Raw genomic sequence first — 144,179 nt, forward strand, 5'->3', positions numbered from 1 at the left:
GCTGAAACATGCATTGTTGGAGGTATAGCAGAATTAAGACAGATTAGTACATATCTGCTGGAGTTGTAAACACATACACACCTTTCAGGACAAAAGTACTGATACAAACAAGTAAACGCTACGATCTTCCAACAAATCCTAAAACAACTCTGCTTTTGATACAGCTGATTAGTACACTGCTAACAGTGGCAAACCAGTATATTGCACGAAAATGGAAAAATGAAGGACCCTCCCCCAGCATAAGTGATTGGTTAAAGAGAACCTGGTGAGCTATCTTGATGATAAAATTAACATGGGAGAAACCCAATACACAATAACATGTACCTCTTCCTTTTGACCCAACCTGGCCAGACATGTGATCATCACCTGAGGCCTTTCTTTCCCCTACTCTACTTGCAGAATGCTCTCCCTAGGGAGACACTTTTGGTGCCTTCCTTGCATGTATTTAGGTCCCAGGCAAAAACATTCCACTATAACCAGGCCTTTGGCTTTTAACTACCCGTTGCCTTTTAGACGTGTGTGTGTTTGTGTGTGCGTGCTTTTAATGTATTTCTCTTTCCTCTTGGTTTTAATGCATCTATGTAGGAGTTTATCGCCTGTTTGTTGGGTTGTAAATCACTTTGGATTGCCCAGCGCAAAGTAAAGCTACTGATAAATTCAACAAATATTTATTTATTATTAATTTCATTTCTATACCGCTTTATATTTTTAAGAAAAATCTCAAAGCACTTTTCAGCATATTAAAACATCAATAAAACAGTCCAGGATCAAACATTTCTGAAGAAAGTCAAATATATATATATATACAGTCAAAGCAATATAATTAACAGAAAACTAAAATATTAGCTTAAACATTTCAAAATAAAACTTTACAAAGGTCAACTACAGAATACATATTTAACACAATAATAACAAAAATCTTAAACATTTCCAAAAAAAACTGCTAAGTGAAGTCAAATATAAAATACACATTTAAAACAGTATGATTAACAAGAGAATAAAAAATTATCATAAGCATAGAATAATGATAACGAAGGAAACGAATTTATTGAGAGGTGGTGGGTGCTGGGTTTTTTATTTTGTTTTTTGAATGATAATGTAAACAATGACCCCACCCCACCCCAATTATAAGCTCTTCGCCGCACTTTTAAGAGTTTTGTGTTCGGTTTGTTTCTGCTGCGCTGCTGCCCTTTCCCCTTATTCATATTTTTCTCCCCCTCTCCCTCCCCGCCCTCCTCTTCTTCTTCTATTGACAAGTAAGCTTGTTTGACGCCCATAAGGCCTCGGCTGCAAAACTGCAATAAAAACGGTGCCGATTAAAAGTTAAATAAATAAAACAAGTAGTCTAAACAAGCAGACCCAACTTCGCCAATCGCGAGCTGGAGACGGAGCGCTCCGAGCAAGCCGGCCGCCTTCGTCCAATAGCAGCGGTGGGGAAAGCCGATCAGTTGCAGGGCCCGGCCAATCAGCGCCCGCAAAAAGCAATTTAGAGCCGCTCACATATCCTCGGCTCCGCGGACTCTTCTCCTTTCCTTGCTTGCCGTGACTTTGCTTGCGAGGACTCCTGGACGGGGCGCACACGCCGGAGGCGCAGTAGTAACGCCGCTGGACCATTCTTAACGCAGGTGAGTGGAAGGGGAGCGGGGAGAGACCTTGGCTTAGCTTGGCTGGGGATGGGGATGGGGGGGACCCGCCCCCGCCCCCGCCCCCCTGCCGTGCCATCGCCTCCACCTGTGCTTTTTCCCCCGTTCTGTTTAGGTAGGATGGAGCCCGTGACCCTCCCGAACGATGCTGCCTTCCGGGATTTCTTGGCGGAATGCGAGTCGCAGCAGGGTTGGCTGAGCTGGTACGACCGCTCAGGCATCTCCGTCTGGGAGCAGGTGGTTCCCCATGCGGACCTGGCGGTGTACCGCATCAAGGTGAGGCTGGACCCGGAGTTGGGTATGGAAGGAACGATTCAGGACAGGGAGCGGACGGAGGTTTCTGGTCCCGGGAGTGAAGTTCTTCTCTCTCTCTCTCTCTCTCTCTCTCTCTCTCTCTCTCTCTCCCTCTCCCCCCTCCTTCTACCTCTCTGCGCCACATGTGAATGTTGAAATACGTGACTGTGGACCGTCGGGAAAGAGGTGCGCGTTGGCTTGCGGGTGCTGGCCCTGTGGGGAGAGAGAGAGAGAGAGAGAGAGAGAGAGAAGTTTGTTAGTACGGGGTTCTTGCGCCTTTAAGAATTGGGAAGGAGTTTCGGAGTGCAATCTTGATTTATATATGAAATGCCCAAAGCCTCAGAAGTGTGATTGACCTGCAGCAGGGAGGAAAGTGTTAAATTTCTCCCTGCACAACTCCTCCGCACCACCACCACAAAAAAAAGCAATTTGCATGGTATCTAAGTTGAGCCCTTTTGCGCAAACTACTCCCCACAATTTATTTAAAGCAAACGAAAACTCTAGAATCCCAGGGATTGTAATTTACACTTCCCAAAGCTGCAGTTCCCAGCACCCTTAACAAACTACAGTTCCCAGAATTACTTTGGACGTGGTGGAAGTGTGGTTTGAATGTATGGTGTTTACACAGCCTCACTTGAGGCACTGGGTTCGTTGGTAAATATATTTTAATTTTGCTATAAGTCTGTTATAATCTGGGTGTAGACCAGCAACCAAAATTCTAGCAGGGAAGGGCCACAGCTCAATGGAAGAGAATTTGCTTTGCATGCAGAAGGTTTTAGGCAGTGCTTTTTTCTAATAAAATGTTTAGGGGTACTCTCATTTTCCTACTCGTATTGAAATACAGTACTGCCCCTCAATGTCGCCAAAGTTAGATTCACAAAATGTTTAGGGGTATGCATACCCCTGCGTACCCCCAGAAAAAAAGCATTGGCTTTAGGTTCAGTCCTTGGCATCTCTAGAAACTCTGGCAATTCACTGCCCATCAGTGTGGACAACATTGAGTTAAGTGGACAAATTGTCTGGGTTAGAAGCAAATAAAGCAGGTGGTGAGGAAGGGCTTGATCCAGTCAAGATTAAGCACTCTTAGGTTTTTACTGCTTGCACCAAGACTTCCTTTCTTTGGCCTTTGGTGATTTCTCCCTGTAGCAATGGTGTGGACACATTTCACAGAATCACAGACTTGTTGAGATGGAAAGGGACCATGAGGGTCATCTAGTCCAACCCCCTAGATATTTATTAAGCTTTCTTTATTTTATTTTTTTATTGCCAGTATTTCTATATGTGTGCAACTTTCCTTGTTGCTTTTTCTGCGTCCTCTCTCGTTTAAATGCATGCTGGGAGGGGGAGGGAGGAACAAGCTACAAATGATTACTTTAAAAAGTAATGAAAACATGTCCTTAATTCAGCAGGGCTGAAAAGTGGTTGAGTCTTGATTAGAGTCATAGAATGCTTAAATGTGCGTAAGCTTTTGCATTGCTGTCTGTTGAACGCCACAGGCTTTATACGACGTTCCTGGGAGTTATTTGGGTTCAGGAGTTGACTCTGAGGATGTGTCACCATTTGAGAGCTGGTCAAGGTGGGGAATCTTTTTAAACCCAGGAAACCTTTTGAGGGCAGGTGGGGGCAGAGGCTAAAGTGGGTGGAGCAATGGTGCTGTAGAATAGTTTCTAGACACACGCTCACGTTGCTTTCTCTGGTCTCCATTCACACAACCAAGAGGCACCACCATCTGAATTCCAAGGCACACCCCATTCATGCAGAAACACCCAGGATGTGAAGTGTGGCCATTGAGGGGGGCAGCCCTGGGAAGAAGAGTGTGCGTCCAGCGCCTGAGGTCACCTAGCTTGTAGTGTGCATACATGGTAACAACAAGGATGGAAAACTTGTGACCTTCCAGATGTTCTGGACTCCATCATCCTGGATCATTGGTTAGCTGGGGTGATGAAAATTGGAGCCCAGCGACATCTGGAAGGCCAGGGGTATGCCATCTTGGTTTAGTTTTGGACTAGTTTAAGTCTCCACTTGGCCATGAAGCTCACCTGTTGCCTGTTGTGTCACAGGAATTTTGCTGTGATAAAGAGGGGGCAGGGAGGAGAACCACATACGTATTATTTTTAAAACTGGGTACTTTCTTGTACCCAGGTACTCTCTTGTACATGTAGGGGTGTGGGTGGCGCTGTGGGTTAAACCACAGAGCCTAGGGCTTGCTGATCAGCGGTTCGAATCCCCGGGATGGGGTGAGCTCCCGTTGCTCGGTCCCAGCTCCTGCCAACCTAGCAGTTCGAAAGCACGTCAAAAGTGCAAGTAGATAAATAGGTACCGCTCCAGCGGGAAGGTAAATGGCATTTCCATGCGCTGCTCTGGTTCGCCAGAAGCGGCTTTGTCATGCTGGCCACATGACACGGAAGCTGTACGCCGGCTCCCTCGGCCAGTAATGTGAGATGAGCGCTGCAACCCCAGAGTCAGACATGACTGGATCTAATGGTCAGGGGTCCCTTTTTACTCTCTTGTTAAAAATTAAAAAAAGAAGACGGTTGTAGTCTGGGCAATGTACAACATATTTAAGAGCCCAGGTTACAAACCCCATAAAAATACACAAAGCACAACCCCCAACACCAGCAGGAAAGAACTTCAGCAGCAACCAACATAATTGACATCTGAAAAAGGCTCAACAAAACAGTACCTTTTTGCAGGTATTCAGGAGGGACAAACAGGGAAACACAACTCGCTTGGTAAGAAATAAATCATGTACCCTTCCTGTATGCAGCTTTGTTCACAGGCAGAGAACATCCAAAAGGTGTTAATCAAAGAGTGAAATGAAGGCTGGTATCTGGGATTGATGGAGATGAGGGGCCTGGGATGCTGTTTAATATGGCAGAAAACTTGGTAGGGGCTAAGCTTGATTGGAACTATTTTTCAGTTAGGATGTGTAAGCCAACTGCTGCCTGTAGGTGATAACTAAATTTCAAGAGACAATGAACTTTAGCATAGCTTGCGAAAGCTGCCTTCTCTTACAGACGTAATAACTGGCAGAGACTAAACAATCATGATACCAATGTTTCATGAAGTTTTGCCCAAGCGTCAAAGGTACTTTGGGACAATGCAGCCCAGCAGCTGATGCGCCACTCTTCTGGGAGAATAGCAATTTTTGCAAGTGCTGCTTAGTTCAGCTTTTTCCTTCCATGTAGGGCTGTGCACTGAATTCAGCACGAAACCAAACTGAATCAGGTCCACCTGGAGTGATCTGGGGTTGTCACAAGAGGTTTGGTGGCAGGGAGGAGGGGGAGAAGGACACACACAAGTAGCCTGCATGCCTTGCCTTCCCTCCCTGGCCAGATGCTTACATGTGGTTTAAAACCCTGACTAAGCATACAGCGTGTGGGAGAGGTGTGGTACTTCTTTTCCCGTCTCCATTTGACTTTGCAAGGCCCCCCCAGATCAGTTCCTGGCTGGATTGGGCCCTGACTTAGTTCCCAGAGAGGCCATGTACAGCCCTAATCTCTTGGATCTGCAGTAATTCCATTGTAAACTTTGAAATGTTCGTATGAAGAGCAAAACAAAGAGTGGCCTGGAGACCCAAGTCCATAGAGGAGAAGGTAAGACTTGGGTATGCTTAGCCTGGAGAAGTGATATAATAGCATCAAATATTTGAAGGGCTGTTATATAAAAGATGAAGCTGGTTTGCTTTCTGTTGCCCTGGAGGGTAGGACGCAAGCCAGTTTCATGCATGGCATGCTTATGTGCACCCCATAGGAATCCATTGGGACACTGTGAGAACAAGATGCTGGCCTATTGGCCTGATTCTGCAGGCTGTTTTCATGTTTTTTGGGGGGAGATAGCCCCAAGGGTGTGTACTGAAGATCACTTAATGTCTTGTGTCTAGGACTTAATTTGCACTGGGGGATCAGCCCTGGACTCATGAAGCAGCAGTAAAATGAGTTTAGCTCAGTGCAGAGGTGCCAGCTTACGAGGGCGACTCTGCACTCAGAGGAGGAGGAGAAGGAGCCTTTGCACCTTTTGGACACTGGCCCTCACCGCCCAAACCCCCAAAACATAGTGGGGCCCCAAAAGGGCTTGCCCCCCCCCTGGAGCTGGCGCCCCTGGCTGAGTGTGTGCTCCCTTGCAACAACCCGCCCGCTGGAATTGTGATATGGAACGTTTGGTTGTTGCATTTTAACCCTGCTGCCCTTTTAAAGCAGAGGTGGGGAGTCTGCAACCCTCCAGGTGTTGTTGGACTCTTAACTCCCACCCAGCATGGCCTGGGTTGGTGGAAGTTCTGGCCCAACAATATCTGGAGGGCCACAGTTTCCCATCTCTGCTTTTTAAAGGATGGCTGCCCCCCTTTCTTCTTTCAGCCTCACAAACAGCCCTGTGAAGTAGTTATGCTGAGAGGTGTAGATATCTGACTCCTTCCACAGTTAGAGAACACTTCAATAGAAGTCCTCTTTTTGATTTTTAGAAGACCAGAAGAGAGAGTATATTATAGAATATATGCTGAACTTCATCCCACTCACAGCAAATGCCCTGAGCTTTTTTGAGTACTAGTGCCAGATTCAGGTCCTATTGAGCTTTGCATTTTTCAAATGTATTTATATGCCACTTTTATCTTCTGAGGATCTCAGGGTGGTGTATATGGTTCTTCTGCTCCTTGTCTCATCCTCACAACAACCCAGTGAGGTAGGCTAGGCTGAGAGACAATGGTTGGGCCATGATCACCCAGTGAGCTTCATGGCTGAGTGAGAATTTGAACCCTGGTCTCTCATGTCCTAGTCTGACACTCTAACCCCAGGGGGTAGGCAACCTAAGGCCCGGGGGCTGGGTGCAGCTCAATTGCCTTCTCAATCCAGCCCACGGATGGTCCAGGAATCAGCATGTTTTTATATGAGTAGAATGTGTCCTTTTATTTAAAATGCATCTCCGGGTTATTTGTGGGGCATAGGAATTTGTTCATATTTATTTATTTTTCAAAATATAGTCCAGCCCACCACATGGTCTGAGGGACTGGCCCACGGCTGAAAAAAAAGTTACTGACCCCCGTGCTCTAACCACTACACCATACTGCCTCACAGTTGAAAGTGCATTCCTTCAGGGCCTGTTGTGTTCAGGCAGGCAGCTACAGTGATCATAGGACAATTTTCATGCCTGTGGTGAACAGTGTGTGCTGTGCACTGGGGAAGGTATGCTAAGTAGAATGAACAAGTGTAACTCAGAAAACAGGAAATGTCAGGATGACTTTGGAGCCCAAAAGAAAAAAGAAAAAAAAAGGCCTCCCACTTCCATGATGTCATTGTTTCTCTCTCTCTCTCATTTTTAACTGGGTGACAACAACAGGAAACCTCCTTTACATGGGATGTCAGACCAAAGAGCTTTTCAGATAATTGGTGGAGAATGTAGCAATTATTTCCCACATTCAGTTCAGTTGTTAATTTGCTAGCCAACGAAGAAGTTGGCAAATGACTCAGTGATTTACAAAGCACCCATGCCAGACCAGTGCGGGGCTCTGGTTTAATTCAGGGCCAGTTTAATTCCCAGCCAGTTCAGACTACCTAGTTATGAGAACGACAGAGAAGCTGCTGTTCACAGCTGCTGCATCTGCTGTACTTCACAGACATTCTGAAGTGTGGACCACCTGAGTGAAGCCTGCGTTAGAACATTTTGCACCCAGGGTTCACCAGCTTTCACAGCTTCCCTAAATTGCTGGACAAACTATTCAAGCAGTAGAGTGGACTTCATTGAGTAGGTGAGGTTGAGAAGCTTCTACCTCCTGAAACCAAGGTTCGTTCCTTGGTCCAGTGTCATGTAAACACTACAACAGGTTTTATTTATATAAACATTATTCCCCTTGTTTCTTCCTTGACAGGGTTCAAGGTGGTGTATGCAAAGCTCCCAGTTGATATTCCATTCAAACACTGACCAAGTTGGTCTATCAAGCTCTGTATGGTCTACACTGAATGGCAGCATCTCTCCAGGGCTTCAGATGGGAGGCATTCTCAGCCTTACCTGGAGAGGCCAGGGATTGAACCTGTGACTTTTCGCACCCAAAGCAGACACTCAACAAATTTGTTCCATTTTACACCATGGTCTGAGGTTGTTCACTACTCTGGTGTTTTGACAGTGTTCTTCCTTCCTCCTGCAGGGCAGCATTGACATGGCAGGGGTCACGGCAGAGACAGCATATGATGTCCTCCATGACACCGAGTACCGCAGCATGTGGGACATAAACCTTGTTGAGACGCACGAGATCGCCCGTCTCACAGACAATGCTGATGTTAGCTACTATGCATGTAAGTAAGGATGGGCACCTCAATACCACCACCAAACCACACGAACTAGTGCAGGTGTGGCCCACATTGCCATCTGGGCAATCTTCCAGAGGTCACATGCCCATGAGGGTCAAGGCCAGGGGCAAAATGGAGTGGAAGAGCAAATGTAAATGTAAATTTACCCTTTGCACCATAGGCTACTTCCTTCACATTTGCACTTCCCTCTCTGTTCTCCATCCAGCCAAGGAAGAGGCATTGCATTCCAGCCATGCAAACACACTCAAGGGGGTGTTGAAGTGACAAGGGTGAGGAGTGTGTCCTGGGGGCCTGATAGAGGGGCCTAAAGGACCACTGTTGGCATCTGGGCCTGATGTTTCCTACCACTGAGTTTTGGGGGCACCTGGCAAACACAGATTTGGTACCAAAGTCAGAAAAAAATGCAGGGGGGTTCCTAAGCTTTAGAGTTCCTGGCTCCAAGGACCACAGACACCCACCCCCCCTCCATCACTGGCCATGATGTCTGAGGCTGATGGGAGTTGGGAATCCCACAAGTCCCCCATCCCTGTTCCTACCTCTTCAGCAGCCAAAGTCTTGTGGCACATTTCCGATGGCATGGACTTATGTGGATCAGGAATTGTGGAATGTCAATCTGAGAAATGTTAGCAGAGGAGTTCAGAGGGAAATTAGAAACAGGATGATAACGCTGACACTTAGGTGTATGTAAAATAATGGCACTGACCGTTGCGAAAGTAGTGTTTGTAAAAACATCCTGGCATCGAATCAACCCTACTTTGTGAACTATCCCTGTAATTAAGGTGCCACAAACCTCTCTTTGTTGTTTCCGCTGCAACGGATTAACCCTCTAGTTATGAGGTTTGCAAAGGTAATCTTGCAGGTATGTAAGCAATGTGTGATGAAATTTCAAGACACTGGGAGGATTAGTAGTCTGGGGTTTGGGGTGCCTTGGTGTTCTTACTTCTCTGGGGCAGTACCTCATTCACCCTCATGGATCAGCCTCTGCTGCTTAAAGATCCACCTCAACTATGTTATGTGGTCATAATCTAGCTACCTTCCACCTGCTGTTGATTTGGTGGTGTTCTCTCTCTCTCTCAAAAACAAACAAACAACCATCTATGGAACACCACGCTACATGATAATAATGACATCCCATGTGTTCCTCAGCCAGCAGCAAAACTATATCTGCTGAGCTGTTGTAATGAGAGTGTTATGGAGAGGACTGTATAGCTTTGTCCAGGGCTGTGAAACCGTTTTCCACCCAAGGGACACATTCCCCTCCTGGACAGCCTGTGCAGGGCTGAATGCTAGTGGTGGCTGGGGCCAGAGGCAAAATAAATGCAAAGGCAAAATTCACAGGGTAAGCTAGTTTCTTCGCACACACTTCCCTTTCTATCCTCATCCCATCCAGGTAAGCAATAATCACTATCTGGGTTCAGGGAGAGAAAAGAAGGCTAAGAAGGATGCAAAGCCAGAATGCTGAGTCAGAGTGGGTGTGTGGCCTTTGGGGACTCCTGAGGTTCTCCATCCATGATTTAGTATTTTAGCTCGTTAGTACTACCATCCTCATCATTGCCAGGCAGCCTAAATTGATAGCCATGGTTGATGAGACAACAATGTCTGTGGACTCAAGGTGGTGGAAGAGAGCTGTGTTAGATGGATTGATCAGAAACATTCTGGTAGTGTTAAGGCAGGCCCCTGACTTGAGAGTTGGTCAGTGTTTGAAACGGGTGTTCTGTTTTGTGTAAGAGAAAGAATGCCTCTCCCACGATGGTGCCTGCTTTTTAGCTACCAGGCTCCCTTCTTTCTGGAGGTCAAATAGCCTTGGGGAGTTGCAGTGGACACTGCTAAAAAACAAACAAACCACAACTTGGTGGAAAGGAAGGTTCAGGCTCATAGAGCAGTATAGTCCACAACATATAGGGGTGTGTGAGATGCATTTGCCTTGCATCTCTCCCTGGGTCACTATTATAAGCTGGACCTGCAACACATAGTTGTAGCATGAATAATTCCTGTTCAGGTTTCCAGCCAGCCATGCCTGATTACAGGATACCCTGTTCCATTTTCCCTCTCCCTCCAACAGACACTCAACAGTCAGTACAGTATGCTCAGTCCTCAAAAGGCATTTGGCTTGCTTGTCCTTCTCCTCTTCCCTCTTCCTCCTGCCACCCGCTTTTCTATTTCTGCAAATGTTGCCTGCTGCTGATACCTTCCTTTCATGCATAGGTGGTGTAATTTTTCCTCCAGGGGGATCTGTGCTTGGATGGGGGATGTAGGGTCTATGTGCAAGGCCTCTCTTTACCTGAGACAACCTGCTTGGACCTTTGACACATTCCCTGTGTTGCTTTGCCAAAGCAAGTTAACTCACTTTTGTTTATGCGACATGGGTGTCTGTCTGTCCCCCCGCCATTCTAATTAAAAAGCTAAGGTGCCTGGGACTTGTAATTGCAACGGCAACAAATCACTCGCCTTACTGCTATTCAAAGCTTAATAGAAATTTAAAATGGAAATCTTATGAAATAGATTTATGAATGAATATGGAAAATGGAATATATAGGAATGAATACAAATTTAGATGAAATCATTAGCAACGGAATGTGATCTGCATGTTGTAGATGCAATGTTGAGCTGCCTTTCTCTCCCTACCCCCTACCATCTCCCTTGGATTAGGGAAGTGTCCAAAGCCCTTAAGGAACAGAGATGTGGTGACTCTGAGATCATGGTCAGTCCTGGATAAGGCTTATATTATCCTCAACTTCTCTGTTAAACATCCGGTAAGTGAGCAAGGGAAAAATTATGGGATTCAGGTGGGTAATGGGTTGGGGGGGTGCTTAGGGCTCCTCTCAGGGACGCACTATAGCATTACTTTAGGGAAATGGAGCTTCATCCACCTGTTTGGTAAGTATGCCATGAGACCCACAACAGCTGAATATACTGTCATATACTAAGGCAGGGGTCCCCAAACTAAGGCCCGGGGGCTGGATGCGGCCCAATCACCTTCTAAATGCAGCCCGCGGACTGCCCAGGAATCACCATGTTTTTACATGAGTAGAATGTGTGCTTTTATTTAAAATGCATCTCTGGGTTATTTGTGGGGCATAGGAATTCGTTCATATATTTTTTTCAAAATATAGTCCGGCCCCCCACAAGGTCTGAGGGACAATGGACTGGCCCCCTGCTGAAAAAGTTTGCTGACCCCTGTACTAAGGGCTTGTTCACACTTCCACACTTGTCCCTTGCCTAGAAAGTGATTGTTTATTCCACTTGTCCCATGCTTTTTAGACACAGATCTGAGTGGTTTTCTGTTTGCTCTGCTGTGTTCCCCAGGAAAACCCACTCTTTTGTAGTGAATTGGAGCAGACATCAATCTTGTGGAAAACCCAGTTGCCGTGTGTTCTGATTCAGTGCTAAACCAAGAGTTTTCCCCAGGGGAAAGCAGTGGGTTAAATGGGAGTGTGGCTGGGCCCTGAGTCAGACCATTAGCTCCATTTAGCTCACTGACAAGCAGCAGCTCTTTGGGGTTTCAGGCAGGGCTTTCTCCAGGCTCAGCTTGGTGAGACTGAGCCTGGGGCCTTCCGCAGAGCACCTGCTTTATTACAACGCTTAGTTCTCTGGATGATGGAGCTGAGAGACTTCGCACGACTGACCTGTTGGTGGTAAAGTTGGCAGCCTCTTGGGATTTAGGGTCCAGTCCTTTGAAGCCTGCCTTCTATTATCAATGTGTTGATGTTTACTATTGCTACTTCTGTATTTTGTTGCATTACAATGCAGTTTTCATGGGCTTTGGCTAGCACACTAAACTGATTGTTGACTACCCCTTAGTTACCTGATGGGAACTCATTCTCAGGGAGGAGGGGAAGGGGAGGCCTCTATACCAGAAATTGGTCCATCAGCTGATCGCCTGGCTTTTTTTACTGTGCAGAAATACCCACCACGCAAGGGCACGGTGCGGGCTGCCTCGCGCTTGGCTGGATACCTGGTGCAACCAACTGGACATGACAGTTGCAGGATGACTTACCTGGCACAGCTTGACCCTAAAGGTGAGTCAGCATTCTATAGACTATTTAGCACAGGGTTATTATTATTATTAACCGCTTTTCACCATCTAGATCTCAAAGTGGGTTACGATAATAAAAATGTATAACATGCATTATTTAAGGCATAATGTAGAACCTCATAAATTTAAAATCTTGGTGATTTTAACAAAGAGCATCAAAACATTTAAAAACATTAGGGAAGCATTTGTGATTCAAAAGCCTCCAGAAATAAAAATTTAAAAAAAACCATCTTGATCAGGCACCTGAAACTCAGCAGAGGCAGTGTTGGGGGGGGGAGTTTCACAGAGTTGGGGCCCACAACAGAGGAGGCAAAGCTTCTTGTTGACATGAGTCATGCTTCCGGCCTGGGATTGGGGGGACCACTAATACTGCTCCCCATATTACCTCAGCAGTCAACTAAAGATGCGCAGGATATCCTGGGCCTGTTATTCCTGTACATTACTACAGGAATCTTCACCTGGGCTGGTGAAAGAGTTCATTGGAGCCATTTAGGTCTATTTAGTGAACAGAGAAACCTCTCTAATGCCTGACATCCACGTATCTGGATCTTCCTTCTGTGCATCTGAAAACTATCGTCTTGCAGTTCCCAAAATCCATATAGGGCCTACCAGTCCTAACACCTGCCCTGGACCTCGGCTAGGGGCTTACCTGGTGGTAGCAACTGTGAGGGAAGCCATTTCAATTCCCTCCAATGTAGAACCATATCATAACATTGTGGAAATTAAAATGGTCACCCACACCACCAACAGATTAAGCTCACTGCTATGAGCCCACCAGAACGTTTCAGGGTGGCCTACCAAAGGACAATTTGCTGAGGCCTTCCTCAAACCTGGAACCAGACCAACATTAGTGGAGTAGGGGAGCTGAAAATAATGCCAATATATTCCACATCTGGCAACCAGTGTGCCCCTTTGATTTCAGATAGTACTTGGTTAGAAGAGTCTAAAAAGCCTAGGACACAAATGTTCAAGGCCTTCTAGCAGCTGTGATGGCTCCTTTGTCAGAAGTAATGTATTTCATGTTAACTCTGGAAGGGAATACTCAATTCTGACAAAACTAAGCCACCTAGTTCCAGAGGCTTAGTTCCAGAAAGCTCAGGATCCATGAAGACCAAAACTTAAATTATAAAATTTTCCCATTCTTTATTTATCTTGGAGACCACTGTAAGCAGGTGGAAACATTAGCAGGATTGCAATAACACTTGTAATGTAGCAAGTACTATGGACACAGTGATATTATATAAAATATAGATCATTGGAAAAGATGCAGTAGAAAAGGTTTAATAAAAGGACCCATGGAGGGGAGTTGGGAAGTCTAGAGATTCGGAGGAAACTGTAAATGTGGATATGAATGGTAGCATTGTTATAATATAATATATTTGTAAAATCAAATAAAAACTATTTCAAAAAAAATAGAGCAAAATATACATTTTGAGTCTTCTAATGCCTTTGTCATAGTAAGTTGTGCTGCAGTCATCAGGTGAATAATAAGATCCTTGTAGGAAAGTTGTTGATTAATTTCTGAGTACTATTTTACCTTTACTATATAGAAATGCTGTTTTAGGATCAAAGGAAGTACTGTATCTTGCTTTGTGATGAAACCTGCTTCGTGAAAAGCATATATGCTTCACAAGGTATATAACTCTTTAAAGCTGAATTTGAAGAAGAAGAAAAAGAAAAGGAATATGCTCTAGTCACAGTGAGCAACCAGATTTCTCAGTGGTGGCCAAAGTGTTAAGTGAGGGGAAAAAACAAGTAGATTAAAAAAAGAATAAAGGCTCTGTGTAGGAGATACAGTTAAATCGCATCTTCCAGGTTTGTGATTCTGTGATTCTATCCTACACTTATTTTACTTATGTGAATTCAGCTTTGTGTGGGTGCATGAATAAATAAACAAATGGAGAGCGGAGGAAACCCACTCTCCATTTATTCCCCCCACCATGCAGTGCTGTAATTGCAGCCTCACCCAGCTTTCAGAAGGTGGCGCAGGGGCTCTGGCTGCATCCCAGAGCCCTTATGATGCCTTTACAAAGCTGGGTAAGGGAGATGGCCGGATTTGGGAAGGAGGTGTGAGGGCCCTGGCATGGTCCTAGAGCCATCCTCCTTCCCAAAGCTCTGCAAGTGCTTACTATGCTTTCAGAAGCAGGAGAGAGGACACTAGGACCCTGCAAGAGCCCTAGCTGCTGCTTCCCAGAGCCAGGTAAACAGCCCTCCAAATTGGCACTTCTGGGGTTCCTGGCTTTAGTAAAAAAATTTGCATATACACATGGACCCCCAGAACCGAACCCTCACATAAAATGTGAGTTACCTGTTAACCGTTTTAAAAATGTATTGCAAACACTAGAAATGCTAGGTGATTTTTCACCTACTGCAAATTAGCTTCCAGCATCTGCATTACGGGAGATTTGTTTGCCGCAGTCCATTGTCAGTAGCAATCATGCACCTGCTCAGCTATCAAATAATCCTGGGAACCATTGTTAAGGGAATTGTAACCTCTCTGAGGAGAAAACTACAGTTTCCATGATTCTTTTTTGGGGGGGCATGTACTTTAAATGTATGCTGTGTATGTGACCAATGTTAATTCCCCCCCTCTTTCCTGCCCCCCCTTTCCAAACTAGGATTTCTGCCCAAGTGGATTGTGAACAAAGCTGCTCAATTCCTGGCACCTAAGGTGAGTGAGGCAGAATCATAGTTGAAGAGTTGGAAGGGACCATGAGGGTCATCTAGTCCAACCCCCTGCAATGCAGGAATCTTTGGCCCAACATGGGGCTCGAACCCATGACCCTGAAATTAAGAGTCTCATGCTCTACCAACAGAGCTATCTTGGGGCTCTAGTGATCTGGTTCCTCTTGTGAGGAGCATCAGTTCAGCCAGTGTAATACTAAGTGGGATGGATTTGCAGAAAGCCCTCTTTCTCTCCCCAGAGAGAGGGTCCCCCCTGCATTGTTGGTTATGGAGCACAGCGGGCTAAGAGACTAAGCTGTGAATCAGAAAATGCTCAGACCCACTAGATGGTCTTAAGCAAGCCCCTATTTTTTCTGCCATAGCCCTTCAACTACCATATAGGAATAGTAATTTGGACCCACTTTTATAGTAGAAGTGGAGGACCTTTTTTCAGCCTGGGGACCAGGTGGGCAGGTTCAGAGGCCAAAGGGGGTGGACAAGTGAATGCAGATTATAGCTTTGTATAGCAGGCTAGTTTACATAAACTCCTACTGCATTCTCCATCCAGGCAAGCAAGAGGCATTACCAAAGTTCAAAAACACAGGCAGAGGGCCTTCTCAGTAGTGGTGCCCACCCTGTGGAACACCCTCCCATCAGATGTCAAGGAGATGAGCAACTAGACAACGTTTAGAAGACATCTGAAGGCAGCCCTGTATAGGGAAGCTTTTTGATGTGTAATGTTTTATGATGTTTTATGTTGGAAGCTGCCTAGAGTAGCTGGGGCAACTCATTCAAATGGGCGGGGTACAGAGATGAAATTATTATTAGTAGTAGTAGTAGAAGTAGCCACGCAAAAACATCCAAGGAGGGTGCAGATCAGGGCTGGTGAAGGGACTGAGGAGAGTCCCAAGGGCTTGGAGGGGAGGGACTGTACCTGGGCCCCCAGGCCTGGGGTTTACCATCCCTGCTTTATAAGGTTATGTTAGGCAGACTTAGCCAACATGGTGGCCTCCAGATGTTCTGGACTACAGCTCCCATTATCCCTCACCATTGGCCATGTTGGGTGGAGATGATAGGGCTTGGAGCTCAACAACTTCTGCAAGGCACCATGTTAGCTGCTCCTGTTGTAAGGATGCCAACCAGATAAGGCACATGAAGCACTTCGACATGAAAAAGAAGAAAAGAGCTGTGTAGAACACTGCTGGAAAAACCCTCTTGCATTTGCTTCTGAGACATTTCCCATACCCTTCAAATTCTTGTCTGTGAGCTCTTGCAGACTCAAAAGGCTACAATCTTCCTTTCTTTGGCAGAAGGAGGGAGGGTGGGAACAGATGGAAACTGAGTGTCTCAGGATACTAGATTTTTTATTCATTGCCCATCACCAGTTTACACACACCTTCGGGTATAGGGTGGCATAGAAATTAAATAAATAAATAAATAAATATTGTTTAGTTTTGCGCTTTGTAGGTGACACACTTGGAGTGCTGCCAAAGGTTGCTGTAAGCACACCTGGATAGCAACTGAGCCCATGTCCCTGGCTATAGGGTAGCCTGCCTCTCCAATGTTGCCCAGGTACCTGACTGGCAGCTCAGTAGACTAGAGGCAAAACTACCACAGAAGCCCAGGGGTTGCACAAATTGCAAACTGGAATGGCATTCAGACCATCAGTTTATAGAAGAGCACATGATTTGCATGTCAAAGTTCAGAGGTTCAGTTCCAGGTGTCTCCAGGTAGAAAGGTACCTGCCCAAAGCACTAGAGAGCCACTTATAGGCATCATCTACAATACTGAGCTTAGATCAGGGGCAGGCAACCTAAGGCCCGGAGACCGGATGCGGCCCAATCGCCTTCTCAGTCCGGCCCGCGGATGGTCCAGGAATCAGTGTGTTTTTACATGAGTAGAATGTGTCCTTTTATTTAAAATGCATCTCTGGGTTATTTGTGGGGCCTGCCTGGTGTTTTTTACATGAGTAGAATGTGTGCTTTTATTTAAAATGCATCTCTGGGTTATTTGTGGGGCATAGGAATTGGTTCATTTATTAATATTTTTTCAAAATATAGTCTGGCCCATCACATGGTTTGAGGGACAGTGGACCAGCCCACGGCTGAAAAAGGTTGCTGACCCCTGGCTTAGTTGGACCAGCAATGTGATTGTGTAGAAGACAGCTTTCTACATCCTGATTTAAATCTGCCATTAGTTCAGAATCAGGAAGGACTGGAACCTTGCTTTATTTTTAGGGGAAGGGTTTCCCAAACTCGGGTCTCCAGCTGTTTTCGGACTACAGTTGCCATCATCCCTAGCTAGCACGAACAGTGGTTAGGGAGGATGGTAATTTTAGTCCCAACAGCAGCTGGAGACCCAAGTTTGGGGGAGTGTTGCTCTAATTCCTGTGTTGTTGTGGATGGATGCCTCTTTAAGTCCCGAGTAGGGATTTGAGGCAGGTGATCTCACACGGTACCTTCTAGTTGTGCAACCTGGTTCATGAACCTTCCTGTCTGGAGCACTTTGGGTGGGTGGTACAGTTCCAGGTTCATGTGGGATTCTCTTGCCTTTGCGCTCATCACACAAAGAAGTCGAATGTGGGCGTGTTTTGACCTTCTCTCTTCTCTCTCTCTCTCTCTCTCCCCGCCCCCCCCCCCCCCGGCTTGTGGGATCAGTTGATGAGGAAGCTGTATAAAGCCTGCTTGGCATACCCCTCCTGGAAGCAGGAGCACAGCATGGATGTGAAGCCTTGGCTGCACCCTGAGCAGAACCAGCTCCCCACCATGTTGCTGTCCGAGTTGGCTCTTCAGCATGCCTCCTCCCTGGAGAACATTGATGAGAGCAGCGTTGCAGAAGCCAAGGATCAGCAGGGAGAAGCCAGCGGGTCCGACTGACTCCATTCACTTTGTGCTTTTTCTCAGTTTCGAGGACATTCTCTAGTCCGCCACTGTGCCTTTCTGAGAAATGAGAAATTATTCCTGTTTATTTCACTTAGTGGCCAGCTTTTGGGGGTTATTCTCTCTCAAGCACCTGTTGCAAGCTTGTGGTCAGAGGGGCAACTCTCTGTCAGGACCACCTTCCCATGTTCTTAGCTGTTCTGCCCAAGGAGGTGAGAAGGCTTGTAACAGTAGAGCTGCAGTATTTAATCAGTTAATTTGTTTGTTTTGAACCAGGGAAATGCTGCATATTGTGCTTATTTTGGATCAAGAGAATAATATAATAATTGGTGGCTGGCTGTGCCAATTCTTGGATGAGCTTCAGGAAATTGATGCAGTTAGATAATTTTGAGATACTTTATTTAATGGTTATATGGGGGGGGCTGTTGTTTTATTTCAACAGATTTATTTGTTGCCTATGAAACATCTCTAGGTGACTTACATAAATTTGATGGTTGTCTTTTTGTGTGTAATGCAATGATAAAACAACCTCTTCTCCCCAAATAAACAACTGCAAATAATAAAATGCAATTTGGTGGTACATGTGTATTATTTCAAAATGTGGGAAGCCAGATGCGGTCTTTTGCAGGGTGTGTGTGTATGCCTTGGACATCTGTCCCAAAGTCCTGTCCTGATAGAACCACTGGTGTTTTGGGGTAGGGGTGCGGGAGAACAGATTGAACTATGCCCCACATGCAGATGCCTGCTTAACATTGTTTTTGTGCTCAGGGAGATGCACATTCAAAAGGGCAATTAGTCAATAATGCATGCGCCAACATACAGTACTTGCTTCCATGCACACTGATTTGAATATGTGCTTTTCAGAGGAAAGAGCTAGAAGCAACCTGATTGAGTGGTAATTTAGGAAGGTAAGGTTAGCCAAGCCACTTAACAGACTTTATTTAGCCAAAAGTGACTGATTTTGTTAAATGATTTTTTGTGTGTTTTACTTTGCAGGACAGCCTAAGAGTCCTGGCTCCTGATTTAACACATGATGTGTGCCCCCCTCCCCCCTTCAACACAGAGAGATTCATGGAGCAGCTTGCAAGGTTTAAGAGATGGTAATCACAGGCCAAATTGCTATTTTTGTACACCGCCTAGCGATGATTTGGAGGCTAGGCAGCATACAAAAATAGAGTTCATATTTTAATAGTAAGAAAAACAAGATTTCAAAACAACATAATATTTTTAAACAGCCAGATAAAATCACTGAAGGGAAGCACATTCAGTAAAACACAATAGCTCAGTCAGATGAAAAGCAGAATTCCAGAAGAAGAAGAAGAAGAAGAAGAAGAAGAAGAAGAAGAAGAAGAAGAAGAAGAAGAAGAAGAAGAAGAAGAAGAAGAAAGTAAATGGGGCCTGGCAAAAAGATGTGTTCTTCAGCGGCTTTGTAGAAAGTGGACCTGATTAGTAGGGGTGGGGATAGAGAGGCAGGGTGTCACCACAGAGAAGGCCACCTCCTGAAACAAAATATACATCGGGAGGCTTAGTTTGGTTAGAATAGAACCCGCACAAGCAACGCTGACACAAAACAGGTATTGCCACCCGACCTCACCCCCACTCACCATCCCCCCTCCACCTCTTTCCCGCTTTTCATCCTAATGTAACACTAAAGTCTCAACAAATGAAACTGATCTGTAGAAAATGTAACTTGAAAAAAGCGACATTGCACATACTTTTGCAAACCAAGAAATCTTTAATTAAAAATATGTTTAAAAAAGAAAGAATTGAGTACAGTGGTACCTTGCTTCTCAAACTTAATCCGTTCCGGAAGTCTGTTCCAAAACCAAAGCATTCCAAAACCAAGGCGCGCTTTCCCATAGAAGGTAATGCAAAATGGATTAATCATTTCTAGACTTTTAAAAACAACCCTTAAAACAGCAATGTAATATGAATTTTACTATCTAACGAGACCATCTATATATATATAAATGTTCCCATTGCGTGTACGCCGGAAACCTATGTAATCCGTAACCGCTGCACCAAACAGCATCAAATTAGGACAAAGCGTAACTTGAACATCAAGGAAGGATCTGGCATAATAATTTTTTTTTAAAAAAACCACACCTGTGATACCTAAAATAAAGGGGGGGGGAGTGGTGTGCCTATTAAACCTCACCAGCAAAAGGAATGAAGATTCCAACAGCATCCAATAGAAAGGCGGATCGCCCGTCGACAGCATCAGACCTGGCCAGAGCAACAATGCCTGTGCCCTCACCTAAAATGGCCGCCGCAGCTTCGCATGCACTGAGAGAGAGAAAAAATACGGAGCAAGAGGTATGCCTGAGAGGTTGCACTGAGCAAGACCAGCTCTGATGGGATTGTGTCACTGGGGTGCGTGATTTTAGGACTGGGTAATTTTGGGACTGGGGCGGGGGAGAATGCTCTTTAAGGTAGCCAGTGCCCTCACCTAAAATGGCTGCCACAGCTTCGCATGTAAAATGCATCTCTGGGTTATTTGTGGGGCATAGGAATTAGTTCATTCCCCCCCCCCCCAAAAAAAATATAGTCCGGCCTACCACATGGTCTGAGGGAAAGTGGACCGGCCCACAGCTGAAAAAGGTTGCTGACCCCTGCTCTAAAGGGACAGGGAAGAATGAAAACAGGAACTTCCAGAATACTCTTGGGGTCAGGAGAATTTTAAAAAGCATAAAACACAAACAAACAAAAACACAGCAACGCGTGGCCGGGCCAGCTAGTTGATCCATAAAATGAAAGCAATAAACAATGTACTGCAGTCACATAATCAGTAGCTGAACTGGGTTCCACACAGACACAAAAACAAAACAAAAATGCCATAAAAATGCAAAATAGCAAAAATAGACAGACCTCAGCGTAACACTCAACATGGAAGTGTGGCCCTCAAAACGGAAGTGTGGCACTCCAAATGGAAGCATGGCACTCAAATTCGAAGCGTAACACTCAAAACAGAGGACGTTCAGCTTCTGAAAAAAGGTTTGCAAACCAGAACACTTACTTCCAGGTTTGCAGTGTTTGGGTTCCAAGTTTGAGTACCAAGGCACTTGAGAACTAACACTGTATACACTTCCTGAGTTATGAGTCACCATAGCCACTAGAGGGCTGTGAAAAATTCTGTCCTGGGCTTTTTAGACTTTTGTACTATCTGAAACCAGAGGGGTGCATTGGTTGCCAGATGTGAAATATATTGGCATTATTTTCAGCTCTCCCACTCAACTACTGGGTTAGGTGGTAGACGTGGATGCCACCTGCTTCAGAAAGAACTAATTTTCCTCACACATGACCTTTGTCTAGATGCCCACCTGTGCTCAATATGTTTCCAAATTAACAAATTCCAAAAGATACCATAGGTCTCCAGAAGGCCCGCCTCAAGAAAAACTAATCCTGCAGTGGCTACCTTGTAAACTTCCTAATGCTTGGGGAAGTGGGAATGACGCAGTAGTACTGCATGCTCCTGAAGTTAGTGTTATCTCCAGTTAGGACTAGGGCTAAGCTCCCAATTAACATCAGGCAGGTACCTACAAGTACTGTCATATAGGAGCATGCTTAGAACTCATTGGTTCACTCAGGCTTTCCTTGAAGGGTAATCCAGCTAGATTCAGAAAAGGGAAACCAAAGCAATTAAGTGTGTGGAGTAACTCCTCAGTAGAGAGGCTGAAATATTTGGGTCTTTTTCTTCCTATATGAAGTGCTTTTTCTGGGGGGGGGGGGGGGACACAGGGGCACGCATACCCCTAAACATTTTGTGAATCTAAGTTTGGCTTTATTGAGGGGCAGTTTTCAATATGAGTAGGAAAATGAGAGTACCCCTAAACAATTTTTTTTGGGGGGGGGATGTAAGAAAGTTGTCATGCTGCAGTTCGCTTGGTCGTAGACAGGTGACACAGGGAACATGATGATGTGGCATGATGAGAGGCTAGCACATCTGCTGGCCATCTTCCTCCATCCCTGGGGAAAGGGGAAGGTCCAAATCTTTCTCTCCTTTATTCCCCCCCCCCTTCCACTGCTACGTAGCAAGTGAAGACAATGAAGGAAATAAAGCCTTTCCCCCCATTGTCCCACTGTTGCTGCTTCGGCTACCACCATTGCCAAAAAGGGATGAAGAAGGTTAGGCTTCTGCTGCTGGTGGTGTAGAAAGGAGCAGAACGAGGGGGTGGAATCTCTTGCCTTTGTTCTTCCCTACTGCTGCTGCCACTTGCAAGAAAAAAGCATGTTTATTTCCGGGCTTCCCTCAAGGTCTAAGAGGCTCTTTGACAAGATCTAAGGAGGGATTGTGAGGTCTAAAAGGAAGGGTTTTTTTTTTTTAGGTGAGCTGCAAGGTGAAGAGAGGGGTGGCCAACCATAATAGGGGTGGGCAGTGGCAAGGAGCAAGGGGAGGGGGGTAACTTTAGCAAGGGGAAATTGGCTTGAGGTGTGCAAGATTATGTATGCCTTGGAGAAAGTTAGGGAGACAGTTTATCCTTTTCTCATAATGCTGGACCTTGAGGCCACCCAGTGAAGTTCAGTGTAGGATGATTCAATACTGCTTCACATAGCACATCATTAAAACACGGGATTTGTTCCCTCGAGATGTAGTGGTGGTCATTAACTCGGATGGCTTTAAAAGAGGACTGGATAAATTCATAGAGGCTGTCTATCAATGGCTACTTTGGATACCATTGTTGATCATCACAAGTGGGGAAACTGCTGTTGCACTTGGTTTCTGCATGTGGACTTCCTGTAGGCATCTGGTTGGTGACTGTGAGAGCAGAGTGCTGGATGAGATGGGTCTCTGATTTGATCCAGCAGGACTCTTTAATGCATCAACACAAGAAGAGTCTGGTCTGCTGATTTGTGGTGGATTTTGTACTTCTTTCATACACATTATTTGATTGTTGATTGTATTCTGTCCATCACCATTATATTTCCACCCCTTAGTACTGGTGGTGTATAGACATTTTTATCTTTATTTTTTTACAAATAAGTAAACAAATCAGAGACCATCCTGTTTCCTTGTGTCTTGCGGAACATGGATGTTCTGCATGAAAGGTGAACGAAACGCCTTTAGGATGCATGTGATGTCAAGCTGACCTTTCAGTTGTAGCAAATGAGGCTTTGCAGAAAGAGTGGGTGTCCATTAAAGCTTGTTTGGACAGGCTTGGTTAATGATCAAATAAATGAAAAGCTAAGTGAAAGAGGCCTCTTGACCAACGTATTAAAAATTCACTTGGTCAAAATCTTTCCACACACTGGCATCTGTTGCAAAGGATCCTCAGTCCATCAGGAAAGATAGTTTGCTGTTCTTGCTTGCTGAAGCCAAACCTGGAAAAAATAATTGATTGGGGCATTCTAATTGGATTTGCAGTATCAAACTGCTGTCTGGCCCTTCCAGGTAATGGTGGATGTGTTCCACTTTAGATGATAGATTAAGGAGAAACGGAGAGGTAGGCCCAGCTGTTTAATGTTCCCTTGTTTAAATGGCAGAAGATGTTGACGGATGGCTTCAAAATGTTGCCTTGTTTGTCATGCTCCACAGGGGAAGGGCAGGTGGGTGAAGGGTGGAGGAGGAAAGCACTCAAAAGATCAAACTTTCCCAACTGATTCCTGAGAGATGTAGCACTTAATCAGGGTTTTATGCATGGCTGCTGCCCCAACCAGGCAGAGGTTGCTGCTGATGACTTTAAAACCAACAAACAACTATTCCCAAGCTGCAGATAATGTAAATGTAGCAGAAGCTTTGGTGATGTGCGGTGGGGAAGCAAGAGCTGCAGACACTGAATTTATGAAAGAGCCTGGCAAACATTTTGCAGAAGGAGAAGGTATGTTTCTCAACTCTGTTGGCTCTGCTTGTTCATTCCAGCAGCAGTGCATGTTTGTCTTTCTAGTGATTTGTTCAAGCTGTGAATACGTTGTTAATAGTTTTGATACTGTTTTTATTGTTGCTCCTTAAATTTTAAAAACAATCCTGTTCCTTCCTCCAAGGAGCTCAGGAAAACAAACAGCAGGCATGGAGAACCTATGTGGTCCTCCAGAGACTGTTGGAGTATGAACTCCCATCAGCTCTTATGATCGATCATTGGCTATGCTGGATACAACTAATGTGAGGTGAAGTCCAGGGAAATACAGGAGGCATTTTGCATGAAGGCACTCCAGGAAGCAGCTCCAGGTGTAAGAGGCAGCAAGAGAAAATGGGCAGAGTCATTTCAGAGAGCAGGAAGGGTGAATGAACTACAGAGGCTTTGAAGGTGAGAAACAATATCTGGGAGCAGATGGGAAGCCAGTGAAGGGATTTAAGGAAGAGTGTCACATGGTTAGAGAGACAAAAGAGGGAAATAATTTTGGCAGCAGAGTTCTGGATGGAGATGTGTGTGCATGGTGGCCTCCATACAACTGACCTTCATGGGCTGTTTAATCTAACTACCGGTACATCTCAACTGTATACGCTGAATTTCTTTCTCTTCTCTTGCTTCTGGCAGAGATTCCCTTCTAAAATCCCAACACTACTTCTAGCTTCAGAGGCTGATTAACGTTGGACACCTGCCTCTTCAAGTTCTGTAGGCTATTGGTCTGTATAAGCAGCCCCCAGTTCTGGACGGAAATGAGATTGAACTTGTTGATGGGGGAATTCTCAACGCATTTGGAAACTTCACTTTGAAGCAAAGAGCACTGACGGAGAAGGGTGAGCGAGTCCCTAGGCAAGAAGGGATCAACACTAATCAGAAATGGATTTTATTTCATTGAATGGTTCCATTGGAAATAATACAGACTATTATGAAGACCCTTCTTCCTTGTTTAACACTCCTGTCTTGGTGCCAGTGACAATTATTTGCATCCTCTTGTTCTTCTCGGGCATCACTGGGAACATGACCATTATATTAATTTTTAAGCGATACAAGGAAATGCAGACAACGGTTAATATGTATTTATCCAGCATGGCGTTGTCTGACAGTCTGATCTTCCTTGGCTTGCCTTCTGATTTGTATAGAATCTGGAAGTATAAGCCGTACATCTTTGGCAATTTCCTCTGCAAGTTTAATGTCTACCTCAACGAAACCTGCACTTACTGCACCATACTCCACATAACCACCTTGAGTGTTGAGAGATATTTTGCAATCTGCTTCCCTTTGAAAGCCAAAGCAACCATCACTAAAAGGCGGGTCAAAGGGATAATCCTCCTGATATGGGTTTGCTCTGCAGTGACTGCCATCCCAATCCTGTTTCTCTTTGGCGTGGAACACCGCAATGGAAGCCTCCCAGAGGAAACCAATGAATGCAAATACATTGAGCAAGCAGCCCGTTCGGGGCTTCTGGAAACAATGACATGGCTCTCCACCTTGTATTTTTTTCTACCTGTAGTTTGCTTAGTTCTCCTCTATGGGCTGATCTGTCGAAAGCTCTGGAGAACTGCACAGAAGCTGGAGGGGCACCATGCTGCAACAAGGGAGAGGCACCACCAACAAACTGTCAAAATGCTAGGTAAGTAGCATCCCGCTGTGAAGAGCATGACTCAAATGCACCAGAATGGAAGGAGAGGAGAAAAAAAAATAGAAAGCAAAGTTAAAGAAAGACTGGGAACAGCCTGAAGAGTAATGTGTTTATTCTATAATGTGATCAGGCAAGACTGTTCTCAACATGTGGTTGCATCCACACCATACATTTAAAGCACATGGCTTCCACTGAAGAATTCTGGGAACTGTAGTTTGTTAATGGTGTTTGGAATTGTAGCTCTGTGAGGAGTAAACTACAGCTGCTAGGATTCTTTGGGAGAAGAATCACAATAAATGGATGTGACTTGTATTGGCACCTGTACCTGCCAGATACTGGGAATTTGGCTTGTTTGAACAGGGTCGGGATGGTCCTTTTAGACCAGCAATGAGGCACCTGTGGCCCTCCAGATGTTGTAGGGTTACAGCTCCTATTAACCCCAGGTCAGCACAGCCAATGGTCAGGAATGATAGGCACTGTAGCTCAACAACATATGGAAGACCACAGGATCTCCATCCCTGATCTAAAGAGGTTGAGCCAGTACTAGGTAACCTGTGGTCCTCCAGGTGTTGTTGATTGGAGCTGGTGTAAGGTGGGGACCAACAACATCTGGTTTCCAGGTAGGTGAGACTGCCTTTAATTTTTGTTGTTGCTAAGAAAACCGCAGGCAGCTTGCAAATTTCAGCCTGGCAAGAGCTGGCCGCAAATTATTGCATAGCCACTCTGAGGGTTGGGGTGGGGCTGTCCCAGTCAACTCTTCCAATTAACCTCCATCTCCAAGGTCCATCCCATGACATCACCTGGTTTGGGCCATGAAATTTCAGGAGCTGGGATGCTCTTGGCCAGGCAACCCTACCTGAAGTACAAATTGTCAGGGGGAAGTAGCCTCCCCCATAAGTTTTGAACAGCTCCTAGATATGAGGATTCAATGGTCTCCTACTTTCCCAATGTCTTCCATGGAGACCTGCCAGGGTTCATTCCTTCCAGCTAGCCTTTGCATACACTTTAATTCTCACACTGCTATGTTTTAGTTTGTTGCTCTGGACTGTTGGTTTTAGAATGGATTTATTTTTAAAAAAACATTTTACCTATGTAGTTGAAAAGCAGTCTCTATGTACCACCGAGTACATTGATTAAAAGGCCCACTTGCTCAACACGAGTTCAAAGATGGTAAAATCTACTTTCAAAGCAGGGGTGGAGAACATTAAGCCCGGGGCATCAAAGCATCTCTATCTGACTATCTCCTTAAGCAACTTCCTAAGTGTTTATCACTGGCTGGAATGCACAGAGGTCTGCCAAGAAAACTTTGGGCTATTTTAAAGAGAGGGAAGGACTTAGTGTCTGGTATATTGACCTGCGGAAATATATTCTCGCCCTCATATAGCAGTCGTGGTCGTGGCCTTTGTGCTCTGCTGGCTTCCCTTACACGTCGGCCGAATCCTCTTCGCCCAGGGAAGCACAGTCCTCTATGATATAAGCCAGTACTTCAACCTCATCTCAATGCTGCTGTTTTACTTTGGAGCCTCTGTGAATCCAATCCTTTACAACGTCATGTCACAAAAGTACAGAAAAGCTGTGTGCAAGTTTCTGAACCATAACCAGGTATGGCAGCAGAGGAACTTAAGCAGGAGTGGCAAGACATCTGTTGAAGGTGTGGAAATCAGTTCTTTCCTGTGAAATAATTTCGAAATACGCTAGTAGAAATGTAAGTGCCTTGCTTGCAAGATCTCCCCCAACCACCCACACCCCTTCCCTCTGCTCCCAGATAGATAGATAGATAGATAGATAGATAGATAGATAGATAGAGCAATTCAAGAGCTCAGCTGCATTTAGAGATGGATAAAGGTGTCTGTTTCAGTTTCTCTTGTTTTCATTTTTCCAATATTGATTACAGTTTTCTGAATTTCTGCAGCAATTTTACTTTAGAAAGATAATCCTTGTTAAAATTCATCAGAATTTTTTGTGCTAATCTTTCCTAATAAGTGCATTTTTGTCTAATGCGCACATTTCAACAACCTGCATTCCCTGATATAATACACATTTGTGTGTTATTTTGCACTAACATATGCATTTCCCCCAATACATGCATTTTAATGATTAGAGAACTGCATGGCAAAATCTACTGCTTGCTCACATACCCCCCCCCCCGGCCACTCCTTGTGAATGTGAAAAATATTAAAAGCATTAAAAGCAAATGGGGGAGAAAATCATGACATTACAATTTTATTCTTTTAATTTCCGCATTCATCTTTAAAAAAAAAAGTAGATCTATGGGTGCATTCATTTTGTGTTTTGTTTTCAAAATGAATGGCCCCTCACGCCAAGCTGTAGCATTGTTTTTATATACCAAGCCACAGACAGTTGAAGTAGATATTTCACACACAAACTAAGCTTTAAAAGGAATTGGTTGTTGTTGTTTAAATCAAATCATGCCACCAATAAACAAATGTAATAGGATATTTTGTATACCTCAATTTCCCAGTGTTGCAAGATTCCAGAGGTTCCAGACACTCACCCAGGGTTCATGTTTCCTTTTGGAAATGAGGCACAGCAGAGACTGTGGTGTCTTTAGGATATATGTTTTATTTACATGTATATTCAACCTGAGTTTACGTTGGAGGGCTTCACAGCATAACACCCCAATAGGGTCCTTCTTCTCCTGCAGCTGCAGCCTTGGATTCTAGGGATCCAGCATGGCTCTCTCTCTCTTTCCTTGCTGCTTTGCTTCTAGGTCACATCACTGCAATTTAAACTCTGCATAGAGCCTGCTTCCTTCCCACAAAAACTTATATCTATCTATCTATCTGTCTATCTGTCTGTCTGTCTGTCTGTCTATCTATCTATCTATCTATCTATCTATCTATCTATCTATCTATCTATCTATAATACAGACAGTGACCATTTTGCGTGACCACCAACGTGCGGGCCATTTTTTTTGTTCCAGGTACACAAGTCTCTCTCCATTCCCATCTAATTGGGCTGGAAGGATGCACCTCTTGAACACTGTCACTGTGTAATCTAAATGAAAAAAATGCTCCATTGGGGAATATTCACGTTTAGGCTATGTACAAATCAATGGCTTAAAACACAGTGAGGCCATTTCCCCCCTACCACATATCCAGTCATATTTGTATGCTGCTGTACCAGAGAATGGGTGGGAATGTCCTCAGGTCCTTGGTTTCCTTGCCCCTGCAGCCCCAACCATCCCAAACTCCAATTCATGAAGCAGAGATGCACACATGCTTATTCCTGCTTGGCAGGGGGTTGGACTGGATGGCCCTTGTGGTCTCTTCCAACTCTACAATTCTATGATTCTAAATATACACACCTCATTTGAACTGCAAAGAGAATGTGGCTTAGGTTTTCCCTCATTTGAGAGGAAAAGCATCAAACAGCAGTAATTCTCCAGAAACTAAAGGACAGCTCTTCATCGGTGTGTGTGTGTGTGTGTGTGTGTGCGCGCACACACACACACACAGATTCAAAACGTGGTGAGAGTGTACAAGGCACAAACAGGCAGATAGTGCCTTTCATTTAGAGCCCCAAAGTCCTGTCTGTAATTTTTCGCTGTGCTATCTATCAACATAAGCCTTAATTTGATGGGTTTTTCTTTTGGGTAGGCCCCCAGGTAACATCATGTAAATTCAAGAAGATCTATTTTTAATATCGCTGTAAAGAAAAGCAAGGAATCTGTGTGTGGACTTTTGTTGTGCGCACTGCATGTAGATAAACCATGGAAGACAAGTGACCAGAGGAGGTAGTGCCCACAGCAGGCTCTCAAAACCCCAGATGTACACATGGTGCCTAAAAAGTGCCCCCCCCGATCTGCAGTGACTGACACTGGCTCAACAGGCATTGCCCCTACTTGGAGATGCAAAAAACTGAAACAGGGGCCTTCTGCATGCAAAGAACATATGCTTAATGTGGCTTGATCATGGAAAGTCTTGATTTCTAGGCTTTGTTTCCTCCTCACAGTGGTGCCGCCACCAAGCTTGGGGCGGAGGATGAGCCGGTGTTTGTTCTGAGTGATGGTGAAAGCGGCAGTGCTTGCAAGGAAGCATCCTGTTGCCTTTTCATGGCTGCTGCTGCTAACCTCCTCCCACAGGCAAGCTGGTCCTGCAGCAGCTGCTGGAGAACAGGCAGGAGGAGAAGGAGATGGTGCCACTGTTGAGGCTCAGCCTTGTGTGACACACCAGCTCTGAGCGGTAAGCAGAGGGCAGGGCCACCTTGGGTAGGAGGAAAGTGGGAGAGGAGTAGAGAAGAGCACAAGTCCTGGCAGAGCATCCTTCTCAGCTGCACCTTGCCCCATTTGGGTTCAATGAGTCTTACTCCCAACTGTGTATAATCTTATAATCAACCCTGGGAAACTATTCAGAGATGATAAAGGCATTCTACCTTATCTTGAGCCTTGCACTTTCTCATTTTCTTGCATCCCACTGTTTTATTTAGTCCAGTCCGCTTCCCCTCATTAATTTTCTTAGGTATTCTTTCATTTTCTGATCTCCTGCCTTGTATTTCATTTTCTCATGTCTTATCCCAAAAGATTTAAAATTGGGGAGGGAATGCTATGATAAAATAGCTTGGGGGTAAGGATTGCTGGGGTGACACCTTCAGAATCAAGCAGCACAGCTTAAACATAGGAGTGAATTAGACATAGAGATGTTATGATTATTGTTAAGAAAAGAGCGTTATTTGTTTATCTGATTGTTTGCCTGAATGGCAATTCAAATTTTGCTGTGCCAAATAACATTTTGATAAGCTTATGAAAACAGGAAAGTGCCAGAGAAAATGCTTCAGTGCAAAGTTAATTAAAGCTGTAATTTCACTTGAGAATGTAGATCTGTTGACTGGTTTTTCTGGCCAGATTTCAACGAACTTCACACAAAATAATCAAGTCCTGGGGTAGTGCAGCATCTCACATTATCAGGAAGATTATGGATGACAGCTGGGCTGGTTGATGATAGCGGAAGAAAAACAAGTTTTGTTAGCTGGAGAGATTATAACTCAATGTTTCCTAGTGGCATAGATGGTTAAAATAATAATCATCACCATCAAATGTAGACTATACGTTTAGCAATCAGAGCTGAAATTCAGATGATCTGGAAATCTACATATGGAAAAATGCATAGGAACCTGATCATTTAATTTCATTAGTTCTTTCTTTCTAATTCGGAATGCTGATCCCAAAAGAATCTTTTTATGCAGCAGGGGTTAATAATTGAAGCAGTATTTGTGGTTTTTGTTTTATTTTGTGCCTTGCCGGAATAATAGAAGAAGCTGTCAGTGACAATGGACGGAATGTTATGCTCCATCTCATATGTGGATTTATTAACAATGCTTTTAAAATTGCTAACAGGCTGGTGTTATGTACCCATTCTATGTATTGTATATATCCATATGAATGTATTTTAGCTGTTGTGCTGCCGGCAGTAGTTTCTGGTGTAAAAACTGAAGAGCAACACGTTGTACTCTGCCTAACTTGTGTAATAATCCCTTGTAGCAGTACTTCTTGGCTCCTAAACTCTAAAAAAAAAGCCTACCTATAATATTATTATTATTATTTTGTTTCACCCTTCTTTCAAGGAGCTCATCATAGATATTCTCCCCCCTCCCTGCCCCCTGCCCCATGTGAGGTTAGCATAAGTTAAAGGGCAGCATCTAGCTTACATTCCTATTTGTTTACACTCTAACCATTGGTCCACATTGCCTCTCAATATATAGATAGTGCTTGTGGGATACAAGTAGGCACCCAGGAAGATAGTGCTTGGTCCTGATGCATTTTTCTCCCACCTTGCTCAAATGCATCTCTGTTTCTTTGTTGTAGGTTGCTTTGAGCATGATTTTTGTATGTGTGTGTCTGTGGAAAAGTGGCAAGTCACCACTGTCATGAAGATCCCTGGCCTCCCTAGCATACACCCTAAAAGCATGCCACTCTGGCCCTTTGACTGCCCCGCAGAACTAGAGCAGCAGGAACCAGAAAAGGACATGATAACCCAGAGATCGAGCCTGGAAGAATCCGCTACATCAAGGGTGGATCCAGGATAGAATCTGGTGGGAAGCCAGTGTAAGCTGGCACGTCAGGAGTAAAGCCAAGTTAGGACCTAGTGAGTTATGAGAATAGCCTGGTAGAAGTTGGAAAGCAATGTATGGAACTCTGGTACAAGCAAGACATGGGTGCAACAGCACTCTCCTCTTGTGCAGTTTTTAGCACCTGGTATTCAGAAGCATGCTGCCTCTGAACGTGGAGAGAGAATGTAGCTCTCAGGGTTAGTAGTCCTTGACAGCCTTTTCTTCCATGAATCCGCCCAATCCTCTTTTAAAGCCACCACTCCTTCTTGTGCGTGAAATTCCATAATTTAACTATACACCACAACTAGGCTTTTGCAACTCTGAATCTTCCAACGTGCAGCTTTTGGGTGGGTGGGTGGGGGATAATGTCCATGAGTTCTACTATTACAAGGGAGAAAAACTTTTCTCTGTCCACTTTCTCCACACCCCATGACAAGGTGCCCCATGATATTCTTGTAAAGAAGCTGGTAAAATGTGGGCTAGACAATGCTACCATTCAGTGGATTTGTAACTGGCTGACTCACCGAACCAAAAGGGTGCTCATCAATGGCTCCTCTTCATCCTGGAGAGAAGTGACTAGTGGGGTGCCACAGGGTTCTGTCTTGGGCCCAGTCTTATTCAACATCTTCATCAATGACTTAGAGGATGGGCTTGAGGGCATCCTGATCAAGTTTGCAGATGACACCAAATTGGGAGGGGGACCCATAATAATAATAATAATAATAATTTTATTTATACCCCGCCCTTCCCAGCCAGAAAACCGGGCTCAGGGCGGCTAATATCAGTTAAAATCACAGCAAGAAGCATAAAAACGATCAATTTAAAATAACAGATTAAAATACAAATTTAAAAATTCAATTAAAACTGCAGGTCTCAATTTCAAAATAACCCACCAATAAAAGATGAAGCATAAATATTAAACAGAAACCAACCCAAAGGCCAGGTGGAACAGCTCCGTCTTGCAGGCCCTGCGGAAAGATGCCAAATCCCGCAGGGCCCTGGTCTCTTGTGATAGGCTGTTCCACCAAGTCGGGGCCAATATTGAGAAGGCCCTGGCCCTAGTTGAGGCCAACCTAACGTCTTTGTTGCTCGGGACCTCCAAAAGATTATTATTTGAGGACCTTAAGGTCCTACATGGGACATACCAGGAGAGGCGGTCCCTTAAATACGAGGGTCCTAAACCGCATAGGGCTTTAAAGGTCAAAACCAGCACCTTAAACCTGATCCTGTACTCCACCCAGAGGACAGGATCACACTTCAAAATGTCCTTAACAGATTAGAAAACTGGGCCAAAGCAAACAAGATGAATTTTAACAGGGAGAAATGTAAAGTATTACACTTGGGCAAAAAAAAAAAGAAAGGCACAAATACAGGATGGGTGACACCTGGCTCGAGAGCAGTACATGTGAAAAAGATCTAGGAGTCTTGGTAGACCACAAACTTGACATGAGTCAACAGTGTGATGCAGCAGCTAAAAAAGCCAATGCAATTCTGGGCTGCATCAATAGGAGTATAGCATCTAGATCAAGGGAAGTAATAGTACCACTGTATTCCGCTCTGGTCAGACCTCACCTGGAAGACTGTGTCCAGTTCTGGGCACCACAGTTCAAGAAGGATACTGACAAGCTGGAACGTGTCCAGAGGGCAACCAAAATGGTCAAAGGCCCGGAAACAATGCCTTATGAGGAATGGCTTAGGGAGTTGGGTATGTTTAGCCTGGAGAAGAGAAGGTTAAGGGGTGATATGATAGCCATGTTCAAATATATAAAAGGATGTCATATAGAGGTGGGAGAAAGGTTGTTTTCTGCTGCTCCAGAGAAGTGGACACGGAGCAATGGATTCAAACTACAAGAAAGGAGATTCCACCTAAACATTAGGAAGAACTTCCTGACAGTAAGAGCTGTTCAACAGTGGAATTTGCTGCTAAGGAGCGTGGTGGAGTCTCCTTCTTTGGAGGTCTTTAAGTGAAGGCTTGACAGCCATCTGTCAGGAATGCTTTGATGGTGTTTCCTGCTTGGCAGGGAGTTGGAATGGATGGCCCTTGTGGTCTCTTCCAACTCTATGATTCTATGATTCTAAGGATAGAGGGCAAAAAAGTGTGGAAGCCTGAGATTTCTACTTTTAAAATTGAGGTTTCTATTCCTTATAGGACACAAGCTTAGAAATTTATCCATGTCTTCTTGCTACTTTTTCCATTTAAATTATTGAGTATCTATCTGAAGTAGAATTAGGCAGAATTGGGGAAGGGCAGTAGCTCAGTGGTAGAGCATATCCCATCCCGCAAGCAGAAGGTTCTACCAACTCCCAATAGGGCAAGGAAAAAACCTTCTGTCACACCATGGAGGACCCTCATCAATCAAAGTAGACAGGTAAAAAGGTAAAGGACCCCTGGACGTTTAAGTCCAGTCAAAGGCGACCATGGGGTTGCGGCGCTCAACTCGCTTTCAGGCCAAGGCAGCTGGCGTTTGTCCACAGACAGCTTTCTGGGTCATTTGGCCAGCAGGACTAAACTGATTCTGGAGCAACAGAACACCATGACAGAAACCAGAGCACACAAAAACTTCATTTACCGGGTACTTTCCCACCGCAGCTGTACCTATTTATCATTTTGCACTAGTATGCTTTCAAACTTGTAGGTTGGCAGGAGCTGAGACAAAGCAATGGGAGCTTACCCCATTGCGAGGATTCAAACTGCTGACCTTCTGATCGGCAAGCCCAAGAAGCTTTGTGGTTTAGACCACAGCACCACCCACCAATGTGGACAATACTAAGCTAGATGGACCATTGGTGTAAGGAAGTTTCTATGTTCAAGAGAGATGCATTATGCATGCTAAATTTTCTGCCTTTTTTATTTAAAAAAACATGATACAAAACATCCCTTTGAAATTGGCCATAAAATGAAAACAAAGTTACAACCAAGAATCAGAAAGTCTGGCCAAAGTGTGACTGGACATGGAATTTTACCTGTAGTGGTTAGTGCACCAACAGTTCTTTTTATATGCCCCTTGAGGTCTGTCTCTTGCAACTATATATAAACAAGGGTCTGAGGCCCCTGCCTCCTTCATGCATCACCATACACTACACATAATAATTCCACAAACCCAATGGGAAAAAATTGTATCTTTATTGGCCATATTAAATATATTATCTATTTGATAGTTACAATTTAGTAATACGATGCCTGGCAGGTTTAACATAAGTATGAAATACAGCAATAAAATAAAATAAAATAAACAAGAGAAAAGGGGATCTAATACATTAATGCCACTAGAGTACATCAGCCTGGAATGTATAGTTGTAAATATAAAATTCTACCATTATGTTCTCCAGTAAATCATCTGGACATATAAACATTTGGTGGCAAATACAAATACAAATGAAACTTTTAACTTTCCAGGAAGTCATAATTTTGGTTAGTATTTATTCAAAAAAGCCTAATTTTTTTTAAAAAAAATTGTATCTGACATACTATTGCCAATTAAATAAGACTCTGTATTCCCTCCCAATCATTTTTGTCAGAGAGTTCAGCAAAAACACACCCTTTGGCAACAGAAATCTGCTGACAATCTATTGTTTTATATAAAAAGTGAAGTATGAAAGAAAATCAGGTTGTAAACGTTCCTGTGAACTAAAAGACACTAACGTTTGTATAAAACTCTTTCCAACATTGAAGAGAGGCTTCCATTACAATATATGATAAACTTAAAAGTTCTTCTACAAGTAGAACAATACATTCAAACATAGTTTCCAGAATTTTTTAAAAAAAATCAAAATAAATAGATCACAAAAAGGAGAGTACATTTTTTTTGAAAAAGATTAATTTCAGATTGCACCATAAATCTACTTTTAAGATAGTTAAGTGATATGATGTATGTGTGTGTGTGTGTGTGTGTGTGTGTGTGTGTGTTTTCCACCCAGGTGTGAAATGCAAACGCAATGCCACAAATCTTAAGTTACCATTATGAACTAACAGCCAGTTGAGAAACACTTTTATGGTGTTCTATTGTCTGAAACAGAGGCATCTCAAGCTAAACTGACTTACACATTACATCCACTGTCCCACGTACAAGTGCAAATGTTCTGATGTTTCATAAAGTATAACTGTTAGGTTTCTCTTATTAGTTAAACGGAACAAACTTAGTAGTTTGAACTTGGATTTATTTGTCCAAAATGAAATAGGTTGATTCCAGCTTTCAAAGGAGCATGAACGTAAAGACAACATTTAATTACTTATACTTCACAGGTACCTGCTGCAGAGGCTTGACAAAGAACAGTCTTATGTAGTGCATGATATTCACCCCCCGTCCCCCCCAAAACAAAACAACAACAACAACACTATTCCACCCAAAGCCAGACCTGCCACTGAAGGTTTCATCACATAACTGAAAAGACTTTGGAACCACAAAAACAATGGAATATGAAACTGCTACCAAGGAGACAGCAATTCCCTTTAAAAAATTTAAAACTTTTTTTAAAAGCAAGGTTCATTTTCACATGTGACTTGATCAGTTGGATTACACTGGAGAGAATCCCAAGAACTTTAAAAAAAAAAGTGAAAAGAACCGACCACAGTTTGAATCTTATTTAAAAAAATTTATGTTAAGAATAGTACAAAAAGCATTTGCTCAGTTTGAGCCAAATAGTGGAACATTTATCATAAATGCACTTTTTGTTCTCATTAAAGACAAAAAAAATTCTGTGCTTTTCCTCTGAAAAAAAACACGCCGCAGTGGTGTTCAATCAGAAGCACAGGGCGTTACTGTTCTCTCAGAGAGTGAACTCTGGTTGGGCCTACAAGTTGCTTACCAACGAGAGAGAAAGCATTTCATTCAGAAATGTTACAGTATAGAAGGGGGAGTATTTTGCCACGTTACATACCAATGCAAATCCTTCTGTACATAGGTGAATCTTGGTGCCTTGAGGCACTTTTGATAATAAAAATAAACTCCTAAGAATGCAGACACCTTCTATGACCCTTGGCTCTTGAAGTGATAAATCTAACTACTAGAAAACCAAAGATTAAAATGATCAGAAAAATAAAAGTATCACTAAAGTAGAAGTTGCTAAGATTTTGGTTTCATTTCTGTCTACAGTATATATCTGTTGTGGTATGCTCTAGCAATGTTCTTTAATACAGTACTGTTCTAAGCCGAACCATCTTTGCTGCTGTATATCTCCCATGTGCAGACTTGGGCTGAAGAGGCTGGTCTCCCCCCACCCCCCAATCCTTTCTTGACTTTGAATAAAAATCTTACTGTGAGAATTTTCCATCTCTCTGAGAATCACAAGTGCATGTTAAGGCAGCTTGCTTGCTTTATTTATTTATTTTGCTGTTTTCAACAGCTAACCCTGATTAGAAGATGCATAACTATGTGGTAATAGGGATTTTCTTCTGTTCATTTATTCTTACCCCTCCACCCCTGGGAAGGAAGAGTTTGTGGTGGAGGGGGTGGGAGGGGGAGAAGTTCTACCTACCCAGCCTCACTGTTAAAAGTCCAGCAGCAAAAATGGAAATGTGGGTCTTATACAATCATTCCCAGTTAGCATTTTAGTTGGAATTTACATAAATACCCAAGGCATAAAACTTCTGTATGAAAAATAACAAGCCGAGTAATGAAGTCAATCCGCAAGGTCATTCGCTTACGATCACAAAGTACTGAATGAGAACAGCAAATGAAATAGCAACTATTGCAAAGATGACGAGAAGCAGGAAGGCAAACTGTTCGTCGCTGAGCGCCTTCTTGCGTTTCGTGAGGTTGGGGCCGGCATCTGGGTTTGGTGCTGCGGACGCCTGTTTCTGAGATGAGAACACTGTGTTAGGACTATATGGTCCACAGAGTTCCTGGGATCCAGTGCCGTCGTTATACTGGCGTCCAGCACACACCCTGAATCGGTATTCACAGTTAGTCTGAATGTTGGTAACACGGAATGAAGTCTCTGGTCCCTTGTATACCTAAGGAAGGAACAAATACATACGCATCAAATTTAAAACACATTCAAGTAAGTTCTAAGTGCTACTGAATAGGAATGTATGAGGCTGTCAAATATAGACTGTCAGATTGCAAGCCCATCTAGGTCAGCAAGGATGGCCAGCAGCTCTCCAGTGTTTCAGACAGTGGTCTCTCTCAGTACCTGGAGGTGATGGAGATTAACATGGGACAAAGCGAAGGTTGTAGATCACTTGGCATTTCAGCCTAGAATAGCTGGGTCTGCCTGCTCCAACCTATTGTCTTCTAGATGTTTTGGACTACAAGTCCCATAAAAAACCACCTGGAAGGCAACAGGTTGGGGCAGGCTGGCCCAGTACATTTCTCAACTGTACTCATCCACAAAGTACAGTGTTTTGGAGTTTTAAATAATCACAACCAATGGGTCTTGTTTGATAGGAACATGACAAATGTAGAATTTACAGTCACATTACTAGAGACATAAGTCTTTAGAAACGGGGGTATCAACTTGAATAAAATATTGAGGGGGCAGGTAAGTCCCACCCCACAAAATCAATCACAAGATGCAGTACGCACACATGGACATCATTTGAATGGCAATGTTCATCAATATTTTATGGGGTGGGGTGCAAAGGGAGTAGTTGGCTCCTACATTTAGAAATGTCTTCTATATGGCAAAATGTTTCCAAAGTGCAAGGACTTCTACTCTTGTTTGCTACTGAAAAAAGAAAAGGAGGTGGATGGTGGAGCAGGATATGATTTTGCAGTTGCAAAGAAATGTGTATGGGGAGTTAGGGATAGACTGGTGCACTGATGCTACCATTTGGGACTGCAGCCCAGCCACAGATTATCACCTCAGTGAGAACTAGGCCAGTGAATTGTGTCCAATAGTGGACCTGGGTTAGTCATGTCCATTCATTCTGGTGGTTGTATGCTGAGTAGAATCGAGCACTGGCTACAACCTAGAGTCTTGAAGCAGCGGTAGGGATCCTGTGGCCTTTCAAATATTGTTGGGACTCCTATCATCCCTTGCCAATGTGGTAAAGTATCAGGCATGACAGAGTTACAGTCCTCAATAACTAGAGGGTCATGGGTCTCCTCTCCCCTGCTCGGCAGTTTCATTAATTCTGCTACCACAAATAACCACAATAGTGTTATTTTCTTCATGAGTTGGATTTCTTGCTCAAGTGAATTGAGGACATGCATGTGAGTAATGCTCAGGACCACCATCTTCAGTTCTGGAAAATTCTAATTCTAAAATGAGACAACGATGACAACAATATTTTTTAAAGGGATATATATAACTAAGGGCACATGCTTCTTCCCTGCTTCAGGAAATACCCTACAAAACACCAGTCTTCTGAACACACAGTATTTTGATCTAGCAGTTCAAAGAAATACATATAATAAAAGTGACCTTTTGCCACAAGTTTAAAAAATTACCTAAGAATCAAGACTTTTCAAACAGAAGAGAGATAACTGAGATTACCTGATCAACTTCCCTCCCACAGGCAAGTTGTAAAATGTAAACAATGGCATCACGTTTCATTGGCTGTAAAGTCTCCCATGTGACCTCACAGACGTTATCTCCCACTTGTTGCACTTTGGGTGCTGAAAAGAGGAAATTCATAATTCAGATCTTAGAAATCCATTTAAAATGTTGTGCATATTCTCAGCTTGCAATGTAAGACAGCATATGCTGCATACCTGTGGCCTTTCCATTTAATTAGAAGTTTGGCTCGAAGAAGAAGAAGGTGGCCCAAGGATGGCTTCTTGGTACTGAATTTTAAAACCCTTGCAAGACAGAACAAGTCCTCAACAGGTGGCAAAATGACCTTAATATGGGAGCCAGAGAAGCCTTTATGGGGAGATTCCACCACTGGAGCACTACAACCAAAAAGGCCCTGTCTTTAGTAGCCACTTGTTGTCACACCTCATTTAGTGAGTGATTTGTTTTAGTTTCTTGTTTTATATTTCTTGTCTGTGAGCCATGCCGACAACCCAAACTAGAACAAAACTGGTGTGTGTGTAGAACTTGTCCACATTTCCAAAGCGTAAGCAAAACACAGTAAATGTCCATCTCACCAAGATGTTTCTCTCAGCGATAAGCAAGGTACATGTAGAAGCTTCTGGTTTCATCCCCAATGACTACAAATCATAGGTACACTACCTTTCTACATGGAGGTTTATTACATTCTGTGCCAGCACTGTGTTACCACTCTTTGAACCGAGGTATTGCCCTGCATTGCCTCTAACACTGGAATCCCCACTGCCAAGTTTCCCTTGCTTAAATAACATATGATAAAATGTCCTCACCTTTCAGAGCAGGTGGTGGAGATTTGGTTGTGGTGAATGCGTAAACTTTAGAAAATTCTCCGTTACCAGCATCGTTGCATGCTTGGATTCTAAAGTAATATTTAGTGGATTCGCTAAGCCGCTGCACTTTGTATGTGTGACAAGGTCCACTGTAGACAGTAACGAATCTGCAGGGTTGGGGAAAAGATATGTATGTTATAGACTCTGAAGCACAGCTAATCATGCCTGTTTGCTTCTTTTCAAGATACACATTCTTCTTTTCAAGATGCACATTCTGAAAAGTTGGTCTCTTCCGCTCTTTATTTCCTTGATTCCTGTAGCTATGTTAATCTCCAGAAGAGGAGAAACACTGTCAAGTGGCAACTACTGAGCAACATATGAGGGCATTGGAAAAAAAAAAGCTTATCTATGCTTCTACATGATCCAAGTGGCATGATGTTTTGAAGAAACTCAAAACAGTGCTCCATCTACCAACAATTACTGGTCAGGAAGGAGGCTTCTTTTTCATCTTTATGTGGTAGACAGTGAGACTATGTCTTCCATCCTCATCCACTCAGTACACATGCTCTTCTGCAGACGCCACTGGATATCTATGTGCAACTATAATGATCTATTACTGTTAATTTATATGCCAGTATGGGCTTCAGGGCAGTTTACAAGTATAAAGAGCAATCTAAAAGCTGTACTGCCTAGCTTGTGAGATGGATTCTTAGGTTCTACCTAGAATAGTGTTGGCATGATGCGAGACCTACACACAAATGTTTTTGAATGTTAAGCCTATGCATAAACCCCCAAAGGCAGACGCCATCAAGAGGGGTGGGGAGGTGATCTCTCGTTCTCCACTATGGGTAAGTAGGAGAGTGATCTGGGTCCAATCTGGCATCTTCTGAAACCTTGAAGAGCTCTTGAATATTAAAAAAAAAAAAACTCACTTGATCATGTGAACCAAGACACAGGCAGCTCTCACCTGCCAGCTTTAACTTCCATCTCGAGGTTGAAATGTGTTGTACTGGTGACTACAGCTCTGCCAGGGCCGTCACCCCATTTTAACTTAAGGCTCTGGTAACTAAAGACCACACATTCCATTTGTGGGGGTTGCGGAGGTAAAGGTTTTGTTTTTGCTTTAATGTGGGGGCTGAAGGGACCAGTTCCAAGATTGTTAAAGGCCTGGATTCGGATTCTAGGAGAGAATGAAGGGAAGAAAACTTGTCATTAAGATAAAATTATTGCTTAGGTGTTTTGTTTTGTTTTTTACTTTTTTTACCACAACTCATTGCAGATGTGGGTTTTTAAAAAACATTTTTAAAGTCACAGGACTACAATGATAAACAGAAAATGGTTTCCTGCCTACATCCACTTTGTAGCATCCATCTACTAGGGATGCTAGAAAGACAGGAGGACTCATGTACCTTAAGAACAGAAAAAAGAGAGAAGTTTTAACAGGTACATTTACCCCAATCATAACTGTGCACTATGGAATCATCTCTTCTACATGTCACGCTCAGTGATGTGCTTCAGATGTCACATTAAATCATAGTTAAAAATAAGTGGTTTAATGCATGGGTGGGAAACCTGTATCCTCTGGAGCTACCTAGGCCCACCAGGCCTCCCCATTTGGTTTGGAAGAAGCCAAGGTGGCTAAGCCAGGCTCTGCTGCCCTACACTGGACATCATACACAATGGGGGTAGGTAAAAATCTGGCTTAGCCCTACAAAAAACTGTGCTGCCACAGCACTGTGCAAGACAGTGTTTTGAAAAGGGCTTCTGAAGACCACTGTGGGCAAGAAGGATCACCGAATGTCATTGTCACATCAGGTGTCTGACCCACCTGTCAAATGCATCCCCATGAGGGATGGGGGAAGAAGATAATCTGGTTCACCACTCTTCTAGTGTTGGTCAATAAAGTAGAGTATATTATGCACAGTGCACAGTGTGATGTTATGCTTTGCATTTTGATACTTCGTGTTACAAGGGAGGGGGCGCTCAAACATGGAGTTGCCCCTTTCAGCACCTGCCAGTCATCTTGCTTAATTCCTGCCTGAAAGTGAAACTGAGGCAAGCGAAACAGCCACAGGGTGCCTCCTGTATTTCAGCCCCTGTAACTGCAACTGATAAATGCATATTAGATTTTCAACATTAAGGGAGCTTGAAACTTACTTTTAAGGAGAAAGGAAACAGGACATAGAAATCTGGATATCTGTGAGCAATGAAAAACTTGACAGGTAGCTACAGGGACTGCAAATATAATCTGAGCTGTGTCTAGATAAGGAAGCCCTTTTGTCCTCTCGGGTTGCTTTCCCAACCAAAATATTGCTCCCTTCCACCTCAGCAGCTTTCCCAGCCACAGGAGAGCAAGGAAGTGGACTGAAAAGCAACCATGAATTCTTATTGGGAAGATGGGCTGTTGAAAAAGTATTAAGCAGCACCACTGAATTGTTTAAACCCACAGCCCCTGTGTCATAATGTGTGCCACCTGCATCTGATTTAGCTTGACAGTTGCATTAAGTGTGCACCTGATGAAGCTATGTTAATCTGAAAATGAACTGTCTAATCACCTGTATAAAGTGTCAGGTTGCAGGTTCTCCAGAACATGGCTTGTAACTCTGTTGACAGTTGAGACTTGTCTTTCCCCATACTCTATATTGTAGCCAAGGATCTCTGCCCCATGGCAATTGGGCTCCTCCCACTGAAGAGCAAGGCACTTTGAGAGAGGAAGGCGGGCTTCTACCTGGTCTTCTTCGAGCAAGTGCAATACTGTCACTGCAGCTGGCACGGAAGCCGGGGTTGTGACCATGCTAGTCTCCCCAAACAATCCAGCACCAGCTATATTCGTAGCCTGAAGGAAGATGAAGGAAAGGTGTTAAAATAAGAGCAATAGCTAATTCAACAATTCTGTAGCTGACATAGAATTCTGTTCTGAAGTTGGAAATGCACGTCACTGTTATTATACAAAATAATAATAGGAACTGACCATTTGTGTTGGAGAGAGCTTCCTTATTTGGAAGAACTCTAGATCTTGCAAACAAGGGCTTGGTTATAAAGGTTGAAGCTTTTTTCAGCTTGGAAAAAGGGTATGTTTTTAGGAACATGGCAGAGACCGGGGGGGGGGGGGGAGGGGATTGAATGGTGCAGACAAAGTGGACTGATTTACTTCCCCTATTACTGGGGCTGCCAACCTTTCTGGACCAGATGGCATTTTTCAAATTTTGAGAGTGTGCTCTGGGTGCCAATCACAAAATAGCTGCTAGGGGAGGAGGAGGGGCATAAGAAAAAAGGCTGCCATTGGGAGCATGGCCTAACACAAAATTAGAGAGGCAGTCACTTCTGAAAACTGCATTATTGAAAGTTTAGAGAGGCAGTCACTTCTGAAAACTGCATTATTGAAAGTTTAAAAAATACATAATTATATGTGCACAAAACATGATGAGATGTAAATAAAAGAGAGAAAAAGAAAAAGAGCACCAGTGTAGAAGGGGAAATTGGGGGGAGGGGAACCCCCCCCCCAAACTGTATACTTTACTAAGTTGCTATTGTACTTCACCAGATCTTAACCTATTACTATTGTGAGGATGGATTCCAAATATCATTGAATTTGTCATTGGCAAGTCTGTGTTTATATGCAAGTTGTTCATATGTTGCGAGTTGGATTGAACTCAGTTTATTTGTAAATTTGATTTATACATCCTCTCAAATTGTAATTTTAGGGTTTTTTTGTAAATACTCTCAACCATTTTTACCTGACTTTTATATTGTTTCCAATTTTCCAAAGATGCAACAGGCAGCTTGTTTTCAGGATGAGCAGTTGAATTTTTGCTGCATTTTTTTGCATCCAGACTAGTGGAAGAATATGACAGAATCACCTAGTTCTAGCAGAGAGGGGTGGATAAAGTCAGAGCCATGGGCCACTGAGGATGCTCTGGGGTCAGAAGAGTCTTGAAAAGGTGTTTTTTTTATCTTTCACACAACACAGCTCTGGAATTACTGAGCTAAACTTCCCGTTTAAGATCTCATTAGAACAAATAGCTCTTGAGCAAAAAAAGGTGGATGCATCCAGATTTACTTACCTGAACTCTGCAATAATATGTAGTTGCAGGTGTAAGTCCTTTCACTTCATAGGTCAGAAGAGGGCCACTGTATATTATGTGCATGAATCCTTCTACTTGGCCCCATTCTAATTTGTATTCAGCAACATCTGCACCATTGCATGCTGGAATCTGGAGGAAATAAAAGCAAAAAGTGAAAATTCAAAATTTCTCATCGTTTGCAAACACATTCCACATATTCTCCTGCAGCACAGGATAAATTTATTGAAAATAAGACTGCTGGTCTCTAACCTAATCCTTCCATTAGGACATTCCATTATTTAAATATGTATGCACCACCTTTCTGCCTGATGACTGGACTCCATAGCGGCTGACAATACGAAAGGAACATTAAGTCACAACACTGTTTTTTTTAAAGGCATCAGCTGATGAACACATTGACTACATAATGATGTCTTCCATCCAGTTCTTGGTGCTGCTCTTAATCTTTGCCTTTTAATCATAATCATGGCCCACATGCAGTTGAATGGAGCCTCCCCTCAGCTTTTAGGGCTGCATTTAGAATGAGAAGCAATCAAAGGTGCAAGAGAACCCCCAGGGTTCTCTGTGCTCTGCTCAGCCCCTGCTACAACAGTAGGAAGCCAAAGCTGATTGAGTTAGTTCAACCAACCAAGGTGGAAATGCAATTCTGCAAAGTCCCTTTTTTCTGCTTATCTCGAGACTAGGTTTCATGGACAAAGAAAAGCACTCACAAGCAACAAAGTGCATCAGAAAGTCCAGATACGATACAGGAATGGGTTTGGCTATTGCCAAGTTAGGGGGAAAACAGAGTGCTCTAAGGATGGTATTCAATGAAGTTTTACACAGAGCACACCTGCTGAAATTAATGGACCTAACTTAGACATGTTTATTTCAATGAGTCTCCTCTAAGGAAAAAATAGTTTACAAATCTATTTGGTTTACAAAAATGGCAAAGCAATATATAGTTGAACGCTAACTATATGAAGAATTTAACAAAAGAAACAATTCCTACACATTCCTTCTCTCAACCATCTTCTGCTTTCTGGGATGAAAATGCAAGCATGTCAACAAGTCAGGGCTGCTTTAGTTAGTAAAAGAGAGTTGGCTACCAAACAGAATTTTTCAAAAAATCCTGCATTTATGTGAAATGTGCAAGAATCTGAAGTGCCATAGTGAAACAGTTAGTGTGCCCTATTGGATTCATTGATTATGCACACAAAGGTTTTTTATTATTAACAATTGTAAATTGAGAGTTTTGCTCCAAAACTTATGAATGCAATTCACATTTATTTCAATGGGGCTTGAGTAACAGCCACAGAGTCGATGAATTATATGTAAATAAACAACATACCTCCCATGTGACTACTACGCAAGTAGCTGTCTTACAAGTTAGCAAGGGGGCGCGACATGGTTCTGGGGGCCCTGGAGCTGTAGAAAGCTCTGCCTTTTCTGAGGAAGGACCAAGCTGTAGGGAAAGAGGACCCCAAGATTAGAAAAGAGCAAAGAGATAGACCAATTCAATATTCTTACAGACTGCCAATGGTGTACAACTGTCAAACTGGGAATGTTCTTTCTCTGGCTACTGAACTGTTGAGTCTATTTCAGTGGCATCCCTTACGAAACTGGTCTTCTGACTATTAGCCCTCCAAACTTTGGATCTGAAGCAGAGCCCTTAGTAGTTTATTTTTGACATGCTGGCTTTTATGTGATTTTATTTATTCTAAGACATTTCTAGACCACTTAATTGTAGAGTTGGAATTGGAATGGACCCTGAGGACCATCTAGTTCAACTTCCTGCAAAGCAGGAATATACAGCCATCCCACACAGGGATCGAACCTGCAATCTTAAGCATTATTAGCACTACAGTCTAACCAACTGAGCTATCCTGTTCTATTCTCTTTTATAAGAAGTGGTTGACATATTAGCAATGTAGCACGGCTGCATCTTATACTGATCCACTAAGTTTGCATGAAGGGACACATACATCTTCTAGTGCGATTCCATCAGGCATATAATCTGAATACAGTCAGACCATGGTTGTCAAATGCCTTGGTACTCCAGAATGCTGCAAACCCAGGAGTGAATGTTCCAGTTTGCGAATGTTCTTTGGAACCTGAATGTCCAACGCGACTTCCAATTGGCTACAGGAGTTTCCAACTGGAAGCCGTGCCTTGGTTTCTGAACGTTTTGGAATTTGAATGGACTTCTGGAATGGATTCTGTTTGACTTCCGAGGTTCCATTGTACATGGGAAGAGGCAGCCATTATAGATCAGCGACACCTGAAAACCTACTGATTTCTTTATGTCCTGCCCTTCAAGTTTACTCAAGGAAAGGGATTCAGGATTCCTGCAGTAGTTACTGCCTGAGAGACTATAGCTCCCCTTAGGTCAATCTGGCTCTTGGGAACCTCCGATCTGCTAGGGCAGGGGGGGAAAGCCTACAAGCGATCAATTCGAAAGGCTGAGTGAAAGCCTGGAGAGGCAAGCCTCTAGATCTTCCCTTCTCACAAGCTACTTTCCATCTAGTTCTCCATTTCTTTCTCCTTCACTTTAAAAGGGAAAACCAAGAAAGTTCTCAGGTGCATTCAAGAATGGGAAAAGAGGCTTTAATATATTCAGGCCCAAATTATTTTAAAATTGGAGAATAAATAAAAGTTTAGTAACTGACGCAGACTGTCCTTCTAGATTGAAATAATTATCTGCAGAAAACAAACAAACAAACAAACAAACAAACAAAAACTGAAAAGGGCATCAATCCTTCAACCAGTGGCAATTGTTTCTGCTTTGAGATCAGAATGGTATATAGTCATTTGCCTGGATTAAAAATCACCTTCAGAAGACCAGGCACGTAAGAACATTTACAAACTCCATTCCCCAGGCATATTTTAGGCAGATGCAGATGTGTGGGGGCAACAAGACAAGCAACATTTGCCAAGGCTGTTTGGGATCTCTCAGATTCCATTTAAAATTCAAAATGACCCAACTAGTGGCAGCAGCTGAAGTAAATTGGAAATGGAGGTCAGAACAAATAGAGTCATTGCCAGGGTGCACCAGATAAAAGGGCAAGCTATGCTCTTTATTAAGCCTGAAATATGGTGTGGGAGGATGACAGTAACATGTGCTGCCTAAATAGTTGTGGCCAGGTCATCATACTTGCATGGGGAAAATATTTAAACACTGGCCAAAATTCAACCTTTCCAGACAAGTTTTCAAAACTATATGAAATTCAGATTTAAAGCCATGCAAAAATGATAACAATGCATAACCTGATCTGGATTTCCTGCTTCTACAACCCACCCACAGCTAAATTCTATAAGCAATTTGTTGTTATGAAAAAAAGAATTTGATGAGATACCCCAGCTCTGTTGGCTGCTTGTGTCCAGAAACAGTATGTCCTCCCAGGAATGAGACCATTCACTGTGCATTCTGGCACCTCGCCCCGGTATATTTGCCTCCGTTCATCTCTGTCACCGTCTGCTATTTCCAGAATGTACTCTGTTATCTCTGAACCCCCATCCATGGCAGGGGGATCTGTAAAATAGGAATACAAATCACGTTTTTGGAGAAAATGTAACCTCAACTATGAGTGGTTGTTAGTTACTTTTATTGCCTTATGATTGCTGCTGCCACCACCTTTAACAATGCTTGCCAGGGAAAGTTGGTGAAGTCTTTTCCTAGGGCAAAGGTCCAGAGACCCTAGCACCACCCAGGCTGAGCTAAGCCCAGCCCACTTTGTGTGGTTTTGTGCACAAGATATTTATGGGGTGGTACTGATTTTTTTAAATAAAAAATATATATTTGATGTTTAGAATGCAATTTTTATTTTATTGGCTCCTTCCAGCCTTGTGAGCCCCTTGGACAGGGCCGGTGCCAACTTCAGGGAGCCCTTGGCATGGTGCTGTTAACCCCTCCCAATCCAAACTATGACTGTAAAATATACTTTCCCTCTGTTATGACTGTGACAGCAACACTGGTCACTGCCCTCTCCGCAGGTCCCAAGGCAGCATTTTAGTGATGAGCAGGCAATGGTGGTTTTAAATGGGAGCCAAACTACCTGCAGAAGTTGTTCACCACCTTCATCTACCCAAAGTACAATGTCTTGACCAACGATTTTAAATCTATTGAGTTTGTAGAGGTATAGGCTGGGTTATTGGATTTGGGGAAAGTTAAGATGCTGGGCAACCCCTGTGGATGGGAAGAGTGCTTCATTTCTGTTGAAAAGTGGCCTGCCCACCAGTAACATGTCTGTCAAGGGATCCTGCAGGGATCCAAGCAAAATTAGGCTGGCGATGGGCTTCTGGCCATGTTTGAGCTGGTTGGCCTCTGGCTCTGCATTTGGGGACAGAACAACTAATATTTATAAAAACTGGTATAAGTCTCTCTGAGCCCCTGGGGTATAGGAAGGTTAATAATAATAATAATAATAATATCATCTACGCCTTTTTGCTGATCCAATTTGCAAGTGAATGCAAAAAGCATGAAATTTCAGTTTCCTGTGCCCCTCCATTTCCTCAAGATTCCAGATCTTACCCCAAATAAGACTGAGTTCCTTGGTCTTGGGTCTTCCAACCAGATATGGAGAATTACATGGCCCTGGAGGAACAGCTGGTGTCTGAACAATGAGTATATCAGAGGCCTAGAAATGAAGACACATATATTGGCTTACAGGTGTTGAAATACAAAACATCCTTGTCATATGCACTTCCTTTTTTTTCTTTTCTTCCCCTTTTTATTGCATAATTTAAATTTACTACATAACTGAAACACAAATTAGCAAGTTACAAATAAAAACAAATATCCTTTTTGTTACCAAACCCAATTACAAGGCTTAAATAAAGTTATTTACAATGATTATTTTGATTGTGTGTGTCTTACTTTCGCATATGCACTTCCAACATGTTCTTTCAAGCAGTGCTGTGTGTGTGTGTGTGTGTGTGTGTGTGTGTGTTAACTCTGCCTTCAGAACATGACAAGTTTGCGCCAAGCTAAACCCAAGTTCTGCGCCAAGCTAAACCTCAATTTGTGTTGTTGTTATCGTGATGTATTATGCATGTGGAAGGACAGTGAAATAGGACGGGTCCTATACTCCAGTAGGTAGCAATCCTTCTTAACTGTGAAGATTCCAACCATGGACCCAGGGGCACAGTCTTGCAAGGCAGATGATGCAACAAAGCTGCTGACACCCAGCAGGTCTGACCCACGTGAACGTCACCTTGAGTTCCTTTGTGTGCAATAAGTAGGACAAGACACTGCTCATCTACTTTTAAAGCCCATATTTTGCAGCCATGTGAGGCCATAAACCTGCTTTTTTATATTTAATTAAAATGAATAGGTGAAAATGGATATTCTAAGGATATTGAATTCTGTGGATAATAACAAACTTTGCAGCTTTTGGTGCACTTGCTGTGTATGGTGAAATACACACATCCCCCTTCCCCCATGTTTTTTTTTTAAAAAGGGACTTCCTTGCTCACCTGGCTTTGGCCACCTCTACCAATGCAGAAGACCCTTAGTCTGTATGACGTACCAGGGTTGAGCTGAGTGCACACATGTTCTCTCATGGAACCACTACAGGCTACTTCCCATTTACTCCCTAAGAGAAAAATGAAATATCAATCAACAGTCAGGAGGTGGGGAGAAAGAGGGAAATGGACTTTTGCAACATTACAAATAGCAGTGTGGCAACTGGAACACCAGGAGGACCAAGGAGAGGACATGGATAGGGCTGCCCCTCAGTGACTCCCTGGGAGCGGATTTTCATTCCAGGCAAAGGAAAGTCCTTCCACAGATGACAAATATTTGCTGCTTTCAGGCTTGTGCTTGGCAGCACATGGTGGTTATAAATGGTTAAGAAATCACTCGAGGATCCCATTTGGCTGAAAAGTGAGAGCAAATATATCAAAACAAAATTACTATCTCTTAAGTTTTAAGTTAGACAAATCCAGGAGTGATCCCTGTCACTTACAGAAGTGAAACAGAGACATGATCAGAACTAAGCAAATCATTTAACATGTTCGGTCACTTACCAGCTGATGCTTCTGAAATTTCTAGAACATACACGGAGATATCTGACCCTCCATTATCCTTCGGTGGATCTATAGAAAAGGCAGAATTTAGAAATGAAATGAAACTCATGTTTTAAAATCAATACAACTAGTTCCATCACAAGTTATAACAGGTGGTGCACTGCTTGGTCCAAAATGGAATTTTGGTCAAAATAAAGACCTGTGCTCAGAAAAAGGAGTCAGAGCTGAAAAATGACCCACTGTTTGTTTGATCCCGAGCCCTCCACCAGGTAACTATAGAGCCTTTCCAAGTTAAAATATCTGTACTGTTTTGAACATTTGGCATTGACTGACAAATGGCCATGCACCAGATGAGCTGCAGTGTATGCAGGACCTAGGGTTCCCCCCTTCTTTCCATGTGGGAAGCAAAGAAAAAAGGAATTATGAGCAATACTGCACATCTATAAAGTACATGCATGCTAAACAAGCAGCAATCCAGGCAATCGCAAAATGCATCAGCCCAGACTAATGAGCCTCTTGCTCATTACTTCTGTGCGGTTAATTACATGCTCATACAGAATCAGCAAAGGCAGAGAGTTGAAGCGTAGCCAGCGTCTTTGCTTTTTATGCAACGGTGCAGATGGAGTGGGTGGTAGGGGAAGAGAGAGACCCGACTGCATAAAGTTAAAAGTTCACTTACCCCAGGTAACTTTCACATTATGTGAATGGATCCTTCCCTTTACAGCTGGTTTACTTGGAGGTCCAGGTTTGTCGGGGATTGTGCTGAATTCTACTACCTCACTGGGGCCACTTTTACCTTCAGTGTTGTGAGCAAACACCTGTCACATCCCAAACAGAACAAACATCAGCTTAAAAAAAAACAAGCTTGCATTCAAATGCCTCTATAAAAAGATCACCAAGAGAGCCCTGTTGGAGCAGAGCAGATGATCCATCTTGTCTAGCATCCTGCTTCTCAGAATGGACTGCCACATGCCTCTGGGAAGCCTGCAAGCAGAAAATCATGGCAACGGCTGCTGCTCCCCAGCACTTTCAGTCCCCTAGATGCCTACTCTCTTTTAAAAAGGAAGACAACGACATTACCATTTCTTTAAGCCAATTTCTCAGAGGTGGTGACCCTGACCCTATTTGAGGAAAGGGATTTGTGAATGGTCCTGATACGTTATGTGGGTGGGCACAAGGATGGGACGCGAAGGATGACTTGGTAGGAAACTGAAGTGTTCAAAGGGAAGCTTGGCAAACAGGCCTGGGGGTTCTCACCATTTTATGCCCCCACCCTCCCAAAAAAGCCAGGGGGTGTTATCTAGCGTAGCGCTGGGTTAAAATCACTTAGTGATATGCTTGTTGCGCTGTTGCACAAGGGAAAACACTAATACAGCACCAAATAATCTTGCACAACAAGTTTATGCTGGCACTATGCTGTGTTGGGATTCCTTTGCTGCGCAACCTTTAAACTCTGCCATCTGCTAGTGCTCTTGTGGGGCTCTTGCGCTAGCAAACAGAAAACATTAGATAGGTTGTTGGATCTCCTACGAAGTGAAGAATCTGCCAGCACAGAGGAAGGTATTTCAAGGTTTTAAGAGCATTTGCATTTCAAGTTATCTTGGTATTTTTTCTTATAACTAAATGAAGTCAGTTATCTGGACTAAACTGAAGGGTTCCTCACCCCCGCCCCGCCCCCGGCAAAAAAACAACCACCAGGAGATGCTGTGTTTTCTCATAGTGGATGTTTGGCTTTCCTGGTATCTGCATATAAATAAAAACCACTAACAAATATGATAAGTAATAATGCTTGAATTTGGTACGTACTCTAAATTTATAAGAAGTGCTCCTTGTAAGGTCTTCTAAAGTGCAAGAAAGTTCATCTCCGTTGTACCCTGCTTGGAAACCATAATTCTGGGGTGGGGAGAAGATGAAGGGGACATTTGTATGTGCACATGCAGTAACTACATTTTTCTTACATCGAGGAAGAGAATATTAAACATTCCTTAAGGCAATAAACTGTAACAGAGAATATCCAGTAAATGAATTACATATGCATAAAGCCAACTATGACAATTGTGGTTTTTAATGTCAGAAAGTCCAATCCTTGTACCCAGGGTATATAGATGCATTAGCCCCACAGATAGAGTTACCGGTATATGCTATCATAACAGAACCGCCCCACCCCCCAAGGTAAGTGATATCTAAGGAATCATCTCAAATAAAGATGTAGATCAGGTTAGCCCCAGTTCACGTCAGTCTATGTCCCACTCTGAGCCACCGGCTATACTTGCTGGCACCAATAGGAGTTGTAGCTCAGCAACTACAACCCACATAGGCTGCACGAGATCACAGCAACTACAAAGTCTATGACAGCCTTTAGGTGTGCTTCAGTACAGTGGTGCCCCGCTAGACGAAAATAATTTGTTCTACGAGTGTCTTCGTAAAGCGAATTTTTCGTCTAGTGAAGCGGCAATGCAGCGTGGAGGTTTTCGCGCCAAAAAAAATAAATCGTCTTGCGAGGCAGCCCCATTGACATTTTCGTCTTGCGGGGCAGCCTTCCGCTAGCGAATGCCATTCGTCTAGCGAGTTTTTCGTCTAGTGAGTTTTTCGTCTAGCGGGGCACCACTGTATTAGATGTTTACCTACTCACTGGACTTTGCCCCTACCTTCTATAGGTTGGACCCCTGAGCAACAACAACTCAGCATTAAATTAGCCCTGGAAGATTCAGGGATAGTCTACTACCAACTCCACTGGGATGTCTAAAATGAGAGAGCATGTAATTATTTGCTAGGCAACATTCTAATCTGCACCAGAGGAAAGCTGCTCCTTTCTATTCTCCCCGCTTCCAAGGTTTCCTGACTCACAAGCACCACAAGCTTACCGAACCATCTTCTTCCATTTCTAAAACATAGGTCAGAGAGTCATCTGTGGATACTCCAGCCGGAGGACTCCATTCAAGTGATAACCAAGTTACTCCTGCTTCTTTTAGCTGAGGAGGCAGAGGTGGTGGTGGGACAATTCCAAGTGTGTAACATACCAATGTTTCGCTGAACTCACTGTGAGGAGGAGTCAAAAGATTAGCAAGAACTTACGTTGTTAAGAACAGAATAGAAACTATGCAAAAAATTGCACAACCCATTACTACCTTATTCCGATGTCATTTCTGGCTGCCAACCTGAATCTAAATTTTGTGGAGGGGGTCAGCTTGGTAACCTTGTGCTGCTTCAGGTGACCGTAGTAGCATTCCTTGAACGCGTTATTCTTCCCCTTTTCAGAGAAACAAAAATGAAGTCAGATACCCCATTAAGGAAAGGGCTGACTAGCTCTGTGAGAACTACTGGCTATACATGACAAAAAAAATCTCCTTCATTTACAAAACAAAATCCTTTAACATAGAAAAGTTGCATCAAGGGAACAGATTGGCTAAAACTGCCTCAAGGGAATGGTTTGGAGCAAATGTGTTGTTGTTGTTTTGTACAGGAACATTCCATCATGTTACATGAGTGCGTAAGGGCAGCTCTGCTAATGGTCCAGCGAATAAACGTTCCACCTGATCCATTTTCCTGTTTCTCACAATAACTAGCCCAATGATTATAGGAAGCAAAAGAGAGAAAAGAAGAAGAAAAGAAAAGAAAAGAAAAAAGGGCAGGGTATGGAGGCAATGGTTGGAATGGCTGCCTGTGACATACTGAAATTAATCCAATGATTCAGAAGGATTTGGATTATTTTTTTAAAAAAACCTGTTGCTATTATAGTATTCTATATTGATATGGTTTCAAATAATACAAGCCACTGTGGGAAGATACTGTGTTTAGAACAGCAGCTATTACAGTTATTACATGAATAAAAACAGATAGCTTTTCGTTTGCTGTTGTTTCTCTGTGACTAGTATGCAGTGGCATGGCTGGTGCCTACAAAGCAAAATTGTGAAAATTGTTTAAAAAGCTCATTGAACTCTTTGCTCTTGGCCTCTGGGAAGAAAAATGTCGAGATTCCTGACTAAAGGAACCAAAGTTCTATGATCCTATAACAACTGCTAATGTTTATAATTTTGCTTTGTAGGCATACTTGAATTCTGATTCTAATTTTCAGGTTTTTTTTGGTGAAATTCAGAAAACCTGTTGCCATGGCCACATTCACATGCACTTCAAAGTATCACTTCCCTGGGGCAGTAAACATATGACAACAGGTAAATCTTAGAACTGCATGAGTAGGGATCAAATAATTTTTTTCTATCTGACTAGGATGCCTGCTAACCTTTGCCAGATTTCTGCATGTTTACAATGATTCTGAAGTGCTTAGTTATTCTATTAATTCTTTACGTGGCACTTTCCAACGCACCAGGGGCAACACAATCCTCAATTTGTTCATAAAAAACCTGAAGCAGTTAATACACTCAAACAAAGGTGCTAACAAGTTTTTTTCTCCCTCCAGTGGCCTTGGTTCAACATTCCATAAAAGTGGTTAAAACCATTTCTCTGACAAGATGGCAAACCTTATAGGATTTTCACCCCTACTTGCAGTATTTCCAATTATAGAGGATCTCTCAGCGCTATACTGGACTGTTATTAATCTTACACAAATACAGAGCAATCCATCGGCCAGTACTAAAAAAGAGAGGACTTGAGCAACATACAATTTCAGTTTGACAAGATTAAGATGTTGATTCCGAAACAAGGAACTCACCTCATCCCACTCTAAAAGGTAGTTAGTTATTTTGGAGCCATTGTCATTGGAGGTCTAAAAAGGAAAAAAAGGAAAGCTTTACTTTTGCCTAGCTACTGAAAGAGGCAAATTTCTAGCTCTCTATCCTAATAAGTAATAGGTCTGCCAATCCTGAATCAATAAGATAACATAAACCTATTCCATGCATGTATATGTACATTTATAACCAGTATATTGAAAACTAGTACTTTTTTAAGCAGAAGAATGTATGCTCTAGTTGCTATTGGACACACTGCAACACATCCCCAGTGATGTAGTTTATGTAGCTCAATATTCTATCCTATGTTCAGTTTGTGGCTTGCTCTGCAATGGAGTGCTGGCCTCTGGTAGAAGGTAGGTTTGGTGCCTGCAGTTCTGTCTACTAGATTCACTAGCAATTAAGTGTGTCTTGACCTACAGAGGCACCCAGTTTCAGATTTCTGGATGTAACGGAACCATTTTGGGATACACTTTCAGAGTCGACAGCAATGGTCTTAAGTGTTGTCTCGGAAAATACACATTCAGAAACAAGCAGCAACTAATTATTCTGAAGAGGACTGTGTACTCTGAATGTGGCAAGCAAGAAACGAGAGTGATTTTCTTTAGCATGCACACACACACACACACACACACACACACACACAACACGCATACATATACACAGTGCTTTTTTCTGGGGGGAAGCAGGGGTACACATACCCCTAAACATTTTGTGAATCTAAGTTTGGCCTCATTGAGGGGCAGTATTTCAATATGAGTAGGAAAATGAGAGTACCCTTAAACATTTTTAAGAAAAAAAGCACTATACATACATACATACATACATACATACATGTGTATATAACACACATATATAACACCCTCCAAAAAAGGAATGCAAGACGATTCACAAAGGAACCTTTTTAGGTTATACTTTAAGCCCTGTGTTTTGAGTGAGAAGTCTACAGTAATGTTGAACATCTGATTTTTCTAGGAATTGTTATGTCCTGATCTACCTGTGTATCAAGTTTCATTAGGATGTACTAAAAAATTTCCATACTGTCAGTTAATCAGTGAGGCCTATGCATGCTTGCATGTACTTATGCTTTGCTCAGAGGGGAGATGACTTTTACTCTTCACCCTGACGGATTCACGGGGAATGGTAGTTGTGTGGGCATGTGCAATAATACATTACAATACAAATCACACACTCCTTGTCATTCATCATTGAGGTTAATGCCTCAGGTAGAATAACACCTGATCCTACTGAACTTAACATGCAGTATGTTTGTTTGTTTAAACGAGATTCAGTTTAAATAAGTAGGACATGCAATGTTGGTGCGCATCCTTATCCACTAATGTGAGTGTTCCCGTGCAGCGAGCCAGCTAGTCAGTCTCCTCCTGGATACTACAACCCAAGGTAAGCAAACTTAAACTCAGGAAGCTTCTTATCTGGCCCTCAGGGCTCTTTTCAGGCAGTGCCTCTCACGAGCCCTGCTCCAAGCCCTCCTCTAGTGACTTTGCCTGGACGCAATATGTCCTTGGTCACTAAGTTAATGCCTCTTACTTGCCTGGATGGAAGATAGAAGGGTGTGTGTGTGCGCGCGCGCATGTTTGCATGTAGAAGCTTTTGCATGGCCTACAGTCCTAATATAACAGATGCAACTGCTGCTAAACCCACTTTTGCCTTTGGCTCACTTGCCCATCACTGAAACGTTGCTCTCGGGATGAAAGCTGTCCCTCACCCATGCTGTAAGCTGTAAGGGGTTTGAAGCAGGTCACTTTACTCCCCCAGCATTTTCTTTTCCAATTGACACCCAGCATTATATGGTCCTAAGCATGCTCAATCCTCACTGCGCACACAAAAACTCACTCCCTTTTTTGTACTTCTTCATACCACAGGGTTCTCCTAAGCATGGCAATACCTCCCTCTCATTTGCCTTGTTTCAGCTCCATTTCTGTCCGCACTATATCACAGAGTTCACAATTAGAGGAACAATTGAATTTATTTAAGATACACTATAAATCTTGCTATAAAAAGATACCCTGGTTTAAACTCCATTTTGGCTTTTCACTTACCTTCCACTGTAAATTCAGGCTGTTTTTGGTTCTGTTGATTACTTTCGGTGCAGCTGGAGGGTCTGGCTCACAACTATCTGTAGTAAAACTCGCCAGCTCTGAAAAAGCTTCTTTTGTGGTACTACTTGAGGCTATAACTCTGTATGATTAAAAAAAAATTAGTTAAGGAAGTTATCCTAATGGAACTGAGATCTGAAAGTTGAGACTGTGGTTGGTCATAATGATTTGAGTCACAGTCACTTGTAGGATTGCATTTGGCAAACATAACATTCCTACCATGTTACAGGTCTGCCCCCCCCCCCACTAAGAACAGTTTGAAAACGACACAGAATTTCCCCCCTGCACTTTCCTTTAGGAACCCATTGCCTGTGTCTCACCAGGCTTGAAATGTAGGACAAGATCTTATACCTATTTCAATAAGGAATATGCCTTGGTTCCAGTCCTCTGCGTGTGCATAAAGAATAGCCACACTTGAATTAGAAGAACACATCTTCACGTCTTCAATGAATTTGATTGGAACACTTAACACACTTGCCTTCATTTTGGCCTTCCCTATACTTACAGCCTGACTACTATGTCATAGCTGGGAACAATCTAGCCACCAAGTGGCAAAACTCTTCTGAGGTTACTTTTTATATTGGGTAACTCTGCCCCCAAATGCAAATTTTACAGGTACCCTAACACAACTTAGGGTGGTACTGAGGCTCAGGGGAAAATATTTTTGCAGGGGTGAAGTACTGGTAGTATTTAACATCTATTTATGTAAAACTTTCTAAACAACTCTTCACCCTGACGGATTCACGGGGAATGGTAGTTGTGTGGGCATGTGCAATAATACATTACAATACAAATCAATATAGATCGAGCAACAAAAATGAGAGGCACAAATTATAAAACTAAAAAGCGGTCAGAGGCCATAAAACCAGTTTAAAATGCCTGACCAAATAAAATCGCTTGCCCTGGTCTAGTATTTTGATGCAACTCCAGTAGCATTATTAAAAACAGTAAAGAAAAAGATCTATTGCACCATTTGTATGCCTACACTTTTCAGTTTTATCACCTGCCTTCCCCCACCTTCTCCAAATCCTTATCTCTTTAAGCAACTTCAAACAATGGAGGTATCTGCAGGGCAATTCAGCTAGTTTTAACAACAACTGCTGTGTTCTCAAGAGTCTTTTGTTCTTGGTGCCCACCTGACATGGTAATCAGTTGCCGGTCTGAGATCATTAAGAGTAAAAGTCATCTCTTCTTCCCTGCAAAAGGAAGAACCCATTATGAAAGTGATAATTAGATAGTTTCCACAACAACAACAACACCCTATGCAAACTACAACACCATTTTTCTTTCAAGCATATCCTACATAGTTTCCCACAATGTTGGATTAGTATCTCAAAACTTCTGTCTCCCAGGACATCACAGGAATATCAGGAATTATAGGAGCAGAATTCCATGAAGGTGAGTGAACTGGCTGGCAAAGGAGAGATTAGAAGAAGAAGGTGCTCCATCCCTCATCTGCACCCTGTACAGGAATTATTTTTTGGTTGGGAGGAGGGGAGGCTAACTTATGTGGGCCTATTTACAAAGCTCCCTTAGATTCTGCCTCTAGGCTGTCCTTAGAAGAAGAAAAAACACTGGAAAAAATCCATCAACTCTGTCTAAAATATTTTCTATGGAAAGTGAGCAAGGTGTCAGCTGAGATAAGTTGTGTGGTAAAATAAAGAAACTGGACTTACACATAAAATGATTTAAATTTTCCATTTCTACCACCCTTCGAGATTGCCACTTCATATCTAAACTTTGTAGAGGTGAGGTGTGTTTCGCCGTTTTGCACCACAAAAGGAGGATCCCAAGCCACGACTGCTGACCTAGCTTGTATTTCAGAGACCTGTAAAAAAGGGGGAATAATGTGACTTTCAAGAATATTCAAGAAGCATTAGGAAAAAATGCAGCTGGGTGCATTCTTCCCCTACACGAGTTGAAATGCTGGGTCTGGTTGCATTTTTTTGCCCCACTTTTTATAGTTCTTTAAATCAATGCATGGTGGTAGTTTACATTTGTGTTGAAGTACTCTGTCTAAAATACTTCCAAGTCTGGTTCATGCATTAACAGTTTCATTTCACAATAACAGACAACACCCAATACTGTCCTTTATACAGCAGTCCTTTTAACTGTTATATACGGTAATTGCGTAGCTAGAAAAAGTCACTCATTTTGGTGGAGAATATTTAGTATTGGAATGGTCATGTTTTCAAACCTCATGAACCTTTGCCTGTGAAAAAAACACACACCTGTACATCTATTTTGCAAGGGATGCCTATTCTAAGCCAGGGCTGGCTAAACTTTTTTGAACAGAGAGCCAAATTCACTCCTGGCTGACACCCTTACCAAAAGCAGGTGTGGCCATCCCATATATACACATATATGCCACCTCAGCTGTTCAACAAGGAGGGAGTTTATCAGTTCCTCTCCCCTCATCAAATGATCAGTCTGATAACTGAGGAAGGAGAGACCTACATCTGTATCAGGGTGCTGGGTTTTGCCTATCCCAGTTTTGTGACAACTTATTTGCATAGGGGCTGGATCATGCAGGAAAACCCTTCGGCTTTATAAAACACACACACACACACACACACACACACACACACGACAAAACAGAGATTCACATGTTCTGCACATATAACTACAACAATAACAACAACAATAATTTTATTATTTATACCCCACCCATCTCGTTGCGTTTCCCCAGCTGCATATGATGGTGTACACATTTTTTCCTGTAAAAATATTATCGCTGGGTCGGAGAGCTATCATGTATAGTGCAGGGGTAAAAAAAATATTTGGACTTCAGGGTGTCGCTGGACTCCCAACTCCCATCAGTCCCAGCCAGCATGGTCAATGGTGAGGAATGATGGGAGATGCAGTCCAGCAACATCTGGAGGCCCACATGCCCCCTGATTTGTCTTAGACTATCTAAGATTCGAAAATTCTTTCTAGTAGCACCTTAGAGACCAACTGAGTTTGTTCCTGGTATGAGCTTTCGTGTGCATGCACACTTCAATCGAATTTTCGATTTTGTTTTGACTATGGCAGACCAACACGGCTACCCACCTGTATCTAAGATTCCTACAGCAAATAGGTTTTAGGTAGCCTCATTGTCATTATACATAAGAAAAAGTGCAGCCCATCTTTTTTAATCAAATCAATGTAAAACATGGTTTATTTTACATCATGTCGAAGACAACAATATTCAATAAAAGTATTTAAAACAATACAATAGGTCGGTCATTATAAAATGAACAGACAAGCAGAAATCCTATCTAAATAAAAGTTTTAAGTAGGTGGTGAATGACAGGAGGAAAAAAATGAGCATTCCAAAGAAGAACACTCCACAATTTAGGTAGGTGCAGTCACTGAAAATTCCAACCAGCCCCCCCTCAGCTACAGTCAGGATGTGGAGACTATCATCCATGTCAAATCTGAGGACACTGCAGAAGGAAGTGGTCATTTATGCAAATGAGTCCCAAGGATTAAAGCTGATCACAACTATAGTGAACAATTTTTTTTAAAAAAATGCAGCCCATTAATCTTGTATAGTCTATGTGTTGACAGTATTGATGATTCAAAGAAGAAAGCCCACCACAGTTCAGGATGGGGGGAACCTGTGCCTCTTTAGATGTTGCTGAACTACAATTCCCATCATCCCTGGCTATAGCTCATGTTTACTGGAGCTGATGGGAGTTCAACAGAGTTTGGAGGTTGAAAGGTTTCCCATCCCTGCTGTATATACTCTTAGATGCATCCAAATTCAAAACTACTGAATCAGTTTAAATACCATGGATTGGAAAAAGGAACGAAAAGAAAAAGATATCCAGGCAGTCAAGTAAAACATTTAGTCACCTATTTTGGTCTGGTGATTGTCCTAGTTATGTAATCTTTCTCATTCTCTTTCCCCAGCTGTGAAGTTGGTTCAAAATTCACAAAAAACCTAAGTTAAGCAGGCTTTGTGTCAAACCCCATAATGGTCATACCAAGGATTTCAAAATATTTTCAACTTGAATGTTGCCCAACTTCAAACCCCTTAAATTGGGTGTCTTATATTCAGAGAACAGCTATGGCTGACTTTTCCCTAAATGCCCCATTGCAATATCAAAGATCGGAAAACACCCATTTGCTTCTTCCACCTATTCACTAGAGTTTGCGTAGCAAAGTCATACAGAATGTCATTTTCCACAGTTACTTATCAACTATGAAAACTCCATTTCCTTCTAAGGATCCTGCCACATTCTCAAGTATTGTAAACAACTCTTGTTTGAGCCAGGTTTTGTAAACAGATATGTCTATTTTGAAAAGATATGGCACATGCTTATTATAACGTCTAAAATATATCACTACTTACTGTAGGCTTACTGATGCTTAAGGGTTCTTGGGGTTTTCCAGATTCTGTATCAGATTCTAAAGAAAACAAAAAAATAAACAAAAACCACATTGTGAGATGGGGAGGAAATGAAAACCCCCATCAAAACATTTCTTCTTTAACTGCAAACCAAATTGGGACACTTATTAGAACAACAGTAAATGCTGTGCAAAGTTCATCGTCCTTATTTGTTTTGACCACTGAATCAGCTACATATTCAAAGTGTGCAGAAGTAACAGAGCTGCACAGACTTCCTTTGAGTTTGACTCACACCATCAAGAATCTGTGCATATCTTGCTTTTCGTTTGACTGATGGAATTTGAAAATTCTACTGTTCTAAAAGTCTTAACAGTAACCTTGTTCATCAGCTACGTTATTTTGGGAAGACAGTCTGAAGGAATGATACGATGAGATTTTATGCATTCAATAATTAAGACTAAAGTTTCAGCAAGGAATATTTAAACGATTGAAAGCAAAACCCATGCATATACATACTCATGTTTTCATATTAATTTCATGTTAGTTTTTCTAGTTATCTTGCCAAGGCTCAAGGTTCAGGATACTAATTCATGCAGAGGACTTAGTAAGTCAACAGGAGCAGGGAAGCTTCATAAGTACTGAGGTTCAGGTCTGAATATAGATGAAGTACCTTTTTCTTTCAGGTTACCAATGAGGTCTATCTATTTTATTGTAAATACAGTACACAGTTTCCAAATGATTCCTGTTTGCACTTCATTTCTTCCTTCCAAGATAGGCCAAACTACAATTCTGACAATGAGACTACACTACAAGAATTACAGTGCATTTGCTCCTACACTCTCAAGCAGCAGTAGTTTATTTAAATAGCAAGCCATTTCACCCTCTGAAATGCCCACATTGCCAATTCTGTGCAAAGTCAACCAAGCTGGCAGAGATGCACTGTAATGCTGAAAGAAAATGCAGTTACTGTTCAAGAGTGTAGGTGCAAATGTATGCTTCAGCTGGTCTTCAGCAACATCCAGAGAAGCACACATGCATTTATTACTCAGGTAACAGATTTACTGTATGTGCACATTCTGGCTTGGATCCAAATAACTCCTAATGCAAAGAGAATACAATTTTTCTCACAGAAGGTGGACCCCACACCACACTGCATCCTGTTAAAGGGCTCCCTGACCCCCCAGGAGCAGCTCTTCAGCAGGCACAAATAGCTACAGAAAGAAGAGGATGTGGGAAAACTCACTGCATGGGGAAAGTGGCTCACGGTTCTTTGGATGCGAGCCTCTGCTTGTCAACAGTACACAATATAGTATTGTTAAACAAGACCCTTTTGTGAAGTCCACTGAAATCCAGAAGGTATAAGTGAATTTTGTGATTGATTGTATGGGTAAATTCACCAAGCATTTAGGTCCAACTGGGCACACCTGTCATTGGCTGCGTATGAATGCACACAAACATCACATTTCAGCCATAGCTAGTCCAACAAATGTAGTTCTACATCAAGCTTCTAAGTTCTAATAATTAATTTCCTCATACAAGAAACACCTCTTCACCTAGGCTTTCTCCACTGTCCCTCAAGAAAAAAAAATCACTTCTCACTGGCAAGAATCAAGGCAAAGAGGAAGATTAGGGGGTGGGATTGAGAGGGGAGGCCTAAGAATGGAAAAGTGGTCTAAGGAAACCTGAATCTTTTCCCAAAGTGGATTAATCATTTCATATTGCATATTGTACAGAATTTTGAAATGTGGTACTTTTAATATTTGCTTTTAGATTGCTATGTATACTTTATTTTTATTATATGCATCCTGGCTTCTTGTGCTATCACGTTACACCAGGGATGGGGGAACCAGTGTCGTCCCCCCCCCCCCCGTTCCTCCAGGTCCTGTTGCCCTGAAATGCCCACCATCCCTGGCCATTTGCCACAGAAACAACAGGATTTTTCCAAAGGAAGACTGCAAATAGGAAGATGCCAACAACAGTAGAAGAAAACATTTTCAATGGCATGCTTTTCATTTTAGTGAAAACATTAGGATCTAGCTCCCCTCTCTTGCAAGTCAGTCACCTACATTCATAATGAACACACTGCCACACACTGTACAGATGTGCTGCATCGTGTCTGACATTCTCTACTGTCGACATTGCTGACATGTATACTTTTAAACCCTAGAGGAACACAGACAGGTAGTTCTTCCTTTGTTTCATAAGAATGCTTTTCCATTTGATTTTATTCGCACTGCAGAATACACATACTATACGAAACGCACATTATGTTCCTAAAAAGTTCCAACTTACCTCCCTTTCCTGAATTGGCTGTTTGGCTTTCCCTGGCTTTCCCTGCTTTCCCCTGCTTGCCTTGCCCTCCTGTCCCTTGCTGTCCCTTTCCATGTCCATTCTGAATGCTGGCGCTGGACGAACTGTTAACTTTCTGAGGTGAGGAAGGAGGGCTGTTCGGTTTATTATTTGTGTTTCCACTAGCTTGTCGGTCTCTTATCCGTTTCTTCAAATGCTCCTGCATTTTGAGAGTTCTTTCATCTCGTGGAGGAAAATTAGCTCTGCCATGGGGACGGGTCTCTATAGGGGCACCAGCAAAGAGAGACCATTAGACGGGACACAAAAAGGGCAAGACTTTCATTTTCAATGATCCAGTTTTTCCCTCCCACCAAACGTAAAAGCCTTCAAGGTTTAGCCAGATTAGACATGTAATATACTGTATATAAAAAGAAACAAATACAGTTATTGTAGCTACTAATTATTCTTGGCAGCTAATTTTATAACTGTAACATAGATAGCTTATGTGCACATGTGTATAAGAGAAAGAATGGCTGCAGTTTTCTACCATAATGCTGTGTACTGCACAGAGGCAAGTGCCAGGATATCTTTTTTTCCTGAGGGGTGTGTGTAAGAAAGAAATACTGCAAGCTTCAACTTTCTAACTCTCACTAGTCCACTTGGTTGTGATTTGCAAAGAACAACTCCACCTGCCAGTGGAATGGGGCAAGGCAAGAGCCAGCTATGGCAATTAAGTCTGAAATTCTAAGCCCATTTACTCCATAGGATTTGCTCAATTCAACAAGCATGGTGGGATTGAGCAGTAAACCAAGGAAAAAACTCCCACCAACAATTGGAGCTTTATTCCTAATTGCTTTGGGGAGGTGGCGACTGTCCTTAGGATGGCAGTGCCCTTCCTTGCCCTGCATAATTAGGCTTAGGAAATGAAAGCTAAGTTTTGACACAACTAGGAGCATTTTAAAAGCCTTATTTCCTGTGCACAGCTTGGAGAGAGCAAGGAAGAAAGGCTGCAGGCTGGCTCCAAAAGCACAATAGGCCAGCAAACCCCTGCCCTACAGAAAATGAGATCAATAGTGATGGGGAAGCTGCTAAGAATGCATCTCAGCATGTTCTTGCTGCTTGGCTTTTGTATATGGCAATGAAGAAAACACTTGTGATTCTTAAATATTGTGAAGGAAGGTAAATTAGAAAGCCACATCTAAGCTACATAGGACCCAAACCATTTGGGGGTTGTGCCTAAAAGTGAGTGGGAAGACACTGCACACAGAGCACTGTTTTTGTTGTGGGTTTATCCCACTTGGAAACAGACTTGCTGCAATCTGCATCAGCTGCAAAGGCACATAAGAACCCAAAATAAAGCAACAGACCTTCTAAATACAGGCAAGTTAATAACGGCACTTCTTCTTACCCTGTTCTTGATAAAGATGCTGCGGTGGTGTATGCTGGTGAACAAACTGTGGTGGTATTTCTCCTGTTCCCGGAACTGGAGGATACACTGCATGAGGTGGATGGGGTAGCATAGCAGGATGAGGATGCATATAATGGGTCACATGTGGGGGAGGAGGAGGAGGAGGATGCATGGGAGGGTGGTATTCAGTAGAATGTGGCAGAACTACAACCTTCCGGACTCCATTTTCTTCCACCACCTGTAATGCAAAACCAATATGTTATGTGTATGTGTGTGTTTTGAAATACAAATACATTGATTTTTAAAGAAATCTAACCAATTCAAAAAAATGGGCATATCCATCTTGAATCACATTGTTAGTCAACTTCTCAGACTCGCTTGCAGATCTAACAAACAAGATCCATACCACCACCACCCCACCACTAGCTCTACTACAGTGATGTTCAGGAAAATTTAAGGTAGTACCAGCTCTTCAGTCCAATTGAATATCAGCAAAACCAGCCACAACCTAAAATCCAGTAGCTAACATGCTGCACAGATACTAAATGTATACACTTCTGGGCAAATAAGTCAAACAAAAGTTTGTGTCTCATGTGAAGTCCTGGCAACAACCCACATGAAAGATGTCACATGTCTAGCATGAAACCTAAGCATAATGTGGAGCAATGCTTGGGCTTCATTCTCAAACTTAACCTATTGTATCTATGAAACTGTACATTAATTTTTCTTGTACCAGCACTTTCATGATTTTTAAGAGTAAACTGAAAGCATGCTATGCACCTACAACATCTATCCACAGCTTGTATTGGGTCAAAGTATGTCATAAACCAAATATCATATCCTTTAACAAATTATTCTGCCTGAAACACGCTTAGTTGAGCCAGTTGGTTCTCACATAGTTTCCTAGTTGGCCAAACAGGAATTACAGAAAGTTGGTATTACTGGTCATGCCAAGCACACCCACAACTGGAGTTTCCCAACTTATGATAAATCAGATCTGATGGGAAACAGTTGTCCTCAAGGGAGAAAGAATGTGTCGAGCCATGGATTATTACAAGAAAGGTCACCTGAAATGTGACCTCCAAGTCAAGTGCAATTAACTTGTGGATATGTTAATACAATAGCATAAAACAAAACCCAAATATTTCCTTACTTGGTTATGAGCACAGGTGTGCTTGTTCCGATGTACCGTACTTTCCCATGTATAAGACTAGGTGGTTTTTTTTGTTTTTTTTGTTTTTTACTAAAAAATAATGTTAAAAGGGGGTAGTCTTATCTCCCCCCATTTTCTTATTTTTGAGTCCCTCAAGATAGGGGACTTCTTATACACGGGGGCATGTTATACATGGAAGAATACGGTATTTTAGCACAAGCTGAGGTACATTCAGTACTTCATGCATTTCAGTAAAAATGCAGGAAATGTACATACACTACATTAATATGCCAGTTCTTGCTCACATGTGGACAATCCATGGCTTCAGACCAATCCTAGGTGGCCTTCCATACAGCTTATGCAGATGCCCAAGTTACCCCCTGCTGCCAAATTCGAACTCACCTTGAGCTTCCCTACCTATAACAATCATGCTTCCTTTAGCCTGCCCAACAGTAATTTGGTGGACTGGAGCAGGATGGGTGGGCGATTTAATAGCTGTTTGGCAGACTGGGCACAATAACATTATTGTGTTATGAGTGAGAATATTACAGTACCTCTGTTGTCCACCTCCCCACCTGTTAACATGCAGCTCCTGATTACCTCATGTAGCTACTGGGAGCAAAATAAATGCTCTTACCCAGACTGGCCTTTGCTGCTTTCACCAATACAGCTCAGTACAGACAGAAGGATTTGGTTTACCTGTGAATTCTTCCTAATTGGACCAAAATGTAGTAAACAAACATCAGATGCTCTCCCTTCCCTCCACTAGTAGGCAGGTCTTTTGTTTTCTAATACTTGGCTTGCATTTGGACTAGGAGGTCACTCACACTTCCTCACTAAAGCCAGTGATTACTGATGCAGCAACAGAGGCCAATGATACCTCTATGCCTACCCCCTTTCAACCTCCTTTACCCCCTACTTGGCAAAGGAAGAGGCCAATGATACCTCTATGCCTACCCCCTTTCCACCACCTTTACCCCCTACTTGGCAAAGGAAGAGGCTCTGTCCCATGAAAATAAGCTTCCACAAGTATGTGGAATCTCTGGCTCTGTGGATGATGCTTAATTACAACTTCTGTCAAACCACTGACCATGTTTCCTGGGGCTGATGGAAGTTGTAGTTCAGCAATATCTATAGGGCCAAAGGTTCTCCATACTTGTTTTAAGAGCTCTCAAGATGGAGCCAAATGCTTTCCCAAGGACTGGCCCCAAATAGGCAGGATTAACTGATGCTCTATTAAAATGTGTATTAACCTTAGGGTCAAAAGACCAGTTTGAGTGTTGCACAATCTTAATCATGTGATGTGCTATCAGATGGCTTGGGCAACCCCAAGAACCCTCTGGCTGACGAGACAGTCACTTTAAAAGTTCTTAAAAGGAAAACATATTTTCTACATCCTTTCTCTAAACCACGATAGTAATGTATTGATAAATTCTAATGCAGGCTTCCTCAAACTCAGCCCTCCAGATGTTTTTGGCCTAAAACTTCAATGGTCCCTAGCTAGCAGGACCAGTGGTCAGGGATGAGGGGAATTGTGGTCTCAAAACATCTGGAGGGCCAAGTTTGAGGAAGCCTGTTCTAATGTGTATTGGTACTACAGCGAAGATCTTAAAATTCAAGGCCTTCTCAAATATTCCCTTTCAGAGTCAAAAGGAAATGATAAGCGTACTCCAGGAAGTGCCTGACTCAGCTCCATGAATCAAGAGCTCTATAAGGGTTCTCTCCTAGGATAGGCTCAACACTCAGAGCAAAGTGCTCCTGAGTCATTTAAGCTAATGAGAATGGATGCCACAGCTGCAGTGTTAAGGAACCATATACATATATTCCCTGTACATACCGTATATACCCGAATATAAGCCGACCCGAATATAAACCGAGGCACCTAATTTTCCCACGAAAACCTGGGAAAGCTTATTGACTCGAGTATAAGCCGGTTCACCTTTGCCGCTGTGGAGGAGGAGGAGGAACGAGCAGCCCGAAAGCAGCCCTTTGGGCTGCTCCTTCCTCTTCCTCCTTTGGCAAGTTTGCATTTATGCGAGCAGTTCAGGAATGGAACAAGCTGCCTGGGGAGAGTAAAGAACCCCTGTTCTTGTATGCTTCTTAAGGAATGGTTGACTGGGGAGAGCGGGTGGCAGCACAAGCGGAGAGAAAGGCTTCTTTCTCGCCGCCCCCACCGCCCGCCTCACTCAAGTATAAGCCGAGGGCAGCTTTTTCAGCACAAAAAATGCGCTGAAAAACTAGGCTTATACTCAAGTATATATGGTATATGCCCTCTAAGATAGAGTCTTAGGTTCTTAATGAAATCTGAGAGTTTGTAGTGTTCCCAATCCCTAGTTCCAGACAATGGCAAGCACCAACTCGTTCATGAAATTCTTTTAAGTTACAGCACCCCCTCTCCACAAACTCTTGCTTCTAGGTCACCCTGTTCTCTTGGAGAAATAATGAAGGACCTGTTCTAGAGGAACTATTCCCTCACCTGAAGTGGGAAGGATCATGCTGTGTTTAAAGATGTTAACACTGCTCACAGTGTTTTTAAAATAAGTAACTGAATGTTACTTTTAAGTGACCTTGCTAAGATTTATACCCTGATAGGCAGAATATAAATTAATAATAATGAGAATGTCGTCATCATTAAAGACTTGTAGAGGGGGAATAGCATGCTACTTGTGTTGCTATACTTTCAGTCTGGAACCATGGGTGAGATAAGGCTCAGTCAATAATTGTTCAATGTATTTTCTTGCCTGTTTCCTTTGATTGGCTGCCAAACAAAGTATGGAAACCACACACACTGAAACCCTGGCCTAAACCAAGACCATAGAAGCTGCAACTGTCTCAAACACATGCAAGATAAATACTGGCTTGCATGAACTGTTTCTCCTGGTTCAGGTCCTGGCCAAGTTCCTCTTCAAAGAACCTGCCTTGTAGTGGACAGAACAGAGAACATCAACTGTTATACCACTAGGAAGCAACAAATGGGGGGGGGGGCTATGTTTCAGGATGCTAGAGCCATGCTGGATCAGGTCAAAGGCCCATGTAGTTCAACATCCGGTTCTCAGTGGCCAATAAGTTGCCTATGGGAAACCCACAAGCAGCACATGAATCCAGCAACACTCTTCCCACCTGCATTCTCAAGCAACTAGTATTCAGATATCAGAGTTAGTAACCATGGATAATGTTATTCCTCCATAAATATGCCTAATCCCCTTTTACAGTTGTTCAAGTTGGCAGCCACCCTTACATCTTGTTGTACAGAATTCCATAGTTTAATTATGTGCTTGGTGAAGCACTTCCTTCTATCTTTCCTTATTTTCCAAAAATTCAGCTTCATTGCATGGCATAGGTTCTAGTTTCTACTCTCTATGCACTTTCTCCATTTCATGCTCAAGTTTATACACCGTTCTCATGTCCCCCTTATTCATTTTTCTAAACTATTATGATACCCCACCTGGAATGTGCTTTTTTCATAGCTGCTGCACACTGGGTCAACATTTTCACTATGCTACCCACCAATATCTGTTTCCTGGTCAGTCACCATCAGTTCAGACCCCATTAGAGTGTATGTAAAGCTAGGGTATATTTTATACCTCCTTACATGAACCCCATTCACCTTTTTAATGCCCCTTCAACCCAGTCTGGAGAGATTCCTTTGGAGTTCCCTGGAAACCCTTTGTGTTTTTATCACCCAGAACAATTGGGTGTCATCAGTTTCCTAATCTCAATTCATAGCTGTGACACGGACTCCAGAACTCTCCCCTTTTAGCATTAACTGAAGTAAAGTGTTTCACCTGCACTTAAATAAATGCACCAGTAGTTTCAAAACCTGATTTCAAATTATGCTAAAAGCAAACCACAGACAGTATTAAGCACAGGGGAGATAACAACACTTTTGTTTAAAGAAAGAAGATAATTAACATGGTAAAGTGGGGAGGGTGAGAAAGAGGGCAGGTAGCTTGCAGGGTGCACCTAATTTCCTAACCATAGTAAAAAGACTAGGAAACGATGCACCAGGTCCGTAGCAAGAGCAGCAGCCTTAATGTGGCAAGGAAGCGAGAGGAGAGAGAAGATCTGCTTCCATCACACTTTCCATTTAACACCTTTGTAAAGCATTGTTAAGTGGGAATTCGTCTTCTTTTTTCTTGGGAAATCTCTCTCTTGCAAAACCATCAAAAGACTCTTACTGTTTACCTGAGATACATAACCAGGAGGCACATAGATTGGAGGCACAGAACCATTTGGTGACATCATAGGAACATGTGCTGGACCTAAAAGGAAACCAAGCAACAGAGTGTTCACGTCTGCAAACTGTACTGAAGTGTGTGCAGTCATGGTTCATTTGACAATCTGATATCCTAAATGGTGATCATGCATATGCTTACACATTTCATTCTTATGTAAAAGGTTTACAAAGCTATTTTCAAGCCTCTTCTAAGCTTCAAAATGCTGCAGGGATTTTGACCAAACCAGGTTAAGTAAGAAACTGTATAGCTAGAGTGGTTGATGGACATAAGAAGTGGAAACACCAAGGGAAGTATCAGAGATAGCCTTCACAGAAATGGCAAACCTAAGAGAATTTCCCAAGCTGCTGGAAATCATCACGGGAAAGCATGAAACCAGAGAGATATGTTTTTGAAAAACCATGACTGGCAGAGTCATGTCTCAGAAAATTAACACATTCAATTACTGATGAAAAGACCTGAAGCAGATTTTCAAGGACACTAATGCTATCAATGGATGAATGTATTACAACTTATGTAGATTTATACTGGTAGCATATTTTATTAATACTTTTAAGTGTCAGTAACCCCCCCCCCCCAATGTATACCAACTTTTTTTTTTTTTAAAACAGAATTTATTGACATTTTCACAAAATAACACAAACCCAACCCCACACCTACAAATACCAAAACAAATACAGATACACATAATGTCAGGATTCTTCTTCTTATCTATATACCTTACAAAAAAAAAAAATTTCTAGTTCTGAATCTTGACGTTTGACTTCCCCCGCCTATACACCTTCGGTTTTAAAACAGTAAACTATTCCCTTAACAACTTTTCTCTATAAAAATTTTAACTTTACTTAAAAAGAAAAAACACAATTGTCTTAATCTTTGCATTATAACCTAAATCTTAACCAAGTATTCTTATAGCTAAACTTATTTCTTCTATCGTTTATCATGCTGCTTTTAACTTAAAATTCAATATCTCCTTACTTATTTAAAATAAACTTATAATTAACAGACTTCACACTCCGATTTCGGATACCGTGGCAGACCATTCGGATTATACATTTAATATTTCAACCCACTCCCCCTCTGTCCATTGTTTTTTTCCGCCTTTCACCAGAACCGGTTCTCCAATTATCTTCTTCTGGATGTCCAGGATGTCCACAGATCCAGGCTGCATTCACAACAAACCTTGCATCGAGCTTCAGGATATTCATCCCCTCCATTCTGGGTTTCTCCGTTTCTTTGTGCCATACTACTTCTTCTTGTAAAAATCTTAATTCTATGTCCCTTGCCCCCGAGCTGCCACCTCGGGGTCTGGATATTAAAAATCTTCCCGTTCCAGGGCTGCCACCCCCAGAAACCGGCCCCCCTTCCAGTCGGAGTTGCCCAGCCTTCTCAGACCATCCTTCCAACACCTCTCCCAGCTCTTTGCAAAGGTCTGTTTCCATTGTGTAAAACTTTTGAAAAGCCTCTTCTGTGGATAATAAGTTCTTTCCATTTATAATTCCACTCAAGACTTTTAGTTTTCGATCAAGCAGTTCCAGTTGAAAGACAGTAAGCTTTTCCTCATCCTCCCAATCCTTCAATGCCAACACGAGCGCAAAATCCAGCATCTTGGGGGGGAGGATGGGTATCAAGTTTCAGTTCCTGTCTCTTCCTTCCTTTGTTTCAATTTTTTCCCACGAAAGTCCAAGTCTCCGCCATTTCTCCTACGCCGGAGTATAAAGACCAAAACTTCAAATGGAGATATTTTTTCCTCAGTTAACCCCCAAAAGGAGATCTCAACAGACTCAGTTTTCAAATTCCAAATGCTTTCAATGATTGTTGTAGCAGCAGTCACTTAAAGAGTTAATTTCTTTCACCCCCCCGAAGGGAGGGAGGCGGGCTGCCTTTCTTCTTTCCCCCAGATCGTTCCAGGAAAACAAAGAGTCAATCAATTACTTACAGCCTCTGGGTTCTTAACAGCTCCTTAATGACAGGTAGAACTTAGACGCTCATCACAGGCTTTGTCGCCGCATTTGCATCCCGGTTGGGGCATTTCCCCTGTAGCCCGGCTCCGTCGTCCCTTCACCCCCACTCCCCCTTTACAGGGGGAGCGGGGGAAGGGTTCGGAGCCACAACGGGCACAGCCGGGGAGCCCAGAGTGCGGGACGCTCTTCCCGCACCCCAACCGGAGCCCCGCTTTGCGGTAGCAGGGCTCCTAACCCCCGGGATGGACTGGGTGCTTCGCAGCCGAAGCAACCCACGACCACCCGCAATGGCGTCCGCCGCCGGAAGCCCCAATGTATACCAACTTAATGGCCACCCCACCAATGATTTTTTTTTAAAAAAACTTATATGTGCTTAACCTTGGACTTCCACTGGTGTAATCAAGAATGCCTCCTCAGCACCCTGCTCTGTGCACCAGCAGGCCATACTATGGCTTGTTGGGTCATTTGAACCCAAATAGTTGGAAGTAAATTGGCAAAGCCCATGCTTGGAGAAATTAGTCCAATGGCTACTGCTAAGCCTGCATTTTCTACAATATCCCAGTATGAATGTAAAAAAAAAATTACAATGAGGATGTGGGTGTGTGATAATATATATGGATGATCTAATGAATGGCCTGTTTTGCTTCCCACATGGTGAAGACTGTTCCAGAAACAGAATAATGCTCAATTAGTATTGCTTTCTACTACTGAAGGCAAATCAAACTAATGCAGTAAAAAGACAGCAAGTAGTTTTGTCAAATATTAAGTTCCTTTATGCACTTTCAGATCTCTGTCGCATCCCACAGGAATTAAGGAAGGTCTCTCCCTCCACCCCCAAACTTCTACTTCCTCCAAGGCACCAGAAACTGACACAGAGACAGATTGCTGGGTGCACGGAAATATGCCCAATGAAAATTCCCTTATGAAGTCAGACTGGATGAGTTCTGCTCACACTCAGGATCTGACTGTTTATCGTGCTTGGGCTGAGAAAGGTTTCCACCCGATCAAACTAGCAGCATGACCTGGGGTTACATCCACCATGCGACACTTAGCACTTGGCTTCTCTGCATTAGCCACTTCAATTTATTTGCTCCATTAGGAACCTTGGGTGTTCTCTGCTTGTGGACTGGATAATTTAATTATGAACAGGTTGTGTGAGTGTGAGGAATGCATGCTGCTAGAAGAGTGACCCTGATTTGTAGCAGGTAATCAACCAAGATAAAAGTTTGGTCCCTCTGAATAAAAACTCTATATTGTCGCAAAATCAAACATTGGATAGTATGTCCCAACCACAATGATTTAATGTACTGATACAAGAAGGCATGCAAAATCAAATAAAAGCAGTTTCAGGAGGCAAATGATATAAATGCGTATGAATTCATCACCTGGGATACACTGAATGTGTCCATCTTCAGTTCTAATTGTGAAAGTCTCTCCTGGATTTACCTGCACAAGAATAACCTAAGAACAAACAAAACAAACAATACTTTCAATCACATCTGGAAGCAACACCGTTTCCCAGAACACACACACACACACGAAAATATTGGCAATACAATATTAGTTCTAAACTGTTTCTACACTTAACTATTCCGTAACCAGGGATGTAAATATTAGTTGTAGCAGCCTTGTAAATAATTCCACAAGTATTTTGTAGCAGACTTTATCTACCTGCCTGCTCTGTACACCTATTAGTCATTTATTGTGCCGGGGGGGGGGGGTTGGTGGTGGTCGTGAATGCTTTTGAACAGCTTTCCTGGCCACATTGAAGCAATTCTTTTGTGCCACACACCAATTTTCTATTGCTTTGTGTCTAACTGACTCAAGACCATTTACACAAAATCCAAACATTTCTATCCCAATTTTAGCTGCTTTCATAAATTTAGGACTGGGATTATATTTCTGCTGCTCAAACTGCTGAAAGGCAAGAGTATGGCCACAGGCAACATATGAAACCTGCAATGGTCTGTCTGCAGTGGGTGCCTCTTTGCTCCTGATATAGTTCAAGGTGTACATTGTTATCTTCAAAGCCCTCAATGGCCCTGTGCCCATCTGTGGGAGTATCTGTGGGAGTATTTCCTCCAATATACTCAAGGAGATGTACCACATTTGCTTTAACTTTAAATCATTTATATCTGTAGACTTTTTCTGGTACGCTGAACAATTTAATCACTTTGGGATAGCTGTCAATCACCTGAAGCTACAATGACATCAGATGAGCTGTTTTCCTTTGCCCATACAAACCTCAAAGGCTTAAAAAGCATAGGATTTTGTAGGCACCACCAATCAGCTGATCAGAAATGAGTCGCGTCTTATCCTGACAAGACGGAAGTACTGTTTTTGGGGGACGGGAGGTGGGCAGGTGTGGAGGACTCCCTGGTCCTGAATGGGGTAACAGTGTCCCTGAAGGACCAAGTGCGCAGCCTGGGAGTCATTTTGGACTCACAGCTGTCGATGGAGGTGCAGGTTAATTCTGTATCCAGGACAGCTGTCTACCAGCTCCATCTGGTACGCAGGCTGAGACCCTACCTGCCTGCGGACTGTCTCACCACAGTGGTGCATGCTCTAGTTATCTCTTGCTTGGATTACTGCAATGCGCTCTATGTGGGGCTACCTTTGAAGGTGACCCAGAAAATACAACTAATCCATAATGCGGCAGCTAGACTGGTGACTGGGAGCAGCCGCCGAGACCACATAACACCAGTCTTGAAAGACCTACATTGGCTCCCAGTACACTTCCGAGCACAATTCAAAGTGTTGATGCTGACCTTTAAAGCCCTAAACGGCCTCGGTCCAGTATACCTGAAGGAGTGTCTCCACCCCCATCGTTCTGCCCGGACACCGAGGTCCAGTGCCAAGGGCCTTCTGGTGGTTCCCTCACTATGAGAAGCCAAGTTACAGGGAACCAGGCAGAGGGCCTTCTTGGTAGTGGCACCCACCCTGTGGAACGCCCTCCCAGCAGATGTCAAAGAGAAAAACAACTACCAGACTTTTAGAAGACATCTGGAGGCAGCCCTGTTTAGGTAGGCTTTTAATGTTTAATAGATTATTGCATCTTAATGTTCTGTTGGAAGCTGCCCAGAGTGGCTGGGGAAACCCAGCCAGATGGGTGGGATATAAATAAATTTATTATTATTATTATTATTATTATTATTATTATTATTATTATTATTATTATTATTTGCCATATATGATATCAGCTAGTGGGGCAGGTGGGTATGACTTTGCTGAAACAGATTTGCTAATCCAACAGAAAGGTCTGGTGGTCCTAATTAGGTCCATAGGCTAGAAGTTAGGGAGTGAGGTAGCAGATGATATGAAATGGATCAGGCAGCAGCTGAGGCCCAGAAGAGCTTCTGCAAGTCAGAATAGATAACGTTACACTAAATGGGCAAATAGTCTTACCCAGTATAAGGCAGCTTCCTATATAAATTAAAATATTTTAAAGAAAGCAGCACCCTGAACTTACAGTATCCATTCTGCAAAACTGTGTGGATCAATCATTTGTTTAAATCAATTGACAGTAAACTACCTAAGCCTTTCTTCTACACACACTTGCATTGTGACCAGAGAAGTATAGTGGCAAATTGCATAGTTTCCCAAGAATGTTGCCTCAAGCCAAAAAGACAGCTGAAAGTCTAGTACCCAAGTGTACTTGTTTGATGCGCCCCCAAAATGTGAAAACACATGCTGGAATTAGCCAAGGATGTAGAAGGTGATTTATTGCAATATGCAGAAGTGGGAAGGGTTGTAAAGCATATTTTGCATCCGAAATGTCCCAGGTTTAATCCTTGGCATCTTCAGTTAAGGCTGGGGAAAACTTCTGCATGAGAGTCTGGAGGTCTCTTAGTCAGTGTACTCAACTAGATGGATCAATGTTCTGATTTGACAAAGCCAATCCCTATGTGCCTATGATTTTCAAAACACCAGACACAGTTGTCTTCCTTTTCTACAAGCATTTGTAGCTTGCAGCTTTCTGAATAGCTTATTAAAAACTTTTCAAGCACTGAATCAAGCATTTTGCCATTATTTTTGGAAAACAACATTCTTAAGGTTTGCTTCTCCCCACAGTGATTCTACAAAGTATGCTTTGTACCATGTTTATAGAACTAAAAGTCAAAATGAGCAGCTTCTCATAGAATTTAGAAATAGTTTTGCTAGCTTGTACTTTGATTTTAAGCTTAATTCCTCTAAATATGGAAATGTTCTTTTTTCAGCGTGTTTTGTCTAGAAATGTTACAACCAAAGACAGAAAGTGTACACTCAGAAAAGGGCCACGTCCACACATATGTTGATCATATAATATGGACAGGAAAGGTCAATGATGACCTAACACCCCCAGAAAAATAATTACTGCCAAACTATGTTCTTCATACCGAACAAGCTGCTTTTCCACAAGAGCTAATAGACCAGAAGCCTTTGGATTATATCCAAATTAATAGTCACATTGAGAGCCTTTCTAATTACAGAGCAGGGTAAAAATATTTTAAATAATATAAACTTTATCCTGCGTGAACTTCATTGAAACAAATGCACAGACATTCCGGGGACACCAGGCTCTAAGACTATACAAAGGGTACAATAAATAAAATATTTAATTTATTAAAATGTTGGAGTCTTCCCTGGGTTCCCAAAGATACTTATAATGTATCATAGGTGGCTGCTTTGGAGAAACTTAAGTCCAACCCCCAAAAAGCTCTCCACCCCCTGTTGCATGGAACTGGCTGCACAGAGAGGAATGCGATCTTCAATGTAGTAAGGAGAACCATGGCAGAAAACAATGTTGATGGATTTCTGCTCCATGAACCCAAGAGTCAACATTCCATGACTGTGTGTCACCATCTTAAAGTTATCCCATATACAGATCGAGACAGATCCAGATTTTAAATCTGCACCTGCAGTTGCGTGTTCACACTAGCCCTGAAGAATAAATACAGGATAATTAACTTAAGACAGGCCATAATGTAATCCACTCACCTCTTGCAATACAGGCACAGAATTAAACTCCCAACACATAAGTAAAGCCAAGCTGAAGCCAAGCCAAGAGCATGCATTTTATGGCACTTGCTGAATTTACAAAACATATATGTATACATGTCAAATCCATTCTTGAAAATTAGCATGGATTTATTTTACTACACTGAAGATCCTTTTACTCATTCAGTGTACCATTTTTTATTTTTATTTTTGGCAGTCCCATTATCTTTATTTTAATGTTGGGTAACTCTGCCATCCAGTGAAGTTTTCAAAGACAATCAGCCACACAAAAGAGGAGAAATGGCACGATTAATATATCCATACAAACTGACATTGCTACAGGAACTGTGTTATACTATTCCCTTGGTATATCTGTAATTACAGAGGGCATGCTCCGAAGACAATAAATCTAAGTGTTTACAGAGTAGAATGTCACCTCTACCAAACAATTTGGCCATTTTCATATCATGCTGGTCCACTTGCCTGTTGTGTGTTGTCCCCATTGACCATATGAGGTAGAAGTGGCACTTCATTCAAAGCGGGTGTGGCTTCTAATGGAGGAGGCTGCTCTGCCATTACAGCGGAAAATGATCATTCGTTGACAGTTCCTTTCAAAAAAATCACCTGGTGAAACAAAAAAACAGTTCCAACATCAGCAAGTTTTGATATTTTGGCTCTGAAACACAGTCCCCTGATCAGAAAACCTCAAGCACAACAATTCAAAATGTCTGTGCAAGAGGAGATAAGAGGACAAATCTTACCAAAACTGCCCACCTTAGAACTATAATCATAAGTTTTAAAAAGATGCATGCAAGTTCAACTTGGGGTAACATAACTAATTTTAGTGTTTGGATTACATTACATTTCGATTTGCCTATACCCTCCCACCAATGCACCATGCCATATGCCTCTACAATTAATAAGATAGAAGAGGTGCTGTACAGGCAATGGGCAAAGGTCAGAGCCCAAAGTGGGTGGGGCATCTGCTTTTCTTAATCTCGTTCTACCAGCTCTTTCTTCTAGCTTGCCCCCTCCTTGCTACCTGTGTGAAATTAACTTCTTGGTTGTTCAGCCCTGTTGTAGCTGCATTTACAGATCAGGATGCAATGTTTTTGGCAGGCACATTAGGGCAGTGTTTTTCAACCACTGTTCCGCGGCACACTAGTGTGCCGCGAGATGTTGCCTGGTGTGCCGTGGGAAAATTTGAAAAATTCTAGAGAATTACTTTATATATAGTCAATATAGGCACAGAGGTAATTTTTTTAACATTTTCTAATGGTGGTGTGCCTCGTGATTTTTTTCATGAAACAAGTGTGCCTTTGCCCCAAAAAGGTTGAAAAACACTGCATTAGGGCATTTTGGCCCATGTTGCTCTGCTTGCTGAAATGGATAAAAGGGATTGGTCCAGGATCAAATGGGTTGTGCAATCTATATGATTTGTCTTCTGGATCTGATCACATGGAAAGGCACCTATATTCTCCCTGGGCCACTTACCACTTTCTTGGTCAGGCTTTACAGCACACAATCTTGAGTTTAGGGAGCTGCCTGCTGGAATTTTGTAACTAAAAGGAAGCTGTTTCATACTAGTTTGGACATTTGTCTGTGCTGTCCTACACATTCAGGGAATGGCTTTCTGGGGTCTTGGTCAGAGGTCTGTCCTATCACCTGCTACCTGATCCCCAGAGATTCCAGGAATTGTACCTGGGACCTTGTGCATGTGGAATATGTGCTCTGTCATTAAGCTATGGTCCCTCAAATTCCTTCAACATTGCTGGGAAAGTGTTAATCTTTTGGTGACAAGGGTACATCCAATAATATGAATTGGCAATCATTTTCAGATTTATTTTAAAGGTAGATATCAGGTTGGTTCACAGGTAACTCCAAACCATTGTTTAACTTAATAGGAGTGAGTCTTGGGTTTATGTGCTCACCTCTTCCACACTCAAGTACTCTCACCTTTTCAAAGGAAACTAGTTTACTGTTACATCCGAATAATTTGGAAGCCAAGTGCAAAGCAAAGTTTATGAGTTCAAATACAATGGCATAACATGGCTTGGCATGACATATGAGCTAAGCCATGTCCACCTGTCTGATTATTGCTCAAGCTAACTTTTAAGTTATCTCCACAATCCGTGGTGCATGTTCTGCAATGGCAGAACTATGGAGTTGGCTACAAAATGTAGAATCCTGAGATTCTAATTTCAGTCTCTTTTTAAAGTTGAAATTCTTCAACACTATGAAGATAGGATTGAAGGTTTTATCAGAAAACACTGCATGGCTGTGTATTGGCTTAGATGACAATGGCTCCAACAGAGTTCAAAAGGAAAATGTGATGAGGCTACAACTGGGGGTGAGGTGGAATGCAAAATTCCCCAGATACTAAAGTATTTGAGGCCATTTCCTCCTACACCATACACATGCTCAATTATGCCCCCTTTGGCAACTCATTTACTTTCCCAAAGAGTGCATTAGTTGTTGCAGAGTTCAATACTGGGTGCCGATCTCCACTGATAGGGCAAATGCACTGCACCTTTCCAAATGCCCTGCAGTATACTGCTCTCCCTCACTCTCACCCATGCACGACAGCAATTTTGCTAGTATTGAAACAAGAGTCAACAACTTTCCTGTCCACAGTAAACCAGTATTAGAAAAAACAAAATCGAAAATTCTTTCTAGTAGCACCTTAGAGACCAACTGAGTTTGTTCCTGGTATGAGCTTTCGTGTGCATGCACACTTCTTCAGATACACTGAAACAGAAGTCACCAGATCCTTAAATATAGTGGGGGAGTGGGGAGGGGTATTACTCAGAAGGGTGGTGGGAATGGGTGATAGGCTGATAAGTGTGGAAAACCTGTTGACGACTCTAAACGGCTGCAATTAGTCTTGCAGGGAAAGGCAAGGGGTGAGATGGTTAAAGATGGCTTTGTTATGTATAATGAGATAAGAATCCAATGTCTTTGTTCAAACCAGGTTTCTCCATGGTTTTAAGTTTGGTGATTAGTTGCAATTCAGCCACTTCTCTTTCCAGTCTATTTCTGAAATTTCTTTGTATTAAGACAGCTACTTTGAGATCTTTTATAGAATGTCCTGGGAGATTGAAGTGTTCTCCTACTGGTTTCTCTGTCTTGTGATTCCTGATATCAGATTTATGTCCATTTATCCTTTGGCGTAGGGTTTGGCCTGTTTGTCCAATATAGAGAGCTGAAGGGCACTGTTGGCATTTGATTGCATACACAATGTTGGAAGATGAGCAATCAAATAGTCCTGAGATGGTGTGTTTGATGTTGTTGGGACCAGTAATGGTGTTATCCGGGTTTATGTGGCAGCAAAGTTGGCATCTGGGTTTATTGCAGGCTCTGGTACCAGTGTCCATGTTGAGTCCTGTTTTTGTATTATTGTGGGTGAGGAGCTGTTTGAGATTGGGTGGCTGTTTGTATGCGATGAAGGGTCTTCCTCCCAGAGCTTGAGAAAGAGAACTGTCATTGTCTAGGAGAGGTTGTAGATCTCTGATGATGCGTTGTACTGTTTTAACCTGGGAGCTGTATGTGATGACTAGTGGTGTTCTGTTATTTTCTTTTTTGGGTCTGTCTTGCAGCAAGTTCTCTCTGGGTATCAGTCTGGCTCTGTCGATCTGTTGTTTAACTTCATCAGGTGGATATTTTAGTTCTAAGAAGGTTTGCTGTAGATCTCTTAGGTGAGAGTCTCTGTCTGTAGAGTTGGAACAGATGCGGCTGTAACGTAGGGCCTGGCTATATACAATGGATTGTTTGGTATGTTTGGGATGGTAGCTAGAAGCATGTAGATATGTTTGTTGGTCAGTTGGTTTACGGTATAAGGTGGTGTCTATGTGTCCATCCTGTATTTTTATAGTAGTGTCCAAAAAGTGTATTTCTTGCATAGATTGGTTCATAGTTAGGTTGATGGTGGGGTGAAAGTCATTGAATGTCTTGTGGAAGGTGTCCAGGGTCTGTTGACCATGTGTCCAGATAATAAAAATATCATCAATGTAACGCAGGTACAAGAGAGGTTTGAGTGGGTAGGAGTTTAGGAAACGTTGTTCTAAATCTGCCATGAAGATGTTGGCATACTGTGGGGCCATGCGGGTGCCCATTGCTGTGCCGTTGATCTGAAGGAACAGGTCCTCACCAAATTTGAAGTTGTTGTGGGTAAGGACAAAATGACAGAGTTTCGTAGCAAAGTCTGCTGTGCTTTTATCTGAAATGGTGTTCCTTATAGCTTGTAAACCATCGTTGTGTGGGATGTTGGTATCTGCATCTGCATCTGTTCCAACTCTACAGACAGAGACTCTCACCTAAGAGATCTACAGCAAACCTTCTTAGAACTAAAATATCCACCTGATGAAGTTAAACAACAGATCGACAGAGCCAGACTGATACCCAGAGAGAACTTGCTGCAAGACAGACCCAAAAAAGAAAATAACAGAACACCACTAGTCATCACATACAGCTCCCAGGTTAAAACAGTACAACGCATCATCAGAGATCTACAACCTCTCCTAGACAATGACAGTTCTCTTTCTCAAGCTCTGGGAGGAAGACCCTTCATCGCATACAAACAGCCACCCAATCTCAAACAGCTCCTCACCCACAATAATACAAAAACAGGACTCAACATGGACACTGGTACCAGAGCCTGCAATAAACCCAGATGCCAACTTTGCTGCCACATAAACCCGGATAACACCATTACTGGTCCCAACAACATCAAACACACCATCTCAGGACTATTTGATTGCTCATCTTCCAACATTGTGTATGCAATCAAATGCCAACAGTGCCCTTCAGCTCTCTATATTGGACAAACAGGCCAAACCCTACGCCAAAGGATAAATGGACATAAATCTGATATCAGGAATCACAAGACAGAGAAACCAGTAGGAGAACACTTCAATCTCCCAGGACATTCTATAAAAGATCTCAAAGTAGCTGTCTTAATACAAAGAAATTTCAGAAATAGACTGGAAAGAGAAGTGGCTGAATTGCAACTAATCACCAAACTTAAAACCATGGAGAAACCTGGTTTGAACAAAGACATTGGATTCTTATCTCATTATACATAACAAAGCCATCTTTAACCATCTCACCCCTTGCCTTTCCCTGCAAGACTAATTGCAGCCGTTTAGAGTCGTCAACAGGTTTTCCACACTTATCAGCCTATCACCCATTCCCACCACCCTTCTGAGTAATACCCCTCCCCACTCCCCCACTATATTTAAGGATCTGGTGACTTCTGTTTCAGTGTATCTGAAGAAGTGTGCATGCACACGAAAGCTCATACCAGGAACAAACTCAGTTGGTCTCTAAGGTGCTACTAGAAAGAATTTTCGATTTTGTTTTGACTATGGCAGACCAACACGGCTACCCACCTGTAACCAGTATTAGAAAGGTAGCCAGCTTGTCAAAAGAATATTGCATGCAAGGACAATGCAAGAGAATTTTTTTTTTAATTATGTCTGCTTCTGTTCTCTATTAACACATCTCAACACAGAAAACCACTGCAAGAAAGGAAGAGCCCTCTGGGACAGAGTAGCATTGCTCAACAAATATTCAAATTATTTGTTTAAAAATATAACTGGTTGTGAAAAACATGCTTCAAACATATTTAGTTGCAGGTGCAACTTGGGGGAGAACAGAACACATGGGTGGCATATTAGGTCTCTTTCCCTAATTCTGGTTTCTAGCACAATGCGAGATTAACATTGTATTCCGGTACTGTATTATGAACAATTTGTGAGATTCAGAAATAAATTTCTTGGCCCATCCCAAAGGCTCTGTCTGGGCAAGTAAGAATCTACAAGCAGCACATTCCCACTAGAACATTTTAAAATTCAATCAGATTAAAATGCCATTTAAAAAGTCCCTCACAGCCTGCCAATTTAACCTTAATCCCTGACAGATAGCCCATTTGGATACAGTCTTCCAAGCTTCTAAAAGACCATCACATTTGGGCCTTTGAGCATAAGTGGATGGTCTCCCATGGATGCTAACTTTCTGAGTGCAGGGAGTTTCCTTTACAAAGGAGGCGTGTAAATATATGATCCCCTGCTTGCAATCTAAAGTGGCACAGTCTTGGGAATGTATTGTGTGCTTTCCTGTCACATTTCAATCAACCTTCAAGTTGAAACTGAAGAACTGCCTTCAATAAGTGCCATTTAATAGCTAATGTCAAAAGTCTATTTGGATACAGTTAATATTGAATAGGGCTGCAAGACTAACATTGTAAGACACTGAGATACTGAGGTGTACAATTTAAATAATTGGAAAGATTATGACCTAGTGACTTCCAAAACTACAGGGCAAAATCTGTTCTGCATAAGCATTCCACCCCTTCCCATCCCTGTCTGTACCCACTAAATCCATTATGAAAGCTGGTGTAGCATAATGACTAACAGCTTCAAAAGAAAAGCAGAAAAATAGGAACCTGATTTTATTCTGAGAGAGACCCTGTTCCATCTACTTCTACAGGCTTTCAGACAGAGGTCTTTCATTTTCATTTCTTCATATCATTTACATTTGTTTTTCTGCCTTTCCTCATTGCTGAACACAAGATGGTTTAAAGCCGTAGAAATATCAAAATATACAACAAAGATTACATATCCTATGACAATCTAGAGCAAATTAAATCATAATAAAAATATGACTTTAAAATAAACAACTAACACAAAATTTCATAATCCACTTAGAATATGTTACACAATAAAATTTACTCTAAAAATAGCAGCATGTGATAATCAAACAGAAATTCACCCCTCAACAATTACAATAAACCATTACTAGACTATAATCAATAAAAACTAACAGCAATGTCACAATACAATAAAAGCCACATAAAAAGATTGAATTGAGCAACAAAGTCACATAACTTTTTATTTGGAGGTACCCAGGGTGAGATCGAAACTAGAGCTTCTGCATGTAAAGAATGCATGCAAAGAGACCAGCGAGCAACAGTCTCTAGTACAAATCTTACCCCAACCACAAATTTACTAGCTGGTTTTAGCCCCCAACACAGGGATAATAATACCATTACAGTGTTGTTGCAAAGGTTATAATGATTACCTGTGTGAAGCACTTTGAACACTAGTAATAAGCTAAATCATGGTATTGCCCTTTACACCCAGAACACAAACACTGGCCTGATTCAGACAAAACAATCTCAGTCAACTGGTTTATTGGACTGGGAATGAATGTTCCTTCTGCCTCTTCTATCCTCCATCCTCCTGTGTACCATAATCCAAAATTTCCAGGGTTTGTTAAATCACAGCTTCCTGTAATGCCCCAAACAGGAAACTGTAGCTTAATTACTGATTAGAAAGCATGATATGAAACCAGGAACACATCTAGGGAGAAAGAGAAAGCTAGAGGCAGCTGGAGTGGGTGGGGAGAAGGCAAAAGATTTGAGACCTGGTTCCTGTGCAGACATTCCCCTACTTGCTTCACATATGCTATAGCCAGGCCTGGGAAACTCCCAGGACCTAGAATGTGAGACAACTAGGACAATAGCTGGCTTTTATTTATTATATTAACTGAAGAAGCAGGTCCACTTCCTCCTCCATGTGATCTAATACCTTAGTATGTACTGCAAAGCTTGAATGGAGTATGGGTTGTATGTTATTATACTATTTACTGGGACTATTGTTTTCTTGTGTTTGCTATGTCTGTTGATAGCTCTTGATCTGACATGATTTAAAACATGTGATTTGCATTGAGAGATCGGGTTTTTTTGAGTAAACATCAGAAATCCATTATTAAAAGGCTGAATTTTTAAGAGGCACATGTTACAATGCGGAGCTGTCCACAGCCTCATCAGCTGGTGTGACCACTACAGTTCACATAAAACCAAAAACCTGCCGGCTTTACTTAACAGAAAAGTCTCCAATAGCCACAATTGCAAAGCCTACTCAGAAGTACCAAACACCCTTAGTGCAGAGCTTTCCAAACTATGTATCGTGACACGTTTGTGTGTCAGCTGCAGTGTGAAGGTGTGTCATGTGAATGTTTCCTGCACTACTCCTGCCGGGGCTGGAAAGGAGTTAGTTTAACCTCTGGTTTGCTAGTAAAACTGAATTACTGTATCACGAAATGATGTATGTCTAAAAATGTGTGACACCAACAAGAAAAGTTAGGAAAGATCTGCTCTAGTGAGTAATATTTATAGATAATCTGGACAATCGCCATTCAGAATAGCCCTGATGAGTTTTTTAAGAAGTAGTCTTTTAAAAAGCCATAGTGTGTTTTCCAGATTTTCACATCAGAAATGTAAAAGTATATATTCTACTGTGAGAGAAGAGCCCTTCTGCATACCAATTGCTGAGACCGCTGTTAAAATCAGGTCCTGTGTGCAGATTTCCCATGGGCAGAAAGTTGGCCCTTCTGAAAACTGGGTAGGAACTGGATAGGATAGGAATTGGATAGGAAGTAGGAAAATGGCATAAGGGTTCTGCTGCTCTCTCATCTAATTTTGAGCCTTTGGTTTGATCCAACAAGGCTCTTATGATTTAAACATTTTCCACACTGAAATCAAGGTTCTTAACTTTAGCTGGATTGCTCCCCAAATGTTTCAAAAAATAATGGGCACCAAAAGCTCATAATTCAGAACTAATGACTGTTCCTACAGGTGTTCTAATCTATAGATAGGCAGCACACATATAGGAAAGATCTCAATCGCTGTGTCATGGAGGTGCTCAGATCACCTACCCACTCTTCTCTAAACAAGACCCTGCTTACTTCCCTCCAGCTCTAATATTGGAGCCAAGTTCCAGGGTGAGCAGGAATCACTGTTCTCCCTACATCTCAACTTTGACATGGGAAGAAAGGGAATGGGAAAGGGGAGCTGTGCTGAGACACAGAGTGGGGTCGAGTAGAAGGGGAGCAGCAGGACTCCGGTAAACTAAAGTTTTGGCATGACTACCAGTGCTGGACAAAATATGTGAATCCCAATGGAAGCTATTTGGTCTTTCCTGGAAAAGGGCATATACTGTAACTTATGTATAATGGTCTTAATACTTTCTTGTATCTTGTAGCTCACAGTTATCAAAGCTAATATCACATTCAGATCTGGCTGTTCTGAGAACAAAGGAGGTTTACAAACAACAACATTAAATGAACTGTAGTCCAGTCTGGCAATCTCAGAAGAGGAACACTTCAGGGAACAAAAATGTCCTTTTCCTGCCCCCCCCCTTTTCATGAAGCATGACTATGCCTTGAAATATGGATTTTTAAAATACCCCGTACTTCTTTTAAGAACGTATTTTCAGGTTGCTGAAAGATGCAGCTAGTACTACATTTGCAGCTACAACCAAGTCCAGCATAGTCTTTAATTAAAAAACACACTGTTCAAAAGGTACCAAACAGTATTTCTTTAAGAAAGGTTTGCATGTGAAATAAGATCCCTAGAGTTGGATCATACCTGCAAGAAAAAAAGCTTAGTAGTTTCTTTTGGGCTTCTGACTCATTGACCCCAATACTGAACTTTGACAAACATACAATTCAGTATAACTCATGTTTGTTTGGCCCTGCAAATGCAAAGACAAAAATCCCCACAGGCAGGCATTTTGAATAACTTTTAAAATGAAAGCAGTCATAGAAATAAGTCCCCATGACTGAAGACAAAGCCCTCTACAAACCTGAAACTTCTGGACCGCCTCTCCTTTGCTATTTCCCCCAGTTAAACACATCTGTAACACCTTGTTAGATTACTTTTGAAAGGGCTTCTCTCCACTACAGCAGGACCACACACAAACATTTCAGGCAAATTGGTTTCCATATTGCAAAATTCAAGGGAGGTTTGAAAAAAAGACTTTTGACAGAAACCCTGTTATAACTTAATTTCAGGAAGGAGGGGGTGGCATGGACCATCACCTCTCCATAATAGCAATCTGTTCATAAACTAAATATATGTTTTTATTAAATCTTTAGAAATAATGTTAAATGTTTCCCAAGGGAGTTTATATGCACCCCCTCTTTCACGTATAGTATTTGGCTTCCATCCAGAAAAGTACCACAGGTTATGTTGAGACACTGGACATGTTTCTTAGGTATTGCTCAACAAGTACACATAGTCAAACATTTTCTGTGTTCACAGATGGAACATAGCCACATAATTAATATGTGAAACAGCTTTGGCTGTGGCAGGGATAAACCACTGCAGGGTTTTTTGAAAAAACGAAACAAAACATATAATTCCTGAAACACTCTGAAGTACAAGAGACTGCCTTGTAGATTTCCTCATGAACTATGCTATCACTCCCTAAATATATATCTAATCATTTACAAAGACAGCAATCTGAAGAAGTGTCTGAAGCAAAATTATTAGCTCCGTATTAGCATTAGAAGATTCATTTACCACATTATTATGAAGATCTGTATAGACTTAAACTTGCCACAAGCAAACTTAACTTTTCAATGCAATCATCTAGGATGAGTCCACCTTGCAATTGAGAATCCTGGACTTCATTTCCTCTATGCCCCATAAGCTAAGAGGAACGGAGTGTAATGGAGTCATGGGTGAATAAGACTGGCTGTCATTCATCCAGATCCCATCAGGAGTTCTCTTCCATATATACCACAATCACATTGAAGGGGGAGAGAAGAAGTGGACCATTTAATTTGCAGGAAGCTTAATATATTTACTAGAATGGGAGATGCACCATGTCAGCCATACCCCATGGTATTGCTTGACTACAGTTGTAATTGCAAGTAGTAACAGTAAAACAAATACGGTAAACAGCTAGTTTCATTTGAAAGCAAAAAACCAAGAACCTTTCAGGACAGGACTTCCACAATGGCTCTAGCATTGTATCATCTCATAGTACCATGACCCAATATTCCAGGTGTGGGGAACCTTCGGCTCTCCATATATTGCTAAAACTACAAATCCCATCATCACTAGCCACTGACTATATTTGCTGGGGCTGATGGGTTGTATTTCAGCAACACCTGGAGGGCCAAAAGTTCCCCACCCCTGAAATATTCTCACAAATCATTGGGTAGGCTTTTAATAATGCAAGGACGGGAGGGAAGAGAGCAAGCTACCTCGAGATCTTGAAGAGCTGCTGCCAGTCAATTGGCAATACTAGGGCAGGTACACTAATGATCTGACAGTGCAAGACATGGGATTGCATTCAATGATATTTCTATTCAGATTAGACCCACTGAAATTTTTGGACATGACTAACTTGGATCCATTTATTTCAATATGTTGGGGGGGTTTTATTGAGTTGTTTTTTGTTTTTATTTTGATTATGTATTTTGTGGTTTTATATTCTTGATTTTATCCTGTGAACCACCCTGAGAGCTGTGGGTATAGGGCGGTATACACATTTAAATAATAATAATAGTTCTACTCTAAGTAGAAATGAGTTAACTAAAACCAATAGCTCATTATTCCCTAGCAAAAATATTATTATTTAAAACAAAATGCACCAATTTACATAGTCCAGCACTTTTTCGATGAATAATTTTGACTACCTGAAAAATGATACTTCAATTTTACAAGGAATATACAATTCCTTTAGTTCAAGGAAGTGATGGTCAGGATGATAATCCAATATAGAAGATTTGTTCATCTCACTTTTCCCAAGAGTGAAAGAATCTATGTACTCTGCCTCATTTTTTAAATATTTGGATTCAATTTTAAAGGGCATTTTACTGCATCAAGAAATCTTATGCTTATCTTTTAAAAGTTATCTGACTCAACAGGAGACCCATACTTTAGCACAACTGACTTAAGCTTAAGAGTATGGGACACTTCTTCACCCTATTTATATATAGTGTACTGTACTTATGGAGATCCTCACAGTAGCAACTTGTCTCTCTTTCTCTTCATTTTACAACTTCTGTGCCAGAACTGTTAGTGACTCATGCCCACATCCTGAAGTGCCTAGCAAATCCTCCCCCAGATAATCCTCTTTGAATTCTTGAGAGAGCAAGGGACCTGAGGCTTTGGGGAACCCTACAAGCTGAACACAGACACAGCCAAAGTTTAAAATAATAAGACTGGGTTGTTCATTTTCCCAGCTTGAAATGTCCACATATAGTCCAAGGAAAACTCACTTGACTTGAAATACCTTTTCTGCTTATAATTGACACTGATGTTATGATTTTGGTCTAGCTGCTCAAATATAGCAGCAGCCACTGCTACATAAAACTATAGCTTTAAAATGAAATTTAAAAAAAAAGAAAATCTACTTATAGGGCAATACCAACACTCCATCTCAGTCAATTGGATTGGGAGTTTCCAAGCAGAATGGCTCAAGAGCATGCAGCATCCAATATGCAGCCAAACTCTGGTGAAATATGGTTGGTTGGCTGCATGTGACAGCCAATTGAATCCTGATCTAAATGAACAACAACCCAAGATTGGGTCATACCATTTGAGGGGAGGAAAGAGAAGAAAGATGAACTCTTTTAAGTCTTCTGGGGGAATGATTCCTGGGTGGTTGTTCCATGGCTGCTTACCTGCTCCCTTTGCCTGGGTGGAGTAGAGCTTCACTGTTTGGTGCTTTGGTGCTGAATGATCCTTGCCTATAGTTGAGACATAAAAACAAAATAACATAAGAAAATGGCCCATCTTGTCCAGCAACCTGTTCTCACAGTGGCAACCAGATGCCTGTGGGAAACCCGCAGGCAGGAATTGAGCACAAGAATGCTCTTCCCTCCTGTGATTTCCAGTAACTGATATTCAGAAGCATTGCTGCCTCCAACTGTGGAGGCAGAACATAGGCATCATGGCTAGCTGCCATTGATAGTCCTCTCCCCCATGAATTCTAGTGGTCCTTTTCTGAAGCTTTTCCAACTCTACAATATCATTTTGAGATGAGGCAAACAGAATTGTATACAGTACTCCAATGGTGGTCGCACCATATATTTGTATAATGGCATTGCAATACTGGTAGTTTTATTTTCAATGTCTTTTCTAATTATTCCTAGCATGGAATTGCCTTTTTCATGGCCTCCACACACTGGGTCAACATCTTCATCAAACAATCTACTATGACTTCAAAGTCTCATTGCTGGTCCATCATCTCCAGTTCAGACACCATGAAAGTATATGTGAAATTAAACTTTTTGCCCCAACATGCATCACTTTACACTAGTTTATATTGAATTGCATTTGTCATTTTACTGCCCATTCACTCAGTTTGAAGAGGTCCTTTTGGAGCGCTTCTCAATATATTTTGTTTTAACAACCCTAAACAATTTAGTACCATCAGCAAACTTTGCCACTTCACTGCTTTGTCCCAACTTTAGACCATTTATGAATACCAATCACAATACTGGGGTATTCCTTGGGGTATTTTCTACTAGCTGTCCATTTATCCAAACATTTTGTTTCCTGCAACTTAAACCATTCCTGATCCACATTCCTGATCTCCTCTAATTCCTTGACTGCTCAGCTTACACAGGAGACAACATGTTGTCTTCCCTTCCCTGCAGACTACATTTCCCAACCAACCTTGCAGGAAAGGCATGCATTCTGGAAAGGAACAGATGCACAAGAATTGTGAGTCAGTAAATAACTCTCAAAACCAGGTGAATCTTTCTCCAAGAATTCATCTGTTCTCATTTGGAATTGCCAATTCACTTCTGAAATGAATCAAGGAGAAGCTGCTCATCTCTAATTCTGACTGGCATTCATGAATGTCTGTCTTTGGAGAAACAAAATAGAAAATTCTTTCCAGTAGCACCTTAGAGACCAGCTGAGTTTGTTCTTGGTATGAGCTTTCGTGTGCATGCACGCTTCTTCAGATACACTGAAACAGAAGTCACCAGATCCTTAAATATAGTGAGGGAGTGGGGAGGGGTATTACTCAGAGGGTGGTGGGAATGGGTGATCAGCTGATAGGTGTGGAAAACCTGTTGACGACTCTTAAAGGCTGCAATTAGTCTTGCAGGGAAAGGCAAGGGGTGAGATGTGAAATTGTGAAATTAAACTTTTTGCCCCAACATGCATCACTTTACACTAGTTTATATTGAATTGCATGGCTACCCACCTGTAACTGTCTTTGGAGAAGTTTTGGATGCTACCTAAAGTGCTACCAGCAGAACAAGTCACTTCTAATATATTATCCATGTTCAGCTAGCAGAATTTATGTTAATATTTCAATGGAAACAGGAAGAGAGGAATTGACCAGGCTGTGTATACAAGTTATTGTCCAACACTGCAAGCATTTCCACTACTGACTGAATGTGCAAATGAAAGCAAACTGGAGTTATAGCACCTCCTCAGTAGGATGCAAAGCTCTCAGATAGCTAAAACTGGCTAGGCTATAGCCTGCCTTCCCCAAAGGAATCAAGCAATCTATATTGCCCAAACACTGGTTGAAAATGGAAGTTCAGAAAAATCCAGCAACAAGCATTCCTCCATATTAGCGATGGTTGAACTGTGTCCCAATGATGGCTCAATTCAGATTGGGACTGGCATTTGAAAAGCAATTGTAAACAACAAAATACACTAGTAGGTTTACAAGTTTTGTAAGGAGGACTTTATGAAATATTACAGGGGGGGAATTAGGAAGATAAGTGGTTATAGACTATTAAAAGTAATAGTGAAATTATGAAAATACAAGATTAAGATATGAAAATTGGAATTCTTTAGACGTGGTTTATGGAAGTCCAAAAATATTGTATAGACATGAAGGAATGTTAAATGATGTTTGGAAAATAGTTGTAAAAATCCAATAATATATATATATTTTTAAAAAAGATTGGGATTGGCAATCATAACTGAACAGAAAAAAAGCCCACAACTCCTTGCTGTGGGTGATTGTAGGGTGCTACTGGTATTGAGGGATGCCTTTCTTACATTTGGTAGGCTATTATAGTGAAATTACAATTGTCATGGTCCCTGGAAAATGTCATTTCCCCCAGGACACCTCTATCTTCCTTTCCCCACAAAGTATCGTTTCCCCAAGGTACCAGGGAGAATGGAACAGAACTAGGCAGGCAGGCATTCATGCATCCAACTGCAAAAGCCAAAGATGTAGGAAGGGAAAGCAACCTATTTGCCCCACTCTCAAACTTCCTAGCTCAGAATATAAGGTGGGGAAGAAAGGAAGGAAAGGGAAAGAGGAAAAATAATGGGCATTATTTTAAAAATATCATTTTGTATCATACAAAGCAATGTATTTAGGGGGAAAGTGGGTACTTTTCTTCAATAGAAAGCCGGAGAAAATCCCGAGCTACTAAAATGACTCTGGTACCCAGGACTTCTAAATACTCTCCCTTTTCCTTGTTTATTTTGACATCTGGGTGTGTGTGTGGAGTGCCAACCAACATTATCTCTGTATATAACAAAGTGCCAAAGAGAAGTGTTGATAAAAACTCAAGTTATCAAATAAAACACTCTTCCTAAGCTGCAATTCTCATTACCAAAGCAAAAGCTCATTTACAAACACTAGACTGCCAACTGTAAGCTAGACTCCCCCATCCCAACTTCTAAGGCAAATGAACTTTGCTTATCAGAGAAAAAGTACATTAAAGCCAAATGCATGTTACTTTTGAATGAGGTCATTTATAAGAATGATACTTTTTCTACATCTAACATACCCACATCCATGCAGCATGTACTAAAGTAAAATAGTGCACAAAATGGTTTGAAGACCCCACTTAGATAATACAGGTGAAACTCGACAAATTAGAATATCGTGGAAAAGTCCATTTATGTAAGCAATTGTTTTCATTAGCTACTGGAGTTTAATATACGAGATAGACTCATGACATGCAAAGTGAGATATGTCAAGCCTTTGCTTGTTATAATTGTGATGATTATGTTGTACAGCTAATGAAAACCCCAAAGTTGAAATTGTTAATTTGGGGTTCTCATCAGCTGTACGCCATAAACATCACAATTATAACAAATAAAGGCTTGACATATCTCACTTTGCATGTCACGAGTCAATCTCATAGTTTCACCTTTTAAGTTGAATTACTGAAAGAAATGAACCTTTCCACGATATTCTAATTTTTCGAGTTTCACCTGTATGTTTCTTTGGACATTTGCTAGTCTTTAGTCCTCTTTGTGCTTTATTGCAGTGAACAGCTGTAGCATCCATAGGAGTGTGATGCAACTGTGTTTAATTAGAATTTCATTTTCAAATACAGTTCACATTATTTAGGCAAAAGAGAAATGGATTTTAATGGTGCTTTTATTTTTTAAAAAAATCAATAGTAAATAAAATCGAATTGACCTTCGTTTCAAACTCAACAAGAGCACCCAAAGTGAATTATAACATTATATTAAAGCAGTTATGTAAAATTTGTAATTGAAACAGAACAGGCACTAAATGTGAAATGAGTCAACAAAGCACTGGCAAAAAAAAAAGTCAAGACAACCTAGCTAAATGCCAGAAAGTTCATTTTAAAACAAAACTAAATTTAAAAAAGAAAGAAAATTAAGTTGTGGTAGCTGGTAGGCATTATATAGAGAAGGAGCTGATCAAATCTTCCACAGAAGCCATCCAACCAAGTAGGTGCTAAATCGAAGTAAGCTGGTGAGTTCACCAATTCCAAAGTTAAATTATGGAACAAATTAAACCAGTGATTCTCAAAATGTATGTCACAAGAAATGCTTAATTAAATATCCACTGAAAAATAAAAACCATAATTTGAGATACAACCAGTCTCTGTATCTTGAATGGGGAGGATTTATACAGCACTGGCACCACTTCTGTTAATATAGTACTAACACAATCCAGAGGAAAGAAGGATTCAGCAGAAGATATACCAGCATCACCTGACAAAGCCCACACTGTAGCTGACAGACATATATGAATCCCTCATACATCATTACTGGCCAAACAGCAGGATCCCAAACCTGAAGCCAGCCCACCTGTGGAAAGGGGGGGGGTGATAGAAAGCTGGGAGGCAATATTAATGTGACTTTCCTTCAGTTGCAAGGAGGATACTTGGCCACTGTTCTTGTAGCTAACCTATTTATCTAACTAGTACTCAATCAAGAAAGGGAATATGTATCTTTTTAGGGGCAGCACAGTTAGCCTCTAATGTTAACCCCCAAAATTAACGTGCCATCAGAAGTTGGGAAACATTGCTTTAAAGGGATCATATGGGGGGGGGGAGATTTCATCATATATACTTTTCAATACTGCCAAATATATAAATAGATATAACTGTCCTGTGCATTTTCAGTCAGAAATACAAAAAACTATGTCAAATGAATATAAGAAGTATGACTCTCAAGTTTCTACTAGCTACTGGAATAATTAGACTCCCAAATTCTTAGGAATAAGCATCAGATTTCTAGACTGTAGGCAAACAGTGGTGTTTTATTCGAGGCTTGATTGTAATTTATTTTCAAAATAATGAGAAATGCATTGAAAAATGTGGAGTGAAATATTTCAACATATAGTAAGTAAGTCACATGTACACAGCTGTTCTTTACACTGAAATGGGACCAGAGATTAACTTAGCTTACAAAGAATGGAAAGTTTGATTGGCAATGGGAACATTCAGTAAGGTTACACTGTTAACTAGACTGAATGATTCTTTCAATAAAATAAAATAAATATTTGATCTGGCATTGAACTTCAGAGTTCAACCCATTCACATTGCAACATTCAGCATATGGCTGCCAAACTAGATCTTCTTTACCAGCATCAACTTCAAAGTACATCAATTAGAGTGCAATACAGCTTGGGAAAAGATTAAGGATGGGGTTTTCAAATACCAAGGAAACTAGTAAGGCAGGACCCAATTCAGAAAGCCAGGACATTTTTATTTGCAATTGGCTGCAGCTATCAGACACGATAGCTAAATGGAACCTTGGGATCAGAGGTAGCATTTCCTCAAATATCAGCTGAAGGGGCAGGGGCAGGAAAAGTACAGGGAATATTGTTGTGTTCATGCCCTGCTCTGCGCTTCCCATTCCCACAGGATGTTAGAATATACTATTGTGACTAATTTATCCAATGGCATCAGTATGCATAGTGCTTTTCAGAGTACAAAATGACAGGTCCCTCGCCAAGGAGCTTAAAATTCAACATAGGGCATAAAGTGTGTGCAGTGGGTTGAGGGTGGAGGCAGCAGTTCACAAGGAAATAGTATGTGTTTGCTGTAGACCCATGTACAAGGAAGCATGAGAATTAGGGGCGAGTGCCAAAGGATTCATGGAAAGAAGATGCACCCTTTGTTTGCTCAAGCAGGGCTGTTTTACCATTCTGACCATCCAGGCTACTTACAGAAAGGTTTGCCTGTACAACCACACATTTCTAGATCTTCTGGTCACTTCAGGGGCACCAATGGAAGAGGAGACAACATTTTCCAAGTCTCTGCCACCATCAAGCAAGTGTGCTTATCAAGCAGTGCATCCCTAACCCCTCCCTCACTATTTTGTCTATCCACCTCTCAGTTCAACCTCCCGACCTATCCATCCATTTGCCAAAGTAAATGTTTGTGCTGATGCAGTGGAAGGACCCTGATCTGCGTGAAATCATTTGTGTGCAACATCTGTGCAAATCTGAGGATCCTGGGAGCTCCCATGGTGCAGCCTTTTCGAGCAATCAGATTGCAGAATCACTAAGAAATGGTGTGTCCACACTGATCAATTTACACAGAAAGGCTTGTGTTAACACGAGTGAGAGAATAAATTATGGCTGCCTCCACAATAAGCTCTTCCAGAATGTAATAAAGAGTTCAGTGTGTGTTCCTCACCAAGGAATGCCAACCTTTTCATTTAAAGTCTGGTTTGCAGAAGAGATAACACAGCTGAAAACTAACCATCTTGACCTTGGCAAACTTAATCACAACATGTCTTTTGAAGAATTCTCCAAAGCAGGTGAAGGGAGGAAAGTAAAAAAGCTTGTTTCAGTGGGAAGTCTATGTGCAATGATAAATTCCTTTGATAAATCGCTAATGTCATTTTAATTAGGATACATAGCAGACTTTTAAATAAATAAATAAATGTCTTCCTAAAGGCCACCCGAAACCAATATTGGTGTGTGTGTGGAATGGTTCCCAACACTTTGCACCAAATGATCAATTATGCATAAGAAAGTTCAGAATACATACTGGTTATAATCAAGTCTTGGGTTGCATTATCATACAGCTTGGAACCAGAGCCACATTTACACCATACAGGGTTAGAAACTCAGATATATAAGCTAGGTGCCAAATGGCTCATTAAACCAAGGTTGCAGTCACCAAAATGGAATGTCTAGTTGCCATTTTGGGGTAAGACAGCTCTAAAGTCTTGTTTTTGAAATGATGGGCTGACTGTGATTGGTTCTCAGTTAAACATCTGGCTTGTTCAGATGACAACCTTGAGCTCGCTTAAGAACCTTGAGAACTTAAAGAAGAAACATCACTTCATCCAGGGACAGTGCACATGTATACTGGTCTATCCTGAACTCTTTCTTAATGCAGGTAGGTAGCCGTGTTGGTCTGCCATAGTCAAAACAAAATAAAATAAAAAATTCCTTCCAGTAGCACCTTAGAGATCAACTAAGTTTGTTCTAGGTATGAGCTTTCGTGTGCATGCACACTTCTTCAGATACGAAAGCGCATACCTAGAACAAACTTAGTTGGTCACTAAGGTGCTACTGGAAGGAATTTTTTTTTTTTATTTTGTTCTTTCTTAATGGTGACTGCTGCTCAGACTGCACAGAAAAAGCAGTTTGGTTCCAGAAATTCATTCTGATTGTGCAGATAAAATATAACTGTTAATTTTTTACAGGATGGGATATTAGTGTGTGAAACTAGTCCAGGTCCAATGATCCTCAAATGGTGGAGATGTCAGGTGTCATCCTGGCACCCAGGCATCTTCACTTGGTCACAAGTGGTTGAAAGTCAAGTGCAAAATGTGCCTGGCACCTGACTAATTTTGAACACTGACATAAGCATTATTATATCATTTTAAACACTCATGGCTTCTACCAAATAATTATGGGAGCTGTTGTTTGTTAAAGGTGCTGAGAGTTGTTAAGAGGCCCTTATTCCCCTCACAGTGCTGCAATTCCAAAAGTAATTTTAGTATGCAATCTTAAGTCTCCTATTTGGAGTGTGTGCGTGTACATGTGTGCACAAAGTAGTAGATGAACCACCTCTTCCAAAGACCTGCTGGCATGTACCACCCAAGGTGGGACTTAACTCTTTCTTATTGCATGGAATCTTATTCTCTCTCTTCCTCCCCACCCCCACTAGTTCTACATGGGGGTAGAGAGGGAGAGAGGGAGAGAAGTGAAAAATAAGACCCCACTGATTGATTCTTACTATTATTTTATATTGTGAAGTTTAAATGTTATTGTTTTAAGTTTGTTTTGCTTTATTACATATTATTACATATTATTGCTATTTTAACTTTTTGTAGGTTGCCCTGGCAACATCAGTGGTCTTTGACAAATTACTAACCTTCAGCATAACCAGCCTCACAGTGGTGTTATAAAGCTTAAGGGGTTTCTCAGAGCTCCACAGAAGAGAAGTGAGAAATAAGAATATTTATATTTATTTAGGACTTTTCTTACATTAGAGGGAGTCACAAACATCATCTCAATAATTGCCACAACACTTCCCAGCTTGTAGCTAAATTCAATTAACAACAACAACAACAACAACAACAACAACAACAACTCTAGTTGTGGGGGTGCTAACAAACAACTGAAGCTATCAATTTACATACCCAGATTAAAATTAAGTTGGTTTCTTCAAATGACAAGCTTGATAAATCTTGGAACAATCAGGCAAAATAACAGAATCAAAGATTATACTATGCTGTTCTTCAGCTATCACAACATCTCCAGTGTAAATCTTTATGGCTCAAAGAGATGCAACTATACTTGAATGCTTATTATTATTTAAACAGCTTGAAATCACAAGTCATGAACCTACTGAAAAATCTCTTGGATTTCAAGCTATCGTTATGGCATATGTAGGCAGGTATTACTTTTTTAGTTTAAATTACAGTTTGCCATCCTAAGCATACATATGTATTTACCAGCATAAATGCCTGAATACTGAACAAGGCATGCATTCTTAAAAAAACGCTTTTCAATAATAAAAAGCAAGTATGTTTCATACAGTAGTATGAAACAAATAGTGTAAAGGCAAAAGTATAAACGTTTCTTCATTACATTTGAACACAGTAAAAGCTGGAAAGGCACATGCATGCAAACAGGAAACACACACAAACAGTATGAGTTAAGTCCACCTGCCAGCTTTTGCATCATCCAGAGCCAACTGGCATGATTACAGGACAACACACCACTTGCCATATGTTGAGAAAGGGGTTCTGCAAGATTGGGGGTTTCCATCAACTGAATCACAAGCCCTCCAAATTTAATAACAGAGAAAAAGAGAGCTGATGACTGCAGTTCTGTATAGCTACCTATTGAATAATCACAACAGTTTCTGCCTTGACTACTGAACCTCTGCTACTTCAAAAGCCAGGAACAAGCATAGGGTAAAAATACTCATCCATCCAAATCTGCTGGCTACAGTAACTACCTTTTACACAAGAGAGAAGTTCAGGAAGGTATTATACAGTATATCTAAAAGCTGTGCACTCACTCTAGTCAAAGGGGAATAGCCAGAAGGCTACGTGGCATTCAGACACAGCAGCACCAGGGGGAGGGGGAGGGGAAGAGAAAGCAGCAGAGAAGAAAGGAAAGACATCACCTTTCCCTGCCGCTGGACTAATAATTTGCAGCAGGTAATAAAAGCAAAAGGAAATATCTGATTGCAGTGCTAGAACGAACCCTTCCAAAAAGGAGCAGTGATCAATACAAAGCTCAGCTTTCTAACTGGGATACACCGGAGTATGCTGAGGGGGTGGGTGGAGAGAAGAGGGCACCAGAGGGGACTTCCTGCATTCAAGTTGACATGGCAGGTGTGTACAAAGTTTAGGTGTGACTGCTGAACTCCACTGCCGCAAGAGAACAATAATATGAGCTCTTTTACATTCACCTACTTCTCAGGCACAAACCCACTCAGCAATTCTTGCAGGCCCAATATTCTGACAACTTCCAAGCTTCCTTCCATTTCACCACCTAAAGCTCCACTGTATTCACACACCCACATACTCCACACCCCGCTTCCCCCCCCCTCCAATCTCCTATATCCTTATCCAAGACTACTACAGCCAAGTCACCACACACCTGTGTCTTGTGGCCCTTTAAACATCCAGTACTCCAAACACCATCAGAATCACCAACCACCAACTTCAGTCTCCCGATTTCCTCAGAATCCATTCTTCTCCGCCCACCCCGTAACCCCCTTCGCAGCAAACTCCCCGTTCCCGCACACCGGTGACAGTCCCACCCACCACACTTCCACCTGGGATAACCTGGGAAGGTTAAAGTGGGTTTGGGGGTTGTTGGCAAAGTGTTTTAAGATGACTGGAGTGGGCATGGGTGCCGGGTGTGTGTGGCATGGGGGAAACAGCTTGAGAGAAAAGAGTGTCCTTTCCCCCTTTTTTAAGCTAGCGGAGAGGGTGGTGGTCCTCTTAGAATGGGGTGGGTTGCAAATTGAAAGCTGGACTAAGGAATGCAAGAGATGACCTGCAGAGACTGGTGTGTGTGTGTGTGTGTGTGTGTGTGCGCAATGCAAAGGTGTGTGATGCAAAGGTTGGCAACGCAATTAAAAACTTGGGAGGATGCAAGCAGAGATGACCTTCTGAGGAGAAAAGCAGCCTCTCTGGAGCAAGGAGGGCGGGAGAATGCATTATTATTTTTTTTTACTTGTTTCTGTTACATCGGCAATAGCGGAAGACTAAGGATCCGTGCCGGGGAGATCAGCTGGGAATGAGGCGCTGGCAGCGTCGGTGGTGCTGGGGTTGAGAGGACGAGGACTTCCTTGCGTGTGAAGCGGAGAGTGTGCCCCCCGACCCACACCAACCCCTTCCTCGCCTCCCAGCAGCCCCCCAAACTCAAGAGACACCCCGGCTTCCAACCCTCCCGACCCCTCCGCAAGCCCCACCCTGGCGGCCCGGCAGACCCCTGGAGCCCCGTCCATGAGGAGCGGGGAAGACCCGGCTACTTACCGGCGCAGGCAGGAGCCGCTGGCAGGGAGGCGGGCACCGGGGAAGCCTCAGCCGCCTCCTCAGGCTCGGCGCTGCGGGGCGTCGCAGCAGCAGCAGCAACAGACTCAGTCAGACGGCTGCGCCATGATGGAATGCAGACTCCCGCACATGCGCACTGCCGCCGCCGCCGCCGCCGCCGAGGAACTAAAGAGGGGACACGCGCGTAGAACGAGAGTGGGAATCGGTGCGATCGGGCTCGCCAACCACACTGCGGTCCCGAGTGCCCTCGTCTCCGAGGTTAAGAGGGAGCCCCGGGCGGGGGAAGGGGGCAGGGAGGGCGTGCTCTCCGGATCCACGTGACGGGTGTTTTGGTTCTGTTTATCTTTTGTTTGCCTTGTACACGTTATCGTCGCGTTACGTTTTCCGGGTCCTTGTGCATTGCTCTCGAGACACCGGGAATGTAAATCCATGCTTGTGAAGTACGCAAGGTCAGAGCGGTGGGGAGCCACTCACCCCCCACTCCCCTTCCTCAACCCCCCACGGGCAGCTTTCTCTTAGGGCTGCATGCCAGTAGTAAACGAGGCCAGAGGTAAAACTCGCCGGAGCAGCAAATGTAAATGTTAGCCTTGTGCAGCATTTAATTGTTTGCTGCACCTTTTCCGTGGTTCTCCTTTCTTCAATACCCCCACAACAACCCTGTGAGGTGGGGCAGGGCCGGGCCCCAAGACATTTCGGCATCCGAGTTGGACCCCAAAATGGACCTCCCTCCCTCCTTGCCAGGGAATATGGGGACCAGGGAAGATCTACACCAGCAACAAGGGTGACGGGGGTGACATCAGGATCTGCGGCCCTGTGGACCCTGCTGCCTGAGGCAGTCTCCTCACCTCCTGGGCTCTGGAGGTAGGTTAGGCTGAGAGGCAAATGACTGGCCAAGGGTCACCCGGTGATCTTAACGGCCGAGTGTGGAATCAAACCCTTGTCTCCCAGATCCTAGTTCCACACACTAACCAATAAGAAACACTGCTACTCCAGTAGGCTTAGTATCCCCCCTCGCTATCCCCACCAATGCAAGGACATATTGCAGAGAGGCAAAGACATTCAGGGTGCAAAGCAGAGTTTGTCAGAGGTGTTGCATGGGAAGGACTCAGAAGGTGGTATGGAGATGCCTTCAGCTTCTTGACCTGTGGTTCCCCACATGTGAAGGAAGTCAAGTCACATTCAGACTAGTTCTGATACTAGAATTGAACATATTGCATTTCAAAGGTACGAGGAGGGAAAAGGACTTTACTGAGGCAAAGTGAGTATAAAGCACCATATTTAAAGCTGACTCTACAATTTGCATATATCCAAGGAAGCAGGTGGTAATGTGTTTTACAGAAGATATGTGTTAACATATAAAATAAAATCCCACCAGACTGCCCGAAATTTATCAGATTTTACACATTCATTAATAACTAGATTTCCATGTTAGTTTCTCTAGTATTGCTGAATCCCATACATTTTGTAACTAGGGGGCTAGTGTGACAGTGGTCAACGTCTTCAAATGCTGCGTAACTATGCAACAATTTACAAGTATTTAATGAAACATTAGGAAGAATTTTCTGACAGTAAGAACTGTTAGTCAGTGCAATGGACTGCCCTGGAAGGTGGTGGACTCTCCTTCATTGGAGAGTTTTAAGCAGAGGTTGGATGGACAGCTTTCAGATATTCTTTAGTTGTGATGCTTGCATTGCAGGGGGTTGGACTGTGGGGTCTCTGCCAACTATGATTCTTTTAATAAGCTCCTTGGATTTTAGTCTGATGTTATCACCCTCAAAGAGAGAAAGCAAAGCAAGTTTTTTTTTTTTTTGCTTAAAAAAAACTTTATTTTAATCCAACATATTACAGATTAGAACTTTTAAAAAAGGGAGCACATTGCTAAGGAAAGGGAAAAAAAGGTAACCACTTTACATATCCAATCAAGTTACAAAGTACTTATCAAAACATATTGCGTTTTACAGAGTGTCATCTTCTTCCCGCTTGGCTCCTCTCCCCTTCCCTCCTGACTCCGCGTTCCCTCCCTCCCTCCCCCCCCCATCTTGACTTCTCAGCTTACCCATCACTGCCTAGTTGTCCTTCTTTCCTCTATCCGCATGATCTTCCCTTTATTCATAGTCTAATAGTCTCAGTTATTTGGGTCTTTACTAATCTGCCAGTAGGATGGCTTTTCCTGTCTGTGAGTTAAAATAATCTTTTAATGATTTCCAATTTTCCTCTCTTTCTGAATCACTTGTTCCTTTTAACTCTTCATATTTTAGCGCCAAATTATAATATGTTAACATTTTTAATTGCCAATCCTCCTTTTCTGGTATAATTTGTGTTTTCCAATTCTTTGCTATTAATAGCCTCGCTGAGACCGTGGCGTACATGACTGTCTTTCTATCTTTTGGCTGGAATTCATTACCCACCATTCCTAGTAAAAAGGTCTCCATGCTCTTCTTGAAGGGATATCTGATTATTTTTTTCATCTCTATGTACACTCTCTCCCAGAATACTTTGATCTCCTTGCAGAACCACCACATATGTAGGTAGGTCCCTACCTCATTCTTACATCTCCAGCATTGATTGGTTACGTTTTTATACATTTTAGCTAACTTGACAGGTGTCAAGTGCCATCTGTATTGCATTTTTAGAAGATTCTCTTTGATATCGTAATTTGGAGTCAATTTGCTATCTCTTTTCCATAAGTTTTCCCATTTCTCCACCCTGATTGGCTTTCCCACATCCTGCCCCCATCGTATCATCGCTTCTTTGACTTGTTCATCCTCTGTTTCCCATTTTAATAATATGTGATATAAATTTTTTATATAGTCTTTTTCCTTATCTAATAATATTTCTTCTAGTTTCGATTTCCCTTTCTCAAAGCCATTTTTTTTATCTTCCTGAAGTCTCTGATTTAACTGAAAATATTGAAGCCAACTGGTTAAAAAAGTTTTAATTGAGTTATACTCTTTTAGTTTCAATTCGCCATTCACTTCCTCCAGAATATCTTTATAAGTGGGCCAGTTGGTTTCCATATTTCTCCTTTTGGATGATACGATCAAAGAGAGAAAGCAAAGCAAGTTGTGAGGCAGTCTGCATAGATTCTTTAATGATGGTGGATATTAATAATAATAATAATACCCTGCCTATCTTGCTGGATTGCCCCAGCCATTCTCTTTCTGATGCCTCTTTCACTATATCAGACCAAAATCTTTGGACTGGTTGGCATTCCCAGCACAGATGGAAATCAGTATCAAGAAACCCACATCTCCTCCAGCACATCAGGGTCACCTTGGATGTAATGAGAGAAATTGGCATGGGAGTTTGGTACCATCTGTGATTCAGCATTAGGGTCATTTTCTGTATCTTCACTGATAAACTTTGAGTTGGTTTGTTCATGGTCTATCATCGATTTCTGCATTGAACTTCATTTCCCTATTTAATGCTCATGAAGTTCCCAACCAACCTATTCAGTAAAACCCTGTTTAATGCCACCACAAGGCCATTTCCTGTTGGTCACTAACAAGTCTAACACTTTCCATATGGTATATTGGGTTTGAATATAAGGGAACTTCAGAAGATGGACAGTTTGGATGAGATTAAGCCATCAGCCCTGTATTTTTCCAAAACAGATGAGTGTTTGATTTACTATAACAATTAATTTTAGAGTAGAACTAAATAAAGGAATTAACATGTGCTACTTGGACTGTAAAGGTAAAAAGGGAAAGGATTCCTGGATGGTTATGTCCAGTCAAAGGTGAATGTGGGGTTGTGGCACTCATCTCGCTTCAAGCTGAGGGAGCTGGCGTTTGTCCACTGACAGCTTTCCAGGTCATGTGGCCAGCATGACTAAACTGCTTCTGGTGCAATGGAACACTGTGACAGAAGCCAGAGTGCACAGAAACACCGTTTACTTTCCTGCCACAGTGGTACCTATTTATCTACTTGCACTGGTGTGCTTTCAAACTGCTAGGTTGGCAGGAGCTGGGACAGAGCAACAGGAGCTTACTCCGTCGCGGGGATTCGAACCGCCAACCTTAAAATCGGCAAGCTTAAGAGGCTCAGTGGTTAAGACCACAGTGCCACCCGCATCCCAGTTGGACTGTAATAACCTGCCAGGGGATCATTGAATTCATGAAGGGTAAAGGTAAAGGGACCCCTGACCATTAGGTTCAGTCGTGTCCGACTCTGGGGTTGCAGCGCTCATCTCGCATTACTGGCTGAGGGAGCCGGCATACAGCTTCTGGTACCTTTGAGCTTATTTTGAGAGACCAATGCATGCTCATTGGTAATAAAGAAAGAGATGGAACAACAAATCCTAACCAAGGTGTTTCATTTTTGCATCATGGGTTTTGTAGTTTTAAAAGTACATAAAATCTTTGTTTCCTATAAAATATGCATAGGGTCAACCTGTATTGCATGGCTGCCATCTTACAAACCCTTTCCTGAGCATAAGCCTAGTTTGTTCTCAAGGCAGCTAATGGGGCAAGCTGAGAAGCTTTAGAGTCTGATGCTGGATACACTGGCAGAGGAAGAGGGGTGCGGGGGGAGCACATCACCCCCGCAGTGCGATCCCGGTGGGGTGCCAGCCCCGCCCCATCTGCTCTCCGCCCCCCGGTGCCGGAGCATGAAGCTCCGCCACTGGCTGGATACAAATGGATCTGAGTGTGGTATAGAGATTTAAGAGCCTAAACTACAAATAAGAACCTCTGCAGTTAAAAATTTGCCACTGCTGTGAACTTTAGGCAAACCACTCTCTCTCACCGTCAGTTCTGTGCTTCATCTGCAATATGGGGAATACAAACACTGCCCACCTTTTATTTTGTTTAGGAGATGCCTTTCACATACGTTTTAATTTGATTTACAACCCCACAATAAAAACAGGTAAAAATAGGTTTTTAAAATTTATTTTTAAAACAACAACAACTCAAGGTAAATTTAATAGCAATACAAATAAACCTCTAGGGCAGAGACCTAAGATACTTTTTTATTTCACCCAGCTGAATGAAACTCTTACAAGATAGTTGTAAGAGCTGCAACTAGATAATGCACATAGAATGCTCTGAACAGTTGAAACCACCATACAAAAATTAAGTTTTAATGTGTGCATGTAATAAAGTAAAATGTGATTTATTTATTTTTAAATGAACTCAAAATGACTTATTTTGCATGGGTGATTGGGTTGCAGGTATGCCTCAATGCCCACAATTTACAGCAAAAAAGTACCAGTAGGAGAGATGTGGGGAACCTCTGGCCCTCCAGATGTTGTGGAACTACAACTCCTATCACCTCTGGCCATTGGCCATGCTTGCTGGGGCTGATGGGAGTTGCAGTTCAGCAACATCTGGAGGGACAAAGGTTCCCTGCATTTGCAGTGCAAAAAGATAACCATGACACTCCATTAGACCTCCCTTGTTGCACCCTGGCTTCAGACAAACAAGTCCACACCCGGTTCATCCAGTAGACAGGAACCAATTCAGTGTACCATGTGATCACAGATGGCTCTACTCTACAGGCCAAGTCTTCAGCACTACAATTCAAAAAACAGCCATTATGCAAGAGGCGGCAGACAGTCCCAAGAGTGAGTGAGTGCTCCCCAATTTCCTGCAATGTCGCTAAGGGGTCAGTCAATCCTTGACTGTAGCTCCACTTACTCCATATAGTCCCAGAAGAAGAATGGCACTAGAGTTAGGAAGCTATGTGCCCTACTTTATTCCTGTATTTGAAGTGCTATCAGATGATAGTCCTCTGTTTCAAAGCATTCTCTTGGTCAGCCTTTGCCCACCTAGTGTAAGGTTACCAGATATTTTTCAATGAATCCGGGGACACTTTTCAACTTCAATAGGAATGATAGGATTTTGTCAGGAGACTGATTTGTAAATCCGGGGACTGTGTCCCTGGGAAATGGGGACGTCTGGTAACCTTAACCTGGTGCCCTGCAGATGTATTGGACCACAGTCAAAATCCTGTTTAAAGATAAAGAACTCTCAGAAAGGAGACCTTGTAACCGACCACCAACAATGAGCACCAAGATAGCAGACTGAGCAGGCATGGAGGATTCCTGGTTATTGTCCGCCCCACTACAGTGAGGTGCATTGTTTTCATATTGAAAGCATAGTAATTATTTCTATACATGCATTGATACACAAGCAATTTTCATGCAAATCTATGCCAACTTTTGCTCTCCTTTTTGGTGAAGTGTTTCCTCTTTTTTGCAATATTCTGAGTGGGCGCTGTGCCTTGGACTCCCCCCCCCCCGCAGTCTTGTCCTGGCGTCAGCACTGCCCCATTTCCACAAATAGTCCAGACTCCAGGCAATTGGAAATACACATTTCAGATTGAGTATTTCCCAACCTAAATGAACCCCAAATTGATATTACCCCCATGGTGGAAAAATAAATAAAGACACCTTACAAGTATTCCGCCCCCACCACCACCACAAGGTTAATGACTATGTTGAGAAATATTGGCTCTGGAAAATAGTGCAGTGAGGAAGGCTTAAATCCCACAACTATGGCAGGTGAAGGACTCCTGCAGATGACCTGTTTATTTGGCACTAGCAACCTTATACCCGATGTTGTTCGGGATTCTAAAAAAGCTTCAAAAGATGATGATCTTTATTTGAAAGGAAATCAGGTTGAGTGGGGTTATCTTGAGTTTTCTGGAGTATGTTGTCAGCCACATGCAATGACACACAGCTCTACTTCTCCTTTACATCTGCAGGCGAGAGCTAATAAACTGAAGCCTAATCCAGATAAAACTGGAGGCACTGTTAATGTATGGCTCCCTAGACTGGGTGGATGAAAGTGTGCATTTTCATGATAGAGTTACACTCCTGAAGGAGTGGGTACACAACTGAGCGATGCATTGCTGTCGCTTGAGGCTCAGGTGGACTTGGTGGCATGGAGTGCCTTCCATCAGCTTTGGCTGGTGGACAAGCTGTTCTGCTTTCTGGACAGGGATAGCCTAATTTCTGTCATCTATGCTCTGGTAACCTCTAGGTTAGATTACTGCATCCTGTTATATATGGGACTGCCTCTGAATATGGTTCAGAAACTTCAGCTGGTGCCAAATTCAGCATCCAGGTTGCACACCAAGGCATGATGGTTTGAAAATATGACGCCAATCTTGGCCCAGGGTGCTAGTTTTGACCTGTAAAGCCTTAAATGGCTCAGGATCGCAATACTTCAAACCCCACCTCTCCCCATATGAACTGACCTGGAACCTACGATCATCATCTGAGGCCCGTTCTTCATGTGCCCACTCCATGAGAGGTGCAGAGGGTGGCAGCACAAGAACGGGCCTTTTCTGTGGTGGCTCCCCGCTTGTGGAATGCTCTCCCCAGGGAGACTTGCCTGGCGCCTTCATTACATATCTTTAGGCAACTGGCAAAAACAGCCCTCTTCTCCCAGGCCTTTGACTAATTAAAAATATATGGCCTTTTAAATTGGGGTGGGGTAGATATTGTTTTTGTTATTATGCTATGCATTTCTGTGTTTGTAAGCCGTCCTCAGATGAAGAGCAGTATAGAAATTAAATAGATAGATAGATAAATAAATAAATAAATAACAAAATATACTTTCCAAAATATAGTATATTCACCCTGAGTTGCTTACACAAAGCATACATGGAAGTTAGACTCTCTTCGGTCTTTATTGAACGTTTGCTCTGATTTTATTTGCAGGGAAAAACTACAGCAATAAGCAGCAATCCTGCATTCATCCTGATTTGCTTTTGTGGTGGTTATATGTCTTTCTGTTAATCATACATTCATCCCACACTTTCAGTGCATTTCCCCATCACTTTCCAAATTGCCAAAAGGTCGTTTTTGTTGTATATATGTTGCATGAAGGCAACAGCATGCTTTTAATCCATTTTAATTGCACATGTGCTTGAATCTCACCTGAAAAATTTTGACAGTCTGGAAGCAGCTCAAGATTGGACCACAAACCTCTTAAAGGTAAGAGATACCGGTAATGGCCAGGTGATCCAGTCATGCATGCCACATATGCATTTTTTGTAATTTTTAAAAAATTGAAATTGTTGTTAATTTCAAGTTTTAAATTGTTGTAACCCTTACTGAAATCTTAGAGTATAGGGCAGATAATAAACAACAACAACAACAACAATGCAGCAACAACATATTTTAGCCCAAAGTGTTTGAGCTTTTATCTTTGCCCTCTTTAGGTGATGTTGGATTTATTTCAACACAGACTGGCTTTTACAAAATAACTACTTTGTTTATTTGTGACTGGAGCTGTGGTTGAAATGGACTTGGATGAATTGTTGCTTTATATATCCTCCTAAGACTAGAGCATGCAATTGTTTCCTTACTGCATGGAATTATCTGAGTTATAAATAAAAAATGACTTTTATCTTACTTTCAGGTAAGCAGAAGACATGGAGGAAGGCTATGTGTACTGCTTCTAGCTCTTTTAGCTGCAGCAAATTGTTTACCATCATATAAAATTTAATTTATGCAATTTTTATCCCATCCTTCCTCCAAGATACTAAGATATTTTGAGAATATAACTTGTTCAGATATTTTTGCTAGGTGCTTAGAAGACTTGGGGTACAGGCCCTGTGGCATGATTTTGCATAAAATTTGCACATGCAGGTATATACTGTATGTATAAGTGCCATTTTTAGGCCTCTAAGCAAATTAAAATGGTGTGTGGCCAAGATCTCATCGGCACTGTGCTTTGTGACATGCCCAGCTACTCTATATCGAAGGCACTATGTTCCTTGCAGACTGATTGACAGATGTTTAACACACCCTTAAAGCACATGGTTTCCCCCAGAGAATCCTGGGAAATGTAGTTTGTTAGTGGTGCTGAGAATTGCAGTTTTGTGTGTAGCTTACCCTTCACAGAGCTGTGTTCTGCCTCTGCAGTTGGCGGCAGCAATGCTTCTGAATACCAGTTGCTGGAAACCACAGGAGGGGAGAGTGTTCTTGTGCTTGAATTCTGCTCTCAGGTTTCCCAAATGCATCTGGTTGGCCACCGTGAGAACAGGATGCTGAATTAGAGGAACCATTGGCCTGATCCAGCATGCTGTTATTATGTTCCTAAGCTCCCAGAATTCTTTGAAGAAAGTCATGTGCTTTAAATGTATGGCATGAATGTGACCAGTGTCTACTGAAAACTATTTTATTTCAGCAAGCCTACCCAAACGGATAACTTAGTTACCTATATGCATTTTAAGTTTTAGTGACCCTATCTATCTATCTATCTATCTATCTATCTATCATCTATCTATCATTTGTTTTCTAACAGTTTTGCAGGTTTCAGTTGTGTTTTACCTATAATTTTATTGCACAAAGTCCTTGATTTCAGGGCTCTTAAAACTCCTGCTCATTCCACCTGCTTTTATTCTTTCTTTATAATTGGAGGGTTATATTGAGTGTCAGTGTCTTAAATATTTTAAAGAGAGGCCAGAAAGGAGAAAGTTCACATCACCTAATGAAAACATACTTCGCATACAGGATGCGTTTGTTGACCAGAAACAAAAAACTGCTTAATCATTTCACCTCAGAGAGAATTCCTGGAATCTTCAGTGTTCTGTATCAGAAATCTCTTAACTCCTAATGTGTTGGGGATGCAGATCTGTCTTAAAAAACAAAAGCTCACTTTCTGGGGAATTAAATGTTTGGATTACAGTCCTTTATTTCACTGAGTAAGTATTCATTGTGCTGTAGGAGTTACTAGTGAACACTGAATTCTTTTTCTGATGTTCAATGTATTTGAACATAGGAAGCTGCCTTCTCTTTTGTCATAGCATTGCTCCATTTAGCTCAATATTATCTGCACTGATTGGCAGTGGCTCTCCAGGGTTTCAGACAGGTCTATTCCCCCAATCCTACCTAGAGCCAGGATTTGAACTTGGGAGCTTCTGCATGTAAACAGCTTTCTTGCACTGAGCCATGGCTCTTCCCATTGTTGTTGTTGTTGTTAATTTTCTTTTTAAAATAGAAAAGTTCAGTTAAAACTGCAAGCAGCAATAAATAAACAATATCATGCAAAATACGCCCCCCCAAACCCAGCTACCTTGTGCAAATGCTAATTGAACTAACTATGTTGCAGCATCCCACATTAAAAGGAAAAAAAGCATAATATCTGCCAAAAAGCTTTCTAGAAGAGGCTGATTTTGTCCTGGTGCTTAAAGGGGCATCATAAAAACGATGCTATATTCCTCATTGGTCCGGTTTACACATCACACTGAGCCAAACCATGGCTTAGTGCAAACACAAGAGCTTGTGAGCTCCTGGCAAGGATATTGTGGCCACTTCTTTCCTCCTCATTCATTTTGCTGCTTCACCACACTGAACAAACCATGGTTCAGCGTGGCATGTCACCCTAACCAAGGCTTGCGGTTTAGCTCTCTCCAGACCAGCCATAAGTTATAACCAAGATTCCCTCCCCTGTCTTCATAGTGGAGTTGTCCCAGCCCCATCATCATTTTGTAGCGCTTTTCTGAATCTTTTTTTTCTAGCTCTACAATTTCCGTTTGAGGTGTGGCGACCAGAACTGTGCATGGTATTCACATTGTATTACAAATGGAATACACTAGCAGTTTCATTCTCAGTCCCTGACCTAATGATCCATAACATGGAATTCACATATTTCACAGCTGCTGCACATTGGGTTGACATCTTCATCGATCTGTCCGCCATGACCCCAAGGTCTCTTTCCTTGTCAATCACATGAGTTCAGACCCCTTGAGAGGTTTTGCCCCAATGTGCACCACTTTAAAGCTGTTTGCACTGAATTGCATTTGCTGTTTCAAAGTGCATCCATCCAGTTTGGAGAGATCCTTTTAGAACTTTGGATAATTTTTAATTTGTTTGTTTGTTTGTTTTTTACCACTGCAAAAAATTGGTGTCATTGGCAAACGTGGCCACATTACTGCTCACTTCTACACCAGATCATGTATGAACAATTTTAAAAGCCCCCGATCCCGATCCAGTTCCCTGGTGGAAACCACATCTTGCTTGCCTCCATTGGGAGAACGGTCCGTTTATTCCTACTTCCTCTTCTTTAACAAGTTACTGAACAATGAGACGACCTCACCTCTTATCCCATGACTACTAATCTTACTCAGGAAACTTTGGTGAAGTAGTTTATCAAACACTTTGAAAGCTTTTGATGCAGTGTCTACTGAGTCACCCCTATCCACATGCTTATTATTAACCCCCCCAAACCTCTAAAAGGTTAATTAGCTAGGATGTACCCTTGCAGAAGCCATAGGAGTTGTTCTTCAGCAAGACTTGCCCTTCCATATGCTTTGCTATTTTATCTTCGGCCATGCTTTCTACCGGTTTCCCCAGAACAGATGTTAAGCTAACCAGTTTGCCATTTCAAGGATCCCCACTCCTTAAAAAAAAACAAAAAAAAAAACAAAACAATGATGTTGCATTGGACACTTTCCAGCCTCAAAAGCAGGGACCGACCTTAGGGACATGTTACATATTTTTGTCCAAAGATCAACTATTTCACACTTGAGTTCCTTAAGAACTCTCAATGAATGCCATCTGGACCTGGAGGTCTGTTGGTTCTTAATTTGTCAATAAGGCCCAGAACTTCAACTCTTGTCATCACTCTTTGTCTCATTTCCTAAAAGGTTTCAAAACCATTGAAAAGTGGGTGGAGCAATCAATGCAAATTTTACCTTTGTTCTGTAAGCTAGTTTGCACACGTGCACACAAACACACACCCCAATCTAGGCAGCCGAGAGGCATTAATAGTTCAAGCCTCACTGCACTCAGGCAAAAGCACTTACCAGTAATGGTGCAAAGCAAGGCCCTTCGGGGGGGGGGGCTGGCAGGAGGAGGGCTATGACCTGGGGAAAGTGTCAAGACCTGAGGATCCATACCTCTTATTTAACCCACCATCACTTTACATTAAGAAAGCATGCTGACTGAAGGTTCACCTTCTCAATGCTGCTGGAGTTGTCAACTACCAAAGAACTCCCCTCACCATGTGCTCTCTTGTGGCTCTTACATAATCTGCCATGGCTGTACAAGATCCCCATGTGAGCAGTGCCTAATAAGGCTTTCAAGAGAAGCATTAAAGCTAAGCAGCATATAAATGACATGAACTCATAAATTTATGGGTATTATAATTGAAGAGTGTGGGATTCAGCACCTGGAAGATGGGGAAATAAATCATGCAATTTGTTTTATTGCTCCTGAATACTGTATATTTTGGTACCATTGAACAGTCTTTTGGGTGTATGAGCTGCAAATCTCTCTTCAGCTAGGCAAGTACAAAACAAAATGGTTTATCTTAGAACCCAAAGTTCAAATAGTTCTCATTTTGAAAAGATTGTGAGTTTCAGACTGCTGTTGCAGCCAGAGAGATTACTTCAAGATGAAAGGGATCTGAGGGCAGCAGCCCAGAAGCAGTTTTAGGGGATGAGTTTGGGTGTTTGGTGCTACATCTCTGACGCAATTTCTCTTCATTATCATCCACTCCATTAGACATTAATGAAGCTGACCCTGAAACATGCTATCTGAAACACTGTCTGCCCCTTTACCAACCTTCAACACTACTGAGTTATTAGGGGAAAGTTCTGCTTGTGGCAACTGCACTGTACAAGGCAGTCATAGGGCTGTGACTTGAAACTGGGCATTTTTTGCTGTCACCATTGGAATGCCCTTCTTTCTGTCACACTTGAAGCATCATCTATTAGTTACTTCAAACTTACATTTTTGCTCAGACAGATTGGACTCTATTTTATGCCCTTGAATCCTTTGAATTTTTGCTTATTTGCTTTTAAATGCTTTTGTATGTTTTACACTGTTGTTTTATTGGTTTGAAATTGCATTCTTGTTTTAATTACATCTATCAATAAAGCTTTGATATTTATAAAATATTGGGTGGTTTATAAATGCTTAAAATACTGTAAAGTTTTTCTGTACAGAAAAGTGGTGTAAAATCACCATGAAATGTAAAAAAAGCAAAATACATACTTTTCTGTCAGAGGCTTCCATTCCTAGCCATGCCTTTGCTGAAGCCTAAGGAAACCAGATGGTGAATTGCCTTGTGGGTTGTTTTGGGGAAAAAAAACCCAATTCACAAAAAAGGACAATCCTCCAAAAGTCTAAGTCTAAGGCTTAGCTTTCTCATGTGATGACGTGTTTATGGAGCCCTGGGCTCCTCCTGTGAGCAAGAAAAGGCTCCCCCTGGTCATTTTTGCACCCTGTTCACAGCCCATAAAAGGTGGATAATTGTAGGATTATGTACTGTTCCAACTTAAAGTTTCCGAAGCTCTTTCAAGAAAGCCTGACAGTTTACTGGATTATGTATGAACATAAGAATGGCTTCGTTGGGTCAGAGAAAGTGTCCATTCAGGCCAGTGTTCAACTGCAATGGTGTTAAACCAGATGCTCAAGTCTGTCATCAGAGGCAAGGTGGACCGAGATGTTTAGACCTCTGAGGTAAAATGCCCCATTGCCGCCCCTGATCCAGCCCCTGGATGCATGATGTGCAGGGGCCATGAGCCACTGCAAGGGCTTCTCCTCAAGGAAAAGCCCTTACAAAGCCCTGCCAACCTGCCTCCTCATTCCTCACAACAGTCAGGAATGCTTACATTCTGGTACTGGCCAGAGTCTCAATGTGCCTGTGCCATCCCACCTCCTCTCCCCATAACCGACTCCATCATAGCACTGACACCCTCATGTCCCAGGCAGGCCACTGTAGTGTTGGTGCACCTGAGCACAGTGGGTGTGCGGTTACAGAGGAGGCAGCAGAACAAGCCTCCAAGGAGAACACTGCTGTCATTGCTACTGTGGCGGTAATGGTCAGAGGCAATGTGTTCCTTGGAGGCCTGATCTGCCACCTCTGTGGATCATGATGCTCAAAGTGGGCTCCCTCACCCTGATTCATGGGTGGGCCAGCCCTCATTTAAGGTTAGCATTGTCATGGACCTTTCAAGGCCTGTGTCACAGTATGGGCTCCCACTGATAACCATGGAACTGTGTCCCTGCTTGTCTTGTTCCTTGCTGCTGTTATGGGCTCTTTCAGAGAACTTCCTGAATAGGCATTCATCTGTGGTGTGCAGTGAATTTTCTCATAGGGAAACAGTTATGGCCAGAGGCGCCAGCTTGCACAGGCGATTGAGGGGTGTGTGTGATATCATGTGCATGAGCACCACGTCTCTCCCCCTAAGCCAGGCAGAAGCTTCCAAGACTTTGGGAAGGAGGTTCCAGGGCTCTGGCAGGATGCTGGAGCCCTCCTGCCTTCTTCTCAAAGCTGGGCAGCCTTTGGGGAAATGGTGAGAGGACCTCTCTCCCTAAGCTGGGCAGAAGCTTCTGGGCTTGGGGAAGGAGATGCCAAGGGAACATTTAGGGGACTAGCCTAGTCCCCCTAGTCCATTGACTGTGCGCTACTGGCATTCACCCTGATTTGCTTGTGGGTAATTCCATGAAAATTCAATTGTTAACATGTTCTATATCATTTTCATTTATACGTATAGTTATCATTTTAAAGATAATTTCCCAAAGTTTAATTATCTGACAAACTGAAATGTCAATCAATTTTCATGAGGACATTTATTTATTTTTTAATGGCAAACTGAAGTGGAAATGTGGAAAACTGAATTTCTTCCAACTGGAAAAATGAGAAGCTGAGGGAAACCAGATTTGCCCCTCCCCTTCTGGGCTTAATTGAAGCAAGTGCATCCAAGAAGGCTGCAGAGATTATTTGTAAAATGAACAAAAGGGCCGTCACAAATACTTTTCCCACCTTGGGGGGGGGGGAGGTAATTGCAACAAGAATCCTGTATCCCAGCCATGAGTATTTCACTGAAATTTTCTATTTGCTTTGATACAATTTCATAGGTATTCCCCACCACCTCAGTAATTGATGGAGAATGGTCAGGGAGGGAGATTTCTGATAATTTTTTTGGCATGTCAGTAATTGTAATGTCGAGTTCGATGTATGTGGATATGGGTAGAACTGTCTTGCAGCCTTTTTACTGTGCTCTTCTTTTTCCTTTTGGATTCCAGATATGGGGAGAAACAAAAGGAAACCATACTTTCAGCCCTTGCCTATCAGCTTCTAGAGCTGCTTCAGATTAGTCCATCTGCTCCCAATGTCATCTCAGGACCTTTTGTCACTTAAGGTAGAGCAGGAATGCCATATCACTACTGCTCTATCTAATTCATGATAGTAATCAAGGTAGTAACTCAAGATTGTATCCAAAGCTAGTTCTAATTACAGCATTATCTACTGAAGGCAATGAATATAACTAAGGTCCCATCTACAGTATACATTTAAAGCAGTATGCCATCTCAGCAGCCCAGGACCTCCATACATACTACCCAGGCTTGCACCCTGGGAGGCCACATTGGTGCTGCTAATGCAGCAATTTGACTTCATCCCCAGAAACACACGCCATTGTCTCTTGAGACAGACGGATGCCAACAACAATGATACCAATTTAAATGGTCATGGCTTTCCCCAATGAATGCTGGGAGCTGTAGTTTATTAACAGTGCTGAAATTTGTTTGGGGACCCTGTTAAAATCCCTGGCTTAAGGCATTATCCACTTTCCATATGCTGTATTGACCCCTGTCTGCTTCCCATCAACTTCAAAGCCAGCAAATAATTGTGTGTGTCCCCCCCCCCTTCTTCGGCGATCACTCGTAGCCGAGTAAGATTGTCTTCCATAAACACGGTTTTAACAATGAGTCTGTAAGTGACTGTGGAGGCCAATTCTGGATCCACACGTCCTTCCACAGTGGGGACATTGGTTTCCAGGTGGGAGTTGATCACAGTGTGGATTTGCCAAGCGTGCCTTCCTCTTAGCACGTTTCTCCCTTGCATCCTGAGTTTGAGTGTCTTCAAAGCCCATGACACCTTTGGTAAAGGCTGTTCTCCAATTGGAGTGCTCGCAGGCAAGTGTTTCCCAATTGTTAGTGTTTATACTACATTTTTTTATATTTGCCTTGAGACAGTCTTTAACTGTCTCTTTTGTTGACCACCAGCATTACGCTTTCCATTTTTAAGTTTGGAATAGAGTAGTTGCTTTGGAAGATGATAATCAGGCATCCGCACAACATGTCCAGTCCAACAAAGTTGAAGAATCATGGCTTCAATACTGGTGATCTTTGCTTCTTACAGTACACTGGTATTAGTTTGCCTGTCTTCCCAAATGATGCGTAGAATTTTTTGGAGACACTGTTGATGGAAACTTTCGAGGAGTTGGAGATGACATTTATAAGTTGTCCATGTTTCACAAGCATACAGTAAGGTTGGTAGTACAATAGCTTTGTAAACAAGCATTTTGGTTTCCCTGTGAATGTCCCAGTCCTCAAACACTGCACTTCAATTGAGAGAAAGCCGCACTCATAGAGCTCAGGCGATGCTGGATTTCAGCATCAATGTTGGCCCTTGTCGAAAGATAACTGCCCAAGTAGGAGAAGTGATCAACATTTTCCAATGTTACACCATTGAGTTGGATTTGTGGTGCTGCAGAGGGGTAATTTTGTACTTGTTGGTGCAGCACTTTGGTTTTTTGGATGTTGAGCAAGAGACCAAGCTTTTTGTAAGCTTATGCGAAGACATTTAGGACGGTTTGGAGGTCATCCTCTGAGCGTGCACACACTATGTTGTCATCAGCATACTGAAGCTCTATGACGGAAGTTACGGTAACCTTTGCTTTCAGCCTGCTCAGATTGAAGAGCGTTCCATCTGTTCGATATATGATTTCTACTGCTGTGGGGAGTTTCCCTTCGACAAAGTGTAGGATCATGGCAATGAAAATAATGAATAGAGTTGGGGCAATAACACAACCCTGTTTAACACCTGATCCCACTGCGAATGCTTCACTTTGAGAGCCATTGTTATTTGCGATTGTTGCTGTCATATTATCATGGACGAGCCGAATGACATTCACAAATTTATCTGGGCAGCCAATTTTCAGAAGGACAGTCCACAGGGCATTACGATTTACAGCGTCAAAATCCTTAGGTCAATAAACGCCATATATAGGGGTTGTTTTTGCTCTCTGCATTTTTCTTGAAGCTATTGAGCGGTGAAAATCATGTCCACTGTCCCCCTAGAAGGCCAAAAACCATCCTGGGATTCAGGAAGGGCCACCTCAGATATTGTTAAGAGATGGTTTTCTAAGATCCTTGCAAGAATTTTGCCGGCTGCAGCTAATAGAGAGCTATGCCTTGATAGTTTCCGCAATCAGTTCTGTCACGTTTTTTAAAGAGATTGATAATTTTGGCATCCCTAAAGTCTGCTGGGATCGCTGCTCTCTCCCAGATTTTTTCGATGAGCTTATGAAATTGTTGTGTAAATTCAATTTCATATATACCAGGGGAGAAGCACATAATTGTCCTATGAATATGCAGTAAATGCCAGATCGAGCACTAAATGGTGGCTTGCAAGGCAATCCTGTTTACATTTACACAGAAATAGATCCAATGAACTTCAACGGCACTTATATGTGGGGGGTGGGGGAGGAGGCAAATAAAAGAGTGGGCATGGAGGAAATGATTTGCATGGTTTGGAGAAAGTGGATTGAGAAAAGTGGATAGGTAGAACCTGGGGTCATCCAATTAAACAATAGGAAGGTTCAAGATAGGCAAGGAAGGACTTGTTCACATAGGACATACCGGTAGTTAAAACGTTAGAATTTGCACCCACAATATGTCATGATGACTGGCAACTTTTGAAAGCTAAATAGAAAAATAATAAAGAAGAATATCAATGACTGCAGGCAATGCAGTGTTTGGAGCAGCATGTCTCTGAATACTTGTTGCTGGAAACCACAGAAGGGGATTCCTTTTCTACTCATGTCCTGTAAGTGGGCTTCCCATAGGCATCTGGTTACCCATCGTGAGAGAAGGGTGCTGGAATAGATGGGCTTCTGGCTTGATCCAGCAGGGCTATTCACACATTTTTACTCCCAACCCAACTGTACATAGGTTTACTAACCTCACAGTGCAATCTTTTGTACTCAGAAGTAAGTTGCACAGAGTACAAGTGAAACTTATTCCCAGGTAAATGTGCATATATGATTGTAGCTTCAGTGTTGGTCTTCTTCACATGTTGATGTATCCAGTACATGCTATGAGATATAAATTCTAGAAACAGGCTTGAAGAATCCTGAAGAATGACCGCTCACAAATTTGGGAGCTTGCACTAATTTTTTTTTTTAACAATACCTTAAAAATTAGTGAAAGCTGCCCAATAGCAAGAGAATAGGAAGAGAATAAGAAGATCCCTGCAGGATCAAACCTAAGACCCATCTAAATAACAACAACAACAACAACAACAACAACAATTTTCATATACCCTGCCCATCTGGCTGGGTTGCCCCAGCCACTCTGGGTGGCTTGTCATCTTGTCATAACAATGCAAGAAGTGCCCTTCTAGTCTAGCATCTTGTTTCCACAGTGGCCAGTGAGATGCTTGTGGGAAGTCTGCAAGCAGGACCTAAATGCACCTGCACTCTCCCCACTTGTGATTCTAAGCGACTAGCATTCAGAGGCACATTGCCTCTGACAATGGAGATGGGACGTAGCCATCGTGGCCAGTAACCACTGGGGGCCTTATCCTCCACAAATACTTCTTTTGAAGCCATCCAAGTTGATAGCCAAGTTGATAGCCTTCACCACTTCCTCTGGGAGTGAATCCCATAGTTCTGAAGAAGTGTGCATGCACACGAAAGCTCATACCAAGAACAAACTCAGTTGGTCTCTAAGGTGCTACTGGAAAGAATTTCCTATTTTGTTTCCTATTTTGTTTCGACTATGGCAGACCAACACGGCTACCCACCCATAGTTTAAGTATGTGCTGTATGAAGAAATTTGTTCTGAATCTTCCAACATTTATGATCCAGCTGCAGGCAGTGGCAAAACAAATGTCTCTAGAAGCTAACAAGCAGGGCATAAAGGTTCAGTGGCCTGATGTTGTGTGGTTTTTGCTTTGAGCTTTTCTACAATCAAGCAATATATACACCTTACGAAACAAGCAAGCAAACAAACCAAACAAACAAATAGAGATAGGGCTCCTATACTGTCACGAACTGTCAGGACGCTGACTAGATTGCATGGGGGGGGGGGGCTGGAGTCAGGTTTGGAGGGGGGGCAGTGAATTATGGGGAACTGTACCAGCCAGGAGGAAAGTGTTGGAGGCGGAAGAACCTTCAGATCTGGACGGTGGAGCACAAGATGGTTCTGCAGAAAAGGCAGGCCAGGCAAGTGAAGGGTTGGGTGCTTCTCCACCCTCTACTGCACCACTGTGTCCCAGAACAAGGAGGAGATTGAAAAGGAATGAGCAGAGGAAGCTCCCACGCAGATGTAGTCTCTGACCCCTTGTGTGCAGCCAGTCGGGGCAGGGCGGGGAGCAAAGGTACATAAACCAGTGGAGGGGGAGTGCCCCCTGTTGCTGCAACTGTTCCATGGAGCTCAGGCCTGGGAAAAGCTGCCTAGAGGATGCTAAACTAGTGTGCATGGTATTTGGAGCCATAAAAAATAAAAATAAAAATGTAAAGAGATAACTATCTCTGTAATCCCTTGACTGAGAGCGCCCTTGACATATACCTTCAACAGCTGTGTGCAGAAGAGATTTCAGCAGGTGCACCTTGCAGGAGCTCTGGCTTTTTCTGCATACAGCCACATGGCATGAGAACGATAACCATCTCCTGCTGCGGTTCCCCGGCAACTGGTATTCAGAAAGCTGAAGCAGCTGTCATTTGGATATCATTGTGGTCGTGTCCATATGGGTGTTTACTGTGGGATGGGTGGTCATTGTGCATGCAAAATTTGCCATTGCAATTATTACAGTGAAGAAACCCCCCCTTTTTTTCTTTTAATGTTTAATGTTTTCTTAAGTTTTTAATGTTTAATGTTTTCTTAAGTTTTGTGTATACGCTGGAAGATGCCCAGAGTGGCTGGGGCAACCTGGTCAGATGTGTGGGGTACAAATAAAACAACAACAACAACAACAACAACAACAACAACAACAACAACAACAACAACAACAACAACAACGTTTGGCCTTTCCTTTTTCTCTTTCCACCAGTGAAAGCTGCTCTATTAGGGCAAATGGGCACTCACCTCACCTGCCAGTCCAGGAGGCGGCACTGCCTGTCAGCTTTGTCCTCTGTAGTCTTGGTGTTACCCTACAACTCAGCAGGGGGGAGGAGGAAGACAGGGGCAGGGGGGGATCTAGTGCAAGTTGGCTCTGCCTCTTATTGGCTCTGGCTCCACCTACTATTGAGCTCCTTGTCTCTTTCCTTACCAGCCTCAGTGGGCACAAGCCACTGCTGCTCTTTATAAAACCTGCATAGTACTGACCTTTTAAAAATATATATCCAGGAACACTTCACTGCCAGTGGCTATCTCACATCAGAGATTGAAATAAAAGATCAAGTGTTATTAAATCCTCATAAGATACCATGGCTGATATTTTCTCTCAGCAGTACAAAGAGATCCCAATTCATTTTTGAAACAAGTCTGATCGCATGACAATCAGAATGGAAGCTATGCACAATGAGCATTCAAAATGCCAATGTGTTTGCGACTTACTATGGTTGCATTTCCAGTTTAAACTTGGCAACCCATGTTGTAACTATTATCGTGGCTAAATGCAACAAAGCCCCCACCCCCAAGAACTGTGCATTTGCTTTGTGGATGTGTAGGGGGAGATGGCAAGTAAGCATACCAATATCTAGCATGGCACCTCTTGGTTCAGATTGCAGCTCATTCCAACTTAGTTAGAATTTAATGGACACAGGGAGCTTCATTATATCAAACCAGACCAACTGGTCTGTCCAGCTTGGTATTACCATGTATCAAAGATGAGGAACCTGTGGCTCTTCAGGGGCTGCATGGCTACAACTCCCATAATCCCCAGCCATTGGCCATGCTTAGTGGGGCTGATAGGCAATGCAGTTTGACAACATTAGAAGGACCACTGGTTCTCCATCCCTGGCTTACATGATGTCTGGAGCAGTTCTCCAGGCCTTAGGTGGGGGTCTTTCCCAGCCTTATCTGGAGATAACAGGGATTCAATCTGGATTCTTTCACATACAAAACATGTGCTTTACAGCCCTTCCATGGGAAACTGAATCAGATAGCTCAGTATTATCTATTCAGAGGTTGGGAATTTCAGCCTAGAGGCCAAATGCCCTGAGGACTCTTCTCAGCCAATGCTTCCTCCCTGGGACAGACCCTACACTGGCCCTGCTCCACACCTGGCTGGAATGTGTCAATACAGAATTAAACCCTATTTGCACCATGTAAAGTCACCTGGTTGAGAGATGGGTGTGGCTTTATGGAAATGGTCTCATGGGCCAAGACTGGCCTGCGGTCTGGAAGTTCCTCACCTCACCCTATGTAGAACAATAAGGTTTTATTGTCTGCTCTGACAGACAAAGGCTCTCCAGGGTCTTTCTCATCACCTGCTACAGATCCTTTGAAGTTGATGTACCAGGAGCTGAGCATGGGAAATAGAATTTGTACTGCCTCTGACCTATGTCCCTTCCCTATCAAGCTGCCTTATGCTGAATTAGACCGCTGGTCTATTGTGCCTGGTATTGTGTATTGACTGGCAGGGGTACTCTTGGGTTCCAAGCAGAAGGCCACCCCAACTCTGTGACCTGAGATCCTGTTCCTGGAGTTACCAGGGGTATAGCACCATATTGGTTTCTTTACTGAAGGAACATGGCCATAGAAGAGCAGTGGTGGTGCTAAGAACAGGTCTAGGTTAATGTTGTAGGAATGATACCAATGTTAATATCTGCACTGCATTTACTCTACTGATAATGATGTTTCTAACTATCTTGAACAGAACTGTTGCTTGAGCAAAGAGGATGTGCTACGTGTGACAAGATGAAGACCAAGCAGAGCATGTGTAACATTAGTCACCATTTCTCTCTCTTCCTTCCCCTTGAAGTAAAAGTACAATCCTTGGGAGTGACATCACTGCATTTAGCCATAATAGCTGAGAGTGCAAGATTTACACGCAGATGCTGAATCAAGGGCTTTGTGTATCCTACAGTTCTATTCAAGTGCAGGAAATATGCATAATGGAATATCAGGTGCTAAATTTAGCTTCTTGAAAATCTTTATTAAAATAAAAAACAAGCTTCTTGTCCTCATGACTGTGATGATATATTTGAAAATATGAGGATTATGTTGGGTGAAATATCAGAAACCAGAGGGTTGCTTGATAATGATGTGGTATGTACCAGTATGTGGTCGCTGTGACTCCCTATCATCCAGGATAACCATCACACTAAGGATTAAAAAGCCACAAGAAAATACAGATTCTGTAGCTTGGTTCTGTATGGATCAATTCTGACATTGGCACAAAATTGAACTTTTGTGCAGACCACGTGCGTCACTCACACATTGCTGCTAAAATGATATTTGCAAAAGTCCAGGTGTGAATATAGCCTGATATAGCTGGAAATGTGATCGCATCGATGATTGGAAAAGGAAATCCTCCTGTTATTCAATAGGATTAAGATTTATTTATTTTTTAGAAGAGCAGCAACAAACCTCAAACCCCTTAACCCCTCTAATCAGACTGAATGAGGCTTAGTGAAGATAGCACTTACAGAAGGATATGAGTTAGGCCTTTTAAACTTAGTGGGGGTTGTTCACATCTTGTGGTTGGACATCAAGGACTGACTAGTTAGTGCAAAAGGAAGCAACCTGATCTATTTATTGTGATGGACATTGGATATGTTCTGCCCTAAAGAGGATGCAATTGGTTGCTAAGTAAGGTGCAGGTTTAAAGACGTGTATGGCTGGGAGTGATTTATTTATCATTATTTGTGATGAGCAAACTTCTCCTGGCTCTATTTAGAATGGGTCCTTGCAATCTGAACTTTATCAAATTTGGAACATGGGAACTAGAGTTATACTGCACGCACCCCACCCGCTCGATCTCCATGACTGCTACTTCCCTCATCCCCACACACGACCTCCAATTTCAGACCTTGCGAATATTGCAATGTTTAGCTGCTGATATATCATGATTTTGAAAACCAAATATCGCTCAATCTTAGTCTATTTTTTAGTATACCCCAAATCCTTTGCTTATTAGGGGCTGCCCCACATTTTGTTCAAAAAATTGATTTGCAGAGATAACTACCATAGAATTATCAAACATTTTAAAAGTAGGAGGTCTGTGCCTTGGCTTTTGAAAAATAGTGGGTCCTCAGTAATTAGCTAATTGGGAACCACTGCACTTAGAGTGATACCTCCTTTTTCCTGGAACTCTTCTTGGTATGAGACTTTCATTGGTGAGCTGAAAATTTGTTTGGACCCTGGGTGAGAACCTAAGGCTGAGAAGGAGGGTGTGTCACAAGGAAAATGAATTGATATTGATTTATATATATTAGTAACACTGTAATATAACATTTTATGTGTATATTTGTAATATTTAAAGTTGTCTGTTCTTGCTTCTATTCTCTGTAGACATCTTGGAAATATTTTTAATATATCCCTGGGACACTGCAATAGCTACATGTAGGGCAAAGGAATATACCAGCAAATCAAATTAATAACAACATACGTAGCTTCATCGGAGAGAGAAAACTTCAGTACGGGGGTGCAGAGATGCAGGAAACTTCAGTGTGCTTTATAAACTATAAAGTAATGTTAAGAAGAACCCTGCTGGCTCAGACCAAAAGCTTGTGTAGTCCAGCACCCTGTTCTTGCAGTGGACAACCACATGCCTATGGCAGGAATTCAGAATTTGTTGGTTTTAAACCACAGCACTACTTTGAAAAACATAATAAGGCTGCCTTTGAATGAAATTTGTGGAGACTCTCATACACTTTCCCTGACTATCCTGGTAGTCTCATTTCTCATATGCATGATTAACAGCAAGCCAGAATAACCAGAGTCAATACTGCTGGATATGTGACAATGCACATCTGTGTTCAGCAAGGATTCTCTTGAGAACTGCTCCACATATGCTACCTGTTGTGATTTGGTGGGTCTGCACCTGACATCTCTCCCATAGCATGTATGGCCAGAGAATCTCTTTTTCTCCTAGCTTGAACACTGGTAGATTTGGGGGGGCAACTACAGAACTGCAGCAATTTCAAAGGAAGCCGCTTATCAGAAATATCTCTCACATCAAATTGAGTGCAAGCACTGCCTTACACAGGGAATCATTAGTGTTGGCAATGTAACACTATTTCATACTCGACTTGTGTACTTTTAAAGAGTAATTTTAAGGAGAAACGAAGGGGGTTCTTTGCTGGACTTCCAAGACACAGTGCAGAGTCATAGAATCATAGAGTTGGAAGAGACCACAAGGGCCATCCAGTCCAACCCCCTGCCAAGCAGAAAACACCATCAAAGCATTCCTGACAGATGGCTGTCAAGCCTCTGCTTAAAGACCTCCAAAGAAGGAGACTCCGCCACACTCCTTGGCAGCAAATTCCACTGTCGAACAGCTCTTACTGTCAGGAAGTTCTTCCTAATGTTTAGGTGGAGTCTTCTTTCTTGTAGTTTGAATCCATTGCCCCATGTCCACTTCTCTAGAGCAGCAGAAAACAACCTTTCGCCCTCCTCTATATGACATCCTTTTATATATTTGAACATGGCTATCATATCACCCCTTAACCTTCTCTTCTCCAGGCTAAACATACCCAGCTCCCTAAGCCGTTCCTCATAAGGCATCGTTTCCAGGCCTTTGACCATTTTGGTTTCCCTCCTCTGGACACGTTCCAGCTTGTCAGTATCCTTCTTGAACTGTGGTGCCCAGAACTGGACACAGTCTTCCAGGTGAAGTCTGACCAGAGCGGAATACAGTGGTACTATTACTTCCCTTGATCTAGATGCTATACTCCTATTGGTGCAGCCCAGAATTGCACTGGCTTTTTTAGCTGCTGCATCACACTGTTGACTCCTGTCAAGTTTATGGTCTACCAAGACTCCTAGATCCTTTTCACATGTACTGCTCTCAAGCCAGGTGTCACCCATCCTGTATTTGTGCTTTTCATTTTTTTGCCCATGTGTAGTACTTTACATTTCTCCCTGTTAAAATTCATCTTGTTTGCTTTGGCCCAGTTCTCTAATCTGTTAGCCCAGTTCTCTAATCTGTTACACTACATTTCTGTCCCTCTCACACTCTTCCTTCCCAGGTTATGGCCATGTACACACATAGTCTTTGAAATACATAGGAGTTACTTTTTTCACAGTGCAGATTTGTACATGTTGTTGTTTAGTCGTTTAGTTGTGTCTGACTCTTCGTGACCCCATGGACCAGAGCATGCCAGGCACTCCTGTCTACCACTGCCTCCCGCAGTTTGGTCAGACTCATGTTGGTAGCTTCGAGAACACTGTCCACTCTGTCGTCCCCTTCTCCTAGTGCCCTCAATCTTTCCCAACATCAGGGTCTTTTCCAGGGAGTCTTCTCTTCTCATGAGGTGGCCAAAGTATTGGAGCCTCAACTTCAGGATCTGTCCTTCTAGTGAGCACTCAGAGCTGATTTCCTTCAGAATGGATAGGTTTAATCTTCTTGCATTCCATGGGACTCTCAAGAGTCTGCTCCAGCACCATAACTCAAAAGCATAAATTCTTTGGCGATCAGCCCTCTTTAAGGTCCAGCTCTCACTTCCCTACATCACTACTGGGAAAACCATAGCTTTACCTATATGGACCTATACGGATTTGTACATATCCATTTGCAATTGTACACACCTTCATGTAACAATGTCATCTGAAGCGGTCACTACTATCTGTGTTGTACACACTTGTGGGCATGTTTTCAAATTATAGTACAATGGTTTTCTCTATTCCCTATCCTCAATTAATGCTTCCACAGACCTTTTCTTAAAAAAATCAAAAAAAATCACAGACTTTCAAAAGAGAAGGGCTGGAAATGGGTGCATTGATAACTGCTATATGGAGGCTATATTTTGGTGGACTTGTAAAAGTAGAAGATAAAGAAGAAGAAAAGACAAAAGAAACTTTTCATAACCAGTTTAATAAATTAATAAAAATTAATTAAAATAGAATAAGAGAACAAGAAGAACATACAGTACATTTAAAGAAGACTGGAAAACGTTTATTGAATATATGGGAAGTAATTGTGCACAGCTGAAAACGCTGGCAGCATTAAGATAAATTCAACAATGTAAATAAGTTTTGATGCATGCAATAATGGAATACTGAATGGTATCATTTTTGTAAAGTATGCAGGAATTTATGATATATAAAATGAACCATGGAAAGAGAAGAAGGGGTCTCATTGATATCTTAAGGATGTAAAATAAGTATTTTAATTTGTAAAACAGAAAAGTTAATAAAAATTATATATAAAAAAAACAAAAGAGAAGGGGTGCATTGATATACTGCTATACGGAGGCCATATTTTGGTGTACTACGTTACTGTACTGCTTTCAAGTTTGCATGTTTCAGTCCTGGGCAAGTTAAACATGATGAGAAGGGGCACAGCACTGTAACATCAGTATGTCTGCCCTAATGGGAGGTGACATAAGAAAGTCGTCTCCGTGTACACATATATGGAGCATGTGCATTCTTGGCCTAAAATGGATTACAACCATTCCAGTAGAATGTGCTTTAGATCCACAAATACTGTGAGACAGTGATGTTATGGGAGGTGCACAACACCCCCAAAAGGCACCTGCATTCAGTAATGAATGCACATTATCACACGTTGTGTACACACCCTATGTATGTGTAACCAAATTGCTGGTTTTGTTCAGAGGCAGTTGTTATGAGTACTAAGTCATGTCCTCCAGGGAAACCAGTAAATCATAATCTACAGAAGTTTATTTCCAGATTCATGTAGCCTAATCATGGCTAATTCCACCAGTAGGCATTTAATAACCAAGTAAGTGCACAGTTTCATTCCACATACCATAGTGTTGCGAGTTTTTTGGGGGGGGGGTTAGCCTGTATGAGGCCTGAGTCCTTTCTAATTCCTGGAGTCCTGGCTCCAGCAAGGGTTAAAATCTAATGAAGCATTCCACACTTGTCACCTTGCCTCTGTGTAGAGGGGGCCTGGGTCTGTGTGTCATTGGCAGCTGCCACAGAAGTTGGGGTGCGGCCCTCTGAATTAGAATTATTTGGAGGCCCTGTCCCCCATGGCTACCATACTTAGCACCCTTGGAGCATTCCATTGTTGAACTAGCCAGGCATCTTTCTTGGCAAGTTAATGGCCCTAAGTATTTATAACAAAGGAGGTTGCTCTGGGCCAGAGGGCAATTGGGTGGACCCTCTCCCTCACTTGACTAGTAGTGAGAAAGAGATAAATTTGGTGTGAGCTTGAAGCAGGAAGCAGCTAGAGGGAAAGAGCCATGCTTGATTTCTGCTTGAATCCAAGGCTGGGAGGAGAAACCTGGGGCTTAATGTTGTGAGCCCCCTTCTTCATAGGCTTAGGTTGTATATGTGTGTAAATAGACCACATATTCTACCACAGTCTCCACTCCCCCTCATTCCAAGGAAATCAGTCCCTGGGTAAGTGCCATAGCTATCAAGTTCTCCCTTATTTTAAGGGAAATTCCATTATGCCAAATAGGCTTCCTCATGAGAAAAGGTAAAACTTGACAGCTATGGTAAGTGCCTGGAACCCCTGGAATCTCACACCACTTGGAGACTGAGGTGGCATGCAACAAGAGTATGAGAATTATCTACTTGCACAACAACTTCCAATCTCAGGGTTGTTCTTTTAAAAAGTGGGATGAGACACATGACTGGAATGCAGGAATTGAGGGCTATAACCTGTTCAAAAGGAACAGACCAAACAGGAAGGTAGGAGGAGTAGCATTACATGTAAAGGATGCGTACACTTGTGAAGAAGTCCATGACCCCGGAGCACAGAAAGCAGATTGAGGATATATGAGTAAAAACTGTAGGAGAAATAACAGTGACCTTACTGTGGGTGTTTGCTATAGACCACCAAGCTAGACTGAAGACTTGGCTGAGGCCTTCCTAGAGCAGATTACCAAGCATACAAAAGAGAGAGATATAATAGCCATGGGAGACTTCAGTTTTCCCGATATCTCTTGGAACTCAAACTCTGCCAAGAATGTAAGGTCCAACAAATTCTTCTATTGCCTTGACAACAAGTTCATTTCCCAGAAGGTAGAAGAAGCTACAAGAGGGTAATCTCTCTTGGACCTGGACCTCACCAACAGGAGGGAACTGATCAATGAAGTGGAAGTACTGGGAACCTTGGGGGAAGTGATTGTCCTCATGGGTTTCATGATACAGAGGCAAGGGAAATCTGAGTATAGTCAGACAGGCACTCTGGACTTTAAGAAGGCCAATTTCATAAACCTTAAAAGGAGTTTGTTATGTATTGGGTTTAACACGTTATGATTCTAACCAATCGCAGAGCGTAGGTGGATGAAAGTTCTAATGGCAAGCTCTGTCAACTGCCAACTGCCAACTGGCAGTTCTTCTTGTTGGGCTTTCAGAGTGTGTTCTTGTTTTAATATGGAAGTGAGCTGTTGAATAAACGAAGTTATATTGGGCTTCTGACTGTTCCTGAATATTTAATACTGGCGACGAAGGTGGGATGCTGGCCCTCCCGGTTTTGAGGCCTGCCACTCACAGTGAGCTTGAGTTGGAGGCCTGGATTTGAGGCCTGAGTTGGCACTGCAGCACCGCCCTGCCACTCATAGTGAGTGCGACATCAAGTCACGCTGGACTCTGCGGAGAACTCCGGTAGTGAGGAAGGGCCAGCAGCGCCTTCGCAATCAACCAGCACAACACAAGCGACAGCTCAAGGTACGAAAATGGCCACTGGGCAGACTAGGCCACCACCAGACTTCGACTTGAGCCACCCCGAGCAATGGCCACAATGGCTCCGCCGAATAAAGAGCTATGTTCGGCTTCAAGGGTTTACTAGGGAAATTGATAAAGTAGATGTACTTCTCACTGTGCTGGGAAGTTCCGCCATCACTCTACTGGAAGGTCTGATGGCACCCAGGGACATAGAGGCCTGCACTTTCGATGAGCTGACACAGGCTATGACAAGACACCTCGCGCCTCAGCCAACTAAGAACCACTGCCGCTACGACTTGGCGCACAGAGTGCAACAAGCGCAAGAGTCAGCGAGTGAATACATCACCGCGCTCCGGGCAATTGCGATGTATTGCCAATTCACGGACATCGAGGAACGACTTCTCGAAAGATTCATCACTGGCGTGCGAGACAGCCGTCTCCGCCGCAAGCTGCTGGCAAAAGATGACATCACAATGATGGAAGCAATTAATATGGCCACAGCCTTTGAGAAGGATAACGCCCATGAGGCGGCCTACAGCCTACATGCCGAAGTGAGAACTCACCGCATACAGCGAGACCGGTCACCTTCAGTAGATTCCCAGAATGGGGATGTCCACCGAGCTTCGGACAGATCCGACCAACACCACAGCTCTCAAGCTACGAGCACATTGTCGAACCAGCGATCATCTGACGCACCTCAAGGGACCTGCGCCAGCTGCGGAGAAAACCACGAGCGGCGGACATGCAGGTTTCAGAATGCCACATGTCGCCGCTGTGGGAAAACTGGGCACATTGGTCGAGTCTGCCGCTCCAAGACCTTCGGAGCACGACCCAAGCAACGTGTCCATGAGGCCTACATAGAGGAGGAGTTACAGTCCACCTCTTCAGCCAGGGTACTGCAACTTCCGTCCCCGGGGCCCAATAAGCTTAGGGTGCGACTCAAGATAGAGGGATCCCCGTGTACTATGGAGTTGGATACCGGCTCATCCTACTCCATAATATCTGCTAAGACTCTGAAAGAGCTTTGTCCTGACGGCGGTCCTCCTCTCCGCCCGGCCCCCATAGTTCTGCGGGACTTCCAGAGGAAAAGAATACAGCTAAAGGGTATGGGCACCTTCAAGGTCCAGTTTAAGAAGTACACCAAGAATTTGAACCTCATCATAACAAAAGGCCCATTCACTAGCCTTCTAGGCCTAGCATGGTTCGGGCCATTAGGCTTAAGCATTTCAGGGCTTAATCAGATTTCCCCAGGGGCAGAATTCGAATCAATCTGCCAGGAGTTTCCATCAGTCTTTGATGGAACCCTGGGCCTGTACAACGGACCCCCGATTTCCCTACGGCTGAACCCCACAGTGCAACCCATCCGGGTCAAGGCCCGTAGAGTCCCATTTGCGCTGAAACCCAGGATCGATGAGGAGCTTGATCGCTTAGTCGCACAAGGGGTCTTAGAGCCGGTAGATTCGGGAACCTGGGAAACCCCAATTGTCACACCGGTTAAGCCAGATGGCTCAGTCCGTATTTGTGGTGATTACAAATGCACCCTGAACCGGGCCTTACAGGACCACGCATACCCGGTTCCAGTAGTGAACCACGTGTTAGCGACCCTGGCTGAGGCCAAGATTTTCGGGAAGTTAGATTTAGCGCAAGCTTATCAGCAGCTGCCCGTTGATGAGGCTACCGCAGACGCCCAGACAATCGTGACTCACAGGGGTGCTTTCAGGGTCAAACGCCTACAGTTTGGAGTTTGCGTGGCCCCAGGGTTATTTCAGAGCCTAATGGATCGTCTCCTTAAAGGCATTCCCGGAGTCACACCGTTTTTCGATGATGTGCTGATTGCCGCATCATCAAAAGAGGACTTTACCGCCAGATTACGGACAGTGCTCCAACGCTTCCAGGCAGCAGGACTTAAAGTAAAGCAGAAAAAGTGCCTGTTGGGAGTTAGCAGTGTGGATTTCCTGGGGTTCCGGGTTGACGCAGATGGCCTGCATCCAGCAGAGGACAAAGTGCGCGCCATTTGCGATGCCCCAGACCCAAAGAACAAGGCAGAGTTACAAGCCTTCTTGGGACTTCTTAATTTTTATCATGCATTCCTGCCACACAAGGCAGCCGTAGCTGAGCCTTTGCACAGGCTCCTGGACAAAAAAGCACCATGGATCTGGGGCCCTCGACAGGCCAAGGCTTTCCGAGGGGTCAAAGACTTGCTTGTGTCCAACTCAGTGTTGGCACACTTCGACGAAAAGCTTCCGGTGGTGTTGGCTTGCGATGCTTCCCTTTATGGAGTGGGCGCAGTACTGGGCCACCAGCTCCCAGATGGGAGGGAAGTTCCAGTGGCTTACTTCTCCCAAACTCTCACGTCGGCAGAGCGCAACTACTCCCAGATCGACAAGGAGGGTTTGGCAATAGTTAAAGGAGTCAAAAAGTTTCATGACTTCCTTTATGGTCGGCCTTTCACAATCATTACAGACCACAAGCCACTCCTGGGACTCTTTGCGCCCGACCGCCAGACACCCCAGATGCTTTCGCCACGAGTATTGCGCTGGTCCATTTTCCTGGCCGGGTACCAATACTCACTACAGCACCGACCTGGGAAAGCCATGGGTCACGCAGACGCGCTTAGCCGCTTGCCACTGCCGGAGAGCGGCCCTGACCCTGCTCCTGCCCACCAGATCCTGCGCCTGGAAGACTTACCTGACCAGCCCCTGCATGTGAAGGACATTGCTGCCGCAACCGCGAAGGACAGACTATTGGCCCGTGTCTCGGACTGGGTGGGGAGGGGGTGGCCCGGGAAGCCGGGTCCAGAATTTTCATGTTACACAGCCCGCAAAGACGAGCTGTCTACTCACCGAGGATGCGTGTTATGGGGTAGCCGTGTTATAGTCCCCACCCCGTTAAGAAAAAAAGTCTTAGAAGGGCTGCATGTGTCTCACCCGGGAATTGTCCGGATGAAGGCATTGGCCCGTAGCTATGTGTGGTGGCCAGGCATAGATGCGGAGATAGAGGGTTGGGTGAAACGTTGCGAGCCCTGCCAGGTCTCCCGGCCGGATCCACCCAAGGCTCCAGTAAAGTCCTGGGAGTCCACACAGTCCCCATGGTCCCGGGTGCATGTGGACTTCGCGGGGCCTTTTCAGGGCCAACTCTTCCTAATAGTGGTCGACTCTCAGTCCAAGTGGCTAGAGGTGGTGCCTACCTCAACCGTGTCCACGAGAGCAACTATAAACGCGCTTAGGAAGCTATTTGCAACACATGGCTTGCCAGACACACTGGTGAGTGATAATGGGACTGCTTTTACTTCGGCGGAATTCAAAGAATTTGTAACAAAGAATGGAATCCGCCACATTCGTTCCGCTCCTTTTCACCCAGCCACTAATGGCCAAGCTGAACGCATGGTCCGTACTACCAAAGACGCACTGAGGCGCATAGTGCATGGTGACTGGACTCTCCGGTTAGCGGAGTTCTTATTGGCCCAACACACCACTCCAAGCGCAGTGACCGGCCGGAGCCCAGCGGAGTTGCTTATGGGAAGGAGGCTCACTACCCTCCTTGATCGTATGCACCCCGACCGGGCTCTTGAGCAACGGCCATCGACTGTGGTGCGGGGGGCTCCTAGAGGGTTCTTCCCTGGGGACACTGTGTACGTCCGGAACTATGGGCCCGGACAGGGTTGGGTCCCAGGTACCATTGCCCGCTGTACAGGTCCGGTCTCCTACGAGGTAGGGCTGGAGGGGGGTCTGGTTTGGAAGAGACACCTTGACCAGATCAGAACCAGGACACCTCCGAACAGGGAACTTCAAGTGGAACCAGAGTACAGAGAAATGGGTACTTTGGGAGAATCTGTGCCCAGGCCAGGGTGGGAACCAGATGGGTTGCCGGTGACCGAGTTACCCCAGCAAGGTGACTTCAGGCCGGAGTCCTCAATGGTGCCATTGGCCATTACCCCTTCAGAGCTGGCCTCCCCACTTAGACCGCAGGTACCGGAGGAACCTCCTGGGTCACCCATTCGGGCACAGGAACCACGACGGTCCCAGCGGGAGCGGAAAAGGCCAGCACACTTTGATGACTATGTTTGTTCCTTTTGTTAGGAAGTTGGGGGGAGGAGTGTTATGTATTGGGTTTAACACGTTATGATTCTAACCAATCGCAGAGCGTAGGTGGATGAAAGTTCTAATGGCAAGCTCTGTCAACTGCCAACTGCCAACTGGCAGTTCTTCTTGTTGGGCTTTCAGAGTGTGTTCTTGTTTTAATATGGAAGTGAGCTGTTGAATAAACGAAGTTATATTGGGCTTCTGACTGTTCCTGAATATTTAATAGAGTTACTGGGTGAGATCCTATGGTCAGAAATACTCAAAGAGAAGGGAATCCATGATGGCTTGGAGTTTCTTAAAGATGAAATATTGAAGGCCCAAATGCAGACAATTCCAAAGTGAAAGAAAAGTGGGAGGCATCTAAAGAAACTAGTGTGGCTTGTGGCTACATAAAGAGCTTACAGATGAGCTGAGATTTAAGAAGGACATGTATAAAAGTTAGAGGGAAGTGGGAATCTCAAAGGAATATCCACAAGTATCCAACAGTTATAGGCAGAAGGTCAGGTGGGCCAAAACTCAGAATGAGCTCAGGCTTGCAAGAGAGGTTAAAAATAATGATAAAGATTTCTTCAGCTGTTCAAAGCAAGAGGAATATCAAGCAAGTGGTAGGTCCTCTGTGTGGAGAAGATGGAGAAATGCTATTGGGTGACAAAGAGAAGGCGAAACTACTCATCACCTAATTTGCCTGTTTTCGCCAAAAAAGAAAGCAATGCCCAACCTGGTGATAACATAATAAACAATGTAAGCTGCAGCCCAAGATAGGAAAAGAGGTGGTAAGAAAACACATAGCTACTTCCAAGGGTATTAAAGTAGCTTGCGGATGTAGTATCAGAGCCTCTGTTTCAGCGGCGAAGGAAGCCTTTTGGCTGCCCAGGGCGGCAGCATGGAGGCACCCCCCTGGGGGCGGGGGGTGTCATGATGCCACAGTGTCAGACGGACTGCGCATGTGCAGAAATGACGTGCATGCCCACCCAGTCCATCTGGGCCGGCACTGCTGCTCCCGCGGCGACCGGGCGAGCCGCCAAGTAAGCGGCGGGTCGTGGGGCTGCCCCGTCCGTAAAGCAACACGGACGGGGCAGCCCCACGAGCCAGTGCTGCTGCTCCCATGGTGACCGAACGAGCCGCTGAGCGAGTGGCGGCTCGTGGGGCTGACCCATCTGTGCTGCTTTACGGACGGGGCAGCCCCACGAGCCACTGAGCTCCAAATGAAGCGAAACCGGGTACTGCTAGACCCTTGACCCATTAAAACCCCTTGGAGAAATAGAGCAAGCATAGAAATATTATTTCTCCAGTTCCTGTTGCTAAGAGGGTCAGGGTCTGGTCAGTGCCTGGGTGGATAACAAGCTAGTAATGACGTACAAATCTCCTTGATAAGATAGCTCCTGCTTTCAGACTTACTCTAATAGACACAACACAAAAGGGAAAAAAAAGATCAACACTATTTCTTCATCACAGAGTTTTGTAATAAGCTGGAATTGGAATATGTAAAGCAGTGGAAAATACCACCCCACCACCACCACCATGAGATGGCAAATATGGTTTACTTTTTTCTCCCTAGCAAAGTATGGAGCAGGAGTAAGATGAAAGAGTGACATGCTTTCCCACTTCATTTCAAATCTGTGTGCTTTTTAAGGCTCACAGTTACTCTACAGCATTGGTTCCCAATTGGTGGTCCAGGGACCCCAGGAGGTCCACGTAATCCACCCACGGCACATAACAAAAATGACCACAGAAATATCAAACTTTTCAAAAGCAGGGGGTCCATGGCTTGGCTTTTGAAAAACAGGGGTCTCAGTACGTAGCTAATTGGAAACCACTGCTCTACAGGACAGGGACATAGCATTGGGGGGCCCAGGGGGGGCACAGCCCTGGGCACACAATTATGAGGGGGCAGGAACCAGGCACATCACCTCCAAGGATCCCCATCCCACCCTGCCTGCTGCTGGGGGTCCTTATGCCCCAGCCTGACGTCGCTACTGCATCCCTGCCCCCCTCACTGAATGGCCACCTGGCCAGCATGGGGGTTTCACTTGGCAAGGGCCTCATTGTCTGTCTGGGCTCCCCCCTGCACAGGCAGGCAGGCAGCACAGCATGGCCAACCAACAACCCAATGTTGCTGCTACAGGATACAAATGCCTTGGTAAAGCAAAGAAAGAAAGAAAGAAAGCACACACTTTCTTCTCTCTGTGTGTGGAGATTTGATCTGGGAAAAAGCAGAGAGAAGTGACCAAATTTGGTGCTACCTATGACAGTCACTAAAAAGGGACGTGGGTGGCGCTGTGGTCTAAACCACTGAGCCTAGGGCTTGCCAATCAGAAGGTTGGTGGTTCGATTCCCTGCGATGGGGTGAGCTCCCATTGCTCGGTTCCTGCTCCTGCCAACCTAGCAGTTCAAAAGCATGTCAAAGTGCAAGTAGATAAATAGGTACTGCTCTGGCGGGAAGGTAAACGGCGCTTCCATGTGCTGCTCTGGTTTGCCAGAAGTGGCTTAGTCATGCTGGCCACATGACCTGGAAGCTGTACGCCAGCTCCCTCGGCCAGTAAAGCGAGATGAGAGCTATAACCCCAGAGTCGTCCACGACTGGACCTTATGGTCCTTTACCTTTACCTTTATGACAGTCACTTATAAATCAATAAGTGCCCATGGGCCTAAAAAGGTGGTAGGAAGAAAAGGGCATTCTAAGCACCGTATACATCTTCTGCATTAATCAGGGAATTGCTGGTGAATATGCTTTTCTGGCCTGCCTCCAATCCTATTTAATATTTTGCCAACTTGAAATCTTGCAGCCGAGGATTGTGTGCAGCAGGACTATCCAAAAAGACTTCTGACACATATAAGAAAATACAGTTGGTGAGACAGAAATGAAAACTCACTATACTTGTCCATTGGAACTCTTGAGTTCGAATGAAAAGCAACATTTTGTGGGGGAAGCTTAGTTTCTGTTTTCATTCATTTTCAACCAAGGTCATATTGGGAAACATCAAATAACTCCTTTTTCTTGAAGGGTGTGTGTGTTTTTTAAAAAATGGAAGATTCAGGGGAGCTTATCACGCACACCCTGGGTAGGCAAACTAAGGCCTGGGGGCCGGATCTGGCCCAATCGTCTTCTCAATCCGGCCCGTGGACGGTCCAGGAGTCAGTGTGTTTTTACATGAGTAGAATGTGTGCTTTTATTTAAAATGCTTCTCTGGGTTATTTGTGGGGCATAGGAATTCATTCATCCCCCCCCCATAGCCTGGCCTCCCACAAGGTCTGAAGGACAGTGGACCGGCCCCCTGCTGAATAAGTTTGCTGACCCCTGACGCACACCATAGGTCAGGTTTTTTTTTAATTTATTAAAAAAAAACCTTTTGGATCAGAAGCAATGAGACAGACACATACAGTATATAGGTTACATGATAGTCTAAAATAAACTTTTTTTAAAAAAGAATACTGAGTGATACAAAATTTATATTAAAAAGTGGAACTTTTGATAAAAGGGTTGGGACTTCCAGTGAAAAGAGGGCAGGGCACATACTACTTTTTAAATTTTGATATAGGTTAGTCCTTTTATTCTTCTGAGCAGACTGTGGATTTGATGATGGGTCCCTCTTACAACTCCCTTCCTTGCCCCTATCTTATTTGAGCACACCCAGGTATGTTTCCTAGAGGAAACAGCGGGTGTTAAAAATAAATAAATAAACACATAAAAATAAAATGACTTGATTTTGTGCTCTCTGGGAAAGAGAAAGATGGCTTGTCTTCCTTTTATAACATGAAGTCTAGTGTGTTGCTATGCAAAAAAAAAAAAGCTGTTTTCCGATAGCAGGTGTCATTTTCACAATGTCAGACTGAAACCAACGTGTGAGTAATAGTCACGACATTTCTCAGACAGACTGAAAAATGATCAGCACAGCATCAAAAACCTAATTAAGCAGCAGTCTTTTGTGCCAGTGGTTCTAATAAAGGTGTCAGTTAGGGAACCACAACAATAACAATAACAAATTATATGCTGCCCATCTGAATGGGTTGCTCCAGCCACTCTGGACAGTTTCCAGCAAATTAAAACATAAACACATTAAACATTAAAACATCAAACATTAAAAACTTCCCTATAGAGGACTGCCTTGTTTTGATAGTTGTTTATTTCCTTGACACCTGACAACAGGGCGTTCCACAGGGTGGGAGCCACTACTGAGAAGGCCCTCAGCCTGGGTCCCTGTAACCTCTCTTCTCACAGTGAGGGAACTGCCAGAAAGCCCTCGGCTCTGGATCTCAGTGTCTGGGCTGAATGTTGATTGTGGTGACGCTTCTTCAGGTATATATAGTAATCTCATGCATATCTTTCTCAGAAGTTCCACTCAGTGGTGGCTGGTGACCATAGGGACTGGCAGGGCAGGAGACAAGGAGGCTAAGAGTAGGTGGAGCCAAAACCATTGACAGGTGGAGCTGACTATTTCTAGTTTCCTCCCCACCCTCTTCCTTCATGCTAAGGAGGAGGAAGCTGATCGGCAGGGTTTTTTGTCCTTTGAAGTCCCAAAGTCACGAATTCAAAGCATGTAGTAGGCAGCAAGGCACTGCTAAGGCCCCTATTCTGTAGAGCAGCTGCTGAAATGAAGGGGGACAAACTTGCTGCTAGCTGTGCCTTGCTGCCTGCTTATGTGCTTTGAAAGCCCAGCTAAACTGAGTTGGTTTGGGTGTGTGAGAGAGTCTCCTGCCGTTTACTCTTTCAGACCTCAAACTGAATCCATCCAGCAGGATAATGGCACTGTAAAGGCACCCTTAGAGTATTGCGACGAACCTCCACTGCACACTCTCCCCTTGTTACTAAGTGAATTTCTAATCAGGTGTTCTGGGTCAAATTTCAATCCACCCCACCTGTCCCTCTGAGGTCCGTCTGTTATGTCAATTCCCTTTTATTAATAATCTGGGAATCTCTTAGTAACGGGAGTTTTCCTGTCCAGCGGCCGTGGCCGGTTATATCCTCTGCTCTGGGCTTCAGGGGTTAAACTCTTCTTTGCCTACAGTTCAGGGTCTCTCTTTCATTAGATCCCTCACTATATCAGTTTGCTAAGCCCTCTTAGCAACTCTGTGGCAATACCAGGGTTTCCGCCCGCTAGCCCCTCCTGAGGGAACTCCAAGACACAAACTATCACCCTGCAGGTCAGTTTTGTCCTCCCTGAGTTCACCTCCTCATGAGCATACATAGCTCGCTGGACCAAATGAACAACGATATTTTCTTAGCTCAACAATAAGAAGTCTTTATTTCTTTCAGAACATAACGGTTTCAGTAATGGTTTATAAGCTTAGTTTCATATCAGAGTAAACTCTTTCTTTCAGCATCATATACACATCTTCAACGTATCCTAACCTATCCTAACCTCCCCACCACTATCCTGGCCCCACGCCCTCCTTCTTCAAGTCACCACTCCTCCCACTCTAACGGCTGCTCCCTCCTTTTTAAAGAGCGGAATGTCCCACCTCCCATGGGATATCTGCCACTCAAACTGGGGTACCCATTAACTCATAAAACACCGTGGGTTTCTGAAAACCCCTTAACTTAGATCCGATTCATTACAAGTATCATAGGCAAACAAAAGGAAACAAGGTCAAATCCATCAGTATTTGTACAGTGGTACCTCCGGTTACGAACCTAATTTATTCTGGAGGTCCGTTCTTAACCCAAAACTGTTCTTAACATGAGGCGTGCTTTCGCTAACTGCAACCTTTAGTTGCTCTCTCTCTCTCTCTCTCTCTCTCTCTCTCTCTGTGTGTGTGTGTGTGTGTGTGTGTGTGTTTTATTTCACTAGAAAATGGAAAGCCACAGTGCTATCTGCACAAACCAGAAGGAGAAGCCACCAGGTTTAGCACAGGGAGTAGGAAAAATGTGTGTGTGGCAAGATTAAGGAATCTGTGCACCTGCAGATGTTGCTGGACTCCACCTCCCACCAGCTTCAGCATGGCCAATAATGTGATGTGAGCTGGAGGCCAGCAATACCTGGGTGCCCACAGATTGCCCACCCATAGGTATGGGGACAATAGTACTGGTTTGGAGTGCTGGACCATGTTCAAATCCCACACTCAGTCATAAAGTCCAACTGAGTTTGTTCCTGGTATGAGCTTTCGTGTGCATGCACACTTCTTCAGATACCGAAAGCTCATACCAGGAACAAACTCAGTTGGTCTCTAAGGTGCTACTAGAAAGAATTTTCGATTTTGTTTTGACTATGGCAGACCAACACGGCTACCCACCTGTAACTCAGTCATAAAGCTCACTGAGTGATCTTGGGCAAGCCTAACTTCCCTAACAGGGTTGTTGTGAAGGTAAAAATGGGGAAGAGGAGAGCTATGCACACCACCTTGAAAGAAAGGTGAGATAAAAACATAACAAACACAAAAAAGCTGGGCATTATTATTATTCTAATGATGGGTCGTAGCTTATATTTGTCAACATTGTGAATTATGCCACACTAGAGAGAAACAATGTCCATTTTCTAATATTCTTAAAAGACCTCTGATTATCCTGAGGTTTGGGAAATAGGTGAATCTAGCTAACATTAACCAAGTGATTAATAAAAAGTGGGAAGCTACAGTCTTTAATTGATTGACAGCACACATATGCACTCCCCTTCTGCAAATCTCCTCCAACACCCCATCTGAAGGCTGAATCTAAAGGCAACTTTTGGCTCCACCTGTAGTTTTTAAAGGATGCTGGGAATTGTTAGGAGATCCCTATTCCCCTCACAGAGTTCTGATTCCTAGAGTGCCCTGAGAAGAGGGATTGACTGTTAAACAGCTCTGGGAATAGCAGCTCAGTGATGGGGTATGAGAGTGTCCTAGCATGCCTTGGCATCCTTAACAAACCACAGTTCCTAGATATTTTGGGTGGTGGGGAGCCACAACTCTTTTAAATGATGGTGCTTTAAATGTATAGCGTAGATGGGACAACACTGAGCCAAGGTCTAAGATTGTTTTAACTGATAATTTTGGCATTTTCTGAACAGACTAACGGGTTTCTATGCTTTTCACGTGTCCTTCTGAAATAGTTGGCACAGTCGCCACAAAGGATGTTCGTTATCCAACACTGAAACTTGGGTAGATATTCCAAGCTAACGTTACTTCTTGTTCCGAGATGTTATCCAGTCCTGAATGGCTATTAGTCAGAAATATCCTGCTTTCATGGATGTAGTCTCTCTGAATACAGTAAGGTAAAGGTAAAGGGACCCCTGACCATTAGGTCCAGTCGCAGACGACTCTGGGGTTGCGGCGCTCATCTCGCGTTACTGGTCGAGGGAGCCAGCGTACAGCTTCTGGGTCATGTGGCCAGCATGACAAAGCCGCTTCTGGCGAACCAGAGCAGTGCCAGGAAACGCCATTTACCTTCCCACCGGAGCGGTACCTATTTATCTACTTGCAGTTTGACATGCTTTCAAACTGCTAGGTGGGCAGGAGCTGGGACCGAACGAGAGCTCACCCCGTTGCGGGGATTCAAACCACCGACCTTCTGATTGGCAAGCCAATAAAACCACAGAGCCAATAAAATTAATATCTGAGGCACAAATACCATGTAGGGCTCATTCAGACTTCCTTTTGCACCATGCTTTTCAAGTACAGGCCCACACTTTAAAACTCTGTGTCCAAGCAGGTTTTTTCTTTTTGTTTTTTGTCCCAGCACTTCCCCTGAATTTTATCCCTGAACTGGAACAAAGGGCAATCCTCAGAAAACCTGACTGCCCTTGGGGGGGGGGGGGAGAATAAAACACAATTCCAGTTACACTGCAGTGCCATCTAGCAACCAGACAGAGCACAGTACTGCCTGCTGAAATCAGCAGGCTTTCCCCCTAAAAGTATTCATTCAGAATGCCTTACTTTGTCTCCATTTCTAACATTAGTTTTACTCATGATCCCTGGTGCATCAAGGAACTGTAGCTTTTTGATAATTTTGTTAATATTCCTGAGCATTTTAAGCTCTTTAATGTGATCAATGCATATCAGAAAACAGCAGCAAAAATCACATCAAATCACACCTCTTTTTTCCAGTTACAGGTAGGTAGCCGTGTTGGTCTGCCATAGTCAAAACAAAACAAAATAAAAAATTCCTTCCAGTAGCACCTTAGAGACCAACTAAGTTTGTTCTAGGTATGAGCTTTCATATCTGAAGAAGTGTGCATGCACACGAAAGCTCATACCTAGAACAAACTTAGTTGGTCTCTAAGGTGCTACTGGAAGGAATTTTTTATTTTATTCTCTTTTTTTTCCTTACACAAAGAAGACGTACAGCAAGTTGCTTGGAGCTTGGGCAAAAATACCTGGTTGCTTCTCATTTTCTGGTTGCAAGGGCTTTTGCAGTTGGGGAGCTTAAAAGCTGCTGGAACAAGATTTGATCTCAGGTGAAATTTCTCAGCAGCTACCAATGCGTCAAGCTTTAGCTTTTGAGTCCATCAGGGGAAAGTTTGCATAAAATTGCATGCATTTGTGATGATAACAGATAACATGTTAGGGGAAGCTGCTTGAGAAAAATGTGCCCATTAGGAGAAGTTTCCACTAAAATGATGGCATGTTTTCATGAGGACTTAAAAGAATTTCAGACTGATAGAGAACTGTAGATAAATAAACGTAAAGGTAAAGGGACCCCTGACCGTTAGGTCTAGTCACTGACAACTCTGAGGTTGTGGCGCTCATCTCACTTTATTTGCCGAGGGAGCTGGTGTATAGCTTCCGGGTCATGTGGCCAGCATGACTAAGCCGCTTCTGGCGAACCAGAGCTGTGCACGGAAACACCATTTGCCTTCCTGCCGGAGCGGTACCTATTTATCTTCTTGCACTTTGACGTGTTTTCGAACCACGGGCGTACCCAAGGGGGGGCAGGAGGGGGCACCTGCCCCCCCAGAAGCAAAAAATAATAATAATTAAATGGTTATTGGCAGCCTAAAAGGAAAAAAAAAGCTCTCCTAAAAAGCTCAACTACCGGTCTTCCTCCCCCTCCCAAAATCTAAATAACAATTGAGCTCTGCCAACCGGCAGCCGGCCACTGCGTGTGTGTGTGTGTGTGTGTGTGTGTTGCGCCGGCTGATCGTTGCAAAGGAGCTTTGGAAACAGTTCCTTGGCATGGTGAGTTGCGATGGCTGAGGATCCTAGGAAACTGAGTTTTTCAGCCATTTGGGGGCTTTCTGTTTGGGAGGGAAAGTTTTTCTGTTTTTTGAAGATGTTTTTGTTTGCTGTTTACACAATATGGTCAGTAATCTAAAAACAAACTGAACCCCTAAAAAACGGGGCATTCCTCATCCCCAAAAAAGGTCAACAACTTTGAGCGGAACCCCCAAAAACAGGGGTAGATCACTGCTGAAAGTAGATCACAGTCTCTTGGAGTCTCTTAGATCACAGCCACCCCTGGTATAAGACATGTAACTAGAATAAAAATTTAAAAAAATTTCAAGCATAATTTTCCTAAAATTTTGGTTTCATTCGCCTTTTTGTGCTGAAATGTCACAACCTGAATGACCATGGCTTGCTCCCCCCTAGTTTTGATCCTGGGTACGCCCCTGTTTCGAACTGCTTGGTTGGCAGGAGCAGGGACTGAGCAACGGGAGCTCACCCCGTTGCTGGGATTTGAACCGCCGACCTTCTGATTGGCAAGCCCTAGGCTCTGTGGTTTAGACCACAGCTGAGAAAAATCAAAACCGACACATCTGCCCACCCTTAGCTGTGATTCAGTGCTCAGTTAAAGTGCTATGAATCTACTTAAAACTATCATGCCCCCCCTCCAATTATGGAAGTTGTAGCTGGTTAAGGGTCCTGAGAGTTCTTGTTGTTGTTGTTCAGTCGTTCAGTCGTGTCCGACTCTTCGTGACCCCATGGACCAGAGCACGCCAGGCACGCCTATCCTTCACTGCCTCCCGCAGTTTGGCCAAACTCATGTTAGTAGCTTCGAGAACACTGTCCAACCATCTCATCCTCTGTCGTCCCCTTCTCCTTGTGCCCTCCATCTTTCCCAACATCAGGGTCTTTTCTAGGGAGTCTTCTCTTCTCATGAGGTGGCCAAAGTACTGGAGCCTCAACTTCAGGATCTGTCCTTCTAGTGAGCACTCAGGGCTGATTTCTTTGAGAATGGATAGGTTTGATCTTCTTGCAGTCCATGGGACTCTCAAGAGTCTCCTCCAGCACCATAATTCAAAAGCATCAATTCTTGATGCTTGAGTTCTTAGGATGCCCCTATTTCTCTCACAGAGCTACAGTTCTCAGAGTGGTTTATCAGTCAATCCCTCTTCACAGGGAACTCTTTCAGGAGAATAGCCATCTGCTAGCAACTCTCAGCACCCTTAACCAGCTCTGCACCCATAATATTTTTTTTTTTTTTGGGGGGGGGGAGCCATGTCTGTTTAAAGTAGCACTATAGTGCCACAAAGGTGAAGTGTGAATGTGGTCTGCATTCCATGCTCTCTTGTGGTTGCATGGGCAGGGCAGGGTGGGGTAGCCATTGACTCAGGGGAGGCTATTTTAGACGATTTCCCCTCGTGAACATGAAATCAATGGTATAAAGTTTTGCCAGTGATGAGGTGTTGGCATGGATTGAAGGGATGTTATTATTCTATGGCAGAAGTGTAATGCAGGTTGGCATCAATGCACTGTCAGACAAGTTGCTGATGGTAGACCCTCCAAGTGTCTCTGTTTTTCAGGGACACCCCTGATTTAGAGAAGCCGTCCCAGTTTCTGATTTGATCCCAGACTGCCCCACTTTTCCTTAGGATGTCCCTATCTTCATTGGAGAAATGTTGGAGGGTATGAAATTATCCGACCCCTGAGCCAGCGGAAGGCAATCCTGTATAGGGAAGGTTTTTTTTTTTTAGGGATCCTGTATAGGGAAGGTTTTATTTTGTTTTTATATATGTTGGAAGCTGTCCAGAGTGCTTCATCGGTTGTATGCCTTGTATCTTATTCCCAGCTGATGAAGACTATTACGAAACAGTAGTATCATTCTGGAGACACTGTCCTTTTGAGGCTTTTGAGACATCTTCAATTGAAACTTTTGAAAGACTATTGAGAGACTGTCCTTAGACATCTGTTTTGAACACACGGCTCGACAGTCCTCGCTACCACTCTGTTATATTGTACATATGAACTTTGATTGGCTTATTCCTACAATTTGAATGATATCATTATTCTGTTATATATTCTCTACTAACTATTAGCCTACATGTTGTGTTTGTATTGTTGTGATTAGCTTTTTCTTTTTATCTGGTGCTGTACCTACCCTGCTGTTATCAAGGGGAGGGAGTAGCAGTGAGTGGGACCACCATAGTGAGGGGAAATCCCAATCAATCTAGACCAGAGGCCTAATTATGCCTTGCCAGGCTTCCCAGTTGACCTCAAGGCTGATTTGGTAAAGGTGAGACTTAGATGAGGGTGGAGCTTGGATGAAAGGGGCTTTCACTGATCAGCTGGGGACCTGAAAGTACTTGTGATAGTCCCAAGGCAGCCAGAAGTGCC

General features: G+C 42.9%; 3 protein-coding genes across 5 annotated transcripts; 2 read left to right on the forward strand and 1 right to left on the reverse strand.

The window, feature by feature from the left end:
• Positions 1–1,536: 1,536 nt before the first annotated feature.
• LOC117040064 (START domain-containing protein 10-like) lies at positions 1,537–18,375 on the forward strand. 2 transcript variants are annotated; one of them, XM_033137602.1, is made up of 7 exons: positions 1,537–1,625; positions 1,759–1,919; positions 8,074–8,221; positions 10,886–10,989; positions 12,138–12,255; positions 14,891–14,943; positions 17,594–18,375. In XM_033137602.1, exons 2-7 carry the CDS (start codon positions 1,764–1,766, stop codon positions 17,810–17,812), a joined length of 798 nt encoding a protein of 265 aa, XP_032993493.1. In that variant the 5' UTR covers positions 1,537–1,625; positions 1,759–1,763; the 3' UTR covers positions 17,813–18,375. The 2 variants fall into 2 exon arrangements, with proteins under 2 accessions (XP_032993493.1, XP_032993494.1); XM_033137603.1 differs by having other exon boundaries at positions 1,543–1,625; positions 1,763–1,919.
• Positions 18,376–24,497: 6,122 nt separating this feature from the next.
• Positions 24,498–26,987, forward strand: LOC117040135 (growth hormone secretagogue receptor type 1-like). Its single transcript, XM_033137719.1, has 2 exons — positions 24,498–25,288; positions 26,682–26,987. The coding sequence occupies exons 1-2, from the start codon at positions 24,535–24,537 to the stop codon at positions 26,972–26,974; spliced, it is 1,047 nt and encodes a 348-aa protein (XP_032993610.1). The 5' UTR covers positions 24,498–24,534; the 3' UTR covers positions 26,975–26,987.
• A 7,484-nt stretch (positions 26,988–34,471) lies between these two features.
• On the reverse strand, positions 34,472–100,050 carry FNDC3A (fibronectin type III domain containing 3A). 2 transcript variants are annotated; one of them, XM_033138355.1, is made up of 27 exons: positions 99,894–100,050; positions 89,363–89,428; positions 77,369–77,493; positions 73,294–73,369; positions 69,895–69,971; positions 64,557–64,794; positions 63,152–63,430; positions 60,863–60,918; positions 58,200–58,351; positions 57,660–57,719; positions 56,467–56,605; positions 54,391–54,444; positions 52,850–52,971; positions 52,586–52,760; positions 51,528–51,614; positions 50,401–50,539; positions 49,722–49,790; positions 49,170–49,288; positions 48,226–48,331; positions 47,051–47,226; positions 45,046–45,159; positions 43,695–43,844; positions 42,186–42,466; positions 40,598–40,810; positions 39,631–39,797; positions 38,804–38,925; positions 34,472–37,319 (listed from the first exon to the last, which is right to left on the reverse strand). In XM_033138355.1, exons 3-27 carry the CDS (start codon positions 77,459–77,461, stop codon positions 36,999–37,001), a joined length of 3,585 nt encoding a protein of 1,194 aa, XP_032994246.1. In that variant the 5' UTR covers positions 77,462–77,493; positions 89,363–89,428; positions 99,894–100,050; the 3' UTR covers positions 34,472–36,998. The 2 variants fall into 2 exon arrangements, with proteins under 2 accessions (XP_032994246.1, XP_032994245.1); XM_033138354.1 differs by having other exon boundaries at positions 77,369–77,509.
• Between the last annotated feature and the right edge of the window lie 44,129 nt (positions 100,051–144,179).

This window comes from Lacerta agilis, chromosome Z (assembly GCF_009819535.1).
Source record: "Lacerta agilis isolate rLacAgi1 chromosome Z, rLacAgi1.pri, whole genome shotgun sequence".
NCBI classification, from domain to species: domain Eukaryota; kingdom Metazoa; phylum Chordata; class Lepidosauria; order Squamata; family Lacertidae; genus Lacerta; species Lacerta agilis.

Coding starts and splice junctions, on each gene's coding strand:
- LOC117040064 (XM_033137602.1), top strand. CDS start 1,764: ATGGAGCCCGTGACCCTCCCGAACGATGCTGCCTTCCGGGATTTCTTG. Junction 8,222..10,885: donor TGATGTTAGCTACTATGCAT/GTAAGTAAGGAT, acceptor CCCTTGGATTAG/GGAAGTGTCCAAAGCCCTTA. Junction 12,256..14,890: donor GGCACAGCTTGACCCTAAAG/GTGAGTCAGCAT, acceptor TTTCCAAACTAG/GATTTCTGCCCAAGTGGATT.
- LOC117040135 (XM_033137719.1), top strand. CDS start 24,535: ATGGATTTTATTTCATTGAATGGTTCCATTGGAAATAATACAGACTAT. Junction 25,289..26,681: donor ACAAACTGTCAAAATGCTAG/GTAAGTAGCATC, acceptor GCCCTCATATAG/CAGTCGTGGTCGTGGCCTTT.
- FNDC3A (XM_033138355.1), bottom strand. CDS start 77,461: ATGGCAGAGCAGCCTCCTCCATTAGAAGCCACACCCGCTTTGAATGAA. Junction 47,227..48,225: donor GGAACTCAGTCTTATTTGGG/GTAAGATCTGGA, acceptor CCTATTTTACAG/ATCCCCCTGCCATGGATGGG. Junction 45,160..47,050: donor AAGCAGCCAACAGAGCTGGG/GTATCTCATCAA, acceptor CTTTCCCTACAG/CTTGGTCCTTCCTCAGAAAA.